This window comes from Lepisosteus platostomus, chromosome 6, assembly GCF_059453375.1.
Source record: "Lepisosteus platostomus isolate fLepPlt1 chromosome 6, fLepPlt1.hap1, whole genome shotgun sequence".
NCBI classification, from domain to species: domain Eukaryota; kingdom Metazoa; phylum Chordata; class Actinopteri; order Semionotiformes; family Lepisosteidae; genus Lepisosteus; species Lepisosteus platostomus.
Genome location: NC_142616.1, coordinates 13,992,747 through 14,096,331, shown reverse-complemented (window position 1 = coordinate 14,096,331; position 103,585 = coordinate 13,992,747). Strand labels below are relative to the sequence as shown.

General features: G+C 51.5%; 5 protein-coding genes and 3 long non-coding RNA genes across 11 annotated transcripts; 4 read left to right on the top strand and 4 right to left on the bottom strand.

Annotated features, from left to right (window-relative positions):
• The first annotated feature begins 11,047 nt into the window (after positions 1-11,047).
• Positions 11,048-26,199, top strand: LOC148660480 (uncharacterized). Of its 2 annotated transcripts, none has more exons than XR_015939799.1 (4): positions 11,048-11,110; positions 12,166-12,262; positions 25,679-25,785; positions 26,112-26,199. It is a non-coding gene; the product is annotated as an uncharacterized LOC148660480 (long non-coding RNA). The 2 variants fall into 2 exon arrangements; XR_015939800.1 differs by having other exon boundaries at positions 25,679-25,809; positions 26,112-26,196.
• LOC148660478 (myosin-7-like) lies at positions 15,388-37,732 on the bottom strand. The gene is made up of 39 exons (XM_088638005.1): positions 37,646-37,732; positions 36,224-36,276; positions 35,116-35,323; positions 34,517-34,660; positions 34,278-34,434; positions 33,761-33,788; positions 32,401-32,503; positions 31,412-31,504; positions 29,317-29,380; positions 28,230-28,328; positions 27,844-27,947; positions 26,943-27,081; positions 26,163-26,281; positions 25,352-25,501; positions 24,811-24,981; positions 24,213-24,522; positions 24,032-24,108; positions 23,656-23,861; positions 23,454-23,577; positions 23,220-23,356; positions 22,379-22,634; positions 21,915-22,157; positions 21,643-21,819; positions 21,369-21,514; positions 21,195-21,285; positions 20,724-21,113; positions 20,500-20,626; positions 20,233-20,351; positions 19,947-20,143; positions 19,453-19,636; positions 19,183-19,348; positions 18,972-19,096; positions 18,338-18,646; positions 17,686-17,889; positions 17,307-17,603; positions 17,084-17,188; positions 16,767-16,862; positions 16,524-16,658; positions 15,388-15,519 (listed from the first exon to the last, which is right to left on the bottom strand). The coding sequence occupies exons 3-39, from the start codon at positions 35,314-35,316 to the stop codon at positions 15,499-15,501; spliced, it is 5,814 nt and encodes a 1,937-aa protein (XP_088494131.1). The 5' UTR covers positions 35,317-35,323; positions 36,224-36,276; positions 37,646-37,732; the 3' UTR covers positions 15,388-15,498.
• Positions 17,842-24,378, top strand: LOC148660481 (uncharacterized). The gene is made up of 2 exons (XR_015939805.1): positions 17,842-17,915; positions 23,176-24,378. It is a non-coding gene; the product is annotated as an uncharacterized LOC148660481 (long non-coding RNA).
• On the top strand, positions 29,046-33,740 carry LOC148660479 (uncharacterized). Its single transcript, XR_015939803.1, has 2 exons — positions 29,046-29,304; positions 33,585-33,740. It is a non-coding gene; the product is annotated as an uncharacterized LOC148660479 (long non-coding RNA).
• Positions 37,733-46,022: 8,290 nt separating the features above from the next.
• On the bottom strand, positions 46,023-61,305 carry slc22a17 (solute carrier family 22 member 17). Its single transcript, XM_088637903.1, has 10 exons — positions 60,639-61,305; positions 55,092-55,689; positions 54,469-54,572; positions 53,692-53,846; positions 53,435-53,600; positions 52,303-52,421; positions 51,826-51,940; positions 50,742-50,965; positions 48,597-48,708; positions 46,023-47,822 (listed from the first exon to the last, which is right to left on the bottom strand). The coding sequence occupies exons 2-10, from the start codon at positions 55,515-55,517 to the stop codon at positions 47,546-47,548; spliced, it is 1,698 nt and encodes a 565-aa protein (XP_088494029.1). The 5' UTR covers positions 55,518-55,689; positions 60,639-61,305; the 3' UTR covers positions 46,023-47,545.
• A 615-nt stretch (positions 61,306-61,920) lies between these two features.
• On the bottom strand, positions 61,921-74,745 carry tm9sf1 (transmembrane 9 superfamily member 1). Of its 3 annotated transcripts, XR_015939784.1 has the most exons (10): positions 74,437-74,745; positions 72,488-72,699; positions 71,545-71,676; positions 71,016-71,138; positions 69,501-69,829; positions 67,612-67,766; positions 66,449-66,634; positions 64,565-64,838; positions 62,914-63,512; positions 61,921-62,879 (listed from the first exon to the last, which is right to left on the bottom strand). XR_015939784.1 is itself a non-coding variant. In XM_088637897.1 (9 exons), the coding sequence occupies exons 2-9, from the start codon at positions 72,689-72,691 to the stop codon at positions 63,119-63,121; spliced, it is 1,797 nt and encodes a 598-aa protein (XP_088494023.1). In that variant the 5' UTR covers positions 72,692-72,699; positions 74,437-74,745; the 3' UTR covers positions 61,921-63,118. The 3 variants fall into 3 exon arrangements, 2 of the variants coding, with proteins under 2 accessions (XP_088494023.1, XP_088494024.1); XM_088637897.1 differs by having other exon boundaries at positions 61,921-63,512; XM_088637898.1 differs by lacking the exon at positions 74,437-74,745 and adding an exon at positions 74,152-74,406 and having other exon boundaries at positions 61,921-63,512.
• Positions 74,746-75,531: 786 nt separating this feature from the next.
• fen1 (flap structure-specific endonuclease 1) lies at positions 75,532-87,451 on the top strand. Its single transcript, XM_088637944.1, has 12 exons — positions 75,532-75,689; positions 76,585-76,692; positions 78,228-78,330; positions 79,013-79,115; positions 79,849-79,912; positions 80,287-80,396; positions 80,966-81,102; positions 81,220-81,286; positions 81,982-82,113; positions 84,399-84,550; positions 84,922-85,036; positions 87,130-87,451. The coding sequence occupies exons 2-12, from the start codon at positions 76,611-76,613 to the stop codon at positions 87,205-87,207; spliced, it is 1,143 nt and encodes a 380-aa protein (XP_088494070.1). The 5' UTR covers positions 75,532-75,689; positions 76,585-76,610; the 3' UTR covers positions 87,208-87,451.
• A 1,787-nt stretch (positions 87,452-89,238) lies between these two features.
• pck2 (phosphoenolpyruvate carboxykinase 2 (mitochondrial)) lies at positions 89,239-102,451 on the bottom strand. The gene is made up of 10 exons (XM_088637893.1): positions 101,924-102,451; positions 96,764-96,979; positions 96,294-96,478; positions 95,923-96,126; positions 94,563-94,750; positions 93,714-93,876; positions 93,040-93,258; positions 91,683-91,820; positions 91,038-91,133; positions 89,239-90,587 (listed from the first exon to the last, which is right to left on the bottom strand). The coding sequence occupies exons 1-10, from the start codon at positions 101,953-101,955 to the stop codon at positions 90,103-90,105; spliced, it is 1,926 nt and encodes a 641-aa protein (XP_088494019.1). The 5' UTR covers positions 101,956-102,451; the 3' UTR covers positions 89,239-90,102.
• Positions 102,452-103,585: the final 1,134 nt, after the last annotated feature.

Sequence of the window (103,585 nt, the reverse complement as noted above, 5' to 3'; positions counted from 1 at the left end):
CTTTACTTGTCCCTTTGCAGCCTGCGCATGCTGACACAGCTCCCCACCTGAACTACATAAATGAGAGAAGCCCATTTGGCCCATCTAGCCCATTTGGTATTTAAAACCTAATAGTTACTAGCAGTACCCTGTACATATATCACTTTTAAATAATTTGAGGTTCTATTTTTCTTGAACCTAGACAAGTGAAGTATATTTACCATTATTTAAATCATATATTTTTCTGCCCATACTGGAGCAGGTAATGGGTCATATATGCTAATATCCCAGTCTTAACTGCAGAATTAAATCTCAGAACATGAGAGCCCTATTACTCCAGGGGGTCAAGAAAGCTTTAATGTGTTTATCTGATACATTTCTAATTGGGTTTTGTACTAAATACAGTACACAGAGGTGCAGTGTGCAGCTAATAGACAGCAAGAGACTCAGCTGAAAGGGGTTTTGGCCACGAGGATTAGTGAGGTGACGGGTGCCAGTCAACACCTTGAGGCTTGAGCTTGAGGCTCGTCACAGGGGACAGACCTGACAGCCGCTCTGGAAGGAAGCTGTGCCCCCACATTGAACCAAGGCAAGTACAAGGTCAGTGCTGACCTGCTCCTCTCAGTGGGCCAGTGAAAGCGCTGCCTCCGACTCCATCTCGTTGACATGGTATTGTTTCCTCCCTTTATCCTTGAGTACAAAGATAACCCTGTGAAATTCCTGCCGAGTGCACTCGCTGATTGAGGAGGACAGCTTGAGAGGCACATCGAGGTCTAGACTTCAGTCACGGTGTTTGTATAGGATCAACGGCAGCAGGTGACCTCACTCAAAAGGTCTCAGTGCACATAAATCAAGTCAGAGACAGAGATAGAATCAACGCCATAAACATTTTTTCAAGTATGGTATGAAACACTGCTAATGTTACAAGGCCAATAATCAGCAAATGATGATGACAGTTTACAGTTCTATAAATAATTATGTTATGTCTGAAACGGATAATTTAATTTGTACCAACCATGTTGCAGTAAAAAAATAAAAACATGCACGGTATGCGTGCCTGTATGAAACAAAATCAATAACAACGGGCAATCACAAGAGACTCGGGCTCAAGAAGAAACAGGAAAAGGGACACACCTGTCAGATGGTTCACATTCCATGCAGATTGCAAATTAACAAAAGGTTGAAAGGAAGGGCACAGAACTGTCACTCAGGAAACACGGAAACAAGGGCACCTCACAAACCAGGCAGGTTTTCAGCCCAGCCAGGTCTTGAAGAGCTGCTCTCAGCCCCAGTCGTTCATCTGCAGTCTGTGAGACCTGAGGGGTAGATGTAAAATTAGACTGTAGCACTCCTTTTTTCTTCTGCTTTTCAATCTGAAAACATCTGTCAAGGGATTTGTACTTCCATGATTTAGAAACGCAATTTTGTTCCATTTTGCTATTCCCCAGAGCTTCGATCCCCAATAATATCAGCGCTCCACCTTCCCTCAACTCCTTCAAACCCAGACTCAAAACCTTCTTTAGGCGGGCGTTTATTTAATCGATGTCTGTCCGTCCCTTTACACCTCTGTTACAATATAAATCCTTATGTTTATTTTTGCCAAAAGAAACATTGTTGCTGGTTTTTAATTCTAAGTTGTATCTTGTTCTAACTTTTCTGTAATGCACTTTGAGTAGTCGCGTAGTTGGTAAATTATAATAATGCATATGCTGTTCAAAATTACCTTCACAGACATTGTGAAGGTCGGGAGTGAGTGAATACTGGAGATGCTGAACAACTGTAAGTTGTGTTTTTATTATGGTAAACAAGGCCTTTGGTAGTGAGTGACCTCTGTGGTACAATATATAACCTGTCACAAGGGATAAGTCAAACGTTATTTCGAGCACCACACAGTTGAGAGATTACTGTAGTTACACCTGTACTAAATGTGTTCCCTCATTCTTTACCTAACTCTTTAAAAGTCCCTGCAAAAGTCCCTGCTTGCAAGTGTCCCCTAATGATAGCAATCAGTGAAAACTGACACTCCAACATTACACTGATTATAATGCAGGAGGAAATAATATTTTTGGCAGCACTGTAGATTAGGAGTTATAAATTACACCTCATAAATTTGTAACATTCATCCATCCCTTAATTTTCTAATTGATTTATCCAATACAGGGTCGCAGGGGAGACAGAGCCTATCCCAGACAGCCTTAACATTCAATTGTGCATCAATAAAGCATTTACGTATGGGAAAAATCTAAATTTTGAATTTAATTTTAATCAATTTTAAATTTTAATAAAACCCCAGTTATTACAATATAAGCGCCTCCCAGATTTTTAGTACTTCAGAGTAAATACTCAGTAAATACAAAAAAGGGGGAAAAGATTATACATGGATGCGTTTTATTGCAATGTGCAATCGTACAGTGTTGGTCCTTTTCATAAACTGGTCAACATGACGCTTAGCAGTTTACTTCATTGTATCTTATTCATGTTATTGCTGTTCATTATACAAACGTTTTTCAAATATTTTTTATTAAATAATTTAAATATGTGTGGACATTTTCTCAATAAAGAACATTTTTTATGTGTATCTCAAAATTGGCTTGTGTCAGTCTGTTCATCTTCATAAACACTATTAACAGTTTTGAATTTTGGTATTTGTACCTTTTTCCACATTCAGTGAATCGTAATGTTCAAAACTTTGAAAATACAACCTTCATTCATCAATGTAATTCATCAATTAATTCCTTAATTCCAAACAACTACACAAATATGTTTTTTTTTTCAAAACATGTGTGTAGGGGATAATATCATTGCAATTACAAGTACCCATGTATATACTTAGTAATTATGTACTAATTATGTGTTACTAGAAACATTATAATGACAGTATATTTAAAAATTAGAAGTGAAGTCTTCACAACAAATCCATCTACCATCATTGCTACTGTATCAGACAATGTATCAGCATCAACAGTACACTCCCTGAAGAGGACACGGGTGTTCAGGTGTGTAAGGTATTTGGAATCTAGGGGTTGCTGTGGAGAAGAACCACACATACTGTCCCCAGTCTCTCTTTAAGTGGTGTCCCTCAACCTATACAGTTAGAGTGACAAACTGACTGTATAAAAGGAAGCCAACACAACCAGCGCCCACTTTCCACAGTATTACAGCAGCTTTCTTAGCGAAAGGAGGACACATCAAATCTCAACATCCATCACACCTAGACAAGTTCCTCATCAATGTCTCTGGTTTATCCTATAAAGGAGCAGATAGCTGCTTGCCCAGGGAAAGCAAAGCCGTGAGTGGATCCAGAGATTAAAGTGAAGAAGAATTACAGCTATTGTTCTCTTCCCAGGCTTCTCTGTACAGGGTGTTTAAAAACAACTGAAAGCTACCAAAGTTGTTTAGTGTGACAAAGGGTTCAAACATCCAAGCTACCTTAGAAAAACAGATATCTAAGAGATTTTCATAACAACGTCACTGAAATATTTGGGTCAGAAAAGGAAAACCGATGAGAGCTTTTCCAGGCACAGAGGCATAATTGAGCCCCATGAATCACACTGACAAGTGAGTGAAAAGTGAAAGAAGAAGCAATGGCTGATGAAGACTGCGCTGCAAAGGTCAACAGATAAAACAAGCACCCGGTGTCCGTGTCAAGTGTCAAGATAGCTGTCATTTTGACAGCATCCCCTACACATTTTCCCAAACACAGTGTTAGAGTGGCAAATGTTCTGGAAGATTGAAAATTATCTACCCTTCCTTCAGGGCCTCAGCGTTAACCCTCTGTGGTGTCTGTTTGTACATACTATGCAACCAGTGTTTGTTCTCCTGTTTTCCAAAAGGTTGAATATCTAGATACAACAGGGCTGCTTTTAAAAGCCTCTAGCTTATTGTGCTCTTGTGTAATATTTCTTGTCCTTGCTAATCTGCCTTAGTAAAATGTATTTATTCCTAGATACAGGAATGTAACACAGGTTGCACAAAATGAATCCAGAAGGTGGGTACATGCCAATACAACACTTGCTTAGAAGTTACAAAACTTTCAAATATTTTTTAAATAGCTACTAGCTTTAAGTTTTTTTCCTCCAACAGTTCACCCTTTATGCATACGCTAAAGAAAGGATAAAAATAAAACTTTCGATAACCTCTGTGAAGGTTATAATAATAAAAGTTAAATAAAACCCTGGGACTAACAAGGATACATGTTTTCTAGGGTACAAGGCTTCAAATCGATAATTGCAAAATACACGTCAAAGTGCTGTATTAAAAAGTTTCAAAGTTTAGCCCCGCACACCCTTGTCATCCAATACATTTTTGTGCTACGTGTATACAAAAACAGCAGAGGAATTTGATCCCTTTGTCTTGCAGGTCCTTGTCTCTGTGTTCCTTTATTAGCCCGGGCCTGGTGGCTGAGCAGCACTTGAATGTGCTATTCCTGGCCTCTCAATGAGTTCACCACAGACCCCATTCCCAGCTGTCCCAGCTCCTTCTGTAATCAGCGCTGTGCCGCTGGATGTCATGTCAGCCTGACCCCTCCTCCACTGCCCGACACACAGAGTACCTTTCCACCCAGCCTGTTTATCACAAGCAGAAACCTGACTCGCCGCTGTCTTTTAACACCGGCCTATTATTAGGGCACTCCTGCATCTGCTGTGATTGAAGGGACACATGGGAGATACCTCGCCTCACCTCCCGGCTCCCCGTCTACCGAAGGCTTCTCTCTGCTCAGCTCTGATGGGAGATCAAAGCTGGTCGGCGGACAGAAACTCTGGGGATCAGTGAGACCTCCATAATAATGTGTCACTTTGAATACGCAGTCTTGGCCCAGCTGTTGTTTTTAACAATGAATGCTTTTCTAATGAACTCAGCTTTTCATTTAAGGTTGGAAATTATAGAACCAGTGTTAGTTTAACCGTTTTATATCATAGAAATTGTAAAATGAAACAAAGTGTTGCACAGTATATACTGTATATACCCAAGGACAATTTGGAACTAAAGCCTCTTCTTATTTACAGTATTTTCATCAGAAATCACCAGTTTGTGAGTAAAAATCTATGAAGCCCCAGCTTTAAAAAACCCTTTTCTTACAAATTAATACAAAAAACAAGGAACCCTTTTTACCGTTGTGGTGCTTTTTAAATGCACAGTGTGGCTATGAATTATGATGTCAATAGTAAGTAAATCTGTCTGTTTCACTACAGTTTTACCACAACAGAACTGCCCGAACACACTTCTAATTTTGTTTAGCAAATAAATATAATTGTATACCTAGTTTGTATATGTATGGCTACAGTATACAGTGCCTATAGAAAGTCTACACCCCCTTCTGACTTTTTCACAGTTTATTGTGTTACAGTATGGAACCATCAACACAAAGTACTCTATAATGCCAAAGTAAAAACATCCAGACATTTTACTAAATTAATTAAAAATAATAAACAAAATAATTGAATTCATAAGTATTCGCTCCCTTGCTTGGACACACCTAAATTACCTCTGAAGTAACCAGCTCTCTTCTGCAAGTCACAGAATTACTTGACTGGAGTCCACCTGGAGTCCACCTGGAGGTGCTTCACATGATTTCAGAATAACTACACCTGTGTCTGGGACCTTCCCCACTTAGTTAATGAATTTCTAAGGAAACACTACACCATGAAGACCAAGGAACATGCCAAGCAGAATGCTTGCTTCTTGAAAAATACCAGTCAGGGCAAGGATATAAGAACATTTCCAAGGCATTGAATATACCTCAAAGCACAGTGAAGTCCATCATTTGTTGAAAAAAACTAATATCACATCTCGGCTGGAGTTTGTCCAAAGGCATGTGAGAGTATCAACAATTTGGAGGAAGATTCTATGGTCTGATGAGACCAAAATTGATCTTTATGTTTGGTGCAAACCTAACACAGCACATCACACTGAGAACACCATCCCTACAGTGAAGCATGGTGGTGGCAGCATCATGCTTTGGGGATGCTACTCTGTGGCATGGACTAGAAAACTCATAAAGATAGAAGGAAAAATGGATGGAGCTAAGTACAGAAAAATCCTGGAGAAAAATGTTTTGCAATCCATAAGAGCACTGCCATTTGGAAGACTTACCCAAAGACACTTACAGCTGTAAATGCTGCCAAAGGTGGTCTTACCAAGTATTAACCTGGGGGGCTGAATACGTATGAATTCAATTATTTTCTGTTTTTTATTTTTAATTAACTTAGTAAAATGTCTGGATTTTGTTTTACTTTGACATTATAGAGTACTTTGTGCTGATGAGTGGCAAACATTCTGTTAAACACATCATGGTTTCATGCTGTAACACAATAAAACGTGAAAAAGTCCAAGGGTGATGTAGACTTTCTATTGGCACTGTACTGTATGTGTACATGTAGCAAAGCATTTTCATTAATAAATCGTGAGATTCTATCACTGTCATTTCAAAGCTATTACAGAAACGGGCTTTCGTTCTCAGTAAATTGCGATAAATACAGCTAGCTGTAATTTGTGATGGGAAAAGTCTATATAATGAATATGCATTACCTGTGCTGTACGACAGGTCCAGAGTAGACAGCCAACAGCTGAAAAGCATAAAGAAAGAAAAGCATGTGAGTGTGAAACAGTGATGACAGTGATGAAGACTGGTCTCAGGACAACAGACAGGACCCACCACAGGGGGCACACATATGAGGCCGAATGATAATGCCCATTCGTGTGTTGTCCTTGTCCTGATGTTTTAAAATCTGCACTCTAGTGATAAAGCTATAAACCTGTATTTGAAGGTGTGAATGATAGATTTTGAGCAGCGCTGGAGGTGTTCATGATCGTGTTCACTACATCTGACTTATTTTATTTTCCCTGCAATAGCAAAGCAGCAATGAGCTAGCGTTAGCACCTACGGAAGGGATGGCAACTGAGTAAAAGGTTACAGCTTTTCAGATGAACAGTGAAAGCAGCAAGTCAAGATTGTAAAGAGAGGCAAGCAGGGCAGAAAAAGAAAAGGAGATCAAATCTGGAAAGAAACAAGCAGAGCCTTACAGTATGTGTCTCTGGGGGTGTTTGCAGTACTCATCTGTGAAAACAGGTATTCGCCCAAGACCCCTGAGAGAAAGTATGTGAAGGTAGAGGAAGAACCTGGGCCTTGCCCCCATCACAAACAAACACTATGTGCTGCCTCCTCGTTATTTCCCCAGCTCAAGCTTGAAGCCACAGCTGTGCCCGAGTGTGATGGCGTGGCTCAGAGGGGGCCTATGCAGCTGGCCAGCCCCTCAGTCCAGCTCAGTTCTCAGTCCAGCATAGCCTGCCCTGTGGAAACAGATACCTGCTCCTTTCTCAGGCTGTCACTTGATAGTTCACCAAGAGGACCTGTGAAATCTGTGCAATCTCAGCCGTGCGAAGACTCACAGCAGGGGGATAATGTGCCTTAATTAGGATGCAGTGCCCCTCTGCCTCTCTCTCCTCCCTGTGGCTCCTGCTAGCACACGCAGGCTCAGCCTCTGGCAGAAAGTGTCCTGAGGCCTGAAGGTGACCTGCTTGGAGCAACAGCTCACTGCACCACAGCTTCTGGAGACGCAGGGAGGTAAGGGCTGAATGAGCACTCATGCTGGGAGTACTATACAAGTTATTAATGATATTATCATTACTGCTGAGGAACAGGGAGGGGGCTGGTGGTAGATCCTGGAGAGGAGACACAGTTGAGAAACAGTCTGCTTCTGCTTATTCAGTTAGCTATGAACATTTATAGTTCACTGGGGTTAGAGAGGAGGGAGAATTGAGGTAAGTGTCCTCTGGAGTGTTTCATTCTGCTTCCAGGAAACAGGTAAGATGTTTCCTTCTCCTACACATGATTAATAAGCCAGACTAGTTATTGGAAACAGGGCTGTTATGCCAATCTTAATACAATGCTAACACAGACAATTTTATCTACTCCCTCACCTACAAGACAGGAACTCCTAACCCCGCCTTTGTTTTCTCCTTCAGCTAAGATTGGGAGCTGTCTGACAGCCACAGAGCTGCCTGTTTTTTTCTTGGGGAAACAGATAACAGTCACTGTGTGCATGGTGCCTTTCTGACTGGTAATGGTTTTACAAACAGCTGACAACTTTCCTTCCAGGTTCCATGTTGCCAGATTACTTGAGGCCAGCAGACTGAAGCCATTAATGACAATAAAAGGGTTTAGTATGGATAAGGAATGACATGGCACACACAGTGTGGTGAATAATGAACACTGCCTTCTCTCTGCTGTCAACTTCACTGTCACACATGAAAATGGAAGGATGGCTTCTTTGGAGACTATAAACCATTTATTTAGATGACGCATCAATAAATGTCTAAGTGCTAGTTGCATGTATTTGAAATGAACTTGTGCCACAGAAAAATTGTCTTGTCTGTACTTGAATCTGAAAGCAAATATAAATACACATTTAGTGTATTTCTGTGCATTTCAAAAGGTGAAGCATCCCGAAGCAGGGAAGACCATTTTAACATCACTCTAAGATTAAGAAAATGAAGAAAGAAAACCAAATCTGATATTAATATAATAAACAAATGTAATGTACTGCATTTTAAATATTCAGATTCATAAAGTACAATTATCTGTGCCCACATTTTATTTCAGTCTCCTAACATCAATACAGAACCCTGGATCTGTGTGTACAGAAGATCATTTCCATGATCACGTTAAAAGAGGGCTTTTGCTCTTAATATAGTCAGGAATGTGTGAAGAATGTAGCTGTGCTGTACTCACTGTTCTGGGCCTGCATCCTGGCGCAGACAAGCAGTACTGACGGAAAGGGCCCCGTTCCTGCTCCTCCAGGCCACCCCTGGATTCTAGGTGTACATGGACAGGACACAGTGCCGTGTTAGTTCTTATTTCAATGTAGTTCCCACGCAGACGTGGGAAGAAGGTCGATGTTGATTATTGCATTCATTCACATGGCGAAAGTCTTATTTAACAGGGCTTTTTAAATGATGAACTGGAACAATTGTCAATGGATGATGAACTATTAAACAGAAGTAGTGTCACTGTTACAAAATTCTGTTTTTACATGCAGAGCACCCAGAAACACACATTTTTCTTTGCACAAAAACACCTTTTTTGTTCCAGAGGCATACGCACCATCGTACACACCAGAGTAGTGCCACGCGAAAGGACTACTGCCCATCTCCCAGTTCCCGCACAGAGATGTGTGTGAGACCCACTGGGGCACTTTCACAGGGGGTGGGCCAGAAGAGCCTGCACATGCCCCCTGGGGTGGGTGCCTGCTGATTTGCCATGGACCCCTGTGGTAGCCGAAGAGATGATTGAACACAAGCCTTGCTGAGGAGAGCACCGGTCAGTGGGCTCATACTGCCCAGTCCCAGCAAAACGTGTGTCTGGGCACGGGTTCTGGGCAGAGAGTGGGGCGCCAGGCAAGCAAGTGCTCTGTGCAGGCTTCAGCCGGGTCCCCGCAGTGTGAGGTCTGTCCTGGGGTCGCTCACTCTGCCAGTGAACTCAGGGCTGACCTCGGCTCAGACTTCTCACTCCATTCCACCGGAGGGCTCTGCTGCCCTGAAGCTGAATAATAACTCGACCGAGTGACTCAGGAGCTGACTGCAGACCCTCGGCCCTGTGTAAGGAGATGATGACAATTGGATTGTTGCTGTTTCATCCATTTCATCAGTCTCAATGGAGGGTGTCGGTGTCGGTAGTCAGCAACAAATACTGTACCTGCTGCAGCTGAAAATGCCTGTGGAATCTTACAGCTGTGTTGAGGGATCCCACTGAACACAGATCAGACCGTCTTCTCTTAGATTTTACTTCAGGCCTGTTGAAACCATTGAAAAGCACAACAAAGTCATTCCTGGTACATGTCTTCTAAAACCAGTCTACCTTTTTATAAAATTAGACAGAGACAAGGGGAAAGAAGGGGAAGAGAAAGGGCAGAGAGAGAGAAAGGGGAAAGACCACAAAAGAGGAAAGAGAGAGAAGGGAAAAGACAAGAATGGGAGACAGGAAGAAGAGAGAGAGAGGACTGGGAGATGAAGAGCAAAGAGGGGCAAAAGAGTGAGGGAAATGTGTTTGCTTGGGACTCACTTGTCTTTGTTGCAATTAAAACGTAGCCCTTGACCATTAAAAACTGTAGTTTAGGGAATTTGAACATTATTAGTATTATTATTATGTAATGGCCTGGTTTATTGGAGCTCTGTTGCATTCATAATGTGTTTTTCTGCCTGGAAATGTAGCTACTGTGGACACAGCCCAGACAGAATTCCTATAATCGCATCAGTGCTGTGTTCTTCCACCCCATAAACATACCTCACACACATAAATATAAATGAACTTTCAATAATTGTACAGAGTTCAGATACACCTATCTCAAAATACGTCAATAAAACATCGATGACTTAAACGCGGGTTCCGGTATGTTACCTGTTTTGCCTCTTCCTTGTCCAATTACTGCCCGTTAAGCTTTTTAACCCAGTAAGCTTTGTTTATTTTAATAAGTTAAACTTTAGAAGTTTTTTAATGATTGTTACTGTTGTTCTTTTATCCCCAAAGGAAAAAAAAAAACGAAAAACGAAACAACTCTTCAACTACGCTCACCTGTTACCTGTGGGAAACATTCTTTTTTTCCCACCGTTTTCTTTCTCGCGAAGGTTTTATTTATTTATTTTTTTCAAAATGCCGTTTCCTAGCATTTTACAGTACTGTACGTGTGGTTTTAAGGTAAATGAATTAGATGTTAGGCGTCAGATGGGCAGCCGCTGAACGGGTCCGGTCCGCTTTCAAATCCTAACGGTTCTGCAGCAGGTCGGCCACGCGCTCGTAACTGCCCGCGAAGAATATTCGCGAATACGGGGGACGAATCTTAAATCTAAATCGACTGAAGACGAAAAAACACTATCTCATCTTTAAAACAGCGGTGTCGCAGCGGTCATTACAGGCTGAAACGTGAAAAGACAGGCTGAAAGGGAGCAGCGACTTTTTCGGTACGTTCGAGGGGCTGCATTTTGTCTTTTTATTAGGAGAGGCGCTTGTATGAAGCCTGTGTGGATTACGCTATTTTGCTTGATTTTTCAGGCTATTAAATGATTTTTTTTTTTACTTTGACAGAGCAAAAACACCCGATTTACTGGAGTCACAAGCTGACTAATTGGAAGTAAGGTACAGTATAGTATTTCATTGAAGGTATATACTATATATATGTTGTAATTCCGAGGGTTATATTGCTTGTCCTGATTCATTAATATGAAACATTAATCTGAATTCATTAAACTGTATATCACCCAACTGGCCTGATTCATCTCACTAATTTGATTCATTATTCAGAGAGTTATATCACTCAACCAGTTCCTTAATCTGAGAGATATATCACCTGATTGACCCGATTCATTCTGAGAGGTACAGTATATCACCTGACTGGCCTGATTCCTTAATCTGAGAGGTATATCACCCAATCTGATTTTTTAATCTGAGAGATGTGTCATTTGACCGGCCTGATCCATTAATCTGAAAGGTATACCACCTGACCAGCCTGATCCATTAATTGGAGAGATGTGCCACATAACCGCCCTGATTAATTTATCTGAGAGCTATAGTATATCACCTGACCCCATTAATTAATCTGAGAGGTATATCACCCAACTGGCCTGTTTCATTAATCTGACAGGTATATCACACGACTGGCCTGTTTCATTAATCTGACAGGTATATCACCCAACTGGCCTGTTTCATTAATCTGAGAGGTACTGTATATCACCCAACTGGCCTGTTTCATTAATCTGACAGGTATATCACCTGACTGGCCTGTTTCATTAATCTGACAGGTATATCACACGACTGGCCTGTTTCATTAATCTGACAGGTATATCACCCGACTGGCCTATTTCATTAATCTGAGAGGTATATCACCCGACTGGCCTGTTTCATTAATCTGACAGGTATATCACCCGACTGGCCTGTTTCATTAATCAGAGTAGCCACTGCTCTTTCCACGGGGAGAGCTACAGAAACACATCTAATTTTAAAGTCAACGCCTGCCATCCTCATCACACTGGAACATGTACAGAAATGCCCACAGCATTCATTAGTGTTAGTGTATAGAAAAAGACTGAACTAACAACAATGTTATCCATCGCCATCCAACCGTTAGAATGACCTATATAACTCAGATTTCTTTAGAGCTAACATACTCTGTTTTGCACGGTCATTATTCACAGAGTTTAACGGGTAATCTGACTGTAAAACTGCCCAATCCAGGAACCACACTGGACAAACTGCTGGGAGTCCCACAACGCCCCCATCTGGACAGAGCAGGTAAGAGCCCCTCTTAACTGAGCACAGCAACTTTGGAGGTGGAGCCCCGTTGTTCTTGTAGATAATGTTCTGCCCTTTAAAGCTGCATCACGTTGCTCTGCTATGAAATCATCAATTGGGTGAACAGCAGAGGTCCAGAGCGAAATGTCACTGGTGGACACCAAAGACCTGGGTCCCTGCCATGTGAGCAGCACGGTGAGCACAGCAAGCCCAGCTCGAGAGCCCCAGTAAGGCCAGTGACCAGACCGCAACAGCATTGCGGCACACATAACCCTCGTGTACTGTACAGCACAGTGCACGTCTATACACAATAAAAATAATAATGTTGCTTTATTAGACCTATACAATTTCTTGCATTAGGAATTTGTCTTTTCACATACCCCAGCTTGCTCTCCATAAGATACAGACAGGGAGAGAGACTTGGGGTCAGAGCACAGGGTCAGCCATTTATACAGCACCGCTGGAGTAGCTGGGGTTAAGGGCCTCGCTCAGGGACCCAACAGAGTAGGATTCCTCTACCAGCTGCGGGATTTGAACTGGCAGCCTTCCAGTCACAGGCACAGATTCTTAGCCACAGAGCCTCAGCTCCACCCCGCATACCCTGAACTTGCAATATCGGCTAAGGATCTGTGAATGAGTAAGCCCTGCTTCGAGAAAATCTGCCCCGATTTGCAGCTGTCCAAATTAAACAAGTCTGGATTATACCCCTCCTTTGAGACAAACTAGGATATGTAAGGGAACAAGTAAAGGTTCATTCCATGCTGAAAAGATAAGGAAAAAAAACACAACGTTTTGGCTGTGGAGCCTTCTTCGGGTGTGTCACTTTTGTTCTCTTTTCAGCCTTTACATGTTCCTTTATATCCCACTCATGCTGACACAGCTCCCTACTTGAACTAGGATATGTACTATAAGTACATCTTTCTTCTGTATTACTACGAGTACTGTCTGATGTTTCCAATATTATCAGACACGCCACACCAACTTCGGAGAAGCCCTCAAGCTCTCAAATCACGAGAGGAAAGTGAGTGTTTTAAACACTGCCCCCCCCCCGATGTTCCTTGTGCGTATGATTGTCTGTGTACTGGGGAGACGCGCACCCCCCCCCCCCGGCACTGGGAACTGCTGCCTCCACTCGAGAAAAGCAGAGAAACCTCATCGGGAATGTGAGACTGGTTTTCCCGAAACAGCTCTGGCAGGCGAATGGGCTGCAATGTGACCTGCAGATAAACGCAGAGGAAAACTTGGGTGGCTCAACAGGGCTGTTCTCCCCTGCGAGTCAAGAGCACTCTAGCCAGCTTCAGCCCCCGACCCTCTGCTCTGCAGTCCCAGGAGTCCTGGGTACCGAATTCCTTAGGATTTTTAACAGAGACAAAGAGCACAAAATCCCCTCTATTGCACTGGTGCATTCCCACAGTTGTTAGGTTTCTGAAGACAATACGGATGGGTGATTGAAGTTTTGGGCTATTTGGGGGGGTGAGTGCCTTGTTCTGGGTATTATATATTTAGCTCTTGGATAGCAGACTGGAATTTTATCATTGAAGGCATGCATGCTGCCGTCTGTGCATAACAGTCAAGCTGGCAGACCATTAGGGTGCCTGTGACAAACTGGGCTACCTCGTGTGTGAATGTGTAAAAGAGTAAGTTATCCGCCCAAACTACCACTCAGTGTTGTACAGTACAACTCCTACATTTGTAGATGTGCGTGCGTGAGACGGGCTGAAGTATCCTCACTCAATGTTGTGTAAGTGTGTGAACATGAGCGGGTGACATAGCAAGTTACAAACCACACTGACTGGCAGATAATACCCTTTCTTGTGTGTGTGGTTTTGTGGATGTGACAGAACGAGTCATCAAACCTAGCTTTCAATTAGTGTTGTGTGTGTTTGTGCAGCATGTGTGAGTGTGTGTGAAAGATGATTCATGGCTATGCGTGTGTGCAGCAAGATGTCAATGAACTGAGTGTTAGAAGTGTATGTGTGACAGAATACGTTATCCACCCGGGCTGTCAGTGTTGTGTGTGTGTGTGTGTGTGTGTGTGTGTGTGTGTGTGTGTGTGTGTGTGTGTGTGTGTGTGTGTGGTTTTGCGAATGTGACAGAATAAGTTATCTAACCCGACTTTCACTCTGCGATGACAGTGACAAACTGTTTCATGGTTGTGCGTGTGCAATAAAATACATTAACTGATACTAACTGACTGCAATAAAAGAGTTATATGATATCCGTGACAGAGTAAGTTATCCACCTGTGCTGTCACTCAGTGTTGTGTGTATGGTTAAATGAGGGCGATAGACTAAGCTGTCTTCCCTGACTGTAAGTTGCCTTCTTTGGATGTCAATCAGTGTTGTGTGTGCATGTGATGGAGTGAGATATCTTCCCAGGTAGTAACACAGTCCTGTGTAACAGAGAGTTTATGCGTGTGTGTTATACTCAGATATCTTGCAAAGTTGTCACTCATAATACTCAAAATAGGTTTTTCACCTGGCTGTCACACCTTGGTGTGTGTACTGTATGTGACAGACTGTGTTTTCCATACCCAGTGTTCCGTGTTTGTTGGTGCGATTGTGTGACAGACCTGTGTGGTGTGTGAGCTGTCCCCACCCTGGCTCTCACACAGAGCTCTGTTTGTGAGTGGGAGTAGTCAGTCTCAACCCTTCGCCTGCCTGACCTTTCTCTTCTGTGAGCCTGACATCCACTTTCTCTCGCACTGCGTCACCTCCCCGCAGCTGCCGCAGCCCCGCTCAGTGACACACAGCCTGTTAATCCCCCAGCCCTCTGCACTTTCGCTGGGGCCCTCAAAGGTTAATGGGAAGACGGGGGTGATGAAGTGTGATTTGCTCTGTCGCTGTGGGTGACATCATATACCCAGTGTCCCAGACCAGTCCGGTCAGTTGGATTAGGATTCATGAGGGATCCAACAAGGAGAGGAGCAGAGGGTTAGCTGCAGCGTCTGCTTTAGGTAACAGCTGGAGAACCTTGCCACGGCATACACTCTGCAATGTTACACACACCAGCACACGCACACACACACACACACAAACACACACACACACACACACACACACACACACACACACACACACACACACACACACACACACACACACATGAGCAGGACACAGGAGAACTGCTTTTGAAACAAGTTTTATTCTACAGAATTAGAGGAAGGGCAGAGAGAAAGCAGAGGGGGACTAAAGCACAGCAGACTAGAGGTTTTCAGAAAGGTCCGTCTGAGAGCTTCACTCTTCATCAAGCCCTTTCTGTCAGGGAGAGAGGGAGAGATGGACAGAGAGAGAAGGGTGGTGAGCCGCAGCTAGAAGCTGTTTTGTATTCTCTGGTTTGTAGGTTTCTCTCCACCGGTGAGGTGCACCTTTCAGTGGATGTGAACCATGCACTGGAAAAGCCCTTATGCTCAGGGGTTGGTGTTAGTAAGCCAGGGCTGTCTCTTCACCACCCACCCACACGCTGACACTCATTTTTACTGTCCAATGAAACTGGAAAAGTCAGCTGAGTGACAAAAAGGATTCTCAAAACCCCAATTTGCACTTTATAAAAATGTGCTGCAGAGGTAATCATAAAAAACAGAGTAAAAGAGATGCCAGTTTGTTGAGGTTGTTATATTCCTGGCTGGTAAGATCCTGTCAGACATTATGACCACAAGTGAACCACAGGGATTTTCTCAATTCCCTTTTTTTCATCTGCTGCTCAAAAAAGCTTTCTCTAACAAGAGATTGAGATTATTTAATATTTTTCTCCCCTTGAGAAGTGAATTCAGTATGAACACAGAAGGAATGAATACATGGATTCATATGAACCTGAGAGGAATCCCAAAACAAAGACAAGTGAGAAAAAAGTACCTTGATAGCTCTCTGCTCCAAAACCAGAAAATCCTGTGTAAGAAGATACTATACCACACTTAACTGGACCATTTTCTGGCTCATATTAGCTGTAATACAGTAGAAAATGGTTTTCAGATTCTCATAATTCCTTATGCTCAGCAAAGACTCCAAACACCTGGTACATCAGCGGCAGACAGAACGTATCAGCTGAACAGTGCACTGTGTATCAAGCAGGTTCATAGTCATTTCGCATGTATACTAAATCTGGCCAGCAGGAGTCATCTTACACAATAAGTGGCAGCACTGATGTATTGTGAACTGAGGCAGCTGTAAAGGAGACACAGCCAACAGGGAGGAAGCCTGAATCAAGGAAGGGGCAGGGACTGGCAGAAGTGCAGGGCTCGCATGGTTTTGGGGTCACTGACCTTGGAGCCCACTTCACGGGTCTTGGCGCGCAGCTTGTTGACCTGGGACTCCGCAATGTCAGCCCTCTCCTCAGCCTCGTCCAGCTCGTGCTGCACCTTGCGGAACTTGCCCAGGTTGGTGTTGGCCTGCTCCTCCTGACACAGACAGACACACAGCAGCACAGCTGGGTGTCAGCCCTGAGACTCAGGATGAAACACTGAGGCCTGTGTGTCGGTGTGGGGATGGTGTTGTCAGATACTTACAGCCTCCTCAGCAGCTCTCTTGTAGGATTTCACCTTCAGCTGCAGTTTGTCCACTAGATCCTGCAGGCGGGCCATATTCTTACGGTCCTCCTCCGTCTGTGCAGACACAGGGACAGTCAGACACAGGATGAGTGTTACTCAGGACACCACTGATACCACACATACAGGACCCACACATGTAGTACAATCATGCACTCAGGACACGCAGACACTGGACAGTCACTCACAGAAGCAGGATAGATGCACACAGACCCATGCCAGTCACGCACACAGACACAGGACATTACACACAGATAGAAGGAAAGAACAGGAGGTACCTGGTAGGTGAGCTCCTTGAGGCGTCTCTCGTATTTCCGCATTCCCTTCACGGACTCTACACTTTTTCTTTGTTCAGCCTCTAGCTCGTTCTCCAGCTCCCTCACCTGCAGAGACATTGAATGAAAACTGTTACCAGCTCAAGCAAGTCTCTTCTCCTCAATGTGACTCCAGAGCTGATCTGCACACACACTCAGGCAGTGGCACAATCTGTCAGACACTCACGCGGGCCTCCAGCTTCTGGACTTGCTTCTTGCCGCCCTTCATGGCGATCTGCTCGGCCTCGTCCAGACGGTGCTGCAGGTCCTTGATGGTCTGCTCCATGTTCTTCTTCATGCGCTCCAGGTGAGCGCTGGTGTCCTGCTCCTTCTTCAGCTCCTCTGCCATCATGGCAGCGTCAGTGATGGCCTTCTTGGCCTTCTCCTCTGCGTTCCTGCACTCCTGCACAGCATCCTCCACCTCTGTCTGGAGCTGGGACGTGTCGGCCTCCAGCTTCTTCTTCTGGTTGATCAGGCTGGTGTTCTGCCACAGGGAAAGAGGGGTGAGCGTGAGGCTCTACACTTGGAGCCCACACTGTGCGGAAGAGCCTGCAGGATGACAGTACCTGGGAGTGCAGCAGCTGCACCCTCTCGCTGACGTCCAGCAGCTCCTGCTCCGCCAGCTTGCGGGCTCTCTCTGTCTGCTCCACCACCGAGCGCAGCTCCTCCAGCTCCGCCTGCAGCAGGTTGTTGCGTCTCTCCACAATGGCAATATTCTCCTTCAGGTCGTCATTGACACGGAGGGAGTCATCCAGCTGCAGCTGAGCATCCTGGGAGAGGGAGAGAAACACAACAGGTGGATTAACTTCAGTTCTATAAAATGGTAGATCTGCTAATTTGTTTAAAAAGACTAAAATTATATATATTTCATTTTGAACAAGAACAAAGTTCTTGGATACCAGAGCAACCTCCTACTGTAAACTAGTTCTGAAATCAATTTTTTTTTCTAGTTGAAATGTTTGCATGTCAATAACCTGTATGATAATTTAAGATATCTTGTAAATAATTTTCATTATTATTATATTTTTAATCTCATGGGTGTTAAAAAGCTCATTTATTTTAATATAAACTTGCTTGGGAATAAACTATTTTTTAGTCAGTAATACAGTTTTGGAAGCTCTGGCCTGCAATGTGTAGATACTTCCTGACAAAAAGCCTACAATTGTGTTATCATCTCTTGTCATTTCTCTAACCTAGAAGGGAAAACGAAATACTTACTTTAAGGGCTGCATGGACGTTCTTCAGCTGTTTCTGGGCTTCTGCCGCCTGCCTATTGGCCTGGCTGAGCTGGATCTCCATCTCATTGAGGTCTCCCTCCATCTTCTTCTTCAGCCTCATGGCCTCATTCCTGCTGCGGGTCTCTGCCTCCAGGGAGGTCTGCAGGGAGTCCACCACCCTCTGGTGGTTCCTCTTCGCCTGCTCCATCTCCTCGTCCTTCTCAGACAGCTTGCGCTCAATATCGGCCTTGATCTGGTTAAACTCCAGCTGGGCTCTCAGGATCTTTCCTTCCTCGTGCTCCAGAGAGGCCTGTCAGAAAACAACGGAAGCTGTTTAACAAGAAGTCAAACAAGGACAATCACAAAAAAGAATTTGCTATAGTTTCTTAAATACATTTGTGCTAAGATTGCAAACCCTGCCTTTTGATAGAGAACATTCTGAATATCCACCTCTAATGGATTCGCTGTATTTAACAATTGCAGATGCCAAAAACGTTCCTTCTCAAATTTCATGATGGTGACAAACCATTAGAATCCATACAGCAAAAATGAGAGAAACGTGTGGATAATTTGCTTCACACTCCTCGTGAGATGAGCTGGGTGTCTATACCAAACTCCCTTTCCTGTTTCCCCACCTCTGCCTCTTCCAGCGCTGCCTGGATCTCAGCCTTATCCTGCTCCAGCTGCTTGCGGAGCTTCTCCAGCTCATGGATACTTTTCCCTGACTCTCCGAGCTGTTCAGTCAGATCGGAGATTTCCTCTGAAGAAACAAGTCATGCAGAATTTCAAACACAGGCTCATGTTTCAAACTCTGACATACATTGCGAACTCAGTGTAGACCCTAACCTTGCAGGTTCTTGTTCTCCCGCTTCAGAGTCTCTAGGTGCTCCAGAGACTCCTCATAAGCGTTCTTCAGCTTGAAGAGCTCAGTGCTGAGTGACCTGGCCTCCTTCTGGGAGCTCTCCAGCTCACTCTGTGACTCTTCAAACTTCTGCTTCCACTCGCTCAGGATCTGGTGGGATCAGAACAGACCATTGGAAGCACATTGAACACAGGGGCTTCAGAGAGGCTCATTGAGGTCTCCCTCAGATCACTCAGACCCATGTCCAGTGGTACCTTGTCAAAGTTCCTCTGCTTCTTGTCCAGAGCCGCAGCAGCTGCATTAGATCTCTCCAGATCCACCATCAGATCTTCAATCTCATTTTGCAGCCGGTGTTTGGTCTTCTCCAGGGAGGAGCATTTAGCGTTCACAGCCTCCACGGCCTCCTCTGCATCCTGCAGCCTCTGAGCCAGCTTCTTCCTGGGAAGGAGGAAGGCAGACAAGTGAATGATTGAGGCAAGAGGAGCTCCTTAAGCCACAGGCTCAAACACTTCTTCACTTACCACACGCACAGTCGTACAGTCTGCAAACAGACAAACTTTTTGTTCGTCTTATATTCTAATTTAAACATAACGCAAACAAAAAGCTTATCTGTCAGGAGAACAAATGAAACAGCACCTTTTAAACTGCAACTAAATGTTTAGTATCAAATCACACTTATACACATTTTAAATTTTAGAAAGGATTTAAACGCAAAGATAAGAAGTAGGTATTGGACATCAGTCCTTACTTTGCATCCTCCAGCTCCTCTGTCCTCTGGATGGCGTCAGTCTCGTATTTGGTTCTCCACTGAGCCACTTCAGCATTGGCCTTGGACAGACTGCGCTGCAGCTCAGCCTTGGCCTCCTGCTCCTCCTCATACTGCTCCCTCAGCAGGTCTGCATCATGGCGAGCAGACTGCGTTGCGTGGGCCAGCGCATTCTTCGCCTGAGGACACAGAAACACACAGAGGACATCAGAGTCTGGGCACAGAGTCCTGCTTTAACACACTATGGTAAAAATAGCCAAGTAATTACCTTGACTTCCTCTTCCAGTTGTCTCTTGAGGTCCTCAATCTGCTGGGTGTAGGACTGCTTGCCTCTAGTCAGCTGGGAAACTAGAGACTCCTTCTCTTCCAGCTGCCTGGACAGCTCCCCTAGTATGACAACACAGTGGATAAGAAACTGGACTGTTTCAAGGAGTCTCTTCCAGCTGCCTAGAAGAAGTTCACCTGCGAAAGTAGAAAATATAATATCTTTTTTTTAAAGTGAACATTCAGTAACATTCTCCTAAACTATCCTTACCATTCTCAGTCTGAAGCTTGGCTTTTTGAGTTGAAAAGTCATTGAGAGATCGTTGGCATTCTTCAAACTTGTTTCTATACTCTGAACTTTGGTCTTCCAATGTCCTGCACAATTTCTCCAGGTTTGTCTGTAGAAGATTTATGCATGGTTTGAATTCATAGACTACATTTTATCAATGCATTTCATCATTTTATTTAAAACATGTAGATAAGCGTTCTGTTTACCTTTGACTTGACTACCATCTCCATGCTGGAGACCACATCATCCAGCTCCAGCCTGAGCTCGCTCTTCTCCTTCTCCAGCTTCTGCTTCACCCTCTGCAGGTTGTCTATCTGCTCGCCAAGGTCTGCCACACTGTCGGCATGTTTCTTCCTCAGTGTGGAGGCTGTGGCCTCATGCTGCAGAGTGGCCTCTTCCAGGTCTCTGCGCAGCTTCAGGAACTCAGCCTCCCTCTTCTTGTTCATCTCGATCTGGGCAGAAGTGGCCCCTCCAGCCTCCTCCAGCCTCTCGCTGATCTCCTCCAGCTCCCGGGACAAGTCTGCCCGCTGCTTCTCCACCTTGGCCCGGGCAGCTCTCTCAGCCTCCAGCTCCTCCTCCAGCTCCTCGATGCGAGCCTGGAACAGGGAGAATACAAGCTCATATTTCAGCTCTTGACAATGAGCTACAGTCTCACTGAAACTAGAACATGAAGTCACCTGAAGTTCCTTCAGTTTCTTCTGGAGCTGAGCTGCCAGGATCTGTTCATCCTCTATTTTGCTGTTCAGGTGGCTGATCTCAAAGTCTTTCCTGATGAAGAACAGTAGTATGACTCATATTAAATCATCTTTCTGTAAAATTACCAGATTTAGAAGATTTGTGTTTATTCTTACTTCTTAAGCCTCTCCTCCAGTTGCTGCTTGTCATTCTCCAAGTCCATCACGCACTCCTGGGTCAACTTTAAGTCTCCCTCAAGCTTTCTCTTGACTCTTTCAAGGTCCATTCTTATCTTCTTCTCCTGTTCCAGGGACCCCTCAAGCTGATAAAATAAATCACAAGAACCATCTCAATTAAGATCTAATATTTTACAGTGTTTATGAGTCTGCAATTCCTGTTCCTCTGTATGTTGTAAAAAAGAGTTATTCCAAATAAATCTGAGTGACTCACATCATCGACCTGCTGCTCCAGCTTGGCCTTGGCTTTGGTCAGCGTGTTCACTTTGTCCTCCTCACTCTGCAGGTCATCCAGAGTTTGCTGGTGAGCCTCCTGCAGAGCCTTCTTCTCCTTGGTCAGCTTGGCAATGATCTCATCCAGACCTGCCATTTCTTCAGTCAGGTTCTTCACCTGTTAGCACAGAGCAGGGACTCAGCAGACTGTGGGACAGACACACAGACAGAAGAGCAACAGGCAGACACACTGAGAGAGTGCTGCAGGCTGACCTTGTTCTCAGTGGCGTGCTTCTCCTTCTCCACTTTGGCCAAGGTGAGCTCCAGATCATCAATGTCCTTCTTCAGCTCAGAGCACTCGTCCTCCAGTTTTCTCTTCTTGGCAGTCAGCTCTGCATTCATCTCCTCCTCATCCTCCAGCCTCTCTGTCAGCTCCTTCGCTTTGGCCTCCAGCTGGATCTTATTCTTAATCAGCTGGTCACACCGTTCCTCAGCATCACAAAGATTATCTTGTTCCTGTAAAGAAGTTCACCAATTGAGTTACTGTATATGATCAACAGGTGTAGCATTTTTCCACCAGTACATTTCTGATTTTCAACTATAGGTTTAAAACATGAATAGGTTAAATACAGCTTGAAGGTAGAGTGTTGTGTACACAACCACCCATCCAAGAATAACTGTCAGAACCCACTTAATTGTTATAGTAGAATATAAACTAAATATTGGTGTGAACTCACAGCCTGAACTTGCAGCTGCAGGTCATTCTTCTCTTGTAGAAGAGAGACCATCTTCTCTTCCAGCTCCTTCCTGCGGGCCTCAGATTTGGCGTAGGCCTCTTTGAGCTTCAGGAACTCCTCCTTCATGTTGGCCATCTCCTTCTCGGCTTCAGCAGATCTTAGCAAAGGTTTGATCTTGAAGAAGAGCTTCATCCAGGGCCAGTTCTTCACACTCATGAAGGCTCGGACATTCCACTGGATCACGAGCAGGGCATCTCTGCAGCAATAAGAAAGCATTCCACTTGTTTTTTTCTGTTATAAATAGTCTGAATCAAGATTTATTACAGTATATATCAATACATGTGACCACCATATGTACCATTGAAGCTCCACATACAGCAGTCATGTGCCATAAACACTAAACAACGTATCAGGCATACAGTAAGAAATTGCTTCAATTTAGGAGAATTAAGGGGACATTTAGGGAGTCCAACACCCCTACTCTTGCATGCAGTTCCACAGAATATTTACCAGGACCACTGTTTCACAGTTTCCTTTATTTTAGGACAACAGATTTTGATAGATTGCAGATTGTCATTTGATTTTCACTTAACGTATTATTTATATTCAGGTATGACAGGAATGTGTAAATCTTAGAAAAGCAAATCTGTTTTGTATTTATACATTAATAAGCACAATTTATATTAAATACTTGCTAGGCTGCCAGATGGAAGGAATTGTCTGTCAATGCCCATGGAATCCCAGAGTCCAAAGGATGCAATAGCACATAAACAAATTATCCTTCTCCTTCTTCCTAGTACTTTGTAATTATGGAGCTTGTATGTGGACAAGCAATCCTGACCTGCGCTCTACCATCTTCTGGTACTCAATTCTTGAGAGAAGACCACGGGACCTGGCCTGGATAGCAGTGATGATGAGAGACAAGCGTTCATCTCTCATCTCCTCCAGCTGACCCAGCAGACCAGCCTTGAAGAACACCTATTTTAAGGGTAAAATCAAAGGAAGAAAAGGGTGATGTTTCTCAGATGTTGCCATCCTCATCAAGAAATCTACATAAGTGGATATGAACCCTTGCCTTAGTGTGTCCAAATCTATACTGCTGGTTATCAATATCCAGGGACCCTAAGAGTTTCTCTGCTGCCTTTTTGCTGTCCATGAACTGGCCCTCTGGAATGGCAGAGGGGTTCAGAATCCGGTACCTGTGAAAGGATACAGTGTCAAGTGTCACGTTTATACATGTACAAGGAGATAGTGAAGACACTGCTGTCACATTTTACCTCTGTTTGAAGTCTCCGTACAGGATCCTGTTGGGGAAACCCTTTCTGCAGATCCTGATGCCTTCCAGCACACCGTTACAGCGCAGCTGGTGCATCACCAAGGGATTGTCCATGGCTCCTGGTGTCTTGGTCTCATTGGGGATGATACACCGCACAAAGTGAGGGTGGGTGGACCTCAGGTTTGTCATCAGCTTGTTCAGGTTCTCCTGTGCATGGAAATACTTAGTCTGAGACGAAAGCTCAGAAGACTTCTCTAGAAATTGTCAGCTTTGAAGGCTGGAGACAATATCTAGCCTCTAACGTTTAATGCTTTCTTATACCCTTTGAAGAGAAAATGCTGTCTGGAAGGAGGACTCAAGCTCTTTCAACTACTCACCCTGTGGAGAGCAGACACTGTCTGGAAGGAGGAGCCCTTTTTCTTCTTTTCTTTGGTTTTGCCTGTTTCTGCCATAACTGAGCACAAAACAGAAATGAGGGTGGGCCTTCAGAAGCAAAGAGAGAAAGCACACATGACAAAGTTCTTTTGTTCTGTCATATCAAGTATTCACCATCCCTACCTTGATCAGCACTGGCATAGTTGGCAAAGAGCACACTAAGGAGCTTGACAGAAGACTTCTGGTATAGCCCCACCACCGTCTCATTCAGGGGGTCCTTGTTCTTCACCAGCCAGCCATTGATGTTGTAGTCCACAGTGCCAGCGTAGTGAACCAGGGCAAAATGGGCCTCTGGTTTCCCCTTGACAATCCTGGGCTTCTGGAAGTTTGCTGATTTGCCAAGATGGTTGTCGTACAGCTTGGCTTTGAAGGTAGTATCACTGGCCTTGGGGAACATGCACTCCTCTTCAAGGATGGACATGATACCCATGGGCTGGAATGAGAGATAGACTACAGGTGGCAAAGATACTAGAGCATTTCAGGAGAGCAATCACTGACACCAGTGCTACAGTAACATGACCCACAATAGAGCAGCAATACTCTGTGAGGAACTGACAGCCCTACAGAGTATCTACATAAGGTGTGTAGTGCTAGATCTGTAGTGGGCTACCTTGTTTCATAGACACTCAAGACTCAGATTGAAGTTACTCTTCTTTGTGTTGCTGTGTTCACCACCTGTGTGAACCTGCAGTGCCTCTGTGCTCTCATGTGACTGACAAACCTTCTCAATGAGGTCAATGCAGGCCTGCAGGTCCATGCCGAAGTCAATGAACTCCCATTCGATCCCCTCCTTCTTGTACTCCTCCTGCTCCAGCACGAACATGTGGTGGTTGAAGAACTGCTGCAGCTTCTCGTTGGTGAAGTTGATGCACAGCTGCTCAAAGGTGTTGAACTGCAAGAGACATTGGGAATCCTGGTGTTTTAAGAGGTCAATTAAATAAAACTTAGAAATATATAATAATAAATGAAAATTCTGAATATTTCTTTACAGGAAAGAGCGGAAGAACCCTTCTTCAAATCCAAAACTGTGTCAGAAATTTGTCCCAATAATGTACAGTATGCCAGTATATGTACATTTTTCCTTCTGTTCCATTAGTCATTAGAAACAGTGTATTTCCCTGATATATCTTGAAAACACAATGAATATTACTGTATGTATCTTTAAGATGATTTTGGATGAATACATCAGTACTGAGAATAGATCTCCCCTTTCTTAAAGAGCCGTTATCTACTCATTTTCAAAGTCAGAAAAATACACCCACCTCAAAGATCTCGAACCCAGCGATGTCCAGCACACCGATGAAGTACTGGCGGGGCTGTTTTGTCTCCAGAGTCTGGTTGATTCTCACCACCATCCACAGGAACATCCTCTCATACACTGCCTTCGCCAGGGCACCAACAGCATAGTTCACCTGTAAGCCAAGAGAATACCCATCATTCAGTCCTCCACTCAGCTGCCCAGACATGCACAAAAAGCCTATTCAATAGCTGTGTTAGATCCTAATGACTGCAAGAGAAGACAAATATGTATAAAGTATTTCCCTTAATGTGGTTTTCCGAACCCTCCCCCCCCCCCCTTACTATTGCAGGAAAGTGAGCTAGAGAGCTTGCCGCGAGGGAGTAGACGGGCAGGAGGGGAGAATACCAGAGAGACACAGTATACGACAGGATGCGAGGCGTATATGTGCAGGTGTAGGTTAGTGGAAGTGTGCAATATTAGGTATGTTCCATAGTTATGGCCACCAGTTTTTAATGGGTTCTGCGTTTTGGGTTCAAGACAAGAATGAACAAAAAAGACTGTAAACCAGGGGATGGCATTTGGCTTATCTGGCTCATTTTGCACCAGTAGTTAAGATAATTGTAAATTCATTTAGCCATTTCTTGAAGGATTGAGAAGTCTGTGCCTTAACTGCCTGGCTAGGAAGCCTGTTTTAAACACCCATAACTCTTGGCATAAAGAAGTATTTGCTCTTATTGTTGCTCTTCTCTGAACAGTTTCTAAGGCTGTAAATATCCTTACAGGAGACAGCAGGACTGTAGCAGTAGCCCTGTGACATTAGTTCATAGACTCACTTGCTGGACATTCTGCCCCTTGGTCACCCACTCGTTCCCCACTTTGACCCTGGGGTGACACAGACCCTTCAGAAGGTCAGCAGAGTTCAGGCCCATCAGGTAAGCGGATTTGTCTGCCTCTTTGCATGTGAGGAGAGGAAAACAAGGTCAATGAAAGTGGTGTCTTTAGGCAAGAGCTCTTGGGTGCTTCAGATATAGCAAGCAAAGCAGTGAGCAAGATGAAGGAACACCTGAACTAGTTGCCTGTGTACTTTATATGTTTCTAAGGTGTTGAGTGTCTTGGGTTATCTTCAAAGGGTTAGGGAGATCTCTGGTTAGAAAGGCATCTGCCTTTCAAAGAGTACACTATTCTGAGTGTTTCAGAAGAGGTTTCATACTGGTTGCTGTAAAGGAGACCAATAAATTGCATTCTGGTGTCCTTACCAGCTGCTGAGGGCTAGGGAGAGCATAACAGACAGTGGTGATTACTCTTGCTGCACCACAGAAGATTCTGGTAACACAAATTACTGAAAAAGGCCACCCAGACACAGCATTTTGCCAGCTGAAGTCACTTGGAATCCACTGCGGATCCATTCCTCCGGTGACAACAGAGGAATGAATCAACACTAGTGATTCAACTGACTTCACCACCAGTGGAAGTAATGACAGATACAATGTTTAAGTGCTATGGTAAATCCACCACAGCTTGCTCCATCCTTGACCAAATTCCAGATGAATTACTTGGTATCTCCTAAGGTACACAAAATATGTAGCCAGGGAGCAAGAGGCAGCCAGACCTACCCTCAGTGCCATCAGGCTCTGCCTGCTCCTCTCGCTGCTTCTGCTTGAACTTCATGTTGCCGTAGTGCATGATGGCTCCAGTCATCTTATAGATGCTGTTTTTCTCTTCCTGAGTGAAGCCCAGCACATCGAAGGCGCTCTGCAGGAGTGATAGAAAAAAGCCAGTTTAAGGTTTTACAGCGTCTGCAGATTCAAAAGTCATCCCTGGCTCCAGAGGACACATTAAAATATAACAAACAAGAGGAGGAGAAGATTGCTTTGCTTCAACATTTCTGCTTTATCATTTCATATCACTAACATACCTCTTTGGATACATACAAAATCTTTCTCCTGGCATTTATTTAAAGGTTACGTACTTTGTCTACAGTGAGTATGATGTTTGCATATCCTTGAATCATTTGTACAAGACGCTGTGGGTGCGCTATACGTTCCTCATTAGGTGACCACAGAATAAATTCAGTTTGTTAAACAGGGTGCTGTGTTGGTGCAGAAAGTGTTGGTACCCCTGATGGAAGGGCTAAATGAGCAGACTGGCGCTGTCATGAATGTGGAACAATCACAGTGTAAGGATTTGGCCACCTACTTTGAATTTAGGGATGTCTCCCCTAGCCGTATTGGTTTGTAACTGAGTGTAAAGGCTGATTCCACAGTGTTATTCTGAGTCTAAAGATAAGATGACAGGAAACTAAGCAACACTCCTGAAAGACTGGCAATTAATGAACTCTGGGTGGACAGGCAGAACAGTAATGCACTCGACTATAAAAGTAATACTTTTAGCCTAAAACCCAAGTGCAGCAAGAGAGTGTGCCAGCTAGATGAGCACTGGGAGGACGATTCCCCACTGTGTACACATATGAACGTCTGGTGAGGGGCTATGCTTGTGATGGAGGAGAGTGCTTACGTCAGTGGCCATCAGCTCCTCTGCATCATCAATAGAGGGCACAGTGGTCTCCCCCTGTGAGATGAAGGCATAATCATAGGGGTTGTTGGTCACCAGAAGCATTTCTGTAATGGAAAGACAGGAAATCAGGCATGTGGTGACAGAGTGTGACATACACCTGGGAGAGCCAGGTAGTTAGTACTTAGATGTCTCCCACCTTCCACTTGTGTTTTTCACACTGCACTGCCGTCATTTATATGTTTAGGTGAGCCGCACAGCATCAAGACTTCATTCTAATCTGCTTTCTGCAGAGTCTGTAACTCCCACCCTGATTCAGAGAGTGTGGGAACAGGAGACACCCTGAGCTGTCATTTATACCAAAGGCAGTCAGTACTGCATGTACTCACCCAGCAGCTCTGGCTTCTTCTGGGACAGGATCTGGTAGAAGATGTGATAGTCTCTCTCAGACCTGAGCTGGAAGATCACTCGAGACTTCTCCAGCAAGTCTGAGAGAGAAGACACAGGGAGAGGAACGTGAGGGAGAGCAGAGTGTTATGTCAGCACACAGCGTGCATTTGTGTGGCGTAACACAGAGAAAGCAGAGATGATGGACATAGCAGATAGAGGGGAAAAACCAAACTGTTCACTGGCCCTTCATTCCCTCCCTGAAGATGAAACGAAGTTTTGTGACCCATAGGGCTGCTTGTGGAGAGGAGAATGCATCTGGAGTGACCCAATTCGGAATATTACTGTGGGCGACCACATCTGGACTCCCCAGGTGCTGCGGCTAACAAACATCTTCATAAGAACAGGGGAATACCTTAGGAGGCCATTCAACCTGTCTTGCTCTTTTATAGCTGAATGAACTAAGAATGCCATCAATCCATGTCTTAAATGATCCAGCTGAGGCAGTGTCAACCACATGACTGGGGAGTTGCTTCCAGACTTCCACTGTCCTCTGTGAAACAAAGTGGTTTTTGTTGGCAGAACTGAAATGTTCTAGGTTTAATTTCTACTTCTCTGGTCCTTGTACTGCTGCCAATCTTAAAGATTGTTTTGAAGAATCCCCCTCCATTGATCTGGTAAGAAATTTTAACACCTGCATTAAGTTCCCATGTAATTTCACTCTGGCTGCTCTCTTTTGTGCTGTCTCTAGAACAGCAATATATTTTCTGATTCATTCTGCTGTGAATTGCTGATTGATCAGCCATTGTTCCAGGTTATACCAGCATATCAAACTGCCTATTCAGCTGATGCCAAATTTTAAAATCTAGTAGACAATATCTCTGACTCTTTGGCCTCCTTGCCATCCAAGAGCCCCATTGAACCCACGTTTTATTACATTTTCATTTCAGCATTCAACAGTACCTTTGGAGTCTAAGAGACTGTAATGTGGAAGGGATTACTAGGGAAATATGAGTTTCGCTATTGTTCTCATTTGGAGGAGGGGATCTTCACACAAGAACGCTTGATCGGAGCAAGGTAAGGACTTACAGGTCTCAATGTCTGCGGATGCCAGCTTCCCCCTGGCTCCAAAGTGGATTCGGATGAATTTGCCCTGAAAGTCAGAACAGCGTCACTGAACTTGTCAGGCTCCTCCTGCAACTGGGCCTCAGAGATGGCCTGTCTGAAAACATGTTTTTTCCTGTTTCAATAACTTTCTCTCCCGCTGTACTGCAAGACCTCAGTTAAAGCGAACCCGGGCAGCTCTGTCTTGGTTAACACTCTACGATTAAATATTCATTTAAAATATAAAATATGTGAGTGAAGTAATAAACAATTTACTGTACAGTATGTACATCCATCCATTTTCTAACCACGCCAGTCACTTCAGTCACTTTGCCTTTCTAGGCAAGCAACAGGCCCGAGGCAGGATGCACCCTGGACGGGACGCCAGTCCATTGCAGGGCAGCTGCACAGACACACACACTGGCTCCAGTGCCAGGGTCTCCAAAAACCAATTAACCCACCACCATGTCTTTGGACTGTGGGAGGAGACTGGAGCACCTGGAGGAAGCCCATGCAAACACAGCGAGAGCATACAAACTCCACACAGACAGCACCCCAGGAACTGAACCCAGGGCCCCACTGCTATCCACCTCGCCACCATAAATATAAATTTAATAAATTAAATATGTAATGTAATGAACAATTTACTGCACTGTATATAAACACAGTATAAAAGCTCAGCATGTTTATATTTTTATTGGCATGCAAATATATAATCCAGGCAGGTCTTGTTGATTTAAAGACACAGAAGCCAGGATGAACCCTGGCCCCATGAGCCTGTATGATTTGGATGTGGAAATGACTATATAATCCAGGCAATTGTACATAGTTTCTACGCATTATATAAAATGATAAGTTTGAAATATAGTCATTGTTTATTTAAAGAGCTTGTCAGACTTCCGGCTGAGCTAGACAATGAGGGAGAAGAGACTGGAGAACAGGAGAAATTCCTTAGCACACAAACAGTAAAGGACCGCTTTAGAGATCTGGGCAAGGAAATTCACTTCCTCCCGGACAGCAACTTGGGTATGGAGCGCCGCTCGCAGCAGCGGAGAGCACAATCCTGCGAGGTTTCTCGGTCGATGAGCAGCTGCTGCCAGGGTGAAGTAAAACACCAGCTTTGCTGATTAAGAATAAGGTACTGTACTCTTGGCCCGCCCACCCAGTGGCAGCTCCTCTTCCTCAGATTCCTCCACAGCTCCCTGAACAAACTGCAAGCTGTGAGTGTTGATGGATTTAAATCAGGATTGTCTACCGTATTCTCGTAATTTATATCTGTGTATATTTTATTTAACTGTACCAGTAATGCGGTGTACTTATAGTGACACTCAAGGAAGTGTTTGTAAGTAGCTTATGATGATGCGTGGAACACATGAACTCTCTGTAGGAGCCATGTTAGAATGACCCTGGGTAAACCCTCTTTTTGGTTAACATTCTGACCTCTGGAGCCAAGTTTTAGCCTTGCTAACCAAAGTACTACAGTATCTTCATAACTCTATGTCTTCAAGCTAACGGTTTGTGTTCATAACCCATTCCCCACCTGTCATCATAAATCAACAAGAGAACAACATAAGAAAGATTACAAACTGAGGCCATTCTGCCCGCCTTGTTCATTGATAGCTTGATGTTTGTTAATCCTAGGATCTCAGTGAGATTCTTGAAAGTTCATTTGAAGATCACAAAAAATTCTTTGAAATCCTCTAGGAAATGGCTAGATGATATTCTAGGATCCAAATAAGCTATTATCTTCTGGGATCCTAAATGAAGTGTTCCAACGTTCACTTTTTGACTTTGGACCACCAATTTGTACTTGTCCTCCTTTTTAAAACTGTCCATGGTAGAAAAGGCTGTAAGGACATGTGACAGCAACAGGAAACTGAGAAGGAGTAACTGACCGGGAGGAGCCCAGTGGGACTGTTGTGGTTTGCGCTGTCCTTAAAGTGGGTTCACGGAATAATGGTTCTGAGACTGATCAAGAGGAGAATGGCAGCCCTGCACTCTTCCAGTTCCTTATGATTGTGCTTAAAGGTACAGGCTGCTTCCAACCCTTGCTCTCTGAAGCAGCAGAGGGGTTACTCACAAATCGCGAGGAGTTGTCGTTCCTCACAGTCTTGGCATTGCCAAAGGCCTCTAGCGCTGGGTTGGCCTGGATGATTTGATCCTCCAGGGTCCCCTGGAACAGGACACAGGCTCAGGGTCAGCACACATACCCTCTACATGGACTTCTAAAACATAAACACTGCCCCTCTCTAAAAACAACCCTTCTTAAGACCCAGAAATCCAAGTTAATCACTTCACTGTTGGGCCATGGAAACCTTATTGTCATTCTGATTATTTTTAGTTCTTTGGTTTCCCCTCTAGAAGTTTAACGGTAGCATGAGTGTAAGGTTAAAATATGCTTCTAAAGAAAGCGGTGACTGAAGGAATGTAATGCTTATGGCTGGAGACTTGTTCCAGGTTGTGACAACTGCAACATTCCACTCTAGAGAAGCAACCAGGACTAATCTACTTTTAGTCTATAAGTCCTGTCAGTGCTGCAAAGTGGTGCTTGCTGTACACCCACATACAATCTGTGCGCACCATGTAGATTTGACATTCATTTATCAGGTCTGTCCACAGTTTTCTGTCAAAAAAACAGATGTCGATGAGCACTCACTCGCCTGTCAGGCACTGTTCAGTTCTAAATGCAGTGATGTCAGTGAGTCACAGTGGTAAATGCAGTGATGTCAGTGAGTCACAGCGGTAAATGCAGTGATGTCAGTGAGTCACAGCGGTAAATGCAGTGAGATGTCAGTGAGTCACAGCGGTAAATGCAGTGAGATGTCAGTGAGTCACAGCGGTAAATGCAGTGATGTCAGTGAATCACAGCGGTAAATGCAGTGAGATGTCAGTGAATTACAGCGGTAAATGCAGTGATGTCAGTGAATCACAGCGGTAAATGCAGTGATGTCAGTGAATCACAGGGGTAAATGCAGTGATGCCAGTGAATCACAGCGGTAAATGCAGTGATGCCAGTGAGTCACAGTGGTAAATGTAGTGGTCTGGGAGAGTGTGATGGACAACACTGACCTTGTTAGCAGCTGAGTCCTTTTTTCCCCCTGCTGCCGCAATGCTGGCGAAGTACTGAATGACCCTCTTGGTGTTCACAGTCTTCCCAGCACCGGATTCTCCACTGGGGAAAAAATAAGACCCGGCATTGTCTGGTCATTGTTTTCCTTTAGGATGCTTTCTGGTTGTACATTCTGAATTACAATGTTAATAATGCCTTGCATTGGCCTCAAGAGGAATGTTCCACAGATCTCAATCCTGTTGGAAACTAGAGAAACTGATGGACTGTGCGTGCCCATCCCACACACCATTACTCCTCATTACAGCCTGGACAGCCTGAAGGTGATTAAATTATAATTATAAATATATCAAAACCTTTCAGAACACAGAAGAAACAGAAGCTGTTTTTGGTGCTTGCAGAGGCCAAACACATTATGTGTTGAGGGGGGTTCCTAATATTTTGGCCAGTTAGAGCATAACCTATTGTGAAGACATTTATGCACATTCCTAATTGCCCCATGCCCTCATAAAGATCATGAGAAAAACAGAAAGGCGTTTTGCGTAGTGACACCGAGTTCTACTGCTGATCACACGTGAAAGGAGAGTGGCAGCTCACGAGATCACTTAAAGTGGAAAGGAACCTCCTGAAGACTTGTCATCACTGCACAACATGCCTTTACTCTTCCCCTCTCTTCCTGCATTTTCAACCTGCACATTGTTTCCAGCACCAGTCACTGCTTGTATGGAACAGCACTTGCTGACAATCTGCTGACAAGCGCAGAGTAGTGTCTGCGGCGCAGGACACCTGACTGCAGGAAAGCGGGTTTGAGCACCAGCTTATACCCTTGAGCAAGGTGCTGTGCCTGCTTCAGGCCACTCAGGTACCACCCAAGTACCACTGTAAGTGGCTCTGGTCAAAGGTGCCTGCCAAATGATTTAATTTAAGAATGAATTTGATTACTTCATTTATCCTGGGACCTACCATTACAAGATATTGCTCACAAACCGCCCTGTGTTTTAAGGGAATGAGGGTTTGATTTGGAGTCCAAACAGACTGGCATGGCTTGGGTCGCGTGTCTTGAAGTGACCTTTTGTTCCTTCTCTGTGTCGGGCCAACAACACAGAGAACAGGAGAGTGTGGGTGGACGGTTTACAGTACAAAACAAAGCTGCATTCGACAACCTTTTCATTTTTTTCTTTTGCAGGGGACAGAGAAGTTATCCTGGAATTTGGCGTCATGGCGTCCTCAGTTCAATGATGGAAGCATCAGTGAATTTCCTTGAGGAAAACAGGAGCCTCTTTTCCCCTTAAGAGCTGAGAGGTGAGCGAGTGAGCTGTTATTAAAAAGGTTAATTTCTGAAGAGACTTGGATTATACTCACGTAATCAGGATGGACTGGTTCTCTCTGTCTGAAATGGAGTAAAAACATTATTATTATTATTATTATTATTATTATTATTATTATTATTATTATTATTATTATTATTATTATTATTATTATTATTATTACTACAGTTGTACAGATGAGTGGTCAGATGAACACATGCAACATCTTCCTGCCAGCAAAACTCACAGACGGACCCAACACGTCAGGCAAAGCCAAGCACACACTGGCTTGACAATATTTCATGGTGAGCCAGGGGACACTCTCTCTCACAAGAACTGGTCGCTCCAAGCCCTGAACTGGAGTGAGTCTTCTTCCAGCTGTGCTGCCTGACCTCTCCGCCTCATGGGAATTGCTCACAGGCTGGTCCCTCTACCACTCCCACTGCATTTGGTCTGTGCATTCAAGTACGCCACCTGCACCTCCTCTCCAGAATACTGCTTCTGACGACAGGCAGTGGCTCCAGTGCCTTGCCAGTCAGCCTACACAATGATTTTTGCAAAGCCCAGCTTACCCGTCAGCATGTACTGATAGGCGTTGTCAGAGATGGAGTAGATGTGAGGAGGAGCTTCAGTCCTCTTCTTGCCTCTGTAGGCATTGACCACCTCTGCATTGTACACAGGCAGCCACTTGTAGGGATTGACAGTGACACAGAACAGCCCAGAGTAGGTCTGCAGGAGAGAGGCAGTGGTCAGGATCTCCCCTCCCTCCAGCCTGTCTGTGTGAAGAGGGGTGAAGGTGCACTCTACTCACGTAGATCATCCAGGCTGCGTAACGCTCTTTGAGGTTATACAGCACAGCGGGCTCGTGCAGGAAGGTCAACATGGCCATGTCTTCGATTTTATCGAACTTGGGCGGGTTCTGTTGGACGACCTGACTGTCTTTCACTGTGACAGTCTGGAAAAACAAAGGAGACACTGATCTACTGCCACACCAAGACTAAAACACTTACACACTGTTACCCCAACACATTGGCTCTGAGACACACTGACATGCCAAGACTCCTGCCCTGAGCATTTCCCACACCAAGACACTGAGGCCTGAGCCCCTGGGACATTTCAACACCAAAACACTGAGGCCTGAGCCCCTGAGACATTTCCACACCAAGACACTGAGGCCTGAGCCCTGGAGACATTTCCACACCAAGACCGAGACGCAATACCTGAGACAAAGACATACGGAAACTGAGACACATTTACAGGTATGCACTGAGACAAAAACACTGAGGCTCCAAAACATTTCCACACAGAAACGGAGATCCACTGACTTTTAAACTCAGTGACACAGTGACTGACACACTTGTCAATCCAGACAGCCTGGCAAGATGACACTGATGCACACACAGCCCTCACCTTCCCGAGGTAGGTCTCCGCAGTGACCTTATCTCCTTCACGGCTTATGATTGTTGCCTTCACAAACTCCTCCACGGGGTCGGGTACGAAGCACTGCTTCTTCATGTCGAAGGGGCGAGTCTGCGCCTCCAGACGCTCCCTGTCTGACTTGCGCAGGTAGGGGGCGGCGGCCCCAAACTCCGCCATCTCAGCGTCTCCCATGGCTGCTCTGAAAGCAGACACATTGTGAAAAAATTGTCAGCAAACAGAGATGTGAACCCAACTGTCACTCCCACGCTTTCAGTGTGTCTCCTGTCCCGTCGTTTGTACTTATTACTGGAGGATTCTCTGTTATTTCCTTTCTCTGTCACTGTGTCTCCCGTCCTGTTGTGTGTGTTTATCACTGAGGGATTCTCTGTGATCTCCTCTCCTCTCTCACTGTGTCTCCTATCCTGTTGTGTGTGTGTACTACTGGAAGATTCTGTTATTTCCTTTCTCTCTCACTGTGTCTCCTGTCCTGTTGTGTGTGTGTGTATTACTGAGGAATTCTCTGTGATCTCCTTTCTCTCTCACTGTGTCTCCTGTCCTGTTGTGTGTGTGTGTATTACTGAGGGATTCTCTGTGATCTCCTTTCTCTCTCACTGTGTCTCCTGTCCTGTTGTGTGTGTTTATTACTGAGGGATTCTCTATGATCTCCTCTCTCTCACTGTGTCTCCTGTCCTGTTTTAGTGTGTATTACTAAGGGATTCTCTGTTTACTTGTATGAGGCTGTACCCTGCTACACATTCCATACAGTACAGCAGAGAGGAACAGAGTGTATTTTTACAGAGTATGAGTATTATACAGCACAGAGAATGAGACCTGTGTGATCTGTTTCATTCTGAAATTTATAGTGCAGAAATCCTTCCATTTCATCAAACCAAAAGTTGGCCCTGGCTCAGGCCCTCTGTTGGCAAGTCCTAAATTCAATATCAAGACTATAAAAATCTGCCTCCAAGACCCGTTTTTAAACAGGTGTCCCTGTTGGAAATCGGGAAATCTACAATTCCAGCTCCTACATGTGGAGCACATGGTCACATCACCTGTGTCTGTCTTCTGTTCGCATGCGAGACAAGCAAGGCGGACTGACCTGCAGGCTGAACTGTCACTTCAGGAGGGAAGGAGGCTTGTCAGGCAAAATACCTGGAGAGAGACGAGAACAGAGGAAGGGGTCAGAGAGACCCCGCCGCTCACACCAGCCAGCTGAAAGCTCTCCTGCTTTGTTTCTACATGCCCATAGCATCTGAAACCCTGCCATGCGAGCAACTCATAGTTAAAAACATTTCTCCAAATATGTCACTGTGTGCGCTGTAGCCTTCAGATCGCTGACTGTCTCAATATCCGTATCTCACACCGCCTCTCGCACTCTTCTCTCGTCTGTTTACAGGACCCCGTCCTCAGCCTCAGAGGCACGCACGCCCCTGTGAGCACAAACACACACACGCCTGTCCATATCCCTGCCCTTCCCATTGACTTCCCATTGACTCCAGTTCCATTTTTACTTACTATTCCAAAAGTTCCATTTAAATGAAAAAGAAGGGTAAAGACGTGAACACTTATTTTAGGCATGTTTAAATGTAAAGGCCCATCGGTCTATAAACATGTCAAGGAGACCTGTCTAAAGGCACATATTTTCTCCCACAGACATTCACTGAAACCTTTTAACTTTGATGTCAAACCAAACCCCCTACTGCCTCCTATCTCACCCACTCTTGGATCGGCTGTCCTGACACTAATGTCTCCAATAGAACTGACTCGGTGAAAGACCCGTGCACATCCATATCAGTACAGGCAAGTACAGTTCATTCACACAGGCAGAGTCCCATGCAGTATCAGTATACACAGAGACCGTGACTGTGACAGTGAGTGCCATAGACCCAGGCAGGAGCAGAGAGACACACAGACCAACAGATGACAAACAGGCAGTTAGAGATACAGAGATGGACAGACTGCGAGACAATCACAAGGGGAGATTGTTTGACAGACAACTGACAGTGACAGCGAGTGACAGACAAGCAGACACAAAGACATACAGTGAGAGTTGGTTAGTGACAGACAGTGAGAATCTCAACATTGTGTAAGACACGGAAAGATGGACAGCAAGCAGTACATCAGAAATATATGACAGACTCAAATATATGAATCACTCAAACACAGATGGACACAAAGACAGACAACAAGCACCAGTCAATCAGACACAGATGGACACACTGACAACAAGCACCAGTCAATCAGACACAGATGGACAAAATGGCAGACAGAAAGCACCAGTCAATAAGACACAGATGGACACTTTGACAACAAGCACCAGTCAATCAGACACAGATGGACATAATGACAGACGAAGAGCACCAGTCAATCCGACACAGATGGACACAATGACAGACGAAGAGCACCAGTCCATCAGACACAGATGGACACACTGACAGACACAGTTGGACACAGGACCAGACAGACAATGACAGACAATCAGTCAGACACAGATGGACACAATGGGGGGGTGACATCGTACCGCAGTCTGGCAGGCTGGAGAAGTCATGGCTCTCACTGACCAGGGACAGCTTTATACCTTCGACCGCCCTCCCTAAAAGGCCAAGGACGACGGCCTTGGAACAGTCCAATACCCCCTCCCGGCTCTGACCTGCTGGCACTCACCTCAAGGACAAAGGCCTTTCACAGAAAAAAAAACACACAGAAACCAGGCTTTTGTCTCTCCGAAATATCTCCCTGACAGTCCTGGCATTCCAGCCTGGGAAAGACGCCAGGAATTCGGCATGTCTGTGCAGTGAGTCACGCCCCTGTCCTGGCGTGTCAGACCCACTGTCCTCTCCCTCTATCCCTCACTCTCCTGTTCTCCCCCTGGGGACACAAGGTCACCAGATACTATGCCATTCCCTTCCTGGTGTTATTGTTCTTACTCCAGCACATTTATATCCAGAGATCATCCACAAAACGCACACATTCCAGCACCATACCTGGGCACCACTAAATAGAAACTTGCTTTGGCTCAGTCAATACACCCCCATCATTAAATACATCAATGAATGTGTACCTTACTAACGAGAAACTTAGTTGCTGGGCCTCTTCTGCATTAACCCAGTTTTGTCTAGCATCACAGCATCACTGTGATGCACAGCCAACCTCAACACAGCTGGGATGATTTCAAATGAACCTTCTCCCTTCAGTACATCTGTAGCAAAACTCTGAAGAAGCTCATCTTAGTGTAGCCACAACTGCAACTTAAAAATGCCACCATCATCATGATCATTTCTCTGAGTATTTTAATGAACTGTCACCGGCTCAACTCAATATTCTTTCTGCATTTGCTGTGTAGAATACTGACACTAGACTCATCTCTAACCAGATTAATATGTTCATCAAAACTGTAGAGTAGTTTAATACAGCTTCAATGTATTTCATGCACAGGTTCAAACGGACACCCCATCATCGACCGATCTGCCCATTACTCAACAAAAGCTTGATCTGGGACGCTCACACATTCAGCCTCTAGATCAGGATCTGGATATTATGTACAATTGTGGTCTCCAGGTTACAAATAAGATGTTGCTGTGCTGAAATCAGTCAGTGACGAGTAACCAGGTAGATTTTCAGGTTTAAAGGAATGCCCTACACGGACAGGCCGAAAGAACTGATCTTTTTTTTTCTTGAACTGAGAAGATCGTGAGGGAGCCTTGTATAGGCATTCAAAATCCTGCAAGGCACCGACCAAGTCAACCCAGCAGACATCTTTTGGACAAGAAAAACCAGAGGACACAAGTGTAAACTACTTGAAAGTGCATTTAAAACTGAGAACAGGAGCCATTGCTTTACCTAAAGGGCTACGGGAGTTCGGGACAATCTGTCCTGCGATGCGGTGGACGCTGACACCCTAACTTCTTTCAGGAAACTGCTGGATGAGACCCTAGTACCAGCAAGCTGCTAACTACCAATGAGGCCGGATGGGCCTCTCGTTTGTAAACTTATGTTCTTGACGGGGGACGTGCTTTTCCTTCATTCGGTGCTGGACATCTTGTGGATCACTGTGGAGCTTGCAGCATGTCAAAACCTGACTGGCATAAGAATGGGCAGGTCAGAAGAGCCCGTCTGTCCTTCCTCATGCTTGACTACACGGGTCAGGGGCCATAGCTGTGAGCCGAGCCATAAAGACACAGTTATTACAAAACAAAGCTAACCCTAACAACAAATGTGTTGTTAATATGGCAATGCCGCCGAAGAGGCACAGAGCAGCATGCACTAAAGGTATCCAATCCTTATCACCCGAGGGCTGGTGTTTGCAGATTTTCAAAATGACATAAATCAGTTGATTATTGAATTATTTGGACCTGTTTAACATCTTCCCCAAGCTCTGCTGGTACTGCTGCTTTAAAGAGACCTAGAAAACCTCCAGACACACCAGGCCTGTGGGATCAGGCCCAGGACTCCCTGGCCTGAAATATGTAAAATGGGTTGTTGAAGTAAGATGCACATGGATAGAGATCAGTAGCTGCAAAAGCCAGAGACACTGGGGACTTCATCTATATTGGGCTCAGATTGTTGCAAGCCACCCTCTGTGAATGTTAAGATTTTGAAAAGGATTACAGTGTTCAGCTGAGGATTTTCATGCCTTGCCATTTATAGAGTGACTGATTGTGTTAATATACAGCGCAAGTCTTCCAGGGTGTGCAGGCAGACAGCAGACACAGCGCAAAGCTCGAGGGCAGCCCGTCCTTGAAAAGGTTCACCGTAGCAACCGGCAATTTGACTCCTTTCCATTAGGATTTAGTTTAGACAATTTCTTTTTGCCATGTGTACACACTCAGTTCTTATGTCAGCATGAAATTCAGGATTTAGGGGGTTTCCAAAGGGGGCAGTCGATAGGGGCAGGGCCTGAGCCCCGTCTTCCGGACAGCTTTCCGGTCTGGGCCATGTCCCAGACGCTGACTGGGACCCCGATGGCCATTGTCGTCAGGGATCTGCCAGCTTGCAGCACTGCCAGCGAGAGCTGTCACTCCTCCCGGCTCCAGCCCTCCCCTCGGCCCTGCGGATGAACAGGGGATGAGTTAGAGTGGCGCAGGGAGGCACAGACTTCTCAGACACTCGTTTTCGGTCATCACTTCTCAGAGTCAGGGTCACGATGGCCCGGAGCCCGTACTGGGAAGCACCAGGCTCCATGCGGGACACACCCTGAGTGGAAGGTCCATGCAGCAGAACTTCCCAGTTTCCTTCAGTGCTCCCTAAGTCTCCAACTGACTGTACACTGGAGTATAAAGGTCTGTGGTTAATGTCCAATATCTGCAGTTTGTATCACCAATTCTCCTTTAAAATACCCTCCACTGTCTGCACCATGGCCAGTCAGCTTGCAGCCTGCAGCAGTCTGCTCCTCTGAGGCATTTGCTCCCCACTACTTGATCAATAACTGCAAGATCAGTGCAGAGATGAAGGGAGTGGATGTATTATAGTACTGCTTTGAGGCAGATCAGAGGGGCTTCACGTGGAGTAACTCTGGTCAACAATATAACAGACTCAGATTCAGACTCATAACAATATATGAGAACAAAACCTCTGGTTGAAGTTACGAGATACGAAAGAGGTCTCCTTTCCTCTTACTTACAAATCTCTGCCCGCACAAGGCTTTGCAAACTTTTCATCAAAAGAAGATCAGAGTCTGTGGCTTTTACCATTGTTGTCCTGGTCCTTTACCACACCTCAGCCTTGTTTTCACAATGCTGTATGTTTCCCCTCAGCCCATCAGCCACACCCTAGTCTACCAGCTAGCACTGTTACACATTGTACAGAAAGCTTTCACTTCTGGACAGGTAAAGACCTCCTTACCAAGAGCGCGCTGGTTCGCCCCACGGCCCTTGTGAGCTCCGCAGAGAGGTACTGGCTCTCTCCTCTGCCCTCTGTGCTCTGTCCTTCACATGAGATGTCAGGATAAGAGCCTGCTCTCGGTGGTTTGGCTTTGCAGCAGCAGCTGTAGTTCCTTGTATCTGTAGCTCAGTTTCTATAAGAGCATCTGCTAAACAACAAATGTGGGCCTTACTACGTCTACAATCAAAACCGTGCTGCCAGTCGTAGAAGCTTCGAGATCGTTCTCGCTACTGCCACAACACGAGCTGTGGGACCACAACGCCTTACGCCGGATCCAGCTCCAATCCTGGTCCTGGAGGGTTGGTGTATCTGCTTGCCATTCCGACTCCGCTCTTGAAGACCTAAATCCGTTCATCACTGGCTTAATAAGGGCAATTCAACAGCTTCTCCCAGCTCCTCAGGCACTGGGGCTCCACAAAGAGACCATCCGACCCTCCAGCTATAGTGCCGTTTACAGTTGTAGAAGTCCCCTAGGCTGCTGTTGTGCTTTCTGCACACAAGGACTGACATCACAGCTGGGATGCGAACAGGGATATCCCCCAATCCATCCTAATTAGATCAGATGCACTTGGATCCCTTACCTCTTAGCTGTGCCCACACACCAGTCCCAGAGAGAGAGAGATGCACAGCACCGCACAACAACGATGAGCGACGGGATGCCGAAAATGTGGGGATAGAGACAGACAATGGTGGCTGCACTGAGGGAGGCATTGTGATGTCACCTCTGGGACATGGTCATGGTGGGTGGGAGGACTGGGGCTCCCTCACACCTCTCCCCCCCCCCCCCCCCTCCCTTCCCACCCCTGCTGGCCGCCAAATTCCACCACGTCGCGTCATCCCAGCAAAGCCTGCAACAACCCCCAACGGGAAGCTCCGTGGGGAGAGGGGCCACCGCTCACCGCTGGGCCGGGATGAGAGTCAGCACAGCCACGGCCAAGATAACCCGGCCCGAGAACAATGGAGCCGCCCCTGCCAGACGGACTGGAGGGTCTCCAACGCCAATCGAAAGCCAAGGCCACGTGAATCCCAGAGGAAGCCGACTGGCGGCCCATCGAGCCATGAAAATGTCTCAAGCTGGTGCCAGCAGACGATTCAGCACAGGAGCTGTTATCGTTCTCATTCTCAGACCTGCGGCCCCCCCCCGCGCTCCAAGTGTCCAGTTCGTGTTGCTGTCAGACATGTTCATCGCAGCTCCTGTAGCCGGTTCTGAACAGAGTAATTGTGAAGAAATAATGCACAGGCGAAAAAGGCGGAACATTTTCAGACATTACCCACCAATTCATCTGGACGGAGGACGAAGTGTTGTTTGTGGGTAACGGCGAGTTGTACGACTGTCTCTCTCTCTCCGGGAGGATGGAACAGGTTGCGCCGACATGTTGTTGAAGACTTCACGCTGGGTTCTCTCACGAAACAGCTGGCTGAGATAGTCGGATTAAAAGGAAACAAGCTAGATGGGCCAAATGGCCTGCTCTTGTCTGTGACCTGTCGCGTGCTTATTGTATTGTATCTCTATATCAGGGACTTTCAGCTGATCAAAGCAATGCAGTCTAAAGCTCATAAAAGAATGGCTCAGTGGGTGTTTCTGTACTGCAACAGGATGGGAAGGTGAAATGAGGTTCTGACAGTAACAGCGCAGGAGAAATACAAGTGCAACAGCTCAGTCTAGCCTCAAGGAAACACCTTCTTGTGGCCAAGGCCAGTGTGTCTGTGTGTTTTCCAGACTGGCAGAACTGGAAGAGGCAGTTAAATCAGTTCGTGAGCGCCAGCAATGAGCTGCCGCAGGTCAGTAAGAGCGGGGATGGAGCGGACACGCCTAAATTAAGGGCTGGGCAGCAGCTGTGTTTAACGGAGCCAGACACTAACTGGCTGAGGGCAGGGATTGATGGGCCAGAATGCAAACCCAGAGCAGGAGGGAGGATGGCTGGGCTACAGCGAGGGGCTGAAGTCCTGGAGATCCACAGTTTGCCGGCTGCCCACCGCAGCTCCTAATGACCCCATTGATCTAATTTAAGACCTGGCCTCGGCCTTATCTGGACCACCGCTCTTCAATGATTAATGCCAGTTAACAGGGGGCAGTGGTCAGAGCTCTAACCTTGTAAGTGAACGGTTGTGGATTCAAATACTGGGACACTCACTCTTACGCCCCTGATCCAGGGAACGGTACTCGCACTACTCCAGTAAAATGTGCGACTGGGGACTCGTCTGTCTCTCAAAATCCAGTTACATGTTAATGTCGCCTCCCAGTATTTAAACAACAGTTGCAGAGGTCTGAGTCCCATCAGCAAACCTGGGCGGCCAAGGAGCCGATGAAGGTTCCCCACTGCTCCCTTGTGCTTGCTCCCTCTGACACTCTCTGTCCCCTCTCCCTCACAGCAGAAGAAGACTCCACAGCCGGAACGTTGCCTTTCTTTTCTTCACCTTCCAGCAGGGGATGAACCTTCACCCGTTCCTGTAAACAGCATCGATCTTTTAGCAAATGGCTCACACTCTGTTCAATGATCCGTTTCCTCTGCGGGACAAACCGGTCTTGTTTTCCGGGACTCTGGCCTGACCAGATGACCACATGGCTGCCCTCTGGTGAGCTCAAGCAGATCCGATCACTCTCCGAGCCAGAGCTCTGATCCCTAGGGATCCGGTGACACACCATGAGCAGGGAATCAGAGGACCTGGGGAATCAGCAGTAGCTGGAACTGCTGTGTAGTAAACGCCTATAACAGTGACAGCGGTTAATCCTGGAGAATGATTATGGATGAGCTGCTGGTTGTGACAGTGACAAATCCAACAACAGCTAAACGTTCCCCTACTATATTCACCCCGGGTGTGCCTGGAAATGCTGCACAGCACAACAAGTGAGGAGATAGTGTTCGTGTGTAAATACTCTGCTTCCACACCCAAAACCTTTCATCGTCTTCATCGCTCTGGTACCTACACACGAGGATCAGAGTAAAACTCCCAGGTGGTTCGTGTGAAAGCGTCTCAGACATCTCTCCCCCCGCAGAGTAATCGCACCTCAGCACTCTCTCCTGCTGTCAGAGCATGGCGGTGTGACCAGACCTGCCTGTCAGAGCTGTGTCTTTCACACTGTCTTTCCCTGGTCGTACTGTCTGGCCTCACTCTGTCTTTCTCCATTCCCTCCCCTTCTTGCACTTTCATACTGCTCCACTCGGACTGTTTCTCATTCTTCGCTGGGCTGTAAATCCCTTGGCACTGACCGACCACTGGACAGTCAATCAATCTACAAGATGACCGCCTGCCTACACATTCACCACTGGACAGGATACAGATTGACCACTGGGTCAATGAGAAGGGTTCATACAGACACACTGACTGGACACTCCAGTACATTAACACTGCACTGAGAGAGAGGGGTTAATACAGACACACTGACTGACTGGACACTCCAGTACATTAACACTGCACTGAGAGAGAGGGGTTCATACAGACACACTGACTGACTGGACACTCCAGTACATTAACACTGCACTGAGAGAGAGGGGTTCATACAGACACACTGACTGGACACTCCAGTACATTTACACTGCACTGAGAGAGAGGGGTTAATACAGACACACTGACTGACTGGACACTCCAGTACATTTACACTGCACTGAGAGAGAGGGGTTAATACAGACACACTGACTGACTGGACACTCCAGTACATTAACACTGCACTGAGAGAGAGGGGTTAATACAGACACACTGACTGACTGGACACTCCAGTACATTAACACTGCACTGAGAGAGAGGGGTTAATACAGACACACTGACTGACTGGACACTCCATTACATTAACACTGCACTGAGAGAGATGAACAGAGGTGGGGGGATTAACAGATTAGAGAGAGGCACAAAGAGAGAAGATATTTAAAGGCACAAAAGCAGCTGAGAAACCCGTGGCATTCTTGACATACCGGAGCGCTGACACTGTCCCTAGAATACAGAAAACACAACTGATACATCCTGAATCCTGACAGTTTCTCAGCCAAGAAGATACAATGATGCCAAATGATCTCTTTCCCCCTCTTGTGGCCGAGCCCGGTAATTACATGGAAACACCAGAACACCAGTAAAGCCCTTTGCTTCTTGTTGAGTCTCCTCCTGTTCTTGTGTCCTCTTGCATACTCCCAAGACGTTTAACTCCACAGGCGTGGAATACATACTTCTGGCATTTTACTATTTTGAGGATACTGCTTTCTTCTTTGTAAATGAAGTCCCCATGCCATAGGTTTGTCTGTTAACCTTGGAGGGAAAGGTGCTCAGAATAGGTGCCCACAGCTATTTGTATCAGATTGACACACAGGTGGAGGTGACATTTTTGTAATTGAAAATGTTCCAAAGCTGCACAGGGGCAAGGTGGAGAATTTCTGTGAAAGAGAGGTACTTGAAAACTACATTATAGTGCATCTGAATGGCCCCTGTGAATGCTATGCCACGGGAGAAGATGTGAGATCGCTCACATTAAGCAGGTCATGCAGGTAGGGAACTTTAAGTACATGCATAGCCTGAGGAAAGGGTGGGGTGGCTGGATCCGAGATTAAATCTGTCCTGAGCAGGAGCTGCCTTGAAAATCGGAGGGTGTTGCTCACCTGCAGCATCTCTGTGTCAAAACTGGAAAGACATCAGTGCTTTGCTGACTGCAACAACAATTATCACTGTCTACATGTTTACTTGCACATTGTCTATTGTTTGTTTGTACATTGTCTTGATGCACTGTTTGCACTTTGTTTTGTTTTTTACACTTGTTTTACAATCGAGAGACTTTCTGTAAGAATTCCATTGTACCAGTACCGGTTACATATGGCAATAAAGTTCAAGTTCAAGTTCACTAGGTGGCATGTACTGCTGGTCAGAGTTAATAACTGCAAGAGAGAATCATCACTGGAACAGCGGCCTCTGCTGGTCAGAGCTAATAACTACAACAGAGAATCTTCACAGCACGAACTACAGCAAATAGGCAACTCCAACATTCCCAATTCCCATCAGTCCATCACACATAAAAAACAGCAGACAGGAGGGGGTTGTTTTCTGCAGATTTTATTGTCGTTTTTCAAACTGGAGGCTGAGAACTGTTATACATCTCTCACAGACGTCCCCGCCATCACCAGCACTGAAGGGGACACTGTGAGGAGCGTCCCTGTAGATGCCCGACAGCCGAGCACATTCAGGTACAGAAGGTCTGGCGACAGCCCCGCGTGCGGCTCCTAGTTTCCACTGGCCACCTGCGGGCCAGGCCGGGCCAGAGTTGCTGGCTGCCTCTGCAGGCACTGCCCGCCTAGGACGCCGCTCAGCTGCACCGGAGGCCACCGAGCTGCAGTCACCCGTTACTACAGCCCTGTTCCCTGCAGGATACTGCAGAGCGGAGACGAAGGAACGCACGCCTCTCGACGGAACCCGAATGCTAAACACTCATCTCTGGGCCGACAGCGGACATCTCGCTTCGACGCCTGGGGCGAGTCTGGATACGGTTCCCTGTCGCGTCCTGCTCGAGAAGTGCAGGCACAGAGCACAGAGCACAGGGCACAGAGCACAGAGCACAGGGCTCCTCACGCGACCCAAACGGGCTTCTTCAGAATCAACTGCAAAACAAGAGCCAGGGGACACAAAAGGAAACGGCAGGGAAGAGCATTTAAAACCGAGAGCAGGGTGGTGGGGGTGGGGAACAGGCTGCTCAGCCATGTTGTAGAAGCCGATACCCTGGCTGCTCTCCAGACACAGCAGGGTGAGACCTTCCAGTCAGGACAGGAGGCTCTTCTATACACAGAGGGTGGCAGGGTCGGGGAACAAGCCGATACCCCGGACTCTCTCGAGACACAGCTGGTGCGGGACGCCCAGGTCCAGTAGGTATTAACGCCGAAACGAGCCAGAGGAGCCCAGTGGCCTCCTGTCATTTGTGAGCTCCTGCGCTCTCCTGTACTCCCCCCGCCCACTCTAGCGCCGGCGGACTACCGCTCGCGACCCGCGAGGCTGCCGAAGCAGCAGAGAGAGCAGAGGCGCCACACGGACCCCCAGGCCTGGGGGGAGGGGGATTCCCCATTCAAACCCAGAACTGGGCCGTCTGGACAGTTCTGGGTCACACCCCCCACCTTCCGCACTGCTCTGTCCCAGGACGCTGCCGCACACGGAGCGCGGAGCCGGATCAGCGGAGGCCCTGGAGTTCCTGGCCTCTCCGCCGCAGGCGCCCGCCTGGCTCCTCCCAGAGACGACTGTCGGACCGCGACCGCGAGCGGCACCGACTCCTGCCCCAGACGTCAGGCGCACATTTCTGACCGTCCCGCCGCCGCTGCTGCCGCCACCAGGGGGCGCCCAGCTGGGGACGACCAGGATCGAGGAACACAAGCGTGCCGTCACCTGACCTGTCTGGGAGCCCACGTGGGGTCAGCGCCGCCTCGAACCCGGACAGGCGGGCCCGGCAGAGCTGCACCGCAGGGCTGTGGGAGGAGGCGGGGAGGTGGGAACAGAACCAGCACGCGGGCCGAGCGCAGCCACAGACCAGCGCGAGGAGGGCAGCAGGCCGTCAGCAGTCCCGCGCCAGCCCCCCGCCTCAGATGGAGGGGTTGGGTGTGGACAGCAGGGGGACGTTGTCCTTCCTCCTCCTGCCCAGCGGGGGGCGGCGGTACGCCTCGCCGTCCGGCAGGGTCTCCGGCAGGGGCTTCCTCTTGCTCTCCGGCAGCAGCAGGATGGACAGGACGCACAGCAGGGCGAGGGAGGAGTAGACCACGTGGTGCAGGAAGTAGCCGTAGTGGTTGTGCAGGTCCATGATGGGGGCACTGAGACGGCCCACTGAGCCCAGAGCCAGAATCACACCAACACCACAGCCCCTGAGAGAGAGGGGTCAATACAGACACACTGACTGACTGGACACTATAGTACATTAACACTGCACTGAGAGAGAGGGGTTCATACAGACACACTGACTGACTGGACACTCCAGTCCATCAACACTGCACTGAGAGAGAGGGGTTCATACAGACACACTGACTGACTGGACACTCCAGTACATTAACACTGCACTGAGAGAGAGGGGTTCATACAGACACACTGACTGACTGGACACTCCAGTACATTAACACTGCACTGAGAGAGAGGGGTTCATACAGACACACTGACTGGACACTCCAGTACATTAACACTGCACTGAGAGAGAGGGGTTCATACAGACACACTGACTGACTGGACACTCCAGTACATTAACACTGCACTGAGAGAGAGGGGTTCATACAGACACAGTGACTGACTGGACACTCCAGTACATTAACACTGCACTGAGAGAGAGGGGTTCATACAGACACACTGACTGACTGGACACTCCAGTACATTAACACTGCACTGAGAGAGAGGGGTTAATACAGACACTGACTGGACACTACAGTCCATCAACACTGCACTGAGAGAGAGGGGTTCATACAGACACACTGACTGGACACTCCAGTACATTAACACTGCACTGAGAGAGAGGGGTTCATACAGACACACTGACTGACTGGACACTCCAGTACATTAACACTGCACTGAGAGAGAGGGGTTCATACAGACACACTGACTGGACACTCCAGTACAGTAACTGTAATGAGGGGTGGAGGGGGCAGTCCTACCGGATGATGGTGGGCACGATCTCGGCTGTGAAGAGGACGCAGAGCGAGGCCGCAGCCTGTGAGGAGAAGAGCCCCAGGACAGAGAAGATGGTGATCGCCCACTCATTGAGGTCTGTGAGAGAGAGAAAAGGAGGATCACTGCAGGGGCAGAAGATCAGGCCTTACACACATCTGAAAAGAGAAGCTCGAAAAAACCAACAGCACTGCAATTCAAATGCAAGGCACAACACATCTTGTATAATACATGCTCTCCACCACAAGGGGGCACCTAAGCCACACAGTCACACTAAATTTCTCATTTCTCAAGTTCAACCAGTTTTATCGGCACGGCCAGCAAATTAGCGTCGACCAAGCCACAAGACATTTACAGCTAAATTATTATTGCTGCTATTTTGAGTTAAGAGTGCAGAGACTTCCAAAGCAATGAGGGTCACGTGGTGCTCCCATCGCTGTAAGTGTACTGAGACAGGCGATCAAATGGAATTTTCTGGTGAATTACTCTGGCTAATCATAATAAAGAGCAGACCTTCACCAGAAATGGGGGTAAAAGGACAGAGCAGGAAGGAAACAGAAGGCAGACGTAAAAAAGAAGAAGCACCATCACCCTCCTCCTCAGAGGATCTGGTTCTGATCCGTCTCAGAGACAAGAGTCTGGCTAGTTAGTCAGCAGCTGGGTCTGGAGAGCTCCGTGTCCAATTTCATTACAGGAAATTCCCATTTCCTCGGCTGTGGAATCCTCGGACTAGAGACCTTCTCTCCTAGTCGGTGATGCGCCTTTAGAACAGGAAGACTCCCATTCGCCCGGCACAGCCGGCCCTGTCCGGTGTGTGTGGCGTGCACGCGCGTGAGGCGGCCCTGTCCGGTGTGTGTGCCGTGCACGCGCGGGAGGCGGCCCTGTCCGGTGTGTGTGCCGTGCACGCGCGGGAGGCGGCCCTGTCCGGTGTGTGTGCCGTGCACGCGCGGGAGGTAGTGGTGTCCAGTTTGTGTTGTCAGTGTCCCAGTGGGCTTGGTTTGTTCTGTGCATGTCTGTGTGTACCAGCGTGAGAAATAATGCTGTCCAGTGTGTGTTGTGTGCGTGTGTGTCCCAGTGGGTAAGGTAGTGCTGTTTGTGTTGTGCGTGTGCGTGTGTCCCAGTGGGTAAGGTAGTGCTGTTTGTGTTGTGCGTGTGTCCCAGTGGGTAAGGTAGTGCTGTTTGTGTTGTGCTGTGATTGGGTTGACTGCGATTCGTGTTGTTTCAGCTGTGCTCTCCTGAGATTGCTTGGTGTCGGTGAGCTTCAGGACCAGCTGGATCAGCTCTGGGCTCAGCAGGGCCTTGTGGTGGTTGGAGGACTGGTAACTTTTTTTAAGGTGTAGCCTGTAGATAACCAATACTGTGTATTTAATTTCTCTCTTCTGTTTATTTATTAGCAGTAGATATTGGCCTAATTGCTCCCTGCACTCATTGTTAGCAGTTTTTCTAAGGTTGCTGCTGGAAAAGGTGTTAGTGGGGCCAGCAGTGGGTGCTCACCCTGCAGTCTGTGTGGATCCTAATGCCCTAGTGTAGTGACGGGGACACTATACTGTAAAAAGGCTCCATCCTTCGGATGAGACGTCTGTGGTCATTAAAAACCCCAGGGTGTTTCTCGAAGAGAGTAGGGGTGTTACCCCTGTGTCCTGGCCAAATTTCCCCCTGGCCTTTACCAGTCATGGCCTCCTAATAACCCCCCTCTCTGAACTGGCTTCATCACTCTGCTCTCCTCCCCACTGAGAGCTGGTGTGTGTGAGCAGACTGGAGCATCATCCAGGTGGGGCTGCACACTGGTGCTGGAGGAGGGGATCCCCATTACCAAAAAGAGCTTTGAGTGGAGTGTCCAGAAAGCGCTATATAAGTGTAAGCAGTTATTAATTCTTATTACATACTTTAGGGCATCAGGCTGGATAACAATTTCTACTCTTCAGAGCTGGACTTTGAGGGGAGGAGGGGATATTGCAGTTCAATGATGCAGAAAGGCCCGCATGCCCTCTCCTTCAGCACCCTCCCTGCCAGGTCAGTCAGCAATGAACCGATTCTCAGCACGAGGCTACGCAAGAATGAACATGCAACAACTGTGCCATACATGCACTCGGCCACAAGGGGGAGCAGGAGTCACGATGACACTGACTCACACTCTATGAGTCCCAGCAGTATCAGGGAAGCAAGGCCCGTCATTGTCATAGCAAGGAGCAGGATGCCACGGCGACCGCAGCGATCCACAGTGGCGCAGAGACAAGCACAGGCCACGCCCCCCGTGCTGCATGACAGGAGATAGGAGGAGTAGAACCCGGTCTGGGTCCCCCGGACATCCCCCCGAAACGAGCTGTAGCAGTGGTGGATACCATGAGATATGAACCTGCCAGAGAGAGAGAGAGGGGTTCATACAGACACACTGACTGACTGGACACTCCAGTACATTAACACTGCACTGAGAGAGAGGGGTTCATACAGACACACTGACTGGACACTCCAGTACATTAACACTGCACTGAGAGAGAGGGGTTCATACAGACACACTGACTGACTGGACACTCCAGTACATTAACACTGCACTGAGAGAGAGGGGTTCATACAGACACACTGACTGGACACTCCAGTACATTAACACTGCACTGAGAGAGAGGGGTTCATACAGACACACTGACTGGACACTCCAGTACATTAACACTGCACTGAGAGAGAGGGGTTCATACAGACACACTGACTGACTGGACACTCCAGTACATTAACACTGCACTGAGAGAGAGGGGTTCATACAGACACACTGACTGACTGGACACTCCAGTACATTAACACTGCACTGAGAGAGAGGGGTTCATACAGACACACTGACTGGACACTCCAGTACATTAACACTGCACTGAGAGAGAGGGGTTCATACAGACACACTGACTGGACACTCCAGTACATTAACACTGCACTGAGAGAGAGGGGTTCATACAGACACACTGACTGACTGGACACTCCAGTACATTAACACTGCACTGAGAGAGAGGGGTTCATACAGACACACTGACTGACTGGACACTCCAGTACATTAGCACTGCACTGAGAGAGAGGGGTTCATACAGACACACTGACTGGACACTCCAGTACATTAACACTGCACTGAGAGAGAGGGGTTCATACAGACACACTGACTGACTGGACACTCCAGTACATTAACACTGCACTGAGAGAGAGGGGTTCATACAGACATACAGAGGTTATACTCACGAAGTGAAACCCAGCACACAAAGGTTCTTCCAGATGTTCCTGCAGTGCAGCAGTTCAGGGAGCGACAGCCAGGAGGCAGTAGAGTGGGGCCTGTACAAGCTCACCGAGTCCAGCTCTGTCAACACACAGTACAGTTACACACAGGGACTGCAACAAGGGACACAGCACAGTTACACACAGGGGACTGCCAACACTGCTTCGCAAGTCTCTCTACTCTACACAACGGGAGCTACAACAGCAGCTCTGTCGACACAGCAGCACAACACTGTAATACACCAAGTGTCACTGTGTAGCACTTTAACAACACAGATCAGGCACAGCCACAGGCAACAACTGTGGTGAAGTACAAAATCACAACAGCATACAACAGGAATGTTCAGCAACAGTCCAGAATACATAGAGTACTCCTCTGCCAACACACAACACACAACACTGCCTCGCCAACCTGGGCACACGCGCACATACAAACGCACGCACCTGTGAAGTCGTCCTCCTCTCTCTCCCTCTCCCTCTGCTCGCGGAAGGAGTGCAGGTCTGTCTGCTCCGGGCTGGAGAGCAGGAGCCAGCGAGGCGACTCGGGGAACACACCTGGCAGGCTGACACAGGCCGCAGGTTAGCATGTCCGTGACATCACTTCCTGCCAGACAGGACCGAGGCCCCGACTGAAGACTGACTGGCCCAGCCCCACACCCACTCCTGTCCAGCCAATCCTAACGCACCACAACCCAGCCCAGTCCCACAGAACCCAACCCAGTCCAGCCCCACACCCAGCCCCGCAGAACCCAACACACCCCAGCCCAGTCCAGCCCCACACCCAGCCCAGTCCAGCCGAACCCAACACACCCCAGCCTAGTCCAGCCCAGCCCAGCCGAACCCAACACACCCCAGCTGAACCCAACACACCCAAGCCCAGTCCAGCCCCACACCCAGCCCCACAGAACCCAACACACCCCAGCCTGGCCCAGCCCCACATCCAGCCAAACCCTACACACCCCGGCCCAGCCCAGCTGAACCCAACACACCCCAGCCCAGTCCAACCCCGTCCAGCCCCACACCCAGCCGAACCCAACACACCCCAGCCCAGTCCATCCGAACCCAACACACCCCAGCCCGGCCCAGCCACACACCCAGCCCAGCCCAGCCGAACCCAATATACCCCAGCCCAGTCCAGCCCCACAGAACCCAACACACCCCAGCTAAACCCAACACACCCCAGCCCAGTCCAGCCTCACAGAACCCATCACACCCCAACTGAACCCAACACACCCCAGCCCAGTCCAGCCCCCCACACCCAGCCCCACAGATCCCAACACACCCCAGCCCAGTCCAGCCCCCCACACCCAGCCCCAGCTTAACCCAACACACCCCAGCCCAGTCCAGCCCCACACCCAGCCCCACAGATCCCAACACACCCCAGCCTGGCACAGCCCCACATCCAGCACAGCCCAGCCAAACACAACACACCACAGCCCGGCCCAGCCCCACACCCAGCCCAGCCGAACCCAACACACCCCAGCCCTGACCAGCCGAACCCAACACACCCCAGCCTGGTCTATCCCCACACCCAGCCCATCTCACACAACCCACATAGCCCGAACCCGACTCTCACCCGTAGCTCAGGAACAGAGCCAGCGGGGCCGTGATCGCCCCCTGCAGGCCCCTCCAGGACTGGCAGCCCACAGCCACGCCCAGCAGCAGGAACTCCCCGGCAACCATCACCAGGCCCGCTGCCATGGTGACCATCAGCCGCAGCGACGGGTCGCACAGCTCCACACCTGTGGGTCAAGCACAGAGGCGGTCAGCTCGGAGGAGCCCTGTCTGTCCCTCTGCCCGCCCCGCCCTCTGCCCTCCGACCCCGTCACTCACGGGTGATGTACAGAGTGAGGTAGACTCCGGCCGTGGCGGCGGCAAGGAAGAAGCGCGTGAGGATGAAGATGGAAGGGGAGGGGGAGAGACACACCAGCAGCCCGAACAGCACTGACAAGGACAAGGAGGACAAGAAGGCCTTCAGCCGCCCAAACCTGAGAGGGAGACAGACAGGAAGTCAGTGTGTCTGTATGAACCCCTCTCTCTCAGTGCAGTGTTAATGTACTGGAGTGTCCAGTCAGTCAGTGTGTCTGTATGAACCCCTCTCTCTCAGTGCAGTGTTAATGTACTGGAGTGTCCAGTCAGTCAGTGTGTCTGTATGAACCCCTCTCTCTCAGTGCAGTGTTAATGTACTGGAGTGTCCAGTCAGTGTGTCTGTATGAACCCCTCTCTCTCAGTGCAGTGTTAATGTACTGGAGTGTCCAGTCAGTGTGTCTGTATGAACCCCTCTCTCTCAGTGCAGTGTTAATGTACTGGAGTGTCCAGTCAGTCAGTGTGTCTGTATGAACCCCTCTCTCTCAGTGCAGTGTTAATGTACTGGAGTGTCCAGTCAGTCAGTGTGTCTGTATGAACCCCTCTCTCTCAGTGCAGTGTTAATGTACTGGAGTGTCCAGTCAGTCAGTGTGTCTGTATGAACCCCTCTCTCTCAGTGCAGTGTTAATGTACTGGAGTGTCCAGTCAGTCAGTGTGTCTGTATGAACCCCTCTCTCTCAGTGCAGTGTTAATGTACTGGAGTGTCCAGTCAGTCAGTGTGTCTGTATGAACCCCTCTCTCTACCTGTCAGCAATGTAGCCCAGGATCAAACATCCGGTCAGGATGCCCAGTATGAAACAGACCTCCTCCACTGGCACCTTCCAGTACTGGTCACACACTAGGTCCCACTGTGGAGAGAGGGGGGAGGGACACAGGAGGGTTGAGGAACTCACCTATTAGAAATAACATTGTCCCCACACTGCCAACAAGCATAGCATAGGAAGAGGAGCATGCATTAACAACAGCAAGAATAACAAAGGGTAAGAAACAGCGCCCCCCTCCCTGTGCTCAGGCTCAGCGGGGGAACTGCAGACCCCATCAGCAGTAACAGTAATAATGCTGTAAGAAACAGCGCCCCCTCCCTGTGCAAAAGCTCAGCAGGGGAACTGCAGTCCCCATCAGCAGTAACAGTAATAATGCTGTAAGAAACAGCGCCCCCCTCCCTGTGCTCAGGCTCAGCGGGGGAACTGCAGTCCCCATCAGCAGTAACAGTAATAATGCTGTAAGAAACAGCGCCCCCTCCCTGTGCTCAGGCTCAGCAGGGGAACTACAGTCCCCAACAGCAGTAACAGTAATAATGCTGTAAGAAACAGCGCCCCCTCCCTGTGCACAGGCAGCACCCCCAGACCAGGGCAGGCCCTCGGTACCTCGGTGACCATGTTGTGCTTCAGGCCCTCGGTGCTGTTGTAGACCCAGCCCGCCTGGCAGGGCACGGTGCCGGCCGGGGTCCCGTTCACCAGCTGGACCTGCTGGCACTGGGCGGGCGTGGCGTTGAGCGGCGCGCGCGTGCCGGGGGCCGGCGCGCAGCGGTGCGGGGGCGACCGCGTCAGCAGGGCGTCGGAGGACAGGACGAAGGCCAGGAAGAGGTTGGGCGCGGCGGTCAGGGCCAGCAGGAGGCGCTGCCGGCGCCGGCCCAGGGCCAGCACCACGCCCTCCGCGGTGGAGGACAGGGAGGAGGGCGGGGCGGGGGGCGACGGGTCCGAGAGGGAGAGGGGGGGCGTGGGGGCCTCCGGGAGGGAGCAGGGGGGCGCGGCCGAGCCGGGGCTGGGCAGCGGGTCGGAGTGGGGGTCCATCTCGGAGCTCTGTGGGCGCGTCCCGCGGACGAGACGGAGAGAGACAACGGGAACCAGGCCGACGCTCCGGGCCGGGCCGGGTCGGGTCGGCTCAGACGATCAGAACCCTGCGCTGTTCCCCTCTCCCCCTCTGTCCGGCTCCCAGGAGAGAGAGAGGGGGGAGGGGGGGGATCTGGAGACAGGGAGACGGGGAGACAGGGAGACAGGGAGAGAAGGCTTTTCAGTCTCCACATCACCAGCAATTACGACACACAACATGAAGCACAACACGGAGGAGGCACTAGCCCAGCAGGATAAGAGCTCCGCCTGGGCTCTGCGTGGGGCCCGACGCAGATGCTCGTTCACACTACAGGCCGCGGGTGTGATATGGACAGTGGGATGCATCATTTACCCCCCTCGACTCTGATCCTGGAGGGCTGGTGCATCTGAAAGCTTCTTCTCTTCAGGCTCCTAATACCCTGCTCTTCTAAAGCGCTTTCTGGACACTCCACTCAAAGCTCTTCACAGGTAATGGGGATCCCCTCCACCACCAGTGTGCAGCCCCACCTGGATGATGCTCCAGTCTGCTCACACACACCAGCTCTCAGTGGGGAGGAGAGCAGAGTGATGAAGCCAGTTCAGAGAGGGGGGTTATCAGGAGGCCATGACTGGTAAAGGCCAGGAGGAAATTTGGGCAGCATGCTGGGGTAACACCCCTACTCTCTTCGAGAAACACCCTGGGATTTTTACTGACCACAGAGAGTCAGGACAGCGCCTTTTTACATACTACTGTCCCCATCACTGTCCTGGGGCATTAGGACCCACACAGACCGCAGGGTGAGCGCCCCCTGCTGGCCCCACTAACACCTCTTCCAGCAGCAGCCTTAGTTTGTCCCAGGAGTCTCCTCTCCAGGTACTGACCAGACTCACACCTGCTGAGCTCCAGTGGGCTGACAGTGTGAGCTGCAGGGTGATATAGTTACTGTTTAACAAACTCAACCAGCTCATTAGCAGTTTAATTGGCTGAATCTGGTAGCTTGTACACACCTGTACACACCCTCAACACCCCCCGACACACAGTCCTGTACACACCCTCAACACCCCCCACACACTGACCTGTACACACCCTCAACACCCCCCGACACACAGTCCTGTACACACCCTCAACACCCCCCGACACACAGTCCTGTACACACCCTCAACACCCCCCCACACACAGACCTGTACACACCCTCAACACCCCCCCACACACAGACCTGTACACACCCTCAACACCCCCCGACACACAGTCCTGTACACACCCTCAACACCCCCCCACACACAGACCTGTACACACCCTCAACACCCCCCCACACACAGACCTGTACACACCCTCAACACCCCCCGACACACAGTCCTGTACACACCCTCAACACCCCCCGACACACAGTCCTGTACACACCCTCAACACCCCCCCACACACAGACCTGTACACACCCTCAACACCCCCCGACACACAGTCCTGTACACACCCTCAACACCCCCCGACACACAGTCCTGTACACACCCTCAACACCCCCCCACACACTGACCTGTACACACCCTCAACACCCCCCCACACACAGACCTGTACACACCCTCAACACCCCCCGACACACAGTCCTGTACACACCCTCAACACCCCCCCACACACAGACCTGTACACACCCTCAACACCCCCCCACACACAGACCTGTACACACCCTCAACACCCCCCGACACACAGTCCTGTACACACCCTCAACACCCCCCCACACACAGACCTGTACACACCCTCAACACCCCCCCACACACAGACCTGTACACACCCTCAACACCCCCCGACACACAGTCCTGTACACACCCTCAACACCCCCCGACACACAGTCCTGTACACACCCTCAACACCCCCCCACACACAGACCTGTACACACCCTCAACACCCCCCGACACACAGTCCTGTACACACCCTCAACACCCCCCCACACACTGACCTGTACACACCCTCAACACCCCCCCACACACAGACCTGTACACACCCTCAACACCCCCCCCAACACACAGTCCTGTACACACCCCCAACACCCCCCCACACACTGACCTGTACACACCCTCAACACCCCCTCACACACAGTCCTGTACACACCCTCAACACCCCCTCACACACAGACCTGTACACACCCTCAACACCCCCCCACACACAGACCTGTACACACCCTCAACACCCCCCGACACACAGTCCTGTACACACCCTCAACACCCCCCGACACACAGTCCTGTACACACCCTCAACACCCCCCCACACACTGACCTGTACACACCCTCAACACCCCCCCACACACAGACCTGTACACACCCTCAACACCCCCCGACACACAGTCCTGTACACACCCTCAACACCCCCCCACACACAGACCTGTACACACCCTCAACACCCCCCCACACACAGACCTGTACACACCCTCAACACCCCCCGACACACAGTCCTGTACACACCCTCAACACCCCCCCACACACAGACCTGTACACACCCTCAACACCCCCCCACACACAGACCTGTACACACCCTCAACACCCCCCCACACACTGACCTGTACACACCCTCAACACCCCCCCACACACTGACCTGTACACACCCTCAACACCCCCCCACACACTGACCTGTACACACCCTCAACACCCCCCCACACACAGTCCTGTACACACCCTCAACACCCCCCCACACACAGACCTGTACACACCCTCAACACCCCCCACACACTGACCTGTACACACCCTCAACACCCCCCCCCCACACACACAGTCCTGTACACACCCTCAACACCCCCCCACACACTGACCTGTACACACCCTCAACACCCCCCCACACACAGTCCTGTACACACCCTCAACACCCCCCCACACACAGACCTGTACACACCCTCAACACCCCCCGACACACTGACCTGTACACACCCTCAACACCCCCCACACACAGACCTGTACACACCCTCAACACCCCCCCACACACAGTCCTGTACACACCCTCAACACCCCCTCACACACAGACCTGTACACACCCTCAACACCCCCCCACACACTGACCTGTACACACCCTCAACACCCCCCCACACACTGACCTGTACACACCCTCAACACCCCCCCACACTGACCTGTACACACCCTCAACACCCCCCCACACACTGCCCTGTACACACCCTCAACACCCCCCACACACAGACCTGTACACACCCTCAACACCCCCTCACACACTGCCCTGTACACACCCTCAACACCCCCCCACACTGACCTGTACACACCCTCAACACCCCCCCACACACTGCCCTGTACACACCCTCAACACCCCCCCACACTGACCTGTACACACCCTCAACACCCCCCCACACACAGTCCTGTACACACCCTCAACACCCCCCCACACACAGTCCTGTACACACCCTCAACACCCCCCCACACACAGACCTGTACACACCCTCAACACCCCCCCACACACAGTCCTGTACACACCCTCAACACCCCCTCACACACAGACCTGTACACACCCTCAACACCCCCCACACACAGACCTGTACACACCCTCAACACCCCCTCACACACTGCCCTGTACACACCCTCAACACCCCCCCACACTGACCTGTACACACCCTCAACACCCCCCCACACACTGCCCTGTACACACCCTCAACACCCCCCCACACACAGTCCTGTACACACCCTCAACACCCCCCCACACACAGTCCTGTACACACCCTCAACACCCCCCCACACACAGACCTGTACACACCCTCAACACCCCCCCACACACAGTCCTGTACACACCCTCAACACCCCCTCACACACAGACCTGTACACACCCTCAACACCCCCCCACACACAGACCTGTACACACCCTCAACACCCCCCACACACAGTCCTGTACACACCCTCAACACCCCCCACACACAGACCTGTACACACCCTCAACACCCCCTCACACACTGCCCTGTACACACCCTCAACACCCCCCCACACTGACCTGTACACACCCTCAACACCCCCCCACACACTGCCCTGTACACACCCTCAACACCCCCCCACACACAGTCCTGTACACACCCTCAACACCCCCCCACACACAGACCTGTACACACCCTCAACACCCCCTCACACACAGACCTGTACACACCCTCAACACCCCCCCCAACACACACACACACACTGACCTGTACACACCCTCAACACCCCCCCACACACTGACCTGTACACACCCTCAACACCCCCCCACACACAGACCTGTACACACCCTCAACACCCCCCCACACACAGTCCTGTACACACCCTCAACACCCCCTCACACACAGACCTGTACACACCCTCAACACCCCCCCACACACTGACCTGTACACACCCTCAACACCCCCCCACACACAGACCTGTACACACCCTCAACACCCCCCCACACACTGACCTGTACACACCCTCAACACCCCCCCACACACAGTCCTGTACACACCCTCAACACCCCCCCACACACAGACCTGTACACACCCTCAACACCCCCCCACACACAGTCCTGTACACACCCTCAACACCCCCTCACACACAGACCTGTACACACCCTCAACACCCCCCCACACACAGACCTGTACACACCCTCAACACCCCCCACACACAGTCCTGTACACACCCTCAACACCCCCCCACACACTGACCTGTACACACCCTCAACACCCCCCCACACACTGACCTGTACACACCCTCAACACCCCCCACACACTGACCTGTACACACCCTCAACACCCCCCCACACACACAGACCTGTACACACCCTCAACACCCCCCCACACACACAGTCCTGTACACACCCTCAACACCCCCCCACACACAGTCCTGTACACACCCTCAACACCCCCCCCACACACAGACCTGTACACACCCTCAACACCCCCCCACACACAGACCTGTACACACCCTCAACACCCCCCCCCCCACACACACACTGTCGACCACAACACGCGCTGCCATATGTTCACAGACAATACAGACAACACACACACCCCACAACCGCACACACATATCTACACATACAATACACAATCACACACACACAGACACCGCACAGCGACGACCCACGGACGGACACCCACGGAGCCCCAGCCCGTTTACCTCTCGCTGTCAGTATCCGGGAGGCGGGCAGGAGGATGCAGGGCCGGTACCGGCCCGGGGACCGGGAGAGAGGACCGGGATGCACCGGAACCGCAGGTGCAGAAATATGCGAGATTAGTCTGGCCGCTGGGACAGGGAGGCGGGCCACCCCGACCGCCGCTTCAATCTCACTGAAAACGACACATATTTCACCCGCGTCAGTCCCTCTCCCCGTCTACGTCCGTGCCTGTCGGCGCTGCTCCTGTTCGACTTTCCCAGCTTGAGGTCGTCTCTCCTCCTGCTCCTCTCCCTCTCTCTCTCTCCCCTCTTCCTCTCCGCTGTTCCGCAGCGTAACCTGCGCGGGCGGGAGCGGATCAAACCCGAGCCCGTCTGCCTCTGGCCCAGGATGCGGGACCGACCGAGATCCGTCTTCCTGCCTCGCCGGTCGCCGGTTTCTAACGTTACTCACACGACCCGCATCTGTCGGATTTTTTATTTTGTTTGTTGTCGGCCGACGTAAAAAAAAAAAAAAGCGTGCCCGTGTAACGTGCGCCGAGGTCCTTAAAGGGGAGGGCGCTGAGAGTCTCTGGGTTTACAATTTCCACATGTAAGCGTCACACAAGCAGGAGGTCAGGGGAATTATAATATTTTAGATAAGAAACGTCATAATAAATATATCCGGAAATTAAGGTTGGGTGTATCGTCCCCTTTATCGCGAGGAAAGTACATTTTGACGATAGCGGTGATGAGACTCTTGTTTGAGCGAGAACAGAGTCCTTAGAATTTATTCGTTATGATCACATCACTCTTCTCATCCCGTCAGAAACTAAAGACATTCGTGTTAAAATTCTTCACACGCGTCCCTCTATAGGGATTTCTGAGAAAGGGGCTTTATTTTGACTATCACGAAAGTACAGGTGTGTCTGACACTGGAAGATCTGAACGTTTGTTCATGTTATCATATAACAGGTGTCTCGTGTTCTGTTTCTGGTTAAATACTGTAGCCCCTATTGTAACAGACTGTTCTCCTGTACTGGACTGTAGCTCCTATTGTAACGGGACTTTTCTACTGTACTGGACTGTAGCTCCTATTGTAACAGACTGTTCTCCTGTACTGGACTGTAGCCCCTATTGTAACAGGACTGTTCTCCTGTACTGGGACTGTAGCTCCTACTGTAACGGGACTGTTCTCCTGTACTGGGACTGTAGCTCCTATTGTAATGGGACTGATGTATTGTACGGACAGTTCATCTTCTGAATACAGGATGTGCATAAACAAGACATTGTTTGTAGGTCATTACAATGGATTTCTATTCTTATTTATTCATTATAATAAAAAGGACTGACTTTATTGAAAACAGATTGTATATTTACAACAGTACTGGAGTCACAGCCAGTCAACGGAAGTTGATAATATGTAATATTATATTGCTCCCCACCAACACACACCAACAGACACACGCGCGCACACACAGTCTGCCCCCCCAATCGGGACTTCTTCATTATGAGATCACTCCCCCCTTCCCACCAAATCTCAGGATTTGGAATCACAATTAGCTCCAGGCTTGTTCTCTCAGTCCTACATCACCCGTCACACTCACACTCATAAACACAAGCAATCACACACTGCCCACTCTGTGTCCTTCAGTGTCTCAGTCCTACACCACCTCTGTTAGACTCACACTCGCTCGCAAACTCACACTCGCTCACACGCTTACACTCATGCCCACACTCCCTCACACGCTCACACTCATTCACACTCACTCGCACGCTCACATTGGCTCACACTAACATGCAACACACTCTCAGTTGCTCACTCAGTCCCTCGCACTTGCTCGCAATCACACTTGCTCGCACGCCAGCACTCGTTCACACTTGTTCACACTCGCTCGCAGGCCAGCACTCGTTCACACTTGCTCACACTCACACTCGCACGCCAGCACTCGTTCACACTTGCTCACACTCGCACGCCAGCACTCGTTCACACTTGCTCACACTCACACTCGCTCGCCAGCACTCGTTCACACTTGCTCACACTCACTCGCCAGCACTCGTTCACACTTGCTCACACTCACTCGCCAGCACTCGTTCACACTTGCTCTCACTCACTCGCCAGCACTCGTTCACACTTGCTCACACTCACACTCGCTCGCCCCTCTCTGTCTTTTGGTCGGAGTTGCAGAACCCCACACAACACTCTCCCTCCTCCTCCTCCTCGTCTTCCTCAACAGCAGTAGAGCAGATGACAGTCTCTCCCTCCCCCTCCTCTTCCTCAACCAGCAGTAGAGCAGATGACAGTCTCTCCCTCAACCAGCAGTAGAGCAGATGACACTCTCTCCCTCCTCCTCCTCTTCCTCAACCAGCAGTAGAGCAGATGACAGTCTCTCCCTCCCCCTTCTCTTCCTCAACAGCAGTAGAGCAGATGACAGTCTCTCCCTCCTCCTCCTCTTCCTCAACCAGCAGTAGAGCAGATGACAGTCTCTCCCTCCTCCTTCTCTTCCTCAGTCCATCTTGAGGTTGCGGTAGATGTAGCGGATGAAGGCCAGGGAGGACCAGAAAGAGACCGTGCCCAGCATGAGGGCGAAGACGAGGGCGGTGAGGAAGGAGTAGCCGAAGAACTCGACGCTCTGGACCAGCCCGCTCATGCTGGAGCGGTTGCGGTAGTAGAAGAGGGAGTAGAGGAAGATAAAGATGCCGGTGGAGCCAGTGCTGAGCACGCTGCGCCACCACCAGCGGTGGTCCTCCCCCGACAGCAGGAAGTAGGTCAGCGCCACCGAGATGCAAGCGCCCACTGATAGCAGGATGGCGAAGACCACCAGCAGGATCCCGTACAGGGTGTAGTGCTCCCGGCCCCACACTGTGGCAAAGATGTAGTACAGCTCCACAGAGATAGCGCTGAGAGAGAGACAGGGGTTAATACAGACACACTGACGGGACACTCCAGTACATTAACACTGCACTGAGAGAGAGGGGTTCATACAGACACACTGACTGACTGGACACTCCAGTACATTAACACTGCACTGAGAGAGAGGGGTTCATACAGACACACTGACTGACTGGACACTCCAGTACACTAACACTGCACTGAGAGAGAGGGGTTCATACAGACACACTGACTGGACACTCCAGTACATTAACTCTGCACTGAGAGAGAGGGGTTCATACAGACACACTGACTGACTGGACACTCCAGTACATTAACACTGCACTGAGAGAGAGGGGTTCATACAGACACACTGACTGACTGGACACTCCAGTACATTAACACCGCACTGAGAGAGAGGGGTTCATACAGACACACTGACTGACTGGACACTCCAGGACATTAACACTGCACTGAGAGAGAGGGGTTCATACAGACACACTGACTGGACACTCCAGTACATTAACACTGCACTGAGAGAGAGGGGTTCATACAGACACACTGACTGGACACTCCAGTACATTAACACTGCACTGAGAGAGAGGGGTTCATACAGACACACTGACTGACTGGACACTCCAGTACATTAACACTGCACTGAGAGAGAGGGGTTCATACAGACACACTGACTGGACACTCCAGTACAATAACACTGCACTGAGAGAGAGGGGTTAATACAGACACACTGACTGACTGGACACTCCAGTACATTAACACTGCACTGAGAGAGAGGGGTTCATACAGACACACTGACTGACTGGACACTCCAGTACATTAACACTGCACTGAGAGAGAGGGGTTCATACAGACACACTGACTGGACACTCCAGTACATTAACACTGCACTGAGAGAGAGGGGTTCAGACAGACACACTGACTGGACACTCCAGTACATTAACACTGCACTGAGAGAGAGGGGTTCAGACAGACACACTGACTGGACACTCCAGTACATTAAAAAGCTCAATCTCGCGTCAGGATGTTGGACCTGTGCAGCCCTGCCCGCCCCGGCCAGCAGTACCTGAAGGGCAGGAATCCCCCGATGGCCATGTGCACAGCGGTGTGCTTGTACCAGGGCTGGGGGGGCACCTGGCGGGGGATGTTGCGGGTGCGGCAGGGGGCCTGGAAGGGGCCAGCGCGGTTCTTGCCCAGGATGCCCCCGATGACGGCCAGCGGGAAGCCCACCAGCGCCCAGACGCACAGCAGCAGCAGCACAGTGGACACAGGCAGGGCCTGCGTGGAGCCACTCAGCCAGTGCACAGTGTTGACCACACTCCAGGTCAGGAACAGGGGCGCTGCGGGGAGAGAGAGACAGGGTCACAGGGAGACAGACAGGCAGCGCACAGTGTTGACCACACTCCAGGTCAGGAACAGGGGCGCTGAGGAGAGAGAGAGAGACAGGGTCACAGGGAGACAGACAGGCAGCGCACAGTGTTGACCACACTCCAGGTCAGGAACAGGGGCGCTGCGGGGAGAGAGAGACAGGGTCACAGGGAGACAGACAGGCAGCGCACAGTGTTGACCACACTCCAGGTCAGGAACAGGGGCGCTGAGGAGAGAGAGAGAGACAGGGTCACAGGGAGACAGACAGGCAGCGCACAGTGTTGACCACACTCCAGGTCAGGAACAGGGGCGCTGAGGAGAGAGAGAGAGACAGGGTCACAGGGAGACAGACAGGCAGCGCACAGTGTTGACCACACTCCAGGTCAGGAACAGGGGCGCTGGGGAGAGAGAGACAGGGTCACAGAGAGACAGACAGGCAGAGCACAGTGTTGACCACACTCCAGGTCAGGAACAGGGGCGCTGGGGGGGAGAGAGAGACAGGGTCACAGGGAGACAGACAGGCAGCGCACAGTGTTGACCACACTCCAGGTCAGGAACAGGGGCGCTGCGGGGAGAGAGAGACAGGGTCACAGGGAGACAGACAGGCAGCGCACAGTGTTGACCACACTCCAGGTCAGGAACAGGGGCGCTGAGGAGAGAGAGAGAGACAGGGTCACAGGGAGACAGACAGGCAGCGCACAGTGTTGACCACACTCCAGGTCAGGAACAGGGGCGCTGAGGAGAGAGAGAGAGACAGGGTCACAGGGAGACAGACAGGCAGCGCACAGTGTTGACCACACTCCAGGTCAGGAACAGGGGCGCTGGGGAGAGAGAGACAGGGTCACAGAGAGACAGACAGGCAGAGCACAGTGTTGACCACACTCCAGGTCAGGAACAGGGGCGCTGGGGGGGAGAGAGAGACAGGGTCACAGGGAGACAGACAGGCAGCGCACAGTGTTGACCACACTCCAGGTCAGGAACAGGGGCGCTGGGGGGGAGAGAGAGAGACAGGGTCACAGAGAGACAGACAGGGAGTGCACAGTGTTGACCACACTCCAGGTCAGGAACAGGGGCGCTGGGGGGGAGAGAGAGACAGGGTCACAGGGAGACAGACAGGCAGCGCACAGTGTTGACCACACTCCAGGTCAGGAACAGGGGCGCTGGGGGGGAGAGAGAGAGAGACAGGGTCACAGAGAGACAGACAGGCAGCGCACAGTGTTGACCACACCAGGTCAGGAACAGGGGCGCTGAGGAGAGAGAGAGAGAGACAGGGTCACAGGGAGACAGACAGGCAGCGCACAGTGTTGACCACACTCCAGGTCAGGAACAGGGGCGCTGCGGGGAGAGAGAGAGAGACACCTGGTGGTCATTGACATGGATACAGACACAGGAGAACAGTAGGACACTTAAAGACCAAAGCAGTGAGCTGTAGCGACACAGAGAGATGTGTAGACAGAGAGACAGGCAGGCTGACGAGCAGGCAGACAGGTGCTGTTCCTGGAGAAGAAGCTGAAGTCAGGATGTTAAAGACAAGTCAAAGACCGACAAAGAGGAAGACCGGTAGAGAGACAGGACGTGTTACCGGAGAAGAGACTGGAGGTCAGGATGATGTTCCAGACCCAGCGCTGTCCCTCGATCTGCCTGTAGAAGTGCGAGGAGACAAATCCCGATACGCAGCTGGTCAGGGCGTACAGCGCGATCGCGGCAGAGTTGATGGCGCCATGGCGATGCACATTGAACATTCCCAGCAGTGCCATGACGATGATCCCTACAGAAAAGAGAGACGGCAGGTGGTCAGCGTACTGCAGTCTCTCACCATCACTGCTAGTTGAGGTGCAGTTCCACCGCTGAGCCCGTGCAGCACGAGGGGACGCCAGATCACAGAGCAGTATTCTGAACAGCGATGAAGCATGTACACAGTCCTGATTTTCCAAAGCTGGTAAAGATTTTATAATGAATGGGAACAAATAAAAGGAAACAAAGTCTAAATCTGTATAATGATCTGAGTGTGAACAGAGCATGAGATCAGTGTGGGGCACGATGAGTAATGAGTGTGAACAGAGCATGAGATCAGTGTGGGGCACGATGAGTAATGAGTGTGAACAGAGCATGAGATCAGTGTGGGGCACGATGAGTAATGAGTGTGAACAGAGCATGAGATCAATGTGGGGCACGGTGAGTAATGAGTGTGAACAGAGCATGAGATCAGTGTGGGGCAAGATAAGTGATGAGTATGAACAGAGCATGAGATCAGTGTGGGGCACGATGAGTAATGAGTGTGAACAGAGCATGAGATCAATGTGGGGCACGGTGAGTAATGAGTGTGAACAGAGCATGAGATCAGTGTGGGGCAAGATAAGTGATGAGTATGAACAGAGCATGAGATCAGTGTGGGGCACGATGAGTAATGAGTGTGAACAGAGCATGAGATCAGTGATGGGCACGATGAGTAATGAATGTGAACAGAGCATGAGATCAGTGTGGGGCACAGTGAGTAATGAGTGTGAACAGAGCATGAGATCAGTGTGGGGCACGATGAGTAATGAGTGTGAACAGAGCATGAGATCAGTGTGGGGCAAGATGAGTGATGAGTGTGAACAGAGCATGAGATCAGTGTGGGGCACGATGAGTAATGAGTGTGAACAGAGCATGAGATCAGTGTGGGGCACGGTGAGTGTGAACAGAGCATGAGATCAATGTGGGACATGATGAGTGACTACTGTGTGGCAGGATCTGCGTACTCACCAGTGGCCAGAGTGAGAAACTGTGCCCCAACCCCCAGCACAGCACACAGCAGGCTCTTACAGGAAGGGAAGCGGAACACATCAGTGTGGATGATTTTCCAGCCATTGTCACCCTGATCGAGGTCATCACAGCCTCCCTCCTCCTCTACATTGTACCTGAGAGAGAGGGGTTCATACAGACACACTGACTGGACACTCCAGTACATTAACACTGCACTGAGAGAGAGGGGTTCATACAGACACACTGACTGACTGGACACTCCAGTACATTAACACTGTACTGAGAGAGAGGGGTTCATACAGACACACTGACTGACTGGACACTCCAGTACATTAACACTGCACTGAGAGAGAGGGGTTCATACAGACACACTGACTGACTGGACACTCCAGTACATTAACACTGCACTGAGAGAGAGGGGTTCATACAGACACACTGTCTGGACACTCCAGTACATTAACACTGCACTGAGAGAGAGGGGTTCATACAGACACACTGACTGACTGGACACTCCTGTACATTAACACTGCACCGAGAGAGAGGGGTTCATACAGACACACTGACTGGACACTCCAGTACATTAACACTGCACTGAGAGAGAGGGGTTCATACAGACACACTGACTGACTGGACACTCCAGTACATTAACACTGCACTGAGAGAGAGGGGTTCATACAGACACACTGACTGACTGGACACTCCAGTACATTAACACTGCACTGAGAGAGAGGGGTTCATACAGACACACTGACTGACTGGACATTCCAGTACATTAACACTGCACTGAGAGAGAGGGGTTCATACAGACACACTGACTGACTGGACACTCCAGTACATTAACACTGCACCGAGAGAGAGGGGTTCATACAGACACACTGACTGACTGGACACTCCAGTACATTAACACTGCACTGAGAGAGAGGGGTTCATACAGACACACTGACTGGACACTCCAGTACATTAACACTGCACTGAGAGAGAGGGGTTCATACAGACACACTGACTGACTGGACACTCCAGTACATTAACACTGCACTGAGAGAGAGGGGTTCATACAGACACACTGACTGACTGGACACTCCAGTACATTAACACTGCACTGAGAGAGAGGGGTTCATACAGACACACTGACTGGACACTCCAGTACATTAACACTGCACTGAGAGAGAGGGGTTCATACAGACACACTGACTGACTGGACACTCCTGTACATTAACACTGCACTGAGAGAGAGGGGTTCATACAGACACACTGACTGACTGGACACTCCAGTACATTAACACTGCACTGAGAGAGAGGGGTTCATACAGACACACTGACTGACTGGACACTCCAGTACATTAACACTGCACTGAGAGAGAGGGGTTCATACAGACACACTGACTGACTGGACACTCCAGTACATTAACACTGCACCGAGAGAGAGGGGTTCATACAGACACACTGACTGACTGGACACTCCAGTACATTAACACTGCACTGAGAGAGAGGGGTTCATACAGACACACTGACTGGACACTCCAGTACATTAACACTGCACTGAGAGAGAGGGGTTCATACAGACACACTGACTGACTGGACACTCCAGTACATTAACACTGCACTGAGAGAGAGGGGTTCATACAGACACACTGACTGGACACTCCAGTACATTAACACTGCACTGAGAGAGAGGGGTTCATACAGACACACTGACTGGACACTCCAGTACATTAACACTGCACTGAGAGAGAGGGGTTCATACAGACACACTGACTGGACACTCCAGTACATTAACACTGCACTGAGAGAGAGGGGTTCATACAGACACACTGACTGACTGGACACTCCAGTACATTAACACTGCACTGAGAGAGAGGGGTTCATACAGGATGCTGTCCCTCTCTCACCGGGCGAAGTCGTTCTTCAGGACCCTCATGAGGATGATGATGACGAAGCCCAGCAGCAGCACCACCAGCACCAGCGAGTTGATGATGGAGAGCCAGTGGATCTCCAGCGTCTTGGGGAAGAAGCTGTAGTCGCGCAGGCGCTCGCTGCGCCGCCCGTGAGGCAGGGGGCTCTCGAACCAGCGCACGCTGTAGGTGTGGGTGACTGCCAGGCCCCCCGCCGCGGTGCCGTCCAGCGGCACGGGCTTCACGTCCTTCACCGACACGTTGGCGAAGATGACCGCGTCGCCGTTGTACTCGATGTTGAAGTCCAGGTGCGTCCAGAGCCCCACCTGAGAACAAAGGGGGACCCCAGTTACCACAACTCACACTGCCGCACGCCCCTTTTGTCATGCGGCATCTGAGGGAGGAGTATTCCTGATGAGTGTCCCAGTATGCCGAAAAATATCCCACGTATTGCCGAACGCACACACACACTCGCACGCATACGACACTCGCACACATACGATACTCTCGCACACACACGACACTCGCACACACACGACACTCTCGCACACACGACACTCTCGCACACACGATACTCTCGCACACACGATACTCTCGCACACACGATACTCTCGCACACACGATACTCTCGCACACACGATACTCTCGCACACACACGATACTCTCGCACACACACGACACTCGTGCACACACACTCGAACGCATACGACACTCGTGCACACACACTCGAACGCATACGATACTCTCGCACACACACTCGAACGCATACGATACTCTCGCACACACACTCGAACGCATACGATACTCTCGCACACACACTCGAACGCATACGATACTCTCACACACACACGACACTTGCACGCACACATTCAGACACTCTCACATGCACATGATACTCTCACACTCACGATACTCTCGCACGCACTCGCACTCGCAGACACACGATACTCTCGCACGCAGACACATGATATTCTCACACGCACGCTCACACTCACGATACTCTCGCACGCACTCGCAGACACACGATACTCTCGCACGCACGCTCACACTCACGATACTCTCGCACGCACTCGCAGACACACGATACTCTCGCACGCACTCGCAGACACACGATGCTCTCGCACGCACTCGCAGACACACGATGCTCTCGCACGCACTCGCAGACACACGATGCTCTCGCACTCGCAGACACACGATGCTCTCGCACTCGCAGACACACGATGCTCTCGCACGGAGACACACGATGCTCTCGCACGGAGACACACGATGCTCTCGCACGGAGACACACGATGCTCTCGCACGGAGACACACGATGCTCTCGCACGGAGACACACACACTCCCACACGCAGACACTCTCGCATGCACACACACATTCGCACTCACACTTGCACGCACACCAACACTCTCGCATGCAAACCGACACTCTCAAACACACTGTGGGCAATGAGCTGTGCACTGTGGATTGTGGGCAGTGCTCTACAGAGTGCAGGGAAGCGGCTCTCTAGCCCCACCTTGTGGCTGTGAGGCAGGAAGCCACTCTCCTCCATGTACCCCACAAAGCCCCAGATGGGGATCTCGTCCAGAACGAACTCAAAATAATACAGCTCCTCCACAGCCTCCTTCAGCTGCTCCACCTGAAATAGAGAGGAGACCAGTGGAAACTCCAGGGAAATACAGTTACAACGGAGAACAGGGTGCACTTTACACAAAGGGTGGTGGGAGCATGGAACAACCTGCCCAGCCATGTACATATATGTTTTGCTTTGGGGTTTTCTTTACATTGTCCGCTGCTGTAAAACAAAATATGCCCCAGGGGGGGACAATAAAGACTCTGTCTCATGTTGTTGAAGCCAATACTTTGGCTCCTCTCAGGAAACAGCTGGATGAAAAGCTTGGCTCAATTAGAGACTAATGAGCTAACGAGCGAGATGGGAGAAATGGACTCCTCTCCTCTGCGACCTGTCACGAGACAAAGGCGGCGACGGAGCTGCTCAAAGACGGAGACGGTCTCGAGGGGGACACCGCCAGCGGCCCGCGCACCTCCTTCTCCGTCAGCGTGAGCTCGCACAGCGCCTTGCGCTCGGCGTTCTCCCGGAAGCGGATCTCGTACAGGCTCTCCGCCATCCTGTCCCCGTCCAGCACCTCGCCCAGGCTGAGCGCCTTGTGCCGCACCTGCAAGGCAAAACCAGGCACTGGAAGAGGTGCAGGCCAGTGAGAAACAGCGCCCCCTCTCGCCGCCCCCCCCCCAGGCCCAGCGGTAGAACTGAAGCAGCTGGCCGAGCACTGTTCACGCCTGCGCACGCGACGCACGGACCGCCAGGACCCTTCTCACACGGCACTCAAATTTCACACGCCGCGCTCGGGACAGAGCAACCGAGCACACTTTCTTCCCACCAGCTCCTACATTCACTGCGCTCAGACTTTACACACATCGGTAACCAATCAATCAAAGTTGATTTATCAAAAGCACAACGATACAGCCTGCAGCAGTAGCTGCTGGCAATGAAATGTCTAGTAGTTAGGGAGCTGCGTCAGCATGCGCAGGCTGCAGAGGAACAAGTAAAGGTTTATTCCAGGCTGAAAAGAGAAGAAAAGAAACACAACAGTTCAGTTTCTGTGGAGCTGTGGAGAAGGCTCCACAGCCGAAACGTTGCGCTTCCTTCCTTTGCACATATTGCTCACACTCTGCTCTTCCTTTACACCAGGTGCACTGGGCCTCCACACACCTGCCAGATTCTGTTCTAGACGAACTCTCACTTTGCACAATCGGGCCCTTAATTGGCCTAGACATAGGATCAACTGGAGCTCTTTACTGGTTTTCAGTCTTGGGGGACTTAAGAGCTCAAAGCCCACCAACTCACTGGCCGCCGAAACTTGGATTCACTAGTTCACTGAAGGATCAGAAGAAAGACCAGCAGGTGTGGGGGTCACCAGGACCAGGGCTGGGAACCCCTGCGGTACACCTTACTCACGGTTCACTCACCTCCTTGGGCCTGCACACTGGCAGGGTGTAGTAATGGTAGGTCTCCTGGGGGTTGTGGTAGGGGCCAACCTTGTTCACATACAGGGTCACGGGGTCGCCCTGCTTGTAGGTGGCTGCCCCGCCCCCTGAGGGGAGGAGCCAGCAGCTCAGCAGACACGCCCACAGGCCCCCGCCAGCCAATCGCAACCCCAGTCTTATCATCATGACAGCTTCTGTGAGAGGAAGAGAAGGGTGACTATAGACATCGTCAGTGACCACTGACTGGACACAGAAACCAGACACAGGCAGAGCGCACAGGCTCAGTGACCACAGCCTGGACACAGACAGACATTGCTATCCAGAGAGGACAGGCTCAGTGACCACAGCCTGGACACAGACAGACCTGACTGTCCAGAGAGGACAGGCTCAGTGACCACAGACAGACATTGCTGTCCAGAGGGGACAGGCTCAGTGACCACAGCCTGGACACAGACAGACATCGCTGTCCAGAAAGGACAGGCTAAGGGACCACAGCCTGGACACAGACACACATTGCTGTCCAGAGAGGACAGGCTATGCTCTCACTGCCATCAAGTTAAAGCAGAGCCAGAGATGCCCTTTCTGCTGCACTGTGAGAAACACTGTGAGATAAGCCAAATATTCCTCCCTAAAATAACACATCTAATCCCAGAATTCCCACACCTGCCAGAACCAGAACAGCCTTCAATCCTACTGGGAGAAGAAACTTAACAGAGCTGCTGCCCAGCACGTGATCTCCTGTCACAGCCTGAGGAACAGAGAGTCAGCCTACTAATAATATGTTACTGTTGTAGGTATTTGTACTAATTGTTACTGCTTTGGGAACACTGTAACCATGCCAATAACTCCCTGAATTAAAGAGAGACACAGACTCAATGCGCACACTGGCTGTGGTGTTACGTCTGAAGGCACACTGTCTGTCCGTTAAGAAGGTATTTAGAGGAACCTGTATATCGAGTTCTACAAGACACAAACCATGTTGCTGCAGACACACTGACTGACCCCTCCAGGACCAGGACTGGACAGCCCTGCTGCAGACACACTGACTGACCCCTCCAGGACCAGGACTGGACAGCCCCACTGCAGACACACTGACTGACCCCTCCAGGACCAGGACTGGACAGCCCTGCTGCAGACACACTGACTGACCCCTCCAGGACCAGGACTGGACAGCCCTGCTGCAGACACACTGACTGACCCCTCCAGGACTGGACAGCCCCGCTGCAGACACACTGACTGACCCCTCCAGGACCAGGACTGGACAGCCCCGCTGCAGACACACTGACTGACCCCTCCAGGACCAGGACTGGACAGCCCTGCTGCAGACACACTGACTGACCCCTCCAGGACCAGGACTGGACAGCCCCGCTGCAGACACACTGACCGGACCCCAAACACATTTGGGAGAGACGATTGAGAGACACCAATTACCCTGTGTGTACTCAGGAAGACCATACAGACTCCACACAGTCCCTTACCAACAAATATCCAACTTGGATACACAGACAGGTCACGAGAAGTTGTACACGCGGCTTAAATCACTCATAAAGGAAAACTACATTCATTTTTTTTTTTAAAGACGAAGAACAAAAGTCCTTCTGTAGACGGAACATGAAATGCACCGATCCACAATTTCACCCGCTCACATTTGCAAACACGGGGAGGGGAGGGGGTCCCGAAGGAGCCGGCACCGACAGCGGAGAAGAGCTCGGGTTTGGAAAGACGCCCCGCCGTATCGACAGAGGCAGAGACCGCGCAGCCCCGCGGGCAGGTGAGAACCGGCGCCTCTGGAGAAGGACCGGTCACTCTGCGTCCAGCCCGGCCAGGCGCAAACACTCTCTCCCTCCGCCTGTCCCGACCGAGAGAGAGAGAGAGATTGCCAGGCGCTGCTCCTGTACGTCTAAAATCTCAGCGAAATGTTAGGCTCGTACCCCGGCCCGTTTCCTCGTCCCCGTCGGTTCCCCGGAGCTGCCCGTTTCAGCTGCCGGAGAAGCGGGCTCCGACTCCGGCGACACGCCGCTCGCAGTCCTCGGTGTGTGTGTGTGGGGGTGGGCTGCGACCTGTTTCTTCTTCTCCGTCTTCCACCAAGGCCAGGGCCCCGCGGGATCTCGGATGTCGCCGGCTGGTCTCAACCCGAGCTGGGTTCCGCGGCAGGCGCAGAGCAGACACCTAATCCACGTCAACTTCCAAACAAACACCTCCAGCCGGGCTGTTCCGGGTGGGGCGGGGCCTGCCCCGAGGACGTCACCACGGAGGAGATAGGTGTGTGTGACGACACCAAAGGGGCGTGTAGGTGTGGTGGCCATATTGGTAAAGGAAACTTTTTTTTATTGTAGCAACAGAACTACATACACTCATTGCCAAAGTACATACAACTTTATCAGGAGTACTTAATACAGTTGTATTTTACCCCCAAAAAAGATTAAATGAGGTAATTAAAGATAAGGTGCGCACAGCTTTCGTGTTTTTACATTTGGAAATAGTCTGGAGATATGCTGTAAAGGAAAGTTTTCATTTAGAAAATAAGTTAGTGAGCTATCAAACCGCAACAGATTAATAGAGAAGACGCTCGCATCACTTCAGGCGATTTCTGGTACATTTGTTCATTCAGTGACACTGAAAAATACTATCTATTTAGAAACTTGAAAATACAGCTTGTTTTGAAAGCTATGATCATAATCTTTTATAGGAATCAAAGCTGGTGAGGGTTAAGACGAAATTCAGATTTTGATTGTGATATTTTTTCAATTTTTAGATTAAAAAAAAGAAAAAAAGATACTTGTCCTTTCGGTAACATTCTCTCCCATTACCAAAATGGCGCCTCAAAGGCTTCAAGGCTGCTCACGGTTGGAGCGAAAGCCTTTGCAGGCATAACATATCGCGTATCGAGCCTTAGCGCCACACGTCAATGACATTAAAAATGGCATCAATGTTGCGTCGATCGACGCCCTTTCCTGGATCACTCCTCGTCAGGCAACACCAATCAAATGCAACTGATCGATCCCCCTGACTCGAACGTGGACTCGCTCGACGGTCGATGAGAGATGCTTGGTCGCCGAGTTTCGCGCGAAAGCGACGCATGGTATTGGCGCGGTAGCTGCAGCCGGGCGTGAGAGCAGCACTCGGGCACCGCTGTTTGCCGAAAGGGCTGTGGAAGGAATTTCGGAAACGACATAGTGGTTTGGTAAGGGTGATGCTGTTTATCCAGAAGCGGTCCCGCCTTGTGTCCCAGGAGTAGCTGCAAGAGGCGCAGCGCTGAACCCGGGGGGTGAAGCCCTTTTGTCCGCGCTCGTCTCGTCCAGCACGGAGCTGGCCCCACTGTCCAGCGTGCGGCTGTGTTTTCGGGTTCAGGGGTGATGATTTGTGTGCACGACCGGCTGGTGGGAGCCGTGGCCGCGAAACGCGGGTTCAAGACCCCCCGTCGAGACCCGCACGGGACGGACGCTGATGCTATCACTGAACACAGTTGACTAAAAGGCTTTTAATTGTAGAAGATGATGGTTTGGAGTCTCGGATTTGAAAACGGTCGGGGAAAGGTGACTTTGCTATCCTTGGGGAGACAGTAACAGAGCTTAAGGGCGCAGGAGGGGAAGTGTCTGTCACTCCCCCCGAGTGTGGACGGGCTCGGGGCACAGACAGGAGCCCAGAATTAGAAGAGCGAAGGTCGCGAGGTGGGGAGTAGGGCGATAATAGCTCAGACAGGTACTGAGGTGCCAAGCCATGCAGAGCCTTAGAGGCGAGCATGAGGATTTTAAAGTCCACATGGAAATTGACAGGAAGCCAGTGCAGGGACTCCAGGACAGGAGTGATGTGATCACTTGCACTAGACCGGGGCAGGAGCCTGGCTGATGAAGTTTGTTCAGGGCAGCCTCGGGGTACCCCAGCGAGCGGGGGCGCTGCAGTAATCGATTGTGGGGGGGAAACACCAGCGAGGGGTTCGTCTGGCCCACCCACGCGGCTGCAGTCTGCGGCGACGCAGGGCGCAGCCTGGCGACGGGCCCCAGTGAGATCCGCGGGCCGCCGGGCTGTGGCGGGCGGCGCGCGACGGGGCTGACGGGCTCGTTGGTTTCGCCCCCCAGGGTCCCGGGGAGCCGCGGCCGTCGCCATGGGAATCCACGGGCTGGCCAAGCTGATCGCGGACCAGGCGCCCGGCGCCATCAAGGAGAACGACATGAAGAACTACTTCGGTACTGACCGCCTGCCGTCTGCCGGGCTGTGGTGAGGGGAAGCGAGCGAGAGGGGGCGCTGTGCCCCCCGCTGTGAAATACCCCCGGGAGCTGAAGTGCCCCGAGTGGCGTGAGGGGAGGGGGGGTTGTTGTCTAACGTTGTGAGCATGTTGTGAGAACCTTAAGCACTAGCCGAATATCAAACCAAGATAAATAACAGCAAAACGAACCAGACCCTGATGAAGTACAGGCTCAGTGAGCACAGCCTGGCCACAGAAACTGGGCGACACAGGCAGACCTGGCTGTCCAGAGAGGACAGGCTCAGTGACCACAGCCTGGACACAGACAGACCTGACTGTCCAGAGAGGACAGGCTCAGTGACCACAGCCTGGACACAGACAGACCTGACTGTCCAGAGAGGACAGGCTCAGTGACCACAGCCTGGACACAGACAGACCTGACTGTCCAGAGAGGACAGCCTCAGTGACCACAGCCTGGACACAGGCAGACCTGGCTGCCCAGAGAGGACAGACCTGTCTGTTCAGAGAGGACAGCCTCAGTGACCACAGCCTGGACACAGGCAGACCTGGCTGCCCAGAGAGGACAGACCTGTCTGTTCAGAGAGGACAGCCTCAGTGACCACAGCCTGGACACAGGCAGACCTGGCTGTCCAGAGAGGACAGGCTCAGTGACCACAGCCTGGACACAGACAGACCTGACTGTCCAGAGAGGACAGGCTCAGTAACCACAGCCTGGACACAGACAGACCTGACTGTCCAGAGAGGACAACCTCAGTGACCACAGCCTGGACACAGACAGACCTGACTGTCCAGAGAGGACAGACCTGGCTGTCCAGAGAGGACAGGCTCAGTGACCACAGCCTGGACACAGACAGACCTGACTGTCCAGAGAGGACAGCCTCAGTGACCACAGCCTGGACACAGGCAGACCTGGCTGCCCAGAGAGGACAGACCTGTGTTCAGAGAGGACAGCCTCAGTGACCACAGCCTGGACACAGGCAGACCTGGCTGTCCAGAGAGGACAGGCTCAGTGACCACAGCCTGGACACAGACAGACCTGATTGTCCAGAGAGGACAGGCTGTGCTCCCACTGCCAGCGGGGAGAAATAGAGACAGAGGTGCACTTCCTACTGCACTGTGACAGATACTCTGGGATTAGAGAAACATTCTTCCCGAAATTCAGAAATCTAATCCCAGAGTTCCCACACCTGCCAGAATCACAACAGGTCCCAATCCTACTGGGAGAGGGAGGAGGGAACTCAGTTGAACTGGCAGCCCAGTATGTGATCTCCTTTCACAGCCTGAGGAACAGTGAGTCTGTCTCCCAGTAATGCTCCATATGTTTATATGAAAATATCTTATGATTTGTCTTTATTGTAAATGTCGGTAGATTGTTTTATGTTAATTATATTTGATTTGCTTTGGTAACACTCATCTTACTCATTTGTCTTGCCAAAAAAGAAGCTTGAATTGAATTGGAATTATCTCTCATGTCGGTGCCTCTGTGCATCACTGTTTCACGATCCAACCCGATAGGCCGTAAGATCGCCATCGACGCATCCATGAGTATCTACCAGTTCCTGATAGCTGTGAGACTGGATGGCAACGTGCTGCACAACGAGGAAGGAGAGACCACCAGGTAAAAAACCTGTCTCACTGCCTACCTGTCTCTCTCGGTGCAGTGTTAATGTACTGGAGTGTCCAGTCAGTCAGTGTGTCTGTATGAACCCCTCTCTCTCAGTGCAGTGTTAATGTACTGGAGTGTCCAGTCAGTCAGTGTGTCTGTATGAACCCCTCTCTCTCAGTGCAGTGTTAATGTACTGGAGTGTCCAGTCAGTCAGTGTGTCTGTATGAACCCCTCTCTCTCAGTGCAGTGTTTATGTACTGGAGTGTCCAGTCAGTCAGTGTGTCTGTATGAACCCCTCTCTCTCAGTGCAGTGTTAATGTACTGGAGTGTCCAGTCAGTGTGTCTGTATGAACCCCTCTCTCTCAGTGCAGTGTTAATGTACTGGAGTGTCCAGTCAGTCAGTGTGTCTGTATGAACCCCTCTCTCTCAGTGCAGTGTTAATGTACTGGAGTGTCCAGTCAGTCAGTGTGTCTGTATGAACCCCTCTCTCTCAGTGCAGTGTTAATGTGCTGTAGTGTCCAGTCAGTCAGTGTGTCTGTATGAACCCCTCTCTCTCAGTGCAGTGTTAATGTACTGGAGTGTCCAGTCAGTCAGTGTGTCTGTATGAACCCCTCTCTCTCAGTGCAGTGTTAATGTACTGGAGTGTCCAGTCAGTCAGTGTGTCTGTATTCACTCCTCTCTCTGTTCCCCTCAGTCACCTGATGGGAATGTTCTACAGGACTATCCGGATGTTGGAAAATGGGATCAAGCCTGTCTATGTGTTTGATGGCAAACCACCAGAGCTGAAATCTGGAGAGGTCAGAGGTCGTCGCAGTCTGTCTGTTTTGCTCTCGCAATAAGAATGAGACAGAGGACTCACTCCCCCGACCCGCTGGTGTAGCTCGGGATTGTCCCTGTTCTGAGATTCAGATTCAGTCTGTGTCCTGAGTGGGTATGGACAACTCTGGTCTCTGCTCCACAAGCATGTCAGTCTGATGATCCCTTGACCTGCAGGACAGAAGGGTCGCAGTGGGGTCAGGGGCACTGGAGTCGTGGTGAGGGGCAGAGGGGTCACAGAACAGAGGGGTCAGGGGGCACTGGGGTCGCGGTGTGGGGCAGAAGGGTCGAGGGGCAATGTGGAGCAGTTGAGACAGTCTGTCCTCACTGTCTTTTCCGTCTGCAGGCAAGGATGGTGCAGAAACATGATTCTGTCTGCAGCTCGTTGAGCTCTGTCTGTGGCGCTCAAGCGCGACCGTTTCCTCTCCTCTGGGAAACGGAAGCGGTTCGTCGCCCCACAACGCGTACCGCTACTGCGGCTGCGCTGTCCCCCGCGCTGTCCCCCGCGCTGTCCCCCTGTCCCTCGTTGGCTCCCCGCTCAGGGCTCCTGACAGGAGGAGGAAGGGAAGGGCTGTGTTGCAGGACAGTCTGGCTGTTCGGGGTGCTGGGGTAGAGAGCGCTCAAGTCCGACTGGGCTCCCCGAAACAGCGGGGTGCACCGGTGCACGCCTTTTGTGGCGACGCTGCCTGACCGGGCGCTGTTCTTTGCCGGCAGCTGGCGAAGCGAGGAGAGAGACGGGCCGAGGCGGAGAAGCAGCTGGCAAAGGCACAGGAAGCAGGTGACTGACTTCAGCACAGGGGCATTGTGGGGAGGGGGGCGGGGTCACATCGAGGGGCATTGTGGGGAGGGGGGTGGGGTCACATCGAGGGGCATTGTGGGGAGGGGCCGGGATCACATCGAGGGGCATTGTGGGGAGGGGGGCGGAGCCACAACACACTGGCTTTGTGGGGGGGAGGGCGGAGCCACAACACACTGGCTTTGTGGGGGGGAGGGCGGAGCAACAACACAACACACTGCCCTTGTGTGGATGATTGTGAGTTCACAGTGTGTAATATGGGGCAAATGGATACAGCACAGGGGTCACGCACAGTGTCAGTGTTCATATACAGTGAGTGCTATGCTGTGACATTATTTTGTGTTGCTTAATGTCAGGGGAGCAGGAGAACATCGAAAAGTTCAACAAACGACTGGTGAAAGTCACCCCCCAACACAACGAAGAGTGCAAGAAACTGCTGTCACTGATGGGAGTGCCTTATATCGAGGTGATGTCTATAACCAGTGTCTGTCTTTCTCTCGGTGCAGTGTTAACGTACTGGAGTGTCCAGTCAGTCAGTGTGTCTGTATGAACCCCTCTCTCTCAGTGCAGTGTTAATGTACTGGAGTGTCCAGTCAGTCAGTGTGTCTGTATGAACCCCTCTCTCTCAGTGCAGTGTTAATGTACTAGAGTGTCCAGTCAGTGTGTCTGTATGAACCCCTCTCTCTCAGTGCAGTGTTAATGTACTGGAGTGTCCAGTCAGTCAGTGTGTCTGTATGAACCCCTCTCTCTCAGTGCAGTGTTAATGTACTGGAGTGTCCAGTCAGTGTGTCTGTATGAACCCCTCTCTCTCAGTGCAGTGTTAATGTACTGGAGTGTCCAGTCAGTCAGTGTGTCTGTATGAACCCCTCTCTCTCAGTGCAGTGTTAATGTACTGGAGTGTCCAGTCAGTGTGTCTGTATGAACCCCTCTCTCTCAGTGCAGTGTTAATGTACTGGAGTGTCCAGTCAGTCAGTGTGTCTGTATGAACCCCTCTCTCTCAGTGCAGTGTTAATGTAACCCCTCTCTCTCTCCCAGGCCACCTGTGAGGCAGAGGCGAGCTGTGCAGCCCTCGTAAAAGCAGGGAAAGTTTATGCCACAGCAACTGAGGATATGGATGGGCTGACCTTCGGAACAACAGTGCTGCTGCGACATCTGACTGCCAGTGAAGCCAAGTACTGATGCACCTGCTGTACTCTGTGTACAACACACCCTCTGCAGCACAGTTGTTTCTAATGATCTGTCTTATACTGGTCAGTCACTGTGTGTATCTTTAACTCCTCTGTCCCTAGGAAACTGCCGATTCAGGAATTTCATTTTAATAGAGTTTTACAAGACATGGGACTGACACATGAACAGGTACACTCAGTGTTCATTTCCAGTCAGTCAGTGTGTGTGTACTAACCCCTCTCTCTCAGTGCAGTGTGAATGTACTGGAGTGTCCAGTCAGTGTGTCTGTATGAACCCCTCTCTCTCAGTGCAGTGTTAATGTACTGGAGTGTCCAGTCAGTCAGTGTGTCTGTATGAACCCCTCTCTCTCAGTGCAGTGTTAATGTACTGGAGTGTCCAGTCAGTCAGTGTGTCTGTATGAACCCCTCTCTCTCAGTGCAGTGTTAATGTACTGGAGTGTCCAGTCAGTCAGTGTGTCTGTATGAACCCCTCTCTCTCAGTGCAGTGTTAATGTACTGGAGTGTCCAGTCAGTCAGTGTGTCTGTATGAACCCCTCTCTCTCAGTGCAGTGTTAATGTACTGGAGTGTCCAGTCAGTCAGTGTGTCTGTATGAACCCCTCTCTCTCAGTGCAGTGTTAATGTACTGGAGTGTCCAGTCAGTCAGTGTGTCTGTATGAACCCCTCTCTCTCAGTGCAGTGTTAATGTACTGGAGTGTCCAGTCAGTCAGTGTGTCTGTATTGACCCCTCTCTCTCAGTGCAGTGTTAATGTACTGGAGTGTCCAGTCAGTCAGTGTGTCTGTATTAACCCCTCTCTCTCAGTGCAGTGTCAATGTACTGGAGTGTCCAGTCAGTGTGTGTGTATTAACCCCTCTCTCTGTCTCAGTTTGTAGACTTGTGTATTCTCCTGGGCTGTGATTACTGTGGTACCATCAAAGGGATCGGCCCCAAGAGAGCCATTGACCTGATCAGACAGCATGGCTGCATCGAGGAGATACTGGAGAACATCGATTCCTCTGTGAGTCTCTGCTTGTTCACTGCTTGACAGTACAGTACAACCTAAAGAGTGAACCAAACTGCAGTGCGCTAGTGAGCCTCCAGTCTGAGCCACACCGCAGTGCGCTAGTGAGTCTCCAGTCTGAGCCACACCGCAGTGCGGTAGTGAGTCTCCAGTCTGAGCCACACCGCAGTGCGGTAGTGAGTCTCCAGTCTGAGCCACACCGCAGTGCGGTAGTGAGTCTCCAGTCTGAGCCTCCAGTCTGAGCCACACCGCAGTGCGGTAGTGAGTCTCCAGTCTGAGCCACACCGCAGTGCGGTAGTGAGTCTCCAGTCTGAGCCACACCGCAGTGCGGTAGTGAGTCTCCAGTCTGAGCCACACCGCAGTGCGGTAGTGAGTCTCCAGTCTGAGCCACACCGCAGTGCGGTAGTGAGCCTCCAGTCTGAGCCACACCGCAGTGCGGTAGTGAGTCTCCAGTCTGAGCCACACCGCAGTGCGGTAGTGAGTCTCCAGTCTGAGCCTCCAGTCTGAGCCACACCGCAGTGCGGTAGTGAGTCTCCAGTCTGAGCCACACCGCAGTGCAGTAGTGAGTCTCCAGTCTGAGCCTCCAGTCTGAGCCACACCGCAGTGCGGTAGTGAGTCTCCAGTCTGAGCCACACCGCAGTGCGGTAGTGAGTCTCCAGTCTGAGCCACACCGCAGTGCAGTAGTGAGCCTCCAGTCTGAGTCTCCAGTCTGAGCCACACCGCAGTGCGGTAGTGAGCCTCCAGTCTGAGCCACACCGCAGTGCGCTAGTGAGTCTCCAGTCTGAGCCACACCGCAGTGCGGTAGTGAGTCTCCAGTCTGAGCCACACCGCAGTGCGGTAGTGAGTCTCCAGTCTGAGCCACACCGCAGTGCGGTAGTGAGTCTCCAGTCTGAGCCACACCGCAGTGCGGTAGTGAGTCTCCAGTCTGAGCCTCCAGTCTGAGCCACACCACAGTGCGGTAGTGAGTCTCCAGTCTGAGCCACACCGCAGTGCGGTAGTGAGTCTCCAGTCTGAGCCTCCAGTCTGAGCCACACCGCAGTGCGGTAGTGAGTCTCCAGTCTGAGCCACACCGCAGTGCGGTAGTGAGTCTCCAGTCTGAGCCTCCAGTCTGAGCCACACCGCAGTGCGGTAGTGAGTCTCCAGTCTGAGCCACACCGCAGTGCGGTAGTGAGTCTCCAGTCTGAGCCACACCGCAGTGCGGTAGTGAGCCCCCAGTCTGAGCCACACCGCAGTGCGGTAGTGAGTCTCCAGTCTGAGCCACACCGCAGTGCAGTAGTGAGCCTCCAGTCTGAGCCTCCAGTCTGAGCCACACCGCAGTGCAGTAGTGAGTCTCCAGTCTGAGCCTCCAGTCTGAGCCACACCGCAGTGCAGTAGTGAGTCTCCAGTCTGAGCCACACCGCAGTGCGGTAGTGAGTCTCCAGTCTGAGCCACACCGCAGTGCGGTAGTGAGTCTCCAGTCTGAGCCACACCGCAGTGCGGTAGTGAGTCTCCAGTCTGAGCCACACCGCAGTGCGGTAGTGAGCCTCCAGTCTGAGCCACACCGCAGTGCGGTAGTGAGTCTCCAGTCTGAGCCTCCAGTCTGAGCCACACCGCAGTGCAGTAGTGAGTCTCCAGTCTGAGCCACACCGCAGTGCGCTAGTGAGTCTCCAGTCTGAGCCTCCAGTCTGAGCCACACCGCAGTGCAGTAGTGAGTCTCCAGTCTGAGCCACACCGCAGTGCGGTAGTGAGTCTCCAGTCTGAGCCACACCGCAGTGCGGTAGTGAGTCTCCAGTCTGAGCCACACCGCAGTGCAGTAGTGAGTCTCCAGTCTGAGCCACACCGCAGTGCGGTAGTGAGCCTCCAGTCTGAGCCACACCGCAGTGCGGTAGTGAGTCTCCAGTCTGAGCCACACCGCAGTGCGCTAGTGAGTCTCCAGTCTGAGCCTCCAGTCTGAGCCACACCGCAGTGCAGTAGTGAGTCTCCAGTCTGAGCCACACCGCAGTGCGGTAGTGAGTCTCCAGTCTGAGCCACACCGCAGTGCGGTAGTGAGTCTCCAGTCTGAGCCTCCAGTCTGAGCCACACCGCAGTGCGGTAGTGCAATAATGAGCCTCAGATCAGCTCCACGCTGCAGTACAACAGTGAATTTTTGTGCTGCACAGTAGAAACCACTACAGGTTATTTTGTTTGAGAGCGTCGATTTTCCCTGCTGGTGGGCTGGACCTGGGGGCGCTGGAGGTCCTGTTTCCCTGGGGACCCCCAGACAGCGTCCAGGAGTGTGACGCCCCGCTCCCTGCCCCCTGCAGAAGCACCCTGCGCCCGAGCCCTGGCTGTACAAGGAGGCGCGCGCCCTGTTCCTGAACCCCGACGTGGTGCAGGGCGAGTCGGTGGAGCTGCGCTGGAGCGAGCCAGACGAGGAGGGGCTGCTCCGGTTCATGTGCGGGGAGAAGCAGTTCAGGTACTGGGCTCTGATGGGCCGGTCCGGTTCTCCCTCTGACCTACTGGACCGGCGAGCTGGCGTACCGCGCTGACGGACCGGCGAGCTGGCGTACCGGGCTGACGGACCGGCGAGCGGACCGGCGAGCTGGCGTACCGGGCTGACGGACCGGCGAGCTGACGTACGGACTGACGGACCGGCGAGCGGACCGGCGAGCTGGCGTACCGGGCTGACGGACCGGCGAGCTGGCGTACCGGGCTGACGGACCGGCGAGCTGGCGTGCCGCGCTGACGGACCGGCCCACTGGACCGGCTCGCACGCTGACCCACTGGCTTGACAGACTGACCCGGCGGGCTGACTCTCACTCCACCCTGTGGTTGTCGTGTCCCCAGTGAGGATCGAATCCGTAACGGCTGCAGGAAGATCGCCAAGAGCCGGCAGGGCAGCACCCAGGGCCGCCTGGACTCCTTCTTCACCGTCACCGGATCCCTCTCCTCCAAGCGCAAGGTACCGGTCCCTACGCCACGGCCTCTTCCTCTTCCTCTCTCTCTCCCCTTCCTGTCCCTACGCCACGGCCTCTTCCTCTTCCTCTCTCTCTCCCCTTCCTGTCCCCACGCCACGGCCTCTTCCTCTCTCTCTCCCCTTCCTGTCCCTACGCCACGGCCTCTTCCTCTTCCTCTCTCTCTCCCCTTCCTGTCCCTACGCCACGGCCTCTTCCTCTTCCTCTCTCTCTCCCCTTCCTGTCCCCACGCCACGGCCTCTTCCTCTCTCTCTCCCCTTCCTGTCCCTACGCCACGGCCTCTTCCTCTTCCTCTCTCCCCTTCCTGTCCCTACGCCACGGCCTCTTCCTCTTCCTCTCTCTCTCCCCTTCCTGTCCCTACGCCACGGCCTCTTCCTCTTCCTCTCTCTCTCCCCTTCCTGTCCCTACGCCACGGCCTCTTCCTCTTCCTCTCTCCCCTTCCTGTCCCCACGCCACGGCCTCTTCCTCTCTCTCTCCCCTTCCTGTCCCTACGCCACGGCCTCTTCCTCTTCCTCTCTCCCCTTCCTGTCCCCACGCCACGGCCTCTTCCTCTCTCTCTCCCCTTCCTGTCCCTACGCCACGGCCTCTTCCTCTTCCTCTCTCTCTCTCTCTCTCTCCTTCCTGTCCCTACGCCACGGCCTCTTCCTCTTCCTCTCTCTCTCCCCTTCCTGTCCCTACGCCACGGCCTCTTCCTCTTCCTCTCTCTCTCCTTCCTGTCCCTACGCCACGGCCTCTTCCTCTTCCTCTCTCTCTCCCCTTCCTGTCCCCACGCCACGGCCTCTTCCTCTCTCTCTCTCCTTCCTGTCCCTACGCCACGGCCTCTTCCTCTTCCTCTCTCTCTCCCCTTCCTGTCCCTACACCACGGCCTCTTCCTCTCTCTCTCCCCTTCCTGTCCCTACGCCACGGCCTCTTCCTCTTCCTCTCTCCCCTTCCTGTCCCTACGCCACGGCCTCTTCCTCTTCCTCTCTCTCTCCTTCCTGTCCCTACGCCACGGCCTCTTCCTCTTCCTCTCTCTCTCCTTCCTGTCCCTACGCCACGGCCTCTTCCTCTTCCTCTCTCTCTCCCCTTCCTGTCCCCACGCCACGGCCTCTTCCTCTTCCTCTCTCTCTCCCCTTCCTGTCCCCACGCCACGGCCTCTTCCTCTTCCTCTCTCTCTCCCCTTCCTGTCCCTACGCCACGGCCTCTTCCTCTTCCTCTCTCCCCTTCCTGTCCCTACGCCACGGCCTCTTCCTCTTCCTCTCTCCCCTTCCTGTCCCTACGCCTCTTCCTCCCTCTCTCTCTCCTTCCTGTCCCTACGCCACGGCCTCTTCCTCTTCCTCTCTCTCTCCTTCCTGTCCCTACACCACGGCCTCTTCCTCTTCCTCTCTCCCCTTCCTGTCCCTACGCCACGGCCTCTTCCTCTTCCTCTCTCTCTCCCCTTCCTGTCCCCACGCCACGGCCTCTTCCTCTTCCTCTCTCTCTCCTTCCTGTCCCTACGCCACGGCCTCTTCCTCTTCCTCTCTCCCCTTCCTGTCCCTACGCCACGGCCTCTTCCTCTTCCTCTCTCCCCTTCCTGTCCCTACGCCACGGCCTCTTCCTCTTCCTCTCTCTCTCCTTCCTGTCCCTACGCCACGGCCTCTTCCTCTTCCTCTCTCTCTCCCCTTCCTGTCCCCACGCCACGGCCTCTTCCTCTTCCTCTCTCTCTCCTTCCTGTCCCTACGCCACGGCCTCTTCCTCTTCCTCTCTCCCCTTCCTGTCCCTACGCCACGGCCTCTTCCTCTTCCTCTCTCCCCTTCCTGTCCCTACGCCACGGCCTCTTCCTCTTCCTCTCTCCCCTTCCTGTCCCTACGCCTCTTCCTCCCTCTCTCTCTCCTTCCTGTCCCTACGCCACGGCCTCTTCCTCTTCCTCTCTCTCTCCTTCCTGTCCCCACACCACGGCCTCTTCCTCTTCCTCTCTCCCCTTCCTGTCCCTACGCCACGGCCTCTTCCTCTCTCTCTCTCTCTCCTTCCTGTCCCTACGCCACGGCCTCTTCCTCTTCCTCTCTCTCCCCTTCCTGTCCCTACGCCATGCCAACTTCCTCTCTCGCTCTTTGTCGCTCAGGAGCCTGAGGTCAAGGGGCCGGCGAAGAAGAAGCAGAAGACCGGTGCGACGCCAGGCAAGTTCAAGAAGGCCAAGTGAGGAGGAGGAGGAGGAGGTCACCCTGCTGGGCAGCGGCCGCTGTTGACCTCCCCCCGCACGCCCCCAGCAAGTGGTCCCGCTGTTTCCAGGAGCTGCTTGTGTAGTAGTAGCCAGGATTCGTGACGTTTTGTGTTTTTTTAGTTTTGGCGCTCCGCCAGGACCTCGTTAGCGCGCGTGCCAGTGTGGCTAACGAGTCGCTCCTCTGCTTTGTGCTGTTGAAAACAATAAAATGACCGAGATCTGTCTGGGGTGTCGGCCTGTGCACAGCGCCGGTCGCTCGGCTTCGGAGCAGATCTTCGCCTCAGGAAGTGGGTCGGCTTGATCCGGAAGAGGCCCACGGGCCTGGGAGACCTGCCCTCACAGAGACTGGGGTTGTGTTTAGGGTGTGCGCGTGTCTACACAGAGACTGGGGTTGTGTTTAGGGTGTGCGCGTGTCTACACAGAGACTGGGGTTGTCTTTAGGGTGTGTGTGTGTCTACAGAGAAACGGGGCTGTGTGTCTACACAGACTGGGGTGTATTTAGGGTGTGCGCGTGTCTACACAGAGACGGGGGTTGTGTTTAGGGTGTGTGTGTGTCTACACAGACTGGGGTTGTGTTTAGGGTGTGCGCGTGTCTACACAGAGACTGGGGTTGTGTTTAGGGTGTGTGTGTGTCTACACAGACTGGGGTTGTGTTTAGGGTGTGCGCGTGTCTACACAGAGACTGGGGTTGTGTTTAGGGTGTGTGTGTGTCTACACCGAGACTGGGGTTGTGTTTAGGGTGTGTGTGTGTCTACACAGAGACTGGGGTTGTGTTTAGGGTGTGTGTGTGTCTACACCGAGACTGGGGTTGTGTTTAGGGTGTGTGTGTGTCTACACCGAGACTGGGGTTGTGTTTAGGGTGTGTGTGTGTGTCTACACAGACTGGGGTTGTGTTTAGGGTGTGTGTGTGTCTACACAGAGACTGGGGTTGTGTTTAGGGTGTGTGTGTGTCTACACAGACTGGGGTTGTGTTTAGGGTGTGTGTGTGTCTACACAGACTGGGGTTGTGTTTAGGGTGTGCGCGTGTCTACACAGAGACTGGGGTTGTGTTTAGGGTGTGTGTGTGTCTACACCGAGACTGGGGTTGTGCTTAGGGTGGGTGTGTGTGTGTGTGTCTACACCGAGACTGGGGTTGTGTTTAGGGGTTGTATGTGTATGTGTCTACACAGAGACTGGGGTTGTGTTTAGGGGTTGTATGTGTATGTGTCTACACAGAGAAACGGGGGGGTGTGTGTTTATCTACACAGAGACTCGGGTTGTGTTTAGGGGTTGTGTGTGTCCACACAGAGAAACGGGTGTGTGTGTTTATCTACAGAGACTGGGTTTGGGTTCAGGGGGTGTGTGTGTCCACACAGAAACGGGGGTGTGTGCGTCTACACGGAGACTGGGGTTGTGTTTAGGGGGCATGGGTGTGTCCACACAGAGAAATGGGGGTGTGTGTGTTTCTACACAGAGACTGGGTTTGGGTTCAGGGGGTGTATGCGTCTACACAGAGACTGGGGTTGTGTTTAGGGGGTGTGTGCATCTACACAGAGACTGGGGTTGTGTTTAGGGGGCATGGGTGTGTCCACACATCGACTGGGGTTGTTTTTTGTGTGTCCACACAGAGACATGGGGGTTATGTTGAAGGGAGGTGTGTGTGTCTGTACACAGCGACTGAGGTTGTGTGTGTGTCTACACAGATGTAGGGGTTGTGTTGAGGGGAGGCCTGTGTGTCTGTAGACCGACACGGGGGTTGTCGAGGGGAGGTGTGTGTGTGTGTGTGTCTGTACACAGAGACTGAGGTTGTGTGTGTGTCTACACAGAGATGTAGGGGTTGTGTTGAGGGGAGGCGTGTGTGTCTACACAGAGATGTAGGGGTTGTGTTGAGGGGAGGCGTGCGTGTCTGTAAACTGACACGGGGGTTGTGTCGAGGGGAGGTGCGTGTACACAGAGACTGGGGTTGTGTGTGGCTGGAGACAAAGACGCAGGGGGTGTTAGTGTATTGCACAAAGACAGACACTATTGGTCTTCAGCTGAATCTTCTTTATTACAAAGTCAACAGAACATCGTCACACTTCACATGTTCCTTCAACACAGTTGCTACAATAGTCTTTGGCTCTCGTCCTTTTTTCAAGTTTTGAACACTTTCAAAATATCTTAAGAATAATGCATAAATTAAGCTACACCCATGTTTTATTATAAAAATGATTCGTTGTTCATTCCTGAGCCAATCGGAGGCTGGGATGCCTCCCTGAGACGTGGACCAATCAGGACCCATCATTTTCAGGATGGGTGGAGCTTTGGTACAAGTATTGGAGCACTTCTACAGAAACAGCTATGATCACCAGCTATCTGGTTGTAGAGCTCTCTCTCAGTTGAATAGTTATAATTTCTTTGTGTTTTTGTACAATTCATTGTAAAGGTGCAGCATGATTGTTAGCTTTAAAAAGTTTCTTGATGCTTTGTTGCATAGTTAAACGTTTCTTTCATACACTCCTGCCTCTCGCACTGCCTTCACGGTTTCATACAGTCTAATCCGTCAGCTTCTGTTCTGTATTCACCCCTCTCTCAGTGTTAATGTGCTGTAGTGTCCAGTGTGTCTATTAACCCTTCTCTCTCAGTGTTAATGTGCTGTAGTGTCCAGTCAGTGTGTGTGTATGAACCCCTCTCTCTCAGTGCAGTGTTAATGTACTGGAGTGTCCAGTCAGTGTGTCTGTATGAACCCCTCTCTCTCAGTGCAGTGTTAGTGTACTGGAGTGTCCAGTCAGTGTGTCTGTATGAACCCCTCTCTCTCAGTGCAGTGTTAATGTGCTGTAGTGTCCAGTCTGTATTTCTGTATGAACCCCTCTCTCAGTGCGGTGTTAATGAGCTGTAGTGTCCAGTCACTCCCTCTCAGTCTCTCATCTCCTTCACTCTGTCCTCCAGTCCTCTCAGCTCTCCCTCAATTGCGCCAGGCAGGTCTTCGCCCACCTGCTCCGTCAGGTACCGCCTCACTTCCTGCGTCTCGCGCTCCCAGAATGCCTTAGGCAGGTGGAAGAGGGCGCCCATGTCGACGGGCCCCGGGAGTCCGGCCACGGGCAGGGCGCCCTCTGCTGGCAGCCAGCCCACGGCGCTGCGCACGCCGTCGCCCCTCTCCTCGTTCCCCTCGCGCTCGCACCGGCGGAAGATCCACTCCAGCACCCGCGAGTTCTCCCCGAAGCCCGGCCACAGGAAGCCGCCGGTCTGCGGGTCGCGCCGGAACCAGTTGACGTGGAAGATCTTGGGCAGCTTGGTGGGCGCAGGCCGCTGCTCCATGGACAGCCAGTGAGAGAGGTAGCGGCCGAAGTTGTAGCCAAAGAACGGGCGCATGGCAAAGGGGTCATGCATGATGACCTTCCCTGAGGACAAGACAGAGGGGTTAATACACTGACTGGACACTCCAGTACATTAACACTGCACTGAGAGAGAGGGGTTCATACAGACACACTGACTGACTGGACACTCCAGTACATTAACACTGCACTGAGAGAGAGGGGTTCATACAGACACACTGGACACTCCAGTACAGTACCACCTGTATCCTACAACTCTGCCAAAGAGGACTGTGCTGCACCCTGTGTCTGTTTCCCTCCTGGTCTATGGCTGTCAGCCATAGAGCTCCGATTGGCTGTATTCCTGGGCCAATAGGAATGTGCGTGCAAGCTCCGCCTCCTCTCTAGTGCCGTGTGCCGATTGGCCCTGCCCGACCTGCTGATGTCACAATGCCGCAGGCCCAGAAGGCAAACATGACAGTGGGAAGACGGAGTGACTACTGCTGCCGTGCAGCCCAGCCACAGACAGGAACTCACCCTTGTGTTCTGCAGCTGCCGTGGACTCGGACCTCATGGCCGAGCCCACAAACACTCCGTGACGCCAGCTGAACGACTCGTACACCAGGGGGACACCTGTGACAAGGAGACGGGGTCACACAGGCGGAGGCAGACAGAGGCGTACACACACACACACACACACACACACGTGAAAGCAGGGTCAGGCTCCTACAGGGAGAGATGTTATTGTAGAGAGGCGGGCTAATAGACTCAGACAGGGGAATTGATGCAGAGTGTCAATCCACTGAGAGACAGAGGGGTTCAGAGGGCTGGGCTGGGCTCATCCAGTGAGAGACAGAGGGGTCACTACAGAGGGCCGGGCTCATCCAGTGAGAGACAGAGGGGTCACTACAGAGGGCCGGGCTCATCCAGTGAGAGACAGAGGGGTCAATGCAGAGGGCCGGGCTCATCCAGTGAGAGACAGAGGGGTTACTACAGAGGGCCGGGCTCATCCAGTGAGAGACAGAGGGGTCAATGCAGTGTCAGCAGGTTAGTCTGTTTCTCCTGTTCAGAGAAAGGGTGTAATAGAGACGGAGGGGTCGATACTCGGGCAGCAGGGGGTCGAGAGCATGCACCCCCCTGCCCTCGTGGGTCGGCGTGATGGGGGCGGGCGTGGGGACTCACCCTCGGGCCGGCGGCCGCCGAAGATGATGGCGTCGATGGGCACGCCCTCCGGGCTCTCCCAGTGGGGGTCCATGATGGGGCACTGGGCGGCCGGGGCACAGAAGCGCGAGTTCGGGTGGGCGCAGGGCTGGGGGTCACCTGCGGGAAGACAGGGCGGGGCCCCCACATTCACAAGGGCTCGGGGCCGACAGGAGGCGAGCTGGCAAGGCAGCAGGTCCGCCCCGTGGCGGCGGCGGGAGCCAGTGAAACCAAGAAGCGCCAGAGACCTCCGGCTTTCGGCGAGCCCCACCCCCTCGTCACGGAGCCACACCGGCTGCTGAGGTAACCATCCTCAGCGCAGGGCCACCCTGCCCTGCTCCTCTTCCAACCAAGGCCTCCCTGGGGTCTGGGAGAGGGATGGGCGCCGCGCTGGGAGAGAGGGCAGTGCTGTCTGTGTCTGTGTGCAGTGCTGTGCAGTGTGTGTGTGTGTGGGCCCACATGGGGGCAGTGCAGTGCTGTGCAGTGTGTGTGTGTGTGGGCCCACATGGGGGCAGTGCAGTGCTGTGCAGTGTGTGTGTGTGTGGGCCCACATGGGGGCAGTGCAGTGCTGTGCAGTGTGTGTGTGTGTGGGCCCACATGGGGGCAGTGCAGTGCTGTGCAGTGTGTGTGTGTGTGGGCCCACATGGGGGCAGTGCAGTGCTGTGCAGTGTGTGTGTGTGTGGGCCCACATGGGGGCAGTGCAGTGCTGTGCAGTGTGTGTGTGTGTGGGCCCACATGGGGGCAGTGCAGTGCTGTGCAGTGTGTGTGTGTGTGGGCCCACATGGGGGCAGTGCAGTGCTGTGCAGTGTGTGTGCGGGCCCACATGGGGGCAGGGCAGTGCAGTGCAGTGTGTGTGCGAGCCCACATGTGGGCAGTGCAGTGCTGTGCAGTGTGTGTGTGGGCCCACATGGGGGCAGTGCAGTGCTGTGCAGTGTGTGTGTGTGTGGGCCCACATGGGGGCAGTGCAGTGCAGTGTGTGTGCGAGCCCACATGGGGGCAGTGCAGTGCAGTGCAGTGTGTGTGCGAGCCCACATGGGGGCAGTGCAGTGCAGTGCAGTGTGTGTGCGAGCCCACATGGGGGCAGTGCAGTGCTGTGCAGTGTGTGTGCGGGCCCACATGGGGGCAGGGCAGTGCAGTGCAGTGTGTGTGCGAGCCCACATGGGGGCAGGGCAGTGCAGTGCAGTGTGTGTGCGAGCCCACATGGGGGCAGTGCAGTGCTGTGCAGTGCTGTGTGATGGCCCACATGGGGGCAGTGCGTGTGGGCACGTGTGTGTGGGCGTGGCCGCACTGGGGCGCCGTGTCCTTCCTGCTGTACGCCATCGGGCTCGGGCGCCGTTACCTGGCTGCCAGGCCTGCCCCAGCCAGTTGGTGAGCTTGACCCCGGGTGCGGGCGGCTGGTCGATGCCCTCCCACCACACGCCCCCGTCGCTGGTCTCGCCCACGTTGGTGAAGATGGTGTTGCGCTGGATGGTGGCCATGGCGTTGGGGTTCGTCTTCATCGAGGTCCCCGGGGCCACGCCGAAGAAGCCGTTCTCGGGGTTAATGGCCCGCAAGCGCCCTGAGAGAGGAGATGGGTCAGCACTGAGAGAGACCACTAAATACTGGTCTGGTACAGGTCAATACCCCTCCATACTGGCCTGGCACTGGCTAATAACACTCCATACTGGCCTGGTACAGATCAATACCCCTCCATACTGGCCTGGCACTGGTCAATATTGCTTATACTGGCCTGGCACTGGCTAATAACACTATATACTGGTCTGGTACAGGTCAATACCACTCCATACTGGCCTGGCAGTGGTCAATTTTGCTTATACTGGTCTGGTACAGGTCAATACCACTCCATACTGGCCTGGCAGTGGTCAATTTTGCTTATACTGGCCTGGCACTGGCTAATAACACTCTATACTGGTCTGGTACCGGTCAATATTGCTCCATGCTGGTCTGGTACAGGTCAGCACTGCTCCATGCTGCCTGGTATTGGCTAAATACCGCGTGTGGGTCGGTCCTTACCCTGGCTGTCGAACTTCATCCAGGCGATGTCGTCCCCGACGCACTCCACCTTCCAGCCGGGCAGCGTGGGCCGCATCATGGCCAGGTTGGTCTTCCCGCAGGCGCTGGGGAACGCCGCCGCCACGTACCGCTTCACGCCCTGGGGGCTGGTGATGCCCAGGATCTGGGGGGCAGAGGAGGACGCGCGAGGTCAGGGTGTCCATGAGTGTCACAGCGTGTCCCTCGGCCTCACTGTGCCCCTCAGTGTGCTGTCAGTGTCTCAGTGTGTCCCTCAGGTGAGGCGCGTCTCACTGTCCTTTAGTGGAGGCGAGTCTCACTGTGTCCCTCAGTGTTAGTGTGTCCACAAGTCTCGGTGTGTCCCTCAGGTGAGGCGCGTCTCACTGTCCTTTAGTGGAGGTGAGTCTCACTGTGTCCCTCAGTGTTAGTGTGTCCCTTAGTGGAGGTGAGTCTCACTGTGTCCTCAAGTCTCACTGTGTCCATCAGTGGAGGTGAGTCTCAGTGTCCCTCAGTGTCTCAGTGTGTCCCTCAGGTGAGGCAAGTCTCAGTGAGTCTCACTGTGTCCATCAGTGGAGGTGAGTCTCAGTGTCCCTCAGTGTGTCCCTCAGGTGAGGCAAGTCTCAGTGAGTCTCACTGTGTCCATCAGTGGAGGTGAGCCTCTGTGTCTCTGTGTCCCTCAGTGTCTCAGTGTGTCCCTCAGTGGAGCTGAGTCTCAGTGTCCCTCAGTGTCTCACTGTGCCCCTCAGGTGAGGCAAGTCTCAGCGAGTCTCAGTGTGTCCCTCAGTGGAGGTGTCCCTCTGTGTCTCTGTGTCCCTCAGGCCAGGCGGGTCTCGGCGCGTCAGTCGGCCTCACCAGCATGTGCTCGGCCAGCCAGCCCTCGTCCTTGGCGATGCAGGAGGCGATCCGCAGGGCGAAACACTTCTTGCCCAGCAGGGAGTTCCCGCCGTAGCCACTGCCGAACGACACGATCTGCCGCGAGGCGGGCTGGTGGGCGATGAGGGTCTTCTCTGGGTTACAGGGCCAGGCGTTGACCAGGGGAGCTGAGAGGAGACCCAGGCCGTCTTCACAACTCGTCCAACCCACCCGCACCGAGACTCAACTGACACAGCGGACCTGTCCCCACAGTCCCTCACTCACACCCTACCTGTCCCCACAGTCCCTCACTCACCCTCTACGTGTCCCCACAGTCCCTCATTCGCCCGCCACCCCCCTACCTGTCCCCACAGTCCCTCACTCACACCCTACCTGTCCCCACAGTCCCTCACTCGCCCTCTACGTGTCCCCACAGTCCCTCACTCGCCCGCCACCCTCCTGCCTGTCCCCACAGTCCCTCATTCGCCCGCCACCCTCCCACCTGTCCCCACAGTCCCTCTCTCACACCCTACCTGTCCCCACAGTCCCTCACTCACCCGCCACCCCCCTACCTGTCCCCACAGTCCCTCACTCACACCCTACCTGTCCCCACAGTCCCTCACTCGCCCGCCACCCCCCCTACCTGTCCCCACAGTCCCTCTCTCACACCCTACCTGTCCCCACAGTCCCTCACTCACACCCTACCTGTCCCCACAGTCCCTCACTCACACCCTACCTGTCCCCACAGTCCCTCACTCACCCCCCTACCTGTCCCCACAGTCCCTCACTCGCCCGCCACCCTCCCACCTGTCCCCACAGTCCCTCACTCGCCCCCTACCTGTCCCCACAGTCCCTCACTCACCCGCCACCCCCCCACCTGTCCCCACAGTCCCTCACTCACCCGCCACCCTCCTACCTGTCCCCACAGTCCCTCACTCACACCCTACCTGTCCCCACAGTCCCTCACTCACCCCCCTACCTGTCCCCACAGTCCCTCATTCGCCCGCCACCCCCCTACCTGTCCCCACAGTCCCTCACTCACACCCTACCTGTCCCCACAGTCCCTCACTCACCCCCCTACCTGTCCCCACAGTCCCTCACTCGCCCGCCACCCTCCCACCTGTCCCCACAGTCCCTCACTCGCCCGCCACCCCCCCACCTGTCCCCACAGTCCCTCACTCGCCCGCCACCCCCCCACCTGTCCCCACAGTCCCTCACTCGCCCGCCACCCCCCCTACCTGTCCCCACAGTCCCTCACTCACCCGCCACCCCCCCACCTGTCCCCACAGTCCCTCACTCGCCCGATACAGAGAGGGACAGACGGAGAGGAGCAAAGAGATCCAGACGGAGAGGGACAGACCTTTCAGTGGCAGTGGTCTCCCCACAGAGTGCAGGCAGCGGACGAACTCTCCGTCCCCGAGCCGCTCCAGGACCTGCGAGCCCATGCGCGTCATGATGCCCATGCTCGCCACTACGTAGGGAGAGTCCGTCACCTGCACCCCAAACTTGGAGATTGGGGACCCCAGGGGGCCCATACTGAAGGGGATCACGTACATATTCCTTCCTGTGGGGTAGATATTACAATACTATATTACAGTACAGAGAGAGAGAGAGAGAACAGTGTGTGTGTGTGTGTGTGTGTGTGTGTGTGTGTGTGTGTGTGTGTGTGTGTGTGTGTGTGTGTGTGTGTGTGTCTCAGAGAGAGAGACAGGTGTGCTCACAGCTCTGTACCTGACATGCAGCCCGGGAACCGCTCGCTCTTGGCTTTCTCAAAGTCAGTCTCACTCATCCAGTTGCCCAGCTGGCTCTTGGCGCCCCCTGCTGGCATGGGAATGGTGTCACGCTGGTTCTTTGTGACAATAACCGTCTTGCTTTCCACACGAGCAACATCCTTCGGGTCAGTGCGAGCGAGCCAGCTACAGAGAGAACGACAGGCCACATGAACGCTACTAGAACACTAATGTTCATTAACACTGCACTGAGAGAGAGGGGTTCATACAGACACACTGACTGACTGGACACTCCAGTACATTAACACTGCACTGAGAGAGAGGGGTTCATACAGACACACTGACTGACTGGACACTCCAGTACATTAACACTGCACTGAGAGAGGGGTTCATACAGACACACTGACTGACTGGACACTCCAGTACATTAACACTACACTGAGAGAGAGGGGTTCATACAGACACACTGACCAGTTCTCATATTTCGGCAGCTTCTTGACCATTCCATCCTTCTGCAGCCTGGCCAGAATATCTGCCGTTTCCTCAGGCTGCCCAGTCACCACAGTCACCCCGGCCGGCCGACACAGTTCCACAGCACTTGACACGAACTTCTCCACAGAGCGAGGAAGCGAAGACAGGGAGGTAGAGAAATAGCGCACCCCACTGCTGACTCCGAGAATTGCATGCCTGGAAGAGAGAGAGGGGGGGTTAATACAGACACACTGACTGACTGGACACTCCAGTACATTAACACTGCACTGAGAGAGGGGTTCATACAGACACACTGACTGACTGGACACTCCAGTACATTAAGACTGCACTGAGAGAGAGGGGTTCATACAGACACACTGACTGGACACTCCAGTACATTAACACTGCACTGAGAGAGAGGGGTTCATACAGACACACTGACTGACTGGACACTCCAGTACATTAACACTGCACTGAGAGAGAGGGGTTCATACAGACACACTGACTGACTGGACACTCCAGTACATTAACACTGCACTGAGAGAGAGGGGTTCATACAGACACACTGCTGACTGGACACTCCAGTACATTAACACTGCACTGAGAGAGAGGGGTTCATACAGACACCCTGACTGACTGGACACTCCAGTACATTAACACTGCACTGAGAGAGAGGGGTTCATACAGACACACTGACTGGACACTCCAGTCCATTAACACTGCACTGAGAGAGAGGGGTTCATACAGACACACTGACTGACTGGACACTCCAGTACATTAACACTGCACTGAGAGAGAGGGGTTCATACAGACACACAGACTGGACACTCCAGTACATGAACACTGCACTGAGAGAGAGGGGTTCATACAGACACACTGACTGGACACTCCAGTCCATTAACACTGCACTGAGAGAGAGGGGTTCATACAGACACACTGACTGACTGGACACTCCAGTCCATTAACACTGCACTGAGAGAGAGGGGTTCATACAGACACACTGACTGGACACTCCAGTACATTAACACTGCACTGAGAGAGAGGGGTTCATACAGACACACTGACTGACTGGACACTCCAGTACATTAACACTGCACTGAGAGAGAGGGGTTCATACAGACACACTGACTGAACACTACATTAAAACTGCACCGAGAGAGAAGGAGGAAGAGATCTCGGTGACCTTTCCCCCAGTTTCAGTGAGTGACGTCACAGAGCAACTGAACCCGCACAGTAAAGATCACACAAGCTGAACCAGTTCATCTGTCTCTCTCCTTCCCTCCTCCTCATTCCTGAGCTCTCCTCTCCCTCCCGCCTGCAACTTACCCCAATTCTGAACAAGGAGACTTTCACGAAGAACTGATAAAAAAAATCTCTTTGGATGGATGGGTCCGAGATGTACTCATATAGCGAATTGTTTTACTTGTGCATAATTCTTGAGTGACTGTATCTAACAGAGCTACAGTAAATGAGCACAGACTCTAGACTGATAAAAAGTACCTAGTCAGGGTCAGAGTCTGAAAAGTATGCGAGATACTGTAATTTTTTTAAGCTCAGTCAGGGTTATGGTGGTATTCCTGCTGGCTGAAAGAAGTTAGTGTGATAAAAGAATTAAACGACTCTGAACATTTCCAAAGTGGCTCAATGTAGGGTTTTGCCTGTTGGAGATGCTTATGCTACGCGAGGCCAGAAATAACCAGGGTTCAAACTTTTGTAGATATAAAGACAACACCACAAATACAGGGTTGGGCGGAGTGGTGGCTCTGTGGCTCAGGATCTGTGTCTGTGGCTGGAAGGTTGCAGGTTCAAATCCCGCGGCCGGCAGAGGAATCCTACTCTGTTGGGCCCCTGAGCGAGGCCCTTCACCCCAGCTGCTCCAGGGGTGCTGTATAAATGGCTGACCCTGCGCTCTGACCCCCAGCTTCTCTACCCCTGTCTGTATCTTATGGAGAGCAAGCTGGGGTCTGAGAAAAGACAAATTCCTAATGCAAGAGATTGTATAGGGCCAATAAAGTGATGGGCTCTCTCATATTTTTCTTCCTATTCATAATGCAGGTGCATCTCTATCAGCATGCCACGCTGCACAGAGGGCGTTACCCTCATCCTCAGTTCAGTTTTAACCCATCCTGTCCCTCTCTCTCTCTCTCTCTCTCTCTGTGTTGGCCCCTTACCCCTCCTCCTGTCCCTCTCTCTCTCCTGCCCCCTGGCCCTGTCTGCACACATTCTTCTCCCTCTCTAGTGCGAGACACCTTTCTCCCCGTCAGTCAATGTGCGTCTCTCCCTCCCTCTCCCGGATCCTGCTGACCTTTGCTCTATCCTGTTCTCCGGAATGATCCTCGAGGGGACGGGCACGGCCCCAGAAAAGCGACCAATGAGAGAACTCGAACCTCGGACACACCCTCCCTCCTCTCCCTCTGCGTTTCCCCTCCTCCGTTTCCCTGCTGTTTAGGTGGGGGACCCAGATGAACTCAGGGACACACATTCTGAATTTACAAACCTCGGCGCACACACAGACACACTGAACACACACTGCACATACTGCATTCATAGAGCAATCGCACATCAACACTGACCACACTCACACTGCACATACTGCATTCATACAGCCCTCACACAGCACAAATCCAGCTCACACTGCATTCATACAGATCACACTGCACAAATGCAGCTCACACTCCACTGCACTCCGCACAAATGCAGCTCATTACACTGCACTCATAGAGCTCATTACACTCACACGGCACACGCTATACACAAACCGCAGTCACACTGAACATGGCAAGCTCACACTGCAATCATACACACTGCTCACAAGCACACACACCCACGCAGGCTCTGTACACAAGGCCCAGAGCACACGGATCTGGATCAGCCATGTGTGGAAGTGCTGATCCCAGTCAAACAGTCCAATGTGTGACTGCAGATAACCGATATGAATCATTAACCACAGGACAGGTCGGATCATTAACTCCCCACACCAGCAGTAGTGAAAGATGTGGTCCATGGCATCTACAGTGTTAGGTGCTCTGGTGACGGCAGGGGTGGTTTGTATCGCTAGTCGGAGGAGGGGGCGGGGGCATCTCCAGACTCAGAAGGGCGAGACTAGGCCATCTGTACTTCTCTGTTCCAGTCCGTCAGAGAGAACAGGTGTAAGAACACTGTGTACCACACGAGCAGGCTGGGGCGTGCAGCCAGCCCGTGTCTCAGCGTCTGCGCGTGTGTATCGGTGTCAATGTGTGTGTCTCCATCAGCGTCTCGGTGTCACTGGGTCAGCTGGTCAGTCGGAGTGTCAGTGTGCTCACTAAGACGCTATAAAAACCTCGAGCTGTCAGGTAAAGGGCGTCACTGAGCTGTTCTGGAGGATGTGTGCAGCTTGTTGCCACGACACCAGGCCGTAATTCGACACCCCGAGTTTCCAGACAGACATGCAACACAGAGCGCACATTGCATCATGGAGAGAGACTACAGCACTCACACACAGCAATCACACACTGAGCTTGACAACACACACTACACCACAGAGACTAGGGCAAACAGCAATCACACACCTTGGCAACACACTGCATCACAGAGACTAGAGTACTCTCACACACAGCAATCACACACTGAGCTTGACTACACACACTGCATCACAGAGACTAGAGCACTCTCACACACAGCAATCACACACCGAGCTTGACAACACACACTACATCACAGAGACTAGAGCACACAGCAATCACACACTGACCTTGACAACACACACTACATCACAGAGACTAGAGCACTCTCACACACAGCAATCACACACCGAGCATCATGGAGAGAGACACAGAGATAATGGCACGCATGTGAGATTGCTTAACATCCTAACTGAACCCAAATTAAATTAACCCAGAAAACCCCCTCTTTGGAGTATTACGATATCATAAGGACTACCCTCCCTCTCGTCACAACATGCTCTTAAGAAGCAAGGGTGTCCCCACAAATCTTTCACTCACAGCGGGGGGTATCCTTTATCGCCAAGCATTACTTGCTGAATAAACCGAATTCATCTGCACACAAATTAATCGTTAATTTAAATGGCAGTAATGGCAAAATAATTGCCAATTGGTAGTGTGGAATAGAAGGGCTGTAGTGTGTAGTAGTAGTGGAGTAGTGGGTCAGCAGTGTGTAGTAGTGGGTCAGTAGGGTGCTGTAGTAGGGTGCTGTAGTATTGGTGAAATGGCACAGAAACCCCTTGTTCACAAGCGCTCACGTGGACAGACAGGCCTGGGCTGGCTCAGCAGACCCAGTACCCATGACACCTGGGAAACTGCAGTGCTGTGTCATCAAGAGACCAGAGAGAACTTCGGTGCCTCATCGTCTCACTCCGCTGAGGGCGATCAAGTAGCGCTGGAGAACACGCACTCGCCTACACCTGCTCTTCAGAAGGAGGAGCACTACACTGACGCCTACGGGTGAGAATCGGAAGAAGCATCTGGAGTTCGCAAACTCTACGGAGCCCAGACAGCAGTGGCCTGGGGTTCGACACGGCTGAACCCAATGTGGGTAACTGGCTATTCCCCGACTCTCACAAAGTATCCACCACCAGGGGGCGCTCATCGTGAGAGGACATCTCCCTGTTGACAGGTCACCCGAGTCTCTTTAGGTCTGAAGGGGGTGTCCCACACTGACAGGCTGGAGGAACTGAGTCTCTACAGTCTTGAAAACTGAAGACAACTTGAGCAGCCAGAGTGCAAAAGCAGAGACTACGTGGAAGAGCATTTAAAACTGAGCAGACGGAAAAAGATAAGATTGCAGGACTGAAGCACGTCTCTCCACTGCTGTAGAGTTGCTCCGAGTTGCTGTAACCCCTTTTTTGGAGAGCAAGCGTGCCCCCGCACTGCACCCCAGCACACAGCTCGCCTTTGCACATTTTTAAAATTTTAAACTAAACGAATTCGGGACTGTTTTTCCCGAACCCGAACTCCCCCCACGCCAATACTTTCGTCTCGCTCAGCGCGTGTCTGACAGGCACGGGGCGCATGGACGCGCGTGAGCGAGCGCACGCAAAGAGCGCACTGACAGGACCGACGCAAACACACACACACACTCACACAAAGAGCGCACTGACAGGACCGACGCAAACACACACACACACAGAGAGCGCACTGACAGGACAGACAGAACTGCACTCACCTCCTCATCGTGCGGGACCACGCGTGGGACATCTTCTTCCACGGAGAAAAAATAAATAGGACCCCCACACACACAAAACTACTGTCCGGCGACAGTAACTCGGCGACTCCTCTCTGCGCGGCAGACCGGGAAAACGAGTTCGGGTCTCTGCCCGGCAGGCGTCAATACTGTCCACGTGTGAACTCTTCCCGCAGGAAGCAGGCTGCGCTCCCGCGATACAGACTAATAAACACCCCGCGATCAGCACGCCGGGGCCATTAATAGCCGCACACCCCACGCACCGCGGTACCGGTCCCGTCCCCGCACAGCCCGAGGTATCGCAGCGGCGGCTCGGCTCGGTCACAAGCGGGGTCGCGCAGAAAAAAAAGGTCCAACCGTCCCCGCAAGACCGCGATACCCCGCGTCCAGTTCTGTCTCCCGGGTGGAAGGGGGTGTGAACACGGCACACTGCTCTCTCTAATGAAGCGTCCAGACTGCGGGAGCTCGCTCGCGCTCTCTCACTCTTATTGCTCCCGGCGAACTTTGACTCCGTGTCTCCGCGCACACGTGCACAAACTAGTGTCCCCGCCCCCCCCGCCCCCCCCGGCGCTCCACCCCGCCCCCCCCGGCGCTCCACCCCGCGCAGGACAACCGGGGAGGCGGGGAGAACGGCCCACGCTCAGGGTCAGTCGGCGGAGTCTCTGCGTTTCACGCTGCCTGCCGCCGTGCTCGGGTCCCGTCAGGCTGTGACACCCCCAGCCCCGCCCCCCGGTCCCCCCCGGTCCCCTCGGTGCGGGACTAGAAGGCCGGCCAGCGGCTGGCGGAGGGATACCCCCGGAGGAAGGCGCAGGGGAGGGGATGCGTTCCGGGCTCTGCGGCGGCGGCGCTTCGTCGCGGCGGAGGGATCTGCCGGGCCGCTGCCGGGCCTTCTTTCTTCATTTGAATACCGGGCGGGAAGGACGTGGGCAGATCGGGGGTTGATGGGTTTATATTTAGCCCATAACAACATAATGACTGGGAGGACGCCGACGCTGTCGCCGAAGGTTACCCGACTGGCTGCGCTGGAAAAGGTATATTCGCCTCCCGGCCGGGAGTGACGTGTCTGAGACCCCGGCGTGGGAGTGGACTTTGGGTCTCCTCGTCCTCGAGCCGTCCACGTGCCGGAGGGAGAGCGCAGGGAAGGGAGGGCTTCGTCCGCGCGCTGTAACTCAGGGCTCCCACTGCGCGTTCAGATACAGCTGCTCCAGCTGCTCCAGCTGCTCCACTACTGCTCTACTGTTACACACAGGGCTCCCACTGCGCGTTCAGATACAGCTGCTCCACTACTGCTCTACTGTTACACACAGGGCTCCCACTGCGCGTTCAGATACAGCTGCTCCACTACTGCTCTACTGTTACACACAGGGCTCCCACTGCGCGTTCAGATACAGCTGCTCCACTACTGCTCTACTGTTACACACAGGGCTCCCACTGCGCGTTCAGATACAGCTGCTCCACTACTGCTCTACTGTTACACGCAGGGCTCCCACTGCGCGTTCAGATACAGCTGCTCCACTACTGCTCTACTGTTACACAGAGGGCTCCCACTGCGCGTTCAGATACAGCTGCTCCACTACTGCTCTACTGTTACACACAGGGCTCCCACTGCGCGTTCAGATACAGCTGCTCCACTGCTTCTCTACT

Excerpts from the sequence above, each read along its gene's own strand:
- LOC148660478 (XM_088638005.1), bottom strand. The coding sequence starts at position 35,316 with ATGGGAGACGCTGAGATGGCGGAGTTTGGGGCCGCCGCCCCCTACCTG. Across the intron at positions 23,578-23,655 it reads TACGGAGACTTCAAACAGAG|GTACCGGATTCTGAACCCCT; the intron begins GTAAAATGTGAC and ends ATCCTTTCACAG. Across the intron at positions 20,144-20,232 it reads AACTGGAAGAGGAAGTCAAG|GCGAAGAATGCGCTGGCCCA; the intron begins GTAATTACTTGG and ends CTGTGTCCTCAG.
- slc22a17 (XM_088637903.1), bottom strand. The coding sequence starts at position 55,517 with ATGGACCCCCACTCCGACCCGCTGCCCAGCCCCGGCTCGGCCGCGCCC. Across the intron at positions 53,601-53,691 it reads CCTCACTCTGTACATCACCC|GTGTGGAGCTGTGCGACCCG; the intron begins GTGAGTGACGGG and ends CTTGACCCACAG. Across the intron at positions 48,709-50,741 it reads ACTGCTGGGACTCATAGAGT|ACCTCAATGAGTGGGCGATC; the intron begins GTGAGTCAGTGT and ends TCTCTCTCACAG.
- tm9sf1 (XM_088637897.1), bottom strand. The coding sequence starts at position 72,691 with ATGATGATAAGACTGGGGTTGCGATTGGCTGGCGGGGGCCTGTGGGCG. Across the intron at positions 71,677-72,487 it reads CAGTGTGCAGGCCCAAGGAG|GTGCGGCACAAGGCGCTCAG; the intron begins GTGAGTGAACCG and ends TTTGCCTTGCAG. Across the intron at positions 69,830-71,015 it reads TCCTGCCTCACAGCCACAAG|GTGGGGCTCTGGACGCACCT; the intron begins GTGGGGCTAGAG and ends CTTTGTTCTCAG.
- fen1 (XM_088637944.1), top strand. The coding sequence starts at position 76,611 with ATGGGAATCCACGGGCTGGCCAAGCTGATCGCGGACCAGGCGCCCGGC. Across the intron at positions 81,103-81,219 it reads CTGACTGCCAGTGAAGCCAA|GAAACTGCCGATTCAGGAAT; the intron begins GTACTGATGCAC and ends CTCTGTCCCTAG. Across the intron at positions 84,551-84,921 it reads TGCGGGGAGAAGCAGTTCAG|TGAGGATCGAATCCGTAACG; the intron begins GTACTGGGCTCT and ends TCGTGTCCCCAG.
- pck2 (XM_088637893.1), bottom strand. The coding sequence starts at position 101,955 with ATGTCCCACGCGTGGTCCCGCACGATGAGGAG. Across the intron at positions 96,127-96,293 it reads GTTCCCGGGCTGCATGTCAG|GAAGGAATATGTACGTGATC; the intron begins GTACAGAGCTGT and ends TCTACCCCACAG. Across the intron at positions 91,134-91,682 it reads CGGCGGCCGCCGGCCCGAGG|GTGTCCCCCTGGTGTACGAG; the intron begins GTGAGTCCCCAC and ends TCCTTGTCACAG.